This window comes from Barbus barbus (genome assembly GCF_936440315.1).
Source record: "Barbus barbus genome assembly, chromosome: 42".
Lineage (NCBI taxonomy): Eukaryota > Metazoa > Chordata > Actinopteri > Cypriniformes > Cyprinidae > Barbus > Barbus barbus.
The window spans coordinates 26,396,921-26,523,926 of NC_136720.1; the positions used below are offsets into that span (position 1 = coordinate 26,396,921).

Below are 127,006 nucleotides of genomic sequence, written 5' to 3' on the forward strand. Positions count from 1 at the left end.
CAAGTCAATCTCCACACTTAAACCCTGTAGAGTATGCATTTTACCTGCTAAAGAAGAGACTTCCAGATCAAATCTTACCTGGACATTCTGCTCATCTCCTTTTCCTCTGCTGCTACCAGTGTTGGGAAGGTTACTTTGGAAATGTAATAGGTTACAGATTACAACCCTTCTTAAAATGTAATAAGTAGTGTAACTTTTCAATTACTTGATTAAAGTATTGTAATTGATTACATTTGATTACTTTTCTAAATTTCTAATGTTTTCAACTGTTAATCATTTTCAAGCATGTTAACCAGGCAGGTTTAACCGTACGGTAGTACTCGACACTGATTACTGTCAGACTTTCGAAATCCTTCATCACTTGAATTAAGATTATATTTCAATTTTAAAGTAGACATTGGATGCAAAATTCACTTTTACATGGTGTTTCAATGTGTCTTAGCAGTGTGTGGACACAACCACCATACAATGATAAAAATCCATTCACTCCTTTTTTAATCCCCCAAAATCCTAAACAGTCTCAATTATCAAGCCGTTTTGATTTTCTGAGCAGTATGATGTCATATTGCTCAGGCCCCGCCCACAACTGCTGAAGTACTCTCCAATATTAGCATATTTTCGCCATCAGCCAGTTATGCGAGTCCATCATTTTCTCCACACTCCAACAGCTGTAGCGACAATGTATTGTAAGCAATGCAGGTGTTTTGTTGTTTTGTGATGTAGAAAAACATAAGAATCTTAATTTTTTTTTCCTGACACCAGAGCCACTGCAGAAATAATTTTACTCCACACTGCTTTCTGAATGAGGGACAATTCAAGGCAGGTTTTGTTAAAAAGTTAAAACTCAAGGATGGATCAGTACCCATTGTTCGTGATCCAGCTGCACCTCCAGAAGAATTAAGTCTGACACTTTATATTTTTTATGATTATTTGCAAATCGCCTCTTCCACAGAAGAAAGCGGCGAGTGAGCAGAGCTCATTAGCATTTAAAGGGACATGCCCCAAAATGAGTGGCTGCAAACAGAGCAAAGTAAAAAGGGTGTTGTTTTCCACGACCACTGAGGAATTTTAACCAAAGTATGTTGCAAACCGCTCATGAAGACCCTAAAGAATCATACCAACTTGTGGAAGATCAATGTCCCCTTTGAAGCACAGCCACCGCAAAAATCAGGCTTACTTTGAGATCATTCTGAGGTTAAATACAGATTTAAAATCATAAGAAATATTTTATTAGCTATGGTACTGTTTTTGAAATCAAATCTTTGCATAGCGTGTTTAACAGTGCCTTGGAAAAAAACTGTTAATCTTTAAAAAATGAATCATAGCTATACATAAACCTATATAGGAAATATAAGAGTTATCGGATAAGCAAGTTATAAACTCCTGAAACATTGGTGTTAGAGCAGTCACTGCAATTTATGAAAGAAATCAATTAAATCTGGATGTGGGAGTGTGTGTGAAAAAAATCAGATGTAACCCCCTTTGTAATCTTTAACATTTTCATAAGTAACTGTAATTTAATTACAATTTTTTTCTCAGTAACTGATTACAGTTACTTTTATTTTGTAATTAAATTACGCAATTCCGTTACATGTAACTAGTTACTCCCCAACACTGGCTACTACTCAATAAACCTGTTGATTGTATTGCACTTACCTCTGAGTCCTGTGTCTGTCTGCGACTAAATAATAGCTTTTAATCTTTTATATCTGCCTTATGTTCAACTGTCCCAATACTTATGCTCACATATGTGACATTCTGTAGTTTTGTCTCATATTCATCTTTTAATCATATTTGCAAATGTCTCGACTCCACAGCCAACAGAGAAATTTTGTCTTTACTGTTCCAATACTTATGGAGGGCACTGTATATATATATATATATATATATCTTAATGTTTATTTTAACTGGTAATGTTTATATTATTTCAGAAATGTTTTGATGGTTTTAGTTTTAGTTAGCTAAACAGCTTAACCCATCAAATATAATTTTAACACCACTATTTTTCCACTAGACTGTGATTTGTTTTTTATTACAGCGATTAAAATACATCTAAAGTGACAACTTCCTCTTTGTAGTGGGCGAGAAGTAATCAGGAGCATCTTGGGCTAATTCAATTAGAACAGGCTGGTCTTAATTACGGCCCTTCAAAGAGGCTTCTTATTGTAGTTCTCTAAAATGCGTTCCATATCTGTCTATTTCAGCTCTGTCTCCACAACAAACTGTGAATGCACACATGTGGAAGCATTTTAACTGTACAGTTCGGCTCAATGCTGCTGTAATAAAGCAGAGAGGCTGTTAAATGTGTAACATATTGCATCTTCTTTCAGTTATTTGCGACGCTTTGATGAGCAATATCAAATCCTGCTAATGAATTCTTCCAGTCGAGTGTAACTTTGCATGTGTTATACGGTTATGGAAGAGTTTTCCTGGTTTCCAATGAAATCGGACAAGTCAGTTAGTCGTAGCGTACAAATTTCTTCAAATTAAATTGCCTTTTAAAAGTTTGGGATGTTTTTAAAGAGGTTTCTTGTGCTCATCAAGACTATATTTATTTGATCAAAAATGCAGAAAAAGCTGTAATATTGTGAAATATTATTGCAATTTAAAATAACAGTTTTCTATTTTAATATACTTTAAAATATAATTTATTTCTGTGATCTGCAGCTGTATTTTCAGCATCATTACTGCAGTCTTCAGTGTCACATGATCCTTCAGAAATCATTATAATATACTGATTTACTGCTCAACAAACATTTCTGATTATTAGCAATGTTCAAAACAATTGTGCTGCTTCATATTTTTTTGGAACATGTAAAAACGTTTTTCAGGATTCTTTGACAAATAAGAAGTTATTATACACCACATTTATTAAAAAAATTGAAGATTTCTATCACTTTTTTTTATCAATTTAACTGCTGAATGAAAGTATTATTATTATTATTTTTTTAAAGAAAGAAAAACATTAACTGACCCCAAACCTTTAAACTGCAGGGGGGGTTTTTTGTTGTTGTTTCTGGGAAAAATGGGAATTAATGTGTTAAAGGAACAGTTCACCCCAAAATTTTAAATTCGTGTCATACTTTGAAAATGTCTGTTTTTGCCATACAATGAAAGTCATTGGGGTCCAGTGTTGTTTGTGCCTTAAATCTGTGAATATTTCTTGGTGTCCTGAGAGCAGTTTATCTTTCTGTCAGTCTGGAAAAGCATCTGCTTGACTTTCTCATGCCAGCCTACAGGAAAACGAACTCATTCAATTTCCCTGCTAGTGTTTGATTATTAAAGTATCCGTCGTTTCTGTTGGACCTGCGAGCAGAGGAACATGTGATGGAAGGCCCTGGACTGACCCCATAACATCCATCTTTTTTACGTCCCTTCAAAGAGACGGATGTGTTGAAAGCGGGATGCCTGGTATGAGTATAACATACCTGCCTTCCACAGAAACCACAGCCATTTACCTCCGAAGAGGAAAAAGGGCTGAGGAATTCGGCTGACCTCCGGGTCAGAATTGCTCTTAGGGGTTTCGTCTGGAAAGAAAGTGGAACGGCGCTGTAGTACATACATGCAAAATCCCACCGTCACTGCCAGGTGGATGTATTTCCAGTCACATCCTGAGGAAGACGCAGGTAACAGCGGAGAAGAACGTTTCAGATCAAAGTGTGAAGTGTTTGAGAAGTGTTTCGCTGGCACTCGAGCCGGACCACACAGCACTGGACCTCAAGAAATCTCCTGATTCATGCGAGCTGTCTCAAGGGCCATGCCTGCTCCTTCAAGAGTCCAAATCTACTTGTTACAATAACTTTGAGTCTTAAACATGTCATAATAACAGAGTCCTGTGCCAGAAATAGCTCACCCAAAAATCAATTACAATACATGGTCATGTCAAAACAAAAGGACAGTAACAATCCGACTTGTGCACAATGTTTCTAAATCCATCAACATCAACAGATACGAGATTTTATGTCGAGATTGACATGAAGCGAAGATAAATAAATGCTTTAGAAGTCTTTTCATTATTAGTTCAAGTTAACTAATGCAGTTGTTATCAAATTGCATTTTATTATAAGCATGTGGCATTTATTTTGACCCTATCAGACCCAACTTGCGCGCAAACCCTTCCCAAGTGCATGCTTCATGGGCAGGACGAACTGGGACGACCAGACTTTATGCAGATCAAATTCCAGTTATGCAAAACTATAAAGACCCCAACCCACAAGTAAACAAACACTTGGTATCAATGCCACAAATCACTCATGAAATCCTGCAGCGAAACACATACAAACTACACCACGGCTAATCTTCATTTCAGTCCAGACAGACTATGTCCAGACCCTAATACTGTAATCGTCTGGTGTTTTTAGTGTTTGCGGTGCCCTTCCCAGTCAGCGAGGGAATGCTAGAAGGTCATATACACACGGCACGGGCCAGCGGCTGCGAGAAGGATCCAGCGCAGTAAAGCCCAAACCACCAGCAGCGTCCGCAACTAAACATAGCACAACCTCAGCTCAGACAAGCTCGCTCTCTCTCTCTCAGATTAGCTGTGACGCTAAGCACACAGCAGTGGGCAGAAAACCTGAGTTTGGAGCGCGTTCACACACTCGCTCGCATTCCTCCACACGAGGGCCCGACTTAATTATCCCGGCATGCTGTTTAACGCCACATCACAGAGACAATCGAGGCTGCTGCGTCTCCTCGGCTGTTTTCACATTTGGCTTTTAAATGATAATATTAATGTTCCTGAGAAAAGTTGAAGCTAGTGAAATAACAGTGTGGGGTTTTGTCGTGTGCACCAGTGACGCGACGGGGCAGGTTTTCTGGGAAAGCACTGTATGTGTTCCTGTGTGTGATTTTTTTTTTCCCAACTGGTGTGAATCACAGAAAAAAAAAATACTGTGAAAAACGAATAACATGTGATTTTCTTGTTTTAAAAAAAGGCACATGAGTTACTTTGGCATACGGTTGGATATAAACCCCACAACCCACACTTTATGTCTGTGTGTGTGTGTGTGTGTTGAGGCATTGTCTAATTTCATATGCAGCATGTCTCATGTGTGTGAGGCGGTAATGTTGACTACTCAGTGATGTCAGAAGCAGCCCTGAAGCTCGTATATATATATTTTGAACGTTCATGTGCTTCACAAGTAGCAGAGGAGCTCAGCGAGTCCAGACAACTTGAGACTTGAGGCTCAGCATCTCTCTCTCACCTGCCATCGGGACAAACTCAAGACCGATTTCAGGACAATAACCCCAAAGATTTTGAGCAGCGGAAGAAATATCCTCATGGATTGTTAAGGCGACTCTGTGGACTACCATCTGAATCACTGCAGTGAGTATTTTTCTTATGTTTCACTTTTAATGCAGTGTGTTTGTGATGTTTTGTTTTCTTTTAGTTGGTAGCTACAGCTTTGTCTGTTTCTCATTGCCGAGATGTTTCTTATTTATAGCTTAAGAAACTTGAAGTTCTCACAGTTTATCTGCTTTATATTGTAGTATCTTAATTAATTACTGAATCAAATTAACCAACAAGTCATTTAGGATGACATAAGGAAGCACTATTTAGTAATATAACTTAACCTTTTTACTTTTCTGACCCCAGTTTGATTTTGTTTAAGTTTCAGGTTGGTCTCAGTTGTTTTGTTAGGAGAAATATAACGCAGAAATCAGACAATAGTTAATATATTATATATATATTGAATATAACTGCACATTTGACTTCTTTTTACACTGCGTCTTGAAGAAGTATCAACTAAGCCTCAGTTGATTTATTTGTGAACAGACACAAACTTTGTTAGAGATGAGAACAGACACAAATGAGTCCATCATTGATTCACCAAGTCATTTTAGGATCACACAAAGGTAGCGATAACTTCTTAATATAATGGCACATTTGACTTTTTGCACTGCAGTTTGGTTTCGTTTAAGTATCAGCTTTCTCTCAGTTGATTTATTTTGTTAGGAGATATAAAACAGACACAAACGAGTCAATAGTTACACATTCAGTAGTCATACAGTAAGAATATAGAGCTTTAGAGCATAAATTATTCACAAATGTTTGACATTTATGACTTTTTATTTAGTTTATTCCAAAATATTACTGAATCAATCTATAGTAGAATCACCAGCAAGTGATTTTAGGATCACATCAGGTAGCAATAACTAACATAAGTGGACTTTTCACTTTTTACACAGTTTGATCTGCTTTAAGTTTCAACTTTGTCTCAGTAGATTTATTTTAGGAGAAATAAAAACAGACACAAATGAGTCAATGGTTATGAGTATAGAGCTGTAAAATGTGGATCACTGGCTCTGTGTGGAGTTTAAGGAGAAATGTTTGAGGTCATATTGAGTTTTCTGGCTTTAGAAGACAGTATTTAGCTTTATTAACACTTCAGGACTAGTCTGTTATTGTGATCTTCATTAAAGTAATAATTCACTATAATCTCCAGAATCAGACTCTGCTCATAATGATTCAATGAAAAACATAAAAAGAAGAAAAAAATGCATTCATGTGACAATCTTTAAAAAATATATGTATTTAGTTTATTCAAAGCTTAGCATATTCACCAATAAGTCATTTTAGGATATCAGATAGAAATATCTTATGTCTCATTGTTTGGTTTTGTTTTGATATGAGAAATAAAAACAGACACAAATGAGTCAATGGTTATGAGTATAGAGCTGTAAATGTGGATCACTGGCTCTGTGTGGGGTTTAATGAGAAATGCTTGAGCTCATATTGAGACTTTCCATGGCAGACTTTTGTATCTTGGCAAATCTGAGCATAGTTTGAGACATTGTTGAGATTTCCTCTGCAACTCTTATAAGTGAGATTACTCACTTTCTCAGGAGAAACATCTGAGAAGCAGGAGACTCACTGCTGTTGAGGAGAAACGATTGAGATATTAAAGAGATCTCTTTAGTGAATTTTTCCACAGATTTCTGATGAAGCACGTCTGGCACATGTGAATCCTAATGAAGTTCAGTGAAAGCTTCTCTCCGTACTGTGCGCCAGTCTATGGCTCGGAAAATATGTTGTTGTTGTGTGTTTGAGATGGGTTGCGATAGAGATGACAGTAAATCAGCGCTGCATTGATCCTCACTGTCTGAGAGCAGATCGGATCAGATCGGATCTTAATGAAGAGCTTCAGCTGAAAGTGAAGTCATTTTTGTAGCTCTCTGGATCTTCATGTGCTGGCAGATGTGTTTGTGTCAATGCAACACATTAACAGAATTCAGCTCTCATATGAAGAACCATATCAAGCTTTATAGAAAAGAAAAAAGCACAAATGGGATATCCTTAATATTTCAGATGTTTCTCATTAAATTTGCAGGACTTTTCACATTTGTCCATTTACTAAAGTCTCATGATTCTCAGATGTGTCTCCTCAAGCATCTCACAAGAGATCTCAACAGTGTCTTACACTTTGCTCAGGTTTACCATGATTTGACATCAAAAGTCAAATCTATACTCTTCCTCTATATCAAATCTATATCAATATGTCTATATCTATATAACCCACATCAATATTAAGTCTCCTGAGCTATAAAATAGCAACCTCTGAGCAATATTAATATAATGAAACGTCAAGACCTCAAAAAATGATATATATATATATATATATATAAAGAGTTAATTTGCGAAAACAGGTAACTCAATTTTTTTGTTAAAAAGGTTTTTAACAATTCTCAGAAATCATGTTTTTTCTTTGTGTATTCCAATGAATCTCAATCAAACTGCAGTTGGGTTATTTTTACTGGGTTAAAACATAACTAAAAAACAGCTAATTAACACAATAAAACATGATAACATAATAAAAAATATGATTTTCGAAAATGTTCGGAGTTATTTGCAAATAAACTCTTCATATATGTATATAAGTACGATTCCAAATTACATAACAAAAAATTACACATTACACAAATTACATTTTTAGATTACTGTTTTGACTTAACTCGGTTTATCACATTGATTTTAATAGGATAATCTTGTACCATATTGATATAAAAATTCTAATAGAAAGAAAATATATTCCATTTGTTGTTATTAACAACACATTAAATGTATAAAACCTTTCATTATGTCAAGATTTCCACATGCCAAGGGTTTTTTTTACACTTCAGACTTACTGTAATATCATAAAGACTCGTCTGTCATGTGCATTCATATTCATATTCAGATCAAGTATCAGAGCAGCGTCTTTCTGGCTTTGAGCTTTAATTCTCTGTAATCTCAAGAAACTAACTCTGCTTATAATTACTACATGAAAAAAAAGATGCATTAATGTGACAATAAGAGTTTTCAGTTTGACGTTCTGTTCTGTGCGAGTCTGAATCGTAAAGTAAATGGTGTGATATAATACTTTATGACTCCTGGAGAGAAGTCCACGGAAAAGCAGCCAAGACGCTTCATGCTGCCGAATGTGACTTTATTCTGGGACGAGGAACAACGGGGGGATATTTTCTGGTTTAACCCATCCCGCGCCAGCTCTCTGAGCCTTTAATGCTTAGTTCAATTGATCGGGCCGAAACTTAAAGGGACAGTTCACCCAAAAATGAAAATTCTGTCATTTACTTGCCCCCAAACTTGTATTCATTCCTTTCAGCTGTTAAACACAAAAGAAGATATTTTGAAGAAGGTTGGTGACCAAACGGTACTCATTGACTTCCATAGTATGGAAAAAGTACCATGGAAGTCAATAGCTACCGTCAACCTAGATTATTCAAAATATCTTTTTTTGTGTGTTCAGCAGAAGAAAGTAAGACATACAGGTTTGGAACATAGTAAATATAGACAGAATTTTCATATTTGGGTGAACTTTTCCTTTAAGACAAGCATCTGTGAGTCATGTGTTGAATTATAATAATCTCATGCACATTAGACCAATTAATTGTTCATAATAAGATGCATTAAGATTTTTAATTTTGAAACATCTGGAAACATTTTCACGGACAGATTCTGTGAAGTCTTTAAATGTAAATGTATTTCTCGTTTCAGTCCCATACTAGTGTTTAACAGACAATATAGAATCCGATACAGTCCTTGGATTCGTAGAGAGATTAGACGACGTGAGAGAGAGAGAGAGAGGGAGAGGGAGGAAAAAAGCAGTAAGATTAAAAGTGAACATTTGTTTTGTGTATGCCGCTCGCTGCCAAAAGCCAGTAATTTTGGATGAATCTAAAACAGCTTTCCTGGCTCTGTCCCCACTTCACGCCTCCTGCCAGGAAAGACTTTTTTCACCTGTTTATATGCAGGTAAAGTATACTCTACAGAGTGCCCCCGAATGAGGTCTTTTTTTCCAACTTAACACGAAACCCTTATATAAGTGTGTGTGTGTGTGTGTGTGTGTGTGTGTGTGGACCACAGGGGCTGAAACAGGTAGACAAGACCTGTGTGACTGCATGTAAAGAGCAACTTCTGACATGCCTGTAAAATACGAGAGTCTGCATGCTTTTCCACACTAACCTGTACAAATCAGGTATACTGCGACACCGGCAGCCAGTGACAGACACACACCTCAACAGACAGTAACTCAGTTGTTGTGTAAATACACAACTTTTATATTGTTCGCTTCAAAGAGAAAAGACTGCCTTTAACTAAATGACGTGAGAAGTTTGGTCAAAACATGTTGCGTTTGCCAGCATTAATAAATATGTGTTTGTGTTTATTAATGCTGCAGCCTCTTTTTTTTTTGCAAAACACATCTGAAGCAAATCAAAAGCACAGTTAGAAATACCTACATAACGTTTAGTCTGTTTGCATCCTGTAATCTGATGTATTTCTGAGCGAACATCTTTGAGAAATAATAAAAGTAGGGCGGGACTTCATGTCATCTGTTGAGAATTGATTGGCTTGTGGAAAGGGGGCGTGGCTGGAGGGGCGGAGACTGATGACATCGACAAACAAGGAAAGTCCTTTCAGAGGCGGAGCATGTTTGATGATGATTATGAAGACAAACTTTTTATTGTGGACTGATAAATCATTGAGAATGAGGCTATAAAAATGTATTAAGAAAGTAAATAGAGCCGGTTTGGATTTCATGTTGACTTTAATAAACACAAGTGAACTGAGAATCAGCCAGTGAGTGATGCTCACCATAACAGACAGTCATTTTGTTATTTTGTAAACAGATAGAGCTTTAAATTATTCCACAGATCTTCAGAGAGAAAATCTCCTCACTGCCTTCAGCTGAATGATGTAAGGTGTTCTGTCAAAAACCTGATATGTGTGCAGAAAGCATTCATGATGCACTAGACTTTAAAAAAACATCCTAAGCAAACAAACATAAGTTGTATTATCGTATAAATGCATTTAAGTCATTTAAAGTCAACATAAAATTTAGTCATACAGAGACAATTTTTATCATCCTATCAAGTCCTCTTAGATAAAATCTCGTCTATATTTTTTGGTGGTGTTTTGTATCCTATTTCATTGAGAAATATGTTTATTTTACACAAAAATATTTGACTGCAGAATGCATGACTGACCAATGGCAATCCAGCATTCCAGAGAGCCGCATAATAATAAAGAGCTGCAGAGATGATGTATATTTGTAGGTGAAAACTTGGAAACGAGTTGCATTTTAGCACTTCCGTTTCCTTTAATGGGTTTTTTGGTTAAATTCCTGAAATAAGCTGAAGGCATTTTCACTTTTCATTCTATGACCAAAAATTCATCAGTAATATCCCATTGCATTTTTCTCTGAACACAAATATTCTCTAAACATTTAAAACAACCAGTTTTGAAAAGTTTTTTCTTGGTAATATATTCCATTCTGTTTAAACATTAGTAGTTACATTTAAAAAACGTTACACAAACTAAAGCGTGTTCCATGAACAATGTATAAATAATGTTTTATGCTAACATTATTAAAGACAGGATAACTTTAACATTACCGAAAAACGTTTAATGACTTTAAGAGAACGTTCTGAGAACATTCCCTGTTAGCTTGGAAATTCATTTGCTTACTAGTCCCTTTCACATTTTCATTAACTGCTTCCCAAATGGCGGACTATACACTATGCACTCTTACACTATGTACTTATGCATTATGTACTCAACCATGTAGTGTATGAATTCTATATGGTTATTTTGTTATTAATAATCAGAGTCTGTTAGCCCCTCCCACTTCATGATGTAATTAAAGCTGCAACAGTTGGGTGCATGAAGTGTCCAACATTCCACACTTCATTTTATCGGATATTTAAAGGGGTCATTAGATGCAAAATTCACTTTTCAAGTTGTTTGGATGTAAATGTGTGTTGGAAGTGTGTGTACACATCCATCCTAAAGTGATAAAAATCCACCTAGTGTTTTTTTTTTTTAAATCCCTGTTTTAAAATCCCCTCTCTCAAATCAGGCTGTTCGGAGAGTCCTGTCAGAATGATGTAATTCTGCACAGGCCCCTCCCACGAGAGTTGATTGACAAGACCGTCTTACCTTAGCCCCGCCCTGAGTGAGCTGTCATCCGTCCACCATTGTGTTGACTCCGGTGCAGGGGAAGACAAGATGGCTCAGATTAATCAATTTGGGTAATTTTGTTGTTGGATGTAATAATGAATATAGCAGTCGTTATTTACTCCTGACATCTGAGCCGCTGAAGATGCAGAGGATTAACAGTACTTTCGTTTTGAAGGGTATGCGCCGATCCCGATCTACCTAAATGCATCTATGTTCACCCGAAACATTCGTGATCCAGCTTCATCTAGAGAAGTAGTGAGTGTAAGGGTTTTTATGAATCTTTCAGATAAAGTGTTTTTAAATAAAGACTGAAAGTGTTGACGAAGCTTAATGCTGGTGGCGATGAAGTCATGTGACCGTTGTGTAGTCCTACATTTAACTCTTTACTTTTGCCGATTGTATTTGGGCTTCAATATCCAATTGGGATTGTTCCGAGCTGGCCTATGAAAATACGTCATCACTGCAGCACTCTATTTGTTCTAGACACTTGTGTTGAGTGAATCAATGGTTCATTAGCAAGAGGATATGAGAATTGTGTTTGATTGAATTAATGAGATAATGAGGAACAGAGAGAGACAGAAGAGATGAGAAGAGGCTCGTTCTGGATGAGTAACACACTGAACACATCAGCTGGGAGGAATTCCTTGGATTCTCTGCGTGAGTCTGTGGGCGGGACGAACACTAATGTAAAAGACAGCTGTGAAAATCAATTAATCTGCAGAGAAGCCGTAATGAGTCACCCTTCTGGGAAAGAGCACGTCCGATGAGTGCAGATGTGACAGGCGGATGGACCTTTCATTTAACACCTGAAAACGGCTAATTAATTCAGAGTGATATTAATAAATACAGACCTCTTTTAACCATTATCCCAAAAGTAATCATTTGCATTCATCTACTCATCCTCGTGTCATTCTAAACCCATTTGGTCAAAAATGAATAAAAAAATTATCACAATTTGTGATAGATGTGAAAGAATCAATGGTGTTTGGTGTCAGACTTTACGTGATCCGTCTTGATATGCTTGATAAGTTTGAGAATCAGTGTTATTTTATTTGTTAATATTTTTGATTAGATTTTAGTCTTATATTTTTGTGTTTTGGCTTTAATTTTAGTTAAAGTTTTAGTCATTTTGTTGTGAGTCTGTCATTTTTAGTTGTTTATATGTTTTTGTTTACATGTGTCTATAAAGCATTTATTCATTCTTATTTATATATTTAGTTAGTTTAGTACTTCAAATTAAATTAAACAAAAATCAGACAAGTTGCCTTTACTCAAATAAAATAAGTTAAAATTATTTTATATATATATATTATTTTTTTATTTCATGTAATATTTTTTTTTATGGTTTTAGTTTAATTTTAGTCAACAAATGACATTTGACAGTGTAAAATATACTGTTGGAGGAAGTCCATATTCATACTGTATCTATGACTGTTATTAAACTTATGGAAAATATCCCAATCCTGCAGCAGAACTCAATGCTCCTGGATTATTGCTGCTTCTTAATGAGCTTCTCATATGAGACGTTACTAATTAAACTAGGAAGAGAGAATAACAGTAAACGGTTGATGTTAGCCATTGACTTCCATTAGAAGACCTTCTTATGTGTTCAACTCAGACAGGTTTGAAAGGTTATTATTGGCTGAACTCTCACTTTAAGTGTGGTGGTCTTCTTCAGCTAACCTGGAAAATTCAGTGAAGAAGTCACTGAAGGAGTCGAGACGTTCATGTGTTTCTGATCTGGGCTGCCAGGGGCCGAAATATCCACCGTCACACATATAAATTTGATAAAAAATGGAAAGTTGCATGCAAAAAAGAATGTGCTGTTCCAGAAATCTTCTGAGTGACAGGTGCTCACGGCCGGCCAAAGCAAAAGATCAGGGAGTGGGCGGAAAATGTCTTTGCTTACGAGAGCTTACATATTTCTGAAATCTGGCACCGAAAGGCCAACAATAGCCTTCAGTCAGAGTTCAACACACACACACACACACACACACACACCTGCACCAGATGTCAAACTACATCACCTGAGGAGGTTTACAGCACACATGACTTCCTAATAACACAAAATATCAGCTAACTGACTCTCAAAAGAAAAGCACAAAGGAGATCACAAACCTAGACGATAAAGTTATTGCTCAGAGTAATTGTTAGACTCATTTACTGTTGTTTTAAGAGAGGGGGGGGGGGGGGGTCGGACTAAACTGAAAAAGGTTTTAGTGTAGGATTTCTTTGAAACAAGAAATTGCTATTTCCCCAATAACACTGAATTAAACATGAAATTTTGCAATTTGTAAGACTGAAAAAGTATTTTCTTGTAAAGCATACTCTATACTCCAACAATATTTGTTTTATTTACAACATACAAATATTTTTTGTAATTATAAAAGTGGCTGTGACTGATGGTTATACTGGGTTTGTTATCATTATTAGAGCTATTATGTCATTGCATTCATTTAATTTGAATATAATGTAATAGGAGAAATATGTTATGTTTATTATTTTATACTATATAGGGGTTCTGAACCCTGGTGTCCTGCAGAGTTTCGCTCCAGCCTTGATCAAACTCACCTGCCTGTAGTTTACTAGTAATCCTGAACAGCTCAATTAGCTGAGTTTGATAAGGGTTCGAGCTCAAATTTACAGGACAGTGGCCCTCGAGGACCAGAGCCTGCTATATACTGTACTATTGCTTATAATTAACATTTTCGAAACAAGTCTTCTACTCACCAAGGGTGCATTTATTTGATCAAAATACAGTAAAAACAGTAAATTGTGAAAAATTATTCCAATTTAAAATAACTGTTTTCTACGTGAAATATTGTAAACTGTAATGTATTCCTCTGATCAAAGCTGTATTTTCAGCATCATTACTCCAGCCTTCATTGCAGCATGATCCTTCAGAAATCATTCTAATATAAAAGTCGTTTGAGATTATGCTGGTGTTTATGAAGTAAAACATATTTTAAGAATAACATACGTAAATCTTTTTGGATTTTATGTTGATTTAAAAATAATTGCCCCTTGCTTTGATTGACTGAAGTATGTGCATGTGATTTGGATAATTTACTCACTTTTTAGAACTTTTTAATCAGAGAAAACGGCCTGGATTTCTCCAGAAAGCTGCCACTGTTTTGCCACATCTGTCTCTCTCTCTCTCATGTAAACAGAAGAGTTGACTCCTTATATACGGGCAGAGTCTTTGTTAGGACTCCCAGCCGTCACCTCCCCTCTCCTCCCACTTGCTGTTTTACCTCTCCTCCCTCTCTCTCTCTCTCAACCTGCATAGACAGTTCTGAAAGTTTCCCATCACAGTGCTGGTGGGTTCATCTGACTCCTCTATAACAGAGCAGAGTCAGTTAGTGTGGGACAGACCACCTGGAAAACACCCACTCGTTCACCTCACGCTGGATTCCCGTTTGCTCACTTCAGACAAGATCATCTCAGAGAAACTGAGGGACGTAATGCTGAAGGACGCGTTCACCTGGACCGACCGCAGCGCTCATTGATTTGTTTGTTTGTGTTTGATCGCAGCCTGGAAACTTTGAGGAGACTCGCGCTCTGTCTGACAGGACAGAAGAGACGGAGACACAGGCATCATTGTGAGTACGTTTCTCTCCTGTTGCTCATCATGGGCTTTTGTTGTGGCTCAGAGGACTTGCTGGAATTCGGCTTTTCTCTCCAACATGTTGAACTGGTTTAAGTTAAAGCTGCCGTCTCTTCTTCAGCATGGGGTGGGAGAAAATACTCCTCATGTAGACTCTTACAAATAAAGCTTCTTTACTGGCATTGAAGAGCATTCGTGGAGCATTTGGAGTATTGCAAAAAAAATTCTTTATAGAAGAAAAAGGATATTAAAATTAATTTTAAAAATGGTTTTTAGACCCTCTGGTGCTCTTTGGTCATTTTATGTTTTGGGTTTTTTTTTAAAGATTTTTTTTTAATTGTTTGGAATCTTGGTTTTTGGCACTTGCTATGTGAACAAACAAACAAAAGTCATATAGATGATTCGAAAAAGGTTAAATGGTCCTGAAAAAAGTCAAAAATGACCGCATTGGAAATTAAAAGAATTTCATCTAGTGGAATCGTTTGGTACTGCGCCCAAACTAAATCTCACTAAAAGCTCATTTTTTGAGATGTCAATTTTAAATTTGGAACACAGCTTGTTTAGATTTACGGCTTTGATTTTCTCACACTTTGGGGAAATATATAGTTCATATTCATTTTGAAAATAGTATTTTTGTGCAATTTTCATAATGAACTATAACTTTTTTCCCCTTACTTTTGCCACTTTTGAAATAATCTGCCAAGTGTCTTCATTAAAAAGAGACCATACGTAAGTCTGCTCCAAAGCATTCAAGATTTATGACTATTTAATTAGGATCAATCTAATTAATTTAATTAATCCCTGCTCAAAAAGTGGTTAACAGGTAATAAAGAAACTATCATTTTTGACCGCCATGTGAGGAGCACCAGAGGGTTAAGAACTGTTCACTGAAAGGTTCTTTAGGGAACCAGAAATGGTTCTTCTGTAACAGAAACCTTCATTTCTAAGAGTGTATTTAAAGACTGCACTGTATGATTGAACAAATTCACCTACATCATCACAAGAATGAGTTAAATGACACTTTAGAGAAGTGAACAGAACATGCACACTTTAGATGATCTGATCTTCATGTGTGTAATGTGTGTGTGTGTTTGCTCAGGTCCAGTGAGGATGAGGATGTTGTGCTCTAGACGGGTTCTGCAGCAGTGGTTCTTTGCTCTCTTCTTATTGTGTTCTCCTGTTCCGCACCACGGCAGGCCCGTCGATGCCCTCAGCAGCCGAATGTAAGTGTCTGTGCTGATTTTTGGGGCTTAATCACCAAATTGTTTTGCTAAAACATAAATGTTACTGTTGCTCTTAGAGTTGGTGATTTGAACAAACCTCTGAGTGTTAAACTTAAGAATGCAGTTCATCTGCTCTGTTCGTGCAATAAACGTGTCTTTTTGAAGAGAAGTCAAGTCACTTTAACTTATATGGCATTTTATATAATACAGACTGTTTTAAAGCAGCTTCGCAGTAATAAGCAGGAAAATAATAGTGGTAATGTTGCAAAATCAATCAGTTATGAAACAAATTCAATTTTCTAAGACAATAGTGTCATTATTCGACACTTATTCAACTTTAGTTCAGTGTTGATTCCTATAATGTTGTAAAATTATCAATTATGAAACAACTTCAATTCCGCTATAAAGCTGCTCTACAGAAGACAAGAGTGTCATTATTCAACTCAATTCAGATTCAATGTGGTTTCAGTTCAGTTCAGTGGCAGTGTTGTTACCAAGTTCTTCAATTATGAAATAAATTTAATTTGAGAAGACACGTGTCATTATTCAATTAATTCTCAGTTTAGTTAAGTGTTGATTCAATACGGTTCAATAACAGTGTCAGTCTTGCAAAATTAAATAAATTATTAAATAAATTCAATTTCAGAAAACAATAGTGTCATTGTTCAGCACAGTTTATTTCAATGCCAATTCAATTAAGTTCAGTTTCAATGTAGTAAAATGTATCACTTATAAAATATTAAATTCTGCTATATAAAGCAGCTCTACAAAAGTCATAATTCAGCTCAGTTCAGTCCAGATTCAGTTCAGTTAAAAAAAAATGTCAATGTTGAACAACTAACCACTTATGAAAGTAATTCAGTTCTAGAGCACAGTAGTATTGTTTTGCTCAATGATGTTAATTCAATTCAGTTAAATAACAGTGACGCCGTTGTAAAATTCACCAATTATGAAACAAATTCCATTTCAGATGACAATATCATTATTCAATTCAATTTAGTTCAAAGTTGTTTCAGTTCACTTCAATACCTGAATTAGTTATCCAAGCTTATCTAGAGACCGGATTCTCACAGGATGGACTCTTTTCATGCCAAACTAGAAACGACCGGCTGTTGCATTGCATGTGTGCATGTTCTGAAGTGAATGTATAAATCTAGTGATTGTTGTTGTGTGTGTGGCGTTTGGCTGTAACGCGCTGGAAAATGCTCAGGTTTGTCGATCGTGCTGGGAGGTGTTTTGATAGTCTGCGCCCACCTGCGTGTTTGCTCAGGGGTTGAGGGCGAGCGGGACGCGGGGCTCTAGGGAAGCCGCCCAGACGCTCTGCGGGCCACCTGCTGCATGCACAGAGATGCTTTTGTGACAGACGCTGTCCTCTGATAGCGAGAGCGAGAGAGAGGCGTAGAGCGAGAGAGAGATTGCTGATGCAAAGTTCGGCTGCAGCCCAAGTCAAACGGGCCTCTCCCACTGGAGTATATTATGCCGAGCCGAGCAAACGCGCTTTTATGTCCTGTGAACCCCTCAGCAGGGCCCTGAATGCAAAACATGCTTCCACAGAGCTTTGGAAAGCCGCGCTACCCCCGCTGTCTGCGATCCGCCTGCCAGGACCTCCCTAACTTCATATCGGCTTTTAATGATGTGAGCGTGTGGGTTTGTGAGACATCATTCGCCCGTCGTCTGCTGGTTGTTGTTCAGCTTGTGCCAGAGACACACACACTTTACTTTTGATCCTCTAATGCAATGACTGTGACGTTTTGTGCATGTTTGGGTGGGTTTACTTTAGAAACATTAGCTTTATACACAAAAAAAAAACATTCAAAAATAAAAGTTTTAATAATGTAATGCAAATACAATGTCCTTGCATTAAATACAATTAATGAATTAAAATTCAAATCCAAAACGCTTTTATTTGGAGTTAAATTAGTTGCTTTATATAAATGCAATAAACACTTTTAGTCCTCTAGGATGATTTGAGACACTAATGCAATGACTGTGACGTTTTTATGGACATTATTGCATGTTTTTTTGGGTTTCCTTCAGAAACATTTGCTATATGCACATAAAAAGAAAAAGAAAGTAAATCATGTTTGTAATGTCACTTATTTAAATGTGCATAAAAGCATTAGGTAAATGAATGAAAATTAAAATATAAACACAAAAAGCTTTTATTTGTAGAGCTAAATTAGTTGCTTTCTATAAATGCAGCATGCACTTTGGTTTTGATCCTCTAGGGTGATTTGAGAAACTAATGCAATGACTGTGATGTTTTGTGCACATTTTAGCATTGTGGATTTACATTAGAAATGGTTGCTTTGTGCACATAAAAATACTCAAAAAGAAAGCAAATAATGCTTTAGTAGTGAATTGCAATGGCAATGCAAGTCACTCTGGATAAAGTGCTAAGGCTTTATTTTAAAGTTAAATTATTTGCTTTATATTAGTGTAATATCAGTCTATTGTTTGTCTTTATTTAGTTATCTAGGTAAATGTATTTATAGTAAGTTGTTTTTAATAATAGGGAGATTTTAAAGGTCTGGAAAACAGCGGCCACACACCAGTTAATAGATGATGAATTAGCTATTAAAACTATTATTCACTTCATTTGACCGTTGCTGTGTAAAATGAGATGAAGTGTGTGATTGCTACTGTAATTCATCAAAAATACACCTTTTTGCCAGCAGGTTTAAACACATGATGATTACTGATCTGTAAGCAAGTAAATGTCAATGAGTTAGTGAGCGTAACAGGTTTAGGCCTTAAGTTCGGTGCGATTTGATGATGTTTTGGCTTGTCGCTCTGATGAGCTGCGCTTTGTTCGAAGGGCAAAGTATCGCATAAATCCAGCCGGTGGCCAAACAACACAAGTTCCTCTTTCAGCAGCACTCACTCTAGCGCTTTTATCGCAGTGATCTCACGGCACATCAGAAAGGGCGTTCACCCTTTATAACTAGCTAATGCTGACAAGTCCATCTGCCGTCCAGGACAATGCCTCCTACTGGAGTTTGACTTGAACCCGAGCCAGCTGCGCCTGCGAAGATGAAACGCACAGAGCCGGAGATCTTTCAGACCGCATGCATCGCGGATGAGGGTGAAAGCAGGTCTCGCTCTCTCTCTCTTGGCCTGTTTTTTTAATTAAAGCAGCACAAAGCAGCAATTATCTTCAGGTATGCTAAAAAGGAACAGCTGGAAAGATGCCATGCTAAGAGTTTTCTCTCCCGCTCGCTTTAGTGCTCCTCGTGTAGTGTTTAAAGTCAACTAAAACGAGTACAAGCACAAACAAAAGAGCTTTTGAACACTTACGAAACCTGTTTGAATCAGTCTCTAGAGGATGAAGAAATATAATTCTTACATAAACCTCAAAACAAGTTCACCAGTACATCTTTGAGCAAAACAGATGGATGGATGGATGGATGGATGGATAGATGGATGGATGGATGGATGGATGGATGGATGGATGGATGGATGGAGGGATGGATGGAGGGATGGATGGACGGACGGATAGATGGATGGAGGGATGGATGGATAGATAGATAGATGGATGGATGGATAGATGGATAGATAGATAGATAGATAGATAGATAGATAGATAGATAGATAGATAGATAGATAGATAGATAGATAGATAGATAGATAGATAGATAGATAGATAGATAGATAGATAGATAGATAGATAGATAGATAGAGTGTCTGTCCAGAGCCGAGTTTTTCCTCGTTGTCTGCAGAAGCTCAGAATCTGGCGTTTGGGCTTTCATGGGAAAGGTTTGCTCTCTCAGGACGTTCTTCGCTCATAAATCTGTCCCAGTACATTAAGAAAATAATAAGAGGTGACAGAGAAGAGGAGAACACAAGCTGCCAGGAGGCACAGGGTTATTTAGGAGCCACCGGAGAGGAATAAAGCCACTTTCCATAGAAAGGAAAACTCATCGTTGCACGGCATGGCAAGCCATGATCTCATGGATCGGTTTAACCAGCCAGGAAACAAGGGCTGTTTGTGCACAGCGGGTTCAGATGCACCAGAAGAGGAAGAACAGAGCGTCATTTACCTGTTTGAACTGACACACAATCACAGTCTGGAGATGCAGGTGATGGAGGTCGATTTCTGCCAGGAGACGCATGGAAATGCACTTTTGGTCATTTTTATTCATGCTCCTAGAAATCAAGGCTGCAACTAAAAACTATACTGTTAATCAATTAATCTGTCAATTATCAAAAGGGCCGTTTTATTTGTAGCACCTATAGTTTATCATTTATTTTTAGCACCTATAAGAAAGATTGTGTTATTGTGCAAGACAGATTCATTAGCTGTTATAGGTAAATAACTAGAAGAATAAATAAAGTTTAGTAAATAGTAAAACTAGTTTTATTTATGATCAAATATATTTATAGTAAAATAATAATAACAAATATTGTGATACAATATCAAGCGGCACAATGTACAGTAAAAAAATGAAGTGTATATACATATTAATAAATAATTTTATGTTCATTTATATGTATATTTTGTTACGTTAAAAATAATGTGGATAAATACAAATGGAATATAATGAGATAAAATGTTTTGGTCACACTTTAGAATAGGGAACACTTATTCACTATTAACTATGACTTTTCCCTCAATAAATTCCTAATTTGCTGCTTATTAATAGTTAGTAAAGTAGTTGTTAAGTTTAGGTATTGAGTAGGATTGGAGATGTAGAATAAGGCATTAATATGTGCTTAATTACTAGTAATAAATGGCTAATATTTAAGTAATATGCATGCTAATAAGCAACTAGTTAAGATACCCTAAAATAAAGTGTTACCCATGTTTTTCTTTAAAATGGCTTTATAACTACTGTAAAAAGTGTTTGTTTGTTTGTTTTTTTGTGCAGTTCAAATGAAATATTAATTTTTGAAATAGTAATATTTTTATTATTTGTCAACTATTTTCATTATCAGTGTTTTTATTAGTTATTGCAGTCCTAGTCATCATTCCAGGGGAAAATCCACAGATGAATGGCATGCTGTTCACTGATTTGCTGTGTTGGTGTGTCCTGATGTGACCAGGCTTTGATGCCCTCTGCTGCCCCCTTGTGTTCACGCCGTTAGAGCCCGAGCGACTGCTGGATATTTTCAAACAGCACTGATTTGTGCTTTACTTTGGCTGTGAGATATGTGTAATTGTTTCAAGACATTTGGACGGAGCCGAGCATCCAAAAGTGCACACGGTAGCAGAGAGCCGTGCGTCTGACGGGACGGACCTCGGTATGATTTAAGCCGAGACACAATGGCACCATTAATTAGAGTTATTGCACCGAGTGCTTAAACTGCCTGTTTCATCTGCTCAACCTGTGATTATTGGCTGTTGCTGCTCTCGGATCGTGTCAGTTTTGATGTACTATGTTTAAAAGTGGAGAAGGAGCTTCACATCAGCACTCCTGCTGGTTTGTTTAGGTTTGATGCAGGATCTGGAAGCGGAGGCCCGGGTCGGGCACCAGCGAGGTGTTGGATGAGGGCCAGACCTTCTCAAACCCCCTGGATTTAACTAAAAACACATTGAACAGGGGCCACGGTACAGACGCTCACTGATCACAGACTGGATTTAGGTTAAATGCACTGTGTGTGTAGAGCTAATAAGATTGCAGCAAACAGAATGAATTATAGAAGAGACACACACATTGATCTGTGACACTGAGACAACTGTGATTTAAACACATTCATAGCAACCACAGTCAGTCAGTGACGCTGAGGTCACGGGGTCAAACGCTGCATTGAGTTCACTGCAAGCCAGACCGCATCAAATCACTTTATTATTGTGATCCTGATCAGTTTACAGTAAAAACAGATAAATAATACTTAAAATTATAAATAATAAAACAAACATTTTACAAGCTATTAAGAACTAATTCAGGAGAATATATATTGTATATAAATGTATTTTCCTCCTTTACTGTCAAATTATTATTTTTAAATAATCTAAATCGTAAAAGAATAATGAAACACAATTTGCCATTTTTAATTTGAAAAATACACTTATATATGCAATATGTAAACTTGCTTGCATGTGTGTGTGTGTATTTTGGATTATTATATTTTTATTATTTTATTTCTCACTTTATTTTTATATTTTATTATTTTGTTTATTTACTTTTTTAGTCAACTGAAATTTATTTTATATATTTTATTTTTCTAATATTTAATATTTTTTTAATATTTAATATAATATAATATTTTTATTTTTATTATTATATTTTATTATAATTATTATTTTTTATATATAATTTTTTTAATGAACTGGAATTTATTTTTATTAATATATGTGTGTATATGTACACTATGTATGTATATATATATATAATGTTTTATATATTATTATTATATTTTAATTAAAATTTCATTTATTTTTTAAGTGATCTGGAATTTAATGTTATTATTCTATATTCTATATTTTTGTTTTCTTGTTAGTTTTGCTGCTGTTTTTCGTGTATTGCATTTGGCAGTTTGTTTATTTTGTAGGCAAAAAATATTAGGTCAATATGTTACAGTTTGCAACCCATTTTACTTCTGTAATCTGACAAATTTCTGAGTGAAACAGGATTTTTATTTAATTGGGAATTGATTGGATTGTGAAAAATGGGCATTGTAATCGCATTGCATTGCAATCAGCCAAAAAGCAAAGCTGTTTTTATTGCAAAGACTGATGTTTATATTTGAATGGAGCAGGGTTTTTGTGTCAAATGCAATTCTGAACGCGTTTGTTTGTCTGTTTCAGGAGGCGTTCAGTGACTCACGCTCAGCTGATGCACGATAAGGGCCGGACGCTGCAGGACTACAAGAGGCGCATGTGGCTGCACGAGCTGCTGCATGTAGTTCACACGGCCGAGATCCGGGACGTCCAACAGCCCAACGGAGGCACGGTCAGCAGCGGAGGGGGCGGCGGCCTCACAGCTGCCGTGCCGATGGGAGTGGGCGTGTCCATAGGAACGGGAACCGCCCACCCCAAACCCGCCGGAGGCACCAAGAACCTGCCAAACCGCTTCCGTCTGGAGGACGAGGAGGGAACCAACCTCCCGCAGGAGACCAACAAGTCCCAGACGTACAAGGAGAGCACGCTGAAGGCCATCGGCAAGAGGAAGAAGAAAGGCCGCGTGGGGAAGAGGAGGGAGGGGGAGAAGAGGAAGAGGAGGGCTCGATCGCTGCAGGAGCTCGCCAGCACTTTCCACCCGGAGCGGCGGCCGTTTACGGACCAGCACTAAAACACTGTCAGTCTTTGACAACGGTAAATCCTTACAAACTACTCATCATCAAAATACTAACAAAACTAAGCTAGCATTTAGAAAGTCATCACATTGAACTAAATGCAGAATCTCTCTCAAAACTCTGTTTAGGGTAGATTTTATCTGATTATTTTGAAATTGTTTCATATTGGATTTTGTATTTTAATATATTTTTATTTTATTCCGGTATGTACTTTGAGATAAAATAGAAAATAAAGTTTATTATTATGTTAAAACATATATGAAATACATCTAATAAAATAAAGTATTAAACAATAAACAACAGCATTTAACCAAGTATTTATCTTACTATAAAAACCCATTTTTTGTGAAAATTGAGTGATAACTCCTATGAATTCATTGCAGGGTTTTTATAGTTAAAAATATATATTAAAAAACAATAATAAAAAAAAGATTCAGAAAAATTAAATAAAAGGTAACTTCTTTTAAACTTAAACTTGTTTTATTTAAACTATTTTCTCAGTAATGTTTTGTAAAGGTTGAAGTACTTAACTAAAATTAAATAGATTAAAACTAATAAATTAAAATTTATAAAACCTATATAAACAAGATCTATATAAAAAACCTAATATAAAAAAGACAACACAATAAATTAATAAAACTTTAAAATTTAAGTGAAAACAGAAAATATACAAAAAAATCTAATCCAAAATAATAACAAAAACTATGTCAAATATATTAAAAATAAAATAAAATAACACCAACAAAAAAGAACAAAAAAATTTTTTAATTTTAACATTGTTACTTGAAATAAAATAAACATGAACTGAAATAAAGTAAAATTTTATTTCAGCTAGTTGCCAACATTTCTTATTTAGTACCAAAGTACTACTTAAATTATAAAAATTCAATTACAAAATACAAATATATAAGTAAAATAAAAATTACAAAAACACACAGCAAAAGTGCTAAAATTTAAATAATTTGAAGTATTAACAAAAACTATAATAGTATATATAATAATATATCATAGATGCTAAAATATCACAGATTACTTCAAATGTAGCTGAACAAGTGCTGAAGTGAGCTCCAGCTGCTGATTTTAAATCAATCCCGTTTTCTCTTTTCTCTTTCAGATCCGTGAGGACATTTGAAATGGACACCTAAACGTTCATGTAAAAGAGAGAGGAACATATTTATTGTCTGTAAATATTCTCAATGCACCCGAACAGTGACAAAGACAACTAAGGATACTGCTAAAGCATTATTACAGCTCCACGGAGCCACACATTTGGATCCTTGTGAATACTTTGCTTTGTTTCTTTTTCCTTTTTATTCTTTTTTTATTTTTTTTAGGACTATGCCTCTATTACGGTGTCAGAATTCCTGTAACTTATTTTGTTTGAATGGTGTATTTATTTTGTAAAGGTATCAAGGTGCTGCTGACCTTCTATATTTTTGTACTATAATGCACTTTAGATATAGAAATATATACAAGTCATTTTGTTAATGGACGTATTTTGTGGTTGATTTGAATGAAGAAGACTATAGTCACGCTTGTGTTTGCCCACGTTCTGATTCATTGTATGTTCAACAGCTTTGGCATCCATGTCTCTGTGAATCTGTTCCAAAACCTAGTGAGCTGCCTAACTAGACGGCATCTGAAGGGAGCATACATTCATTCACTATTCATCATTATGGCCAAATACGAGAGCGGCTTTGCTTATGCCCATATTTACAGAATGCATTATGAAAGGCTCGCTGAAAACAATCATCAACATTCAAAAACATATTCAAGGCCTAAATTGAAGATTTGAATTGCATATAAAATTTCCATATTACACAGACTCATGAACTTGTGATGCATACATGTCAGTCATTCACAAATGAAAATCATGGCATCATTTATTATTCATTTTTGCATTTATTTAATGCTGTTACAGACATCTGACCTATGTATGACTGACAAACATGTCACATTAAATAGTTTAATAGTTTATTAAAACTGTATAATCTAAATGGTTGGATTTTTTTTTTTTAGGCCTATATATATGTCACAGTTACCTTTATTGTTTATTACATGGCGAAAAAAAAACTTTGCAAGATGTAAACTCAGAATCAGATTAAAAAATATGAAAAAAAAAATGAAAAAAAGAATCAGAATCAGATTTCTGGGTTTATATCTTCTCTTTTTTTCTCAGAATTACGCGTTTATGACTCACAATTCTGTATTAAATCTTGCAATTAAGAAAAAGTCAAAATTGTAAGATAAAAAGTCACAATTACCTTTTTTTTTTTTCAAGCTTCCACAGAATTAAGAGAAATGTCTATTGCAATATGCTGTTTAGCATGTCAAACTCAATTGTCAGTGGATTCTCCTGTGCACTTCACTGTTTTTGTGGTGCACTGAGTTTCTGTTTAAATTAGGATGCTGCTCACTAGGTTTTGGAGCTGAGCTTTTGTATATGTGTTTATTTTGAGTTTCTTTGCTGCTGACCTGGACGAGCCCCACATCATCATCATCCTCATCACCCTTCAAACCTGCAGAAGCATCTGTACACGACCAGCACACATTATAGAGGAACTCTTGTTGTTTTGCACTGAGAGAGAAAAAATGAATTAAACCCTATACTGAATGAATTAAACATCTGGCCATTTCCTGCAGTGTGTGGGATGTTTGATTGTGTGTGTGTGTGTGTGTGTGTGTGTGTGTGTGTGTGTGTGTGTGTGTGTGAGTGAACAATGAAAGCTCCAGCCGGGCGTTTGGCTCTCTTTCGCCCACTTGCGTCTGATGTTGCTCCCGTGCAGACAGGAAAACCGTTGCACAGGGAAGCAGACTCAAAAATATGTGGAAAAATCTTCTGGAAATCAGGCCGTAATGAATGGACGGCGTTTGAACTGCAGTCCATCCGCTCGCCCATTGATTTGAAGAGTTGTGTGGAAACACAAATCGTTGATTAAGGCCAAAAGCACTTTGTGCGAGCACGCGAACACTTGGCGTTTGGCTTAAATGCACTTAATGTGTGTTCTTGAGCTGCTGTGGCGGGAGCAAACCTCGATAGAGTGTCCTGCTAATGTTCGTACCTTTAAACCAGATGTGTTATTTTTCAGGTAGCTCCTATAAACATGTCAACAGCTTCACTTTAACTTACTTGCTTACTTCTTCAGACTGTTGCTCTGTGACAGTAGCTGATCTGAAAGAAAACTGACAGCAGAAGTCACTTTACTGCAAGCTATATCTCTATACTCAGAATTCAGAAGTTGTGTTATAAATCATGGTCTGTTAGTACTTACACAGACTATGTTTCAGCCCTAATTCACAAAACAGAAATTTCACCAAACGGAACTGCAAAAATATATTAAATTAAAATGTTTGTAAAAACTTATTATATATAAATATACTTATTTAAACACATGGAAGCCCACAAAAACCATGCATTTGTCTCTGGCCTTTCTTAAGTTTATATGCATGAGAAATGTATAATATATTATAATGTTTAGTTTATTTATAATATTAATGTATTTATATGGAAGCCCACAAAAGCCATGCATTTGTTGACTTTTTCAAGTTATATGCATATGAAATATATTTTATTTTATACAACACATATATATTTATTTCCAAACATACACAATTCCATAATAACCATGCATCTGTATCTGGCTTTTCTCAAGGTAAATTTATTAGAAATATATTTTTGTTTATTTATTTCTACACATACTGAAGCCCAAAAAAGCCATGCATTTGTCATTTCTTGAGCTCATATGCATTAGAATTTGTTTTATTTCATACATATTTATGTTTGTTTCTAAACCTAAGGAAGCCCAAAAAGTCATGCATTTGTCTCTATAGCAATTGTCAAGTTATATGCATTAAAAATATTTAATATTTTGTACATTTATTTTCAAACATACGAAAGCCTAAAAAAATCATGCATTTGTCTCTGGCTTTTATGCATTATAGGGTTTGCTAGAAAAACCAGAGCACCATTGCCCAAATCCCTCTCTCTCCAAGACACCAGAACCCAGAGCATCAACATTCAGGTTTTCCATGGCAGAGGGGGGTCTTTGGCACTCAGCATGCTGGAAATTAATTCAATTTCTCTGACATTTATTTGTTTGCCTTTGATGAAAGTCACACAAGCAGCTTACAGCAGTTAATGAAGGCTGAGATCAGCCGTACGGATGGAGCTTTGCGCTGTTGGGATTTACTCGCTTTTCCCAGTTTCCAGCAGCTCTCATCTCACACAACTTTTACAGGCTACAAGAACTATTTGCTCATTTTGAGATCATTTCATGATAACATACCAGCAGATTTCCCCCCTCGAAGGCTCCGTACACACATCAGTACAAGCGTGGATCAGAATCGAGTCAGTAAAGTGACCCCCCTCAGATCTGATGAGTTTAAAGCGATGTAAGAGCGCTGGGAACGCGGTACGGTGAGACCACACACACACACACACACACACTAGACTGAATGACATTTATAATAAATCACACATCAGCTGCAAAAAATCAGTCTGATGATCACATTAAAGCTCCTACAAGCCCAAATGATTCACTGTGTTGCATCAGCAATATAAAAATGGAGAATAAAATTAGGCCTTGGCTAAAGTCTCCTCATATGTTTCTCCTGCAAAAAAGATCCCACTAATCTCACGTTTCAAAAGAGATCTCAACAATGTCTCATGATGCTAACTGCTCAGAGCAGATTTGGCAGAATAATAGTTTGCCATCAGAGATCTCAACTCAAACAATTCTCATCAAACTGTTCAACGACCAAATGATCGAAGCTGGTTTCCATGTAAAGCTCTTGGTGTATTTAGACTATTAACTCAGTGTCTATCTTACTTTAATTTTAGTTTACCAAAGAGTTTTAGTTGCTCAAAGACATATGAATCACATATTAGCTTCAGAAAATAATCCAGACTATTACATTAAAGCTCCTACAAGAAGCTTCACTGAGTTGCATCTGCAAATAAAACTGAGACCTTTGCTAAAGACTCCTGAGAAAAAGACCGCAGTCATTTCAAATCCATCTACTTTGGTTTCGAAAGTGATCTCAACAATGTCTCAGACGAAATTTGCCAGAAAAACTAAAGTTTGCGATTAAAAGTCAAACATTTCTTAGCAAATTGACCAAACGAGCAAATAATGAGACATGTTATTTTAAAGCTCTATAATCTTAACTATATAGGGTCTAATCTTTCTTTAATTTGGTTTTAGTTTTAACTATAGTTTTAGTTGCAGCTCCTCACATTCGATTCAGAGACATTGGCATAAATCATATACAGCATCAGTGCCAGGAAAACCAGATCTGGACGCTATATATCTGTTGACTGTAATCTACTCGAAATCAATCGTTATTTTAATTTTAGGAAAAACATCTGATTCATGATGGAAGTCTCATTTCCTAGAAAGGATCTGTTTTAGATGTCTGGTGTTTTGTTTCCATTGAACATATAACGTTTTCTCAAAGATTTCAGCTAAAAGGTGTGACATCACCTGCCAAAGTCCAGTAGTTTCAAGTTTGGCTTGCGTTTCGGCGCCTTTCGGTACACCACAAGCCAAAACAAAACAGCCGTCCTGGAAAATCACAAAGCGTCCTCAAAATCCATCGGTCATGTCTGTCTTTTGAGCGTTTTCCAGTACACAAATCCTGCAAATGACTAAACGTACTCGGGCCTAGAACCCAATGAAGGAGCTGATCTGATTTCAAAGGCTGTCGGCTGTATTTCAGGCTAATAATCAGCTGTTGAGACAACACACAGGCCTCGGACGCTGTTTCAGAGCTGGCAGGACTCAGGACCGTGTTTTAAATCTTTTACAAACGAAGAGAGCTGCACCCCTCAATGATTGAATATTAGGAAAATACCACAGATTTTAATCCACAGAAAGTGACCTAGATGTCCTTTAGTCCATTTCTTGGGATCCTTGAAGTGGACTAAAGTATTAATTGTTTAATAATAATGTTGATTACTTATATTATGTAGCCTAGAGTTTGGTGTAAAGTGCTGCTGAAGCGTTTAAACAGAAGAAATAAACACTTAAAACTGTATTCTTCCTCTAGTCTGAAATAAAACATGCTCATTATTTGTTGAACAGAGTCCTCTAGTGAACAGAAATAAACACAACAGGTGTATTACGTAGTGCTCAACTCTGATTTACTGCTAAATTAATTAATCAATTAAAAATATTTGTGAATGAACGTTTCAAAAAATTATATATACAGTTTTCACAGTTAATATAATTTCAAATGAATGGACGATTTTTAACGTTATTCTCATTCAGTTTTCATTTTTGTTAGTTTTATTTCTTTAATGATATATTTTCGTATGGTTCTCATATTTTCTAATTTCTTTTGTACACTTGTAGGCTAAATGTGTAATTTTTCCATACTCTTTTGAAAAAAAGAAAGGTATTTCTAAAACATTTTTAATGTACAAAACGTTTTCTTGGGGGTTAGTCTGTAGTCGTTATATAAAGATTTATATAAAAATGTTACGTCCTCAATTATATACGTAAAGCGTGCGTGCGTGCGCGTCCACGCGCTGAAGTTCTTCCTGTTCTCGTACCCCGCACATCCGGTTAGGCGACACGCCGCTGTTGAGTCTGTCACATGCGCACCGAGTCGCTGGAGCTGGGCGGGTGATGATGGAGCGGTAAAGTTCACGGTAAGGTGTGACCTTATCCATATATTTACACGGTCGCGGCATGTTTTATTCATTTATATGAATGTTTCGCGCGAGTGTTTTGTCTGACAGCGCGCGCGGCGTCATCAGCACATTCACAACAATCTTATCCGCCAATTAAGCCGATAACTCACTAAACTACCCACGTGTGTTAGTTAACTCTACACACGCGCGTCGGCTTTGTTTTCCGGTTGCCGTACGACGGAGGTTTGTCGTTATTTCGGCGTGTTTTCTCAGTCTGTCACGCGCGTGACACGCTTGTCTGCTAGCAGCGGGAGCGCGCACGAAGAAGTCGGTTATTTTGATAATACGAGCTCGTAGTCGCGAGTTAAGCAAATATCTGAGGTAAATATAATTAATCTGAGGTAAATATAGTGTAGATGTAATGGTGTTTTGGGTTAGTGGATCATGTGGAGTTGATTGGGCCCGTGTTGCATCAGAAAAAGTGCATCAGAGGTGCTGTCAGGTGGATTACCAGAGTATTCACACTTAAAGAGTCCTATAGAACTGCCATGATGCGCGGCAGAAGACTGCTATTACTATGGCACCACGTCCTAAAAGCGTTATAATGCCATACCAGGATGTTTTGACGCTTTTATTAGTGTACACACACCGAGAAAGAGTGAGTCGGTCGTGCTGAAAGAGAGCTGATTCAGCATCTGTGTGTTTGTTTGGCCGCTTAGCAGTTGCTCTGATGACGTCATTTCAAATGTTTCACTGCACATGGATGTTGAATTACATCATAATGTAACAGCTGGTCGTCAGAGCCCTTTGTTTTAATTCATTCTAAATAATGATATCTAAAGCTGATTGGCGGCTCAAAATTAAGTGTAAAGAGCAAAGCTAAATAATGCTGGTTCTGACTCTGCTTAGGCCCAGTATCACAGTATACAGCTGTAATTGCTGTGTAAATGCATTTATACCATGAGCAGCATTAAAAAGTCACCTCAATGCCACTTCAGAAGCGCTTTTGTGCCACCTTTACTGTGTAAATGTGATGTAAAGATGGTCTGATATTGACATGATGTATGACCTGAAACAGTCAATATTTATCTCATACTTTAATATTGAATGTTACCTTTTTATTGCTATGTTATTACATCACATAATTATATATATATATATATATATATATATATTTTATTTTTTATTTTTTTTGCACTCAGGTTTTACGTAAAATTCAGTAAGTAACGTTAATAAACACTTTTGTGATCCACCCATGCAGTTTTCAGTTAATGCAACAATATTATTAATGTAGTTTATAAACACAATACATTTTACTAGTGCTGTGTAACGATTAATCGCATCCAAAATAAGTCTTTGTTTGCATAATATATGTGTGTTCTGTGTATATTTATGTATATATAAATACACACACACACACACGCGTATATATTTCAGAAAAAAATTATTTTATATATTAAATATTTATTTATAATACAAATTATATGAATATAAGTATAGACGTAAATATTTTCTAAATATATACTGTATGTGTGTGTATTTATATATGCATAATAAATATACACAGAACACACATATATTATGCAAACAAATACTTTTATTTTGGAAGCGATTAATCGCTTGACAGCACTACATTTTACATGTTTAAGTGGACTGAACACAGTGAAATGTATTTGATTGATTGTTATATTGACAGGTTAATAAGGCCTCTTTGATCAGGATCAGTATGTCGAACTGTATTAACAGTTGTTAACTTGCTCATTGCTAATGCTCTGAATTACTTTATTCATTTAATGTCTTATAGTAATTAAGTTGTATTCTGTATATCAATATTATATCAGCCATTGGTCGTCCTGCTGTCTAGTTTATCAGTATACCAGTTATCAGTCAACCACTTTTTTTCCTTTGTAAGAGTTTGTTTACATTATTGTTATTGTGTGTACTGGGAGATATTTAAGTCTGACTCTTGTTTATGTGGATGCCTGTGTCTCTCTCAGATGTGTGCGTCCTGTTTGGAGATTTGGGATAAACTGATCGAGGACAGCAGCTAACCCACGTATGGCCTGCGAGTCGGCGTTACCTGCCATCATGGACGAGCAGGCCCTCATGGGACTGAACCCCAATGCCGATGCCTGCTACAGGCAGAGGGTGAGCGCAAAACACTAGATCACACCAACGTGTGGTGTGCAGACATACACACTTAATTCATGCATTTACACACAGACGATTTGGTATTGCATGCAATCTTTGTCTGCAGAATTTAGATGCACATCATTCACAAACTGGTCATTTGCATATTTCCCGTAACTAATACTTTTAGTGCATCATTGAGCAAGTAAAACACATTCTTGACTTACATTTTCTGTGTTTTCAGGCGCTAGTATATTTTGAGCAGTTGAAAGAGTCTCTGGATGGATGGGAGGTGTGCGCTGAAGCCCTGGCTAAAGGGGTTTACAGGTAAAACAGACTTCAGCAGAGCATGAAACGGCTAAATCTAGTGTATTTATGTAAGATTATAGCAGGCTTTGCTGCTACATATGCTGTGTTTCACTCAACGATCTTGCAATCTGTGTTTCTCTGTCAGTGACGATCATGTAAAGTTCTTCTGCTTTCAAGTCTTGGAGCACCAGATCAAATTCAGGTATCACTGAATCTTTGCAAACACAAAAAAATGTGCACCAACTGACAAAATGTATACCTTGAATGCAATGTGAGCCGCTTTGAATAAAATTGTCTGCCAAATGCACGAATGTTTAAATTATGATATTTTGATTAAACATTACAAGGTCCCCAAAAAGTAACATGCACTGATGTTCACGTTAAGATCTATAAAGTGCAATTAATAAGGTGAATTTTAGTGCCAAGCTGACTTTAAACTTTGAAAACAAAGAGAATGATTTGTATTTAGAGGGAGACCGTGTCAGTCACATACCAAACATTAGCTAAGTAATGTAGAATTAATCACATATAGACTTGGCTCTAAAATTGACAGCTCTTGGTCTGGGTTTGATTTCATTAAAACGGCCCTAAAATGTCAATGTATCCACCTTATTTTCAACATGTTTCCAGTGTCATTTATTTTATTTTAGCTGTGCAAAACCAGTCTTTTATGCTGCTTGATAAGCATAGAACAGAAGCATTGAAAAATAAGGTGGATAGAGTTTCGTGCAGTTTTCAAAATTGTATAAATGCTGTGTTTTGCAGACATGGGTCGCTCACTGCAGCTCAACAGCAGCTGATCCGAGAGACTCTGATGAAATGGTTGCAGGCTCAGGTTAGTACTCTTTACCATTTCATTGAGATTCATGTGAATGATGAAAAATCAAGCTACATGTGCATTTAAAATATGATTTCCTGTCTGCATGTATTTGCATGTTTGTCCAGTTGATGAACGTGCGTCCAGAGAAGCCCTTCATCAGGAATAAGGCGGCACAGGTTTTGGCCCTGACGTTTGTGATGGAGTATGTGACTTTGTGGCCCAAGTTCTTCTTTGACATCCTCAATCTGGTGGGACTGAATCCGAACGGTGTGGACATTTACCTGCGCACGCTGATGGCTATCGATGCTGAGGTGGTTGATCGGGACATCCTGCACAGTCCTGAGGTAAAACTGGCCCAACTCAAGGAGAAATCTGTTTTCTGCTCCCGTAATGCCATTAAAACATCTCTTTCTGTCCTACCTCAGGAGACACGCAGAAACACTTTGATCAAGGACAGCATGCGTGAGCAGTGCATCCCGGCGCTGGTTGAGTCCTGGTTCCAGATCCTTCAGACGTACCAGCACACCCACAGCGAGCTGACCTGCCAGTGTCTGGAGGTGGTGGGTGCGTACGTGTCCTGGATCGACCTCAACCTCATCGCCAACGACAGGTCAGAGCATCTCTGATGAAGGTCAGACATATGTGACCCTGCAGCACAAAAGCAGTCATAAGTAGCACGGGTTTATTTGTAGCAATAGCCAACAATACATTGTATGGGTCAAAATTATCCATTTTCCTTTATGCCAAAAATCATTAGGATATTAAGTAAAGAGCGTGTTCCATGAAGATATTTTGAAAATTACCTCAAAACTTAATTTTTGATTAGTATTATGCATTGCTAAGAACTTCATTTGGACAACTTTAAAGGCGATTTTCTCTATTTTGATTTTTTTGCGCACCCTCAGATTCCAGATTTTCAAATAGTTGTATCTCGGCCAAATATTGTCATATCATAACAAACCACACATCAATGAATAGCTTATATATTCAGCTTTTAGATCATTTATAAATCTCTATTTCACAAAACCCTTATGACTGGTTTTGTGGTCCAGGGTCACAAATATTGTCAGACTGACTCCAATGACCTTCCTGTCTGTTTATGTGACAGCTCTGTGTGTGTTTGTGTAGGTTTGTGAATCTGTTGCTCAGCCACATGTCCATGGAGGAGCTGCGTGAGGAGGCGTGCGATTGTCTGTTTGAGATCGTCAATAAGGGCATGGATCCTCTTGACAAAACCAAGCTGGTGGAGTCTCTGTGTCAGGTGCTGCAGTCCGCAGGGTTCTTCAATATTGAGCAGGTGTGTGAATACATAATTGTTCTGGAAACTGTTCATCTTGTTGAAAACCCCTCTCAGGAACTTGTTTTATTCTGTTGATACATTTAAAAAGATTTTTAACCAAGTAAATCCAATTCAGTCTTAGGGTTTTTAGAAACAATGAAACTTGAACATCTTATTTACTCACTTTGAAAAACTAAACCTGACTCTAACCATGAATATAGCTATAGAAACTGGCATGGTGTTAAAAAGAAAAAGTTTTTTATTTTATTTATTTTAAATTTTACAGTACAATATTATAATGATATTCTTACTTTCATAGTTATACTAAATTGTAGGGATGCACGATATTTATCGGACAGATAAATTATCGACCGATATGAGAGAAAATTACGCCACTTTTATTGCTCTGATAAATAAATTAAATCCGATAACTAGATCTGATAAAGTATGCTTGCTGGTAAATCAATCAATCAGTCTGATTTATCTGAGATTCATCTTCTTTCGAGTGCAAGTGATTGCAGCTTTAAACTGCAGTGACTCTCATGTCGCATGTGTTGTGCTCATTACGTCATCGTTTGCGAACATGTCTTCGCCGGTCTGGAAGTTTTTCTCGGTGGCAGAGGAGGACAATGCCATTGCTATTTCCAACGCATGTTCAGCAATGATTCCGAAAGGAGGAAAAAAGGCATCAAGTAGGGTGAGGAACAGTGAGGAAATTTTCCCACTGGTTAATCGACGTGTGTCAACACCTCGGTGGATGTCGTTTGAGTCTTCTCTCTTTTCCTCGCTTTCCTTCGGTTTTAAATAGCTTGTAAGCTCTGTGCGCGTTTTATTTTCACTTTCAAATTAGTGGCAATTCGGCGTCAAGCAGTTGTTTGTTTTTAGTTCGCTTGAGTTTTCTCACTTTCCTTTGCTTAAATAGCTTGTAAAAGCACCGTGCGTATTTTATTTTCACTTTTAAATTAACGGCAATTCGGCATCAATTGCATGAACAAATTAATAAAACAAATAAAAATACACCATGCTATATGCCTAATATAAAATAACAGATAACTTACATTTTTATTAAGCTTTTTATTAAGATCATTTAGAAAAAACATTTTTTTTTTGTTCAAGTTATTTCTTTCTTAAAGTAACGACCAAGCGGCAGACCGACGGGCCGATCATAGCTTGTTTGATCAATTTAGCCTTCTCAAATCATCACAACTTCTAAAATAAAATCAATAGATATACTAAAACAGTTCAAGCATATAACAATGTTTAAACGTTAAACCTAGATAAAGGTGCGCTGCATCAGTAGTTTGTGCGTAGAGTGGAAGCTAAAGCGCAGGACATGGAGGCACCAGCACAATCAATTGCTATTTATTTTCAATGGAAACAACTTGCGCCATAATTTTTGCTCATAAAGGTAAGAGTAATTCATAATTCTGAACTGTAAAGGGTCTACTTTTATTTGTGTGCAGTCACAATATCAACAAAACGTCCTTTTATCTTGAACAGGAGTGTTTCACAAAAATGAACCGAAATACATGCCTCACAGACATGATAAATATATCTAGAGAGAGCTTTAAATTGCTACTTAACGAAATAAATAAAAACAAAAACTATTTAATGCAATCGTTATCCGTGAAGATTCACTTCTCTCTAAATGCGCGTCTAACGAGGAGATGGCGAATCCTTACTATTTCCCGCGGACGCATTCATGGTAATTATTTTTGCTGGGGCTTTTGCTTTATTGCGTGTATTTGAAGCAGAACTCTTCATCTGTGCTGACGGCTCGCTGCTGCTGCGGGACACTAAACACCGTCGAGTCGCTCTTCACAGTCGCGGCAGCACGGACTCATGTTTCCACCAGCGCGGCAATTTTTTTTCATCAATAATTGATGGATGTCTAAAATATAAAGATAAGGAGAAGCCTAAAACAGGCCCGAGGCCCGGCCCCCGTCTGAACTATGCCCGAAGCCTGGCCCTAGGGACATAAAAAAGTAGGAGCCCGACTTTAAATTAAATAATAATAATAATAATTGGGGGCTAAAAGTGTTGTAATGCAAGCGTTACTGAACATGTACCGAGTAAAATATTACTGAAAATTGATTAGTAATGCCTTACACTACTGCGTTACAGCAAAAAGTAATACGTTACTGTAATGCATTACTTTCGTAATGCCTTACTCCCAACACTGCTTAAAGACTATATAACTTTCTCATCCTCGTGCACTAAAAATGTTGAATAGATGCATTTCTTTATGCATGAAATATTTGAATATAAATTTGTTGTTAATGAGTTGTTAATTGCAGATAAACCATAGTTCTGTCATAATTCTGTTAAACCATTTCTGTTACAAAGTATTGTGGTGCCTTACACAAAAAATAAAAAAACATTTGAAGAGTCAGGACTGATGTTTGCTATAGTTAGGCCAGAGCTACTAAAATATCAGTTTAATCAGTGAATCTTAAATTTTGTATTCTCCTGGGTGCACAAACTGCAGATTATGTGAAAATTATAATATAAAAATATGAATTTATCGGTATCAGCCATGAGAAGGACTTAATTATTGGTTATCGGTATCGGTTAAAATTTTTCATATCGTGCATCCCTACTAAATTGGTCAAAAACAGTCACAATTTGCCCTATGAAAACTGTCAGAAATGTTCACCCAATCACTTGATTATTTTAATTGAAGAATTAATCATTCTAGAAAGAGTGGGATGATTTTGTTGGGGATTGTATTTGCATAGAAAATAAGTGTTTTTTTTAATCTGGAAAAATGACTTTGCAATAGTATTGTCGAAATGGCTGAAATACTAAATTTGAATTTTGTACTTAAATATTATCGGTATTTGAATTTAAAAGGCATCATTTCAGTTAGGGGGAAACAGATTTTGGGAAAAAAAAATTACTAATGCATGTTTATTGAAAGTGATAAAATAACACTATCTTTGAAGAAATTGCATAATGTTTAAAATAATGTTTATAAACCATATATTATTAAGTTGCTTAATTAGAAGCAAAACTGCATCATGTATGTATAATTTAATACAAAGGACCAAAAACCAATCACAAACTAAAGTCTCGAGACGTGGTTTTTAAAAGTTGAACTTGCATTAATTTTACATGCTTTCTAAACATGCATCTCTCTTGTGCGAGACACGAGTGCAACGCTGATAGATGTCCCTCTAGGAAATGTGATAAATATGCGTTCTGTGTGAACGGCTTGGTTTCAGTTTTGACGTAAACAACATCATCTCCGCATTGATGTTATGTCTTACCGCAATATTTTGAATGAACAACGTAGCAGCGCCGCATCTAGTGGGTTTAACTGGATAGGCTAAAAAAAGCATTAAAATACAACAACACCTACATCGTTGTCATATCTCGTGTGTCACTGATAATGCAGCCTGATGCACACCTAAAATTCAAATGTAATATTTTTGCATTCTAATGTGGATTTTTATTTTAAATTCAACAAATACTTTTTTTTTTTTTTTTTTTTTTTTTTTTGACAGCCCTACTTTGCAGACCATCCTTTTTGGGGCTGATTGATTTGTGAAAACTTGAAAAATCTGTTTTGATATTTTGATTTCCTCAGGCTTCTTTTAGAAACCATAAAGTCAAAAGTTTAAAAAATAATTCTGCTTGAGTTTTTGTATGCCACGTTCTCACTGTTTCTTGACCAATTCAGTATCACTATAAAATAATAATAATTATTATTATTATGGTTTTATTGTAATCAAAATCAGAAATATATTGTAATAACACAATTATGCTGTAAAATAAAAATTATATAATACAGATTGGAGAGATCTGTAATTTTCATCGTAGGTATACCTCAACTGTGAGAGACAGAATATAAAAACAAAATCCAGAAAATCACATTGTATGATTTTTTTAATAATTAATTTCCATTTTATTGCATGAAATAAGTATTTGATGCAATAGAAAAAATTGAACTTTAATATTTGGTACAGAAACCTTTGTTTACAATTACAGAGGTCAGACGTTTCCTGTAGTTCTTGACCAGGTTTGCACACACTGCAGCAGGGATTTTGCCCCACTCCTCCATACAGGTCTTCTCCAGATCTTTCAGGTTTTGGGGCTGTCGCTGGGCAACACAGAGTTTCAGCTCCCGCCATAGATTTTCTATTGGGTTCAGGTCTGGAGACTGGCTAGGCTACTCCAGGACCTTGAAATGCTTCTTACAGAGCCACTCCTTAGTTGCCCTTGCTGTGTGTTTGGGGTCATTGTCATGCTGGAAGTCCCAGCCACGACCCATCTTCAATGCTCTTACTGAGGGAAGGAGGTTGTTGCCCAAAATCTCACAATACATGGCCCCATCCATCCTCCCCTCAATACGGTGCAGTCGTCCTGCCCCCTTTGCAGAAAAGCACCCCCAAAGCATGATGTTTCCACCCCCATGCTTCACGGTTGGGATGGTGTTCTTGGGATTGTACTCATCCTTCTTCCTCCAAACACGGCGAGTGGAGTTTATACCAAAAAGTTCTATTTTGGTCTCATCTGACCACATGACCTTCTCCTCTGGATCATCCAGATGGTCTTTGGCAAACTTCAGACGGGCCTGGACATGTGCTGGCTTGAACGGGGACCTTGTGCGCTGCAGGATTTTAATCCATGACGGTGTAGTGTGTTACTAATGGTAACCGTTGAGACTGTGGTCCCAGCTCTCTTCAGGTCATTGACCAGGTCCTCCCGTGTAGTTCTAGGCTGATCCATCACCTTTCTCAGGATCATTGATACTCCACGAGGCCAGATCTTGCATGGAGCCCCAGTCCGAGGGAGATTGACAGTCATCTTGAATTTCTTCCATTTTCTAATATTTGCGCCAACAGTTGTTGCCTTTTCACCAAGCTGTTTGCCTATTGTCCTGTAGCCCATCCCTGCCTTGTGCAGGTCTACAATTTTGTCCCTAGTGTCCTTGGACAGCTCTTTGGTCTTGCCCATAGTGGAGAGGTTGGAGTCTGATTGATTGTGTGAACAGGTGTCTTTTATACAGGTAATGTGGGGAGGATAGGAGGGCCTCTTAAAGACAAACTAACAGAATTCTTGCTGGTTGGTAGGTGATCAAATACTTATTTCATGCAATAAAATGGAAATTAATTATTCAAAAATCATACAATGTGATTTTTCTGGATTTTGTTTTTATATTCTGTCTCTCACAGTTGAGGTGTACCTACGATGAAAATTACAGATCTCTCCATTCTTTGTAAGTGGGAAAACTTGAAAAATCGGCAGTGTATCCAAATACTTATTTGCTCCACTGTACACCATAATAAAAAAAAAAACAAGTCAAAATTAAGTGAGATTTTGCTTACTCCGTTGGCAATTATTTTGCTTGCTTGTTTGCTTGTTGATTTTTTTCTGAAAACAAGACAATAATTTTTACTTGTCTTGAAAATCTTTATTGATTTCAGAATTTGTTGATATTTTGGCTGGAAACAAGACTCTTTTAAGTAAAGCATTTTTTGCAGTGCATCAAGTTTTCATTTCGGCCGGCTGTAGTGGCGCTCTTCACTTTGAATCCTTATATAGTTGGCCATATATTGTTAAATAACAATCGCACAAGGCGTATCATGATATCGGTTTTGCTATATCTGAAGTTGCATGTTAATCAGACTGATTTCTCATCTCTCGCGTCCATCAGGAGGAGGATGTGGATTTTCTGGCTAAGTTCTCTCGGTTGGTTAACGGGATGGGTCAGTCTCTGGTGCTGAGCTGGACTAAACTCAGTAAGATGGGAGATGTCAAGGTTTCAGCGGAAACGTTGCGCTCTGTGGAGGCGAAGGTTCCCCTGATGCTTCAGCTGCTAATTCATGAAGATGACGATATTTCAGCAAACATCGTGGGCTTCTGTTACGACTACCTGCATGTTCTCAAACAGGTACACATGCTAAACTCTCATTTTGAGACTGACAGATGATCTACCCATGATTCTCATCTTCAACCTGCTGTGTGTTTGTGTTTTTCAGCTTCCAGCTCTCAATGAGCAGCAGAAAAGCAAAGTGGAGGTACGGCAGCATCACGGGCTCATATCTGCATCAGTGTAAATTAATGCTGTTGTTTATGATTGTTGTTTTCTTGCTAACAGGCGATCATGCTGGCTGTGATGAACAAACTCAAGTACGATGACGAGTATAACTTTGAAAATGAGGTCAGTGTGGAAAGTGTTTTTTTATTTTTTTAGTGTTTTGGCAATATAAATGTACAGTGTTTGTTTGTGCCAACAAAGTGTTTACAGTTTAACGGTGTAATAATATAAAATCCTTTTTTTGCCCAAAATGATGCTGTTGTTATTATTTTAGATTTACTAATTATTTAAGTCATAGCGTTTGTGAATTCACAATTATGCTTAATTATGATTGTTAAATGGGTTTGATATATCTTGCAGCTTTGGAAAATAGTCTAATAATGTGTTTTATGGATTCTTGTCCGTGAAATGCACCACTTCCGGTATTTTGCCGGTTAGTCCACGCGAGCAAAACGAAGTCGACGATTTTTAGAAATCGACTAGTCGACAAATATCTACGAATCGCGACAGCCCTAATCAATATCAAATATATGTGACCCTGGACCACAAAACCAGTCATAAGGGTCAATATTGTGAAAATGAGATGTATACATCATATGAAAGCTGAATAAATAATCTTTCATTGATGTATGGTTTGTTATGATGGAACAATATTTGTCTGAGATACAACTATTAGAAAATCTGGAATCTGAGGGAGCAAAAAAATCTAAATATTGAGAAAATCTCCTTTAAAGTTGTTCAAATTAAGTTCTTAGCAATGCATATTACTAATCAAAAATGAAGTTTTGATATATTTACGGTAGGAATTTACAAAATATCTTCATGGAACATGATCTTAATATCCTAATGATTTTTGACATAAAAGAAAAATGGATAATTTTGACCCATACAGTGTATTGTTGTCTATTGCTACAAATATACCCCAGCGACATAAGACTTGTGCTCCAGGGTCACATTTAAAATACTTTATTTAGTGAAATAAAGTTTGACAGAAACTGCAGGAAGGCCTATAAAGTATCTCTTGTTAATTTGAACTTCTCATTTAAATTATGGGAAGATGGTTGGCGCATATTGCATTCCCAAATTCACGTTAAAGCGACTTCTGAAACTAATTTTACAATCGCACTAAGCCATATTGTGCTTTCGGTTTTATTATGATAAATCGTTTAGCCCTAATCTAAAATACAGTCTGTCTGTTTCTCTCAGGGCGAGGATGAGGCCATGTTTGTCGAATACAGGAAACAGTTAAAGATGTTGCTGGACCGACTGGCTCAAGTCTCTCCTGAGCTTCTGCTGGAAGCCGTGCACAGAGTCTTCAACGCCACCATGCAGTAAGACACAAACCTGCACAGCATGCTGGGAAATATCACAGAAAAGAGTGTTGTCCTTGTTCTTCTGAGATGAGAGTTTGACGCTCTAGTGTTAAGCACTCGTAGACTCCACAAACCTGCAAAACGGGTTGTTCGGATGTTTTCACGGTTATGACATCACTACCCTGAGCTCGTGTGACACGTATTTAACAAATCATAAACTTGAAAGCCCATTTAAAGACATGTTGTTATTGATTTCTGTGTGTGCGCAGGAACTGGCAGGCGGTGCAGTTCATGGAGGTGGAGGTGGCCATCAGGCTGCTGTATATGATGGGTGAAGCTCTTCCTGCGTCTCACGGAGCGCATTTCTCTGGAGACACCACGAAAACCAGCACGCTGCAGTCCATGATGAGAACTGTGAGAATAACATTCGGTGTTTCTCTCTAAAGCTTTCTTACATTTAGTCATTTAGCAGATGCTTTTATCCAAAGCAACTTACAAATGAGGACAATGGAAGCAACCAAAACCAACAAAAGAGCAATAATATGCAAGTGCATATAATATACTATACATGTCTACTCACTGGTAGATACATATATATTAGGGCTGTCAAAGTTAGCGCAAATTAATTTTAACGGCACTCATTTTTTTATATTATAATATTTTATTAACGTGTGATTAGCGCAGCGGGCATTTTCTGTTTGACCCGTGGCCCAACCCGTAGTTGGAGAAATGGAGATGCAGTGTTGCCAACTTAGCGACATTGCAGACCCCTTTAGTGACTTTTTTTCCCTTCAAAAAAGCACCCAAACCTTATTTTGTTTCTGAGAATTGCCAGAACTGCCGCGTGAGGTCTTGCTGTCCCAGCACTCACACACCTCTCTCTCTCTCTCTCTCTCTCTCTCTCTCTCTCTCTCTCTCTCTCTCTCTCTCTCTCTCTCTTCAATTCAATATGTGCTTTATTGGCATGACAATTGTTACAATGTATTGCCAAAGCATAGTGTTTACATTAAATATAGAATAAGTATGTATATAAAAAATATTACAAATATTATATTATGCGTATATATAATTAAACAAAATAGAACAAATCAATTCTAGAATTCTGTGAACAGTTTAAAAGTGTGTGTGTGTGGGCGCATCACTGATTTGTTGACTCCTCCCTCTTTTTGTGACCGGCATCAATGTATCTTGCTGCTTGCGCGCTCTCTCTCTCTCTCTCTCTCTCTCTGTGCGTCTGCTCAGTTTCTGTTCAGCGAGCGGCGGAGAGGAGCAGCGCTTTCAGTTAAACACAGATATTATGTTGCTTCTCTAATTTTACATGCAAGTATAGCCAAAATCACAGCACAGCTATTGTCTTTATCTGATGTGTATTTGATTTCATCAGACGACGGCTCGATTATCAGGATTTTTGTGCAGATTAACATCTTGGAAGGGAGAGCTGGTTATGTAGTCTTAATGGGTCACTATTTCATATTAATTTAGTTTTCTGACAACAGAAACAGTAAAATATACCAATATCAAAATACAGAATGTGGGCACAGAGAGGGAAACAAATGTAATAAGTAATAAATATACATTTTGCATGTTCAGGAGAAGTGAGCTGCCCTGTCGTGGAAGAATGTAAACAGGTTTGTCAGTAAATTGCTCAGTGCAAAGAAAGAGAAGTAATGGTGGTATTTATTTTTTCATGTGTCTAATAGACATGAACAAGTTCTTTGAAAAACATCTATAACCTTTGAAACATGTCTAGTCTTCATGGTCTATGTTGACTATGGCTTCAATAATAATAAACACAGCCTACATTTAAACATCCATATTTGTCCATGCCCATGTTGATTAGAGTATTAAAAACTAGAAAAGTATTAATTTAAGGTACATTTAAAACAAATAAAAAATGTGATTAAGTTGCGATTAATCACGAGTTAACTCATGAAAATCATATATATAGATAGATAGATAGATACATACATACATATCTACTCTACTTTCTGGATGAAAAGACAGATTAAACAAATCAGTCTCAGCACAAAATAACGTGCATGATGTGTGTGTGTTTATGTAGCTGATCTCCTGTGGCGTGAGCGAGTATCAGCATTCCTCTGTGACTCTGGAGTTCTTCGAGACCGTCGTCCGTTATGATAAGTTCTTCCTCGTCGAGCCGCAGCACATTCCCAGTGTTTTGGTGAGTGTTTGAAACCTGTTCCTCTGACTAATTTCACTCAATTACCCTGCAGCCAGATTGGTTTTGTGTGTCACTCGTAGTTTAAACACTGTTGAGATGTGAGAACGATGCAGTCAGATTTAGTTTGACATAAAAGCTGTGTTTTGTGTTTGGTTTAGATGGCGTTTTTAGACCATCGTGGTCTGAGGCACAGCAGTCCAAAGGTGCGCAGTCGAGTGGCGTATCTGTTCTCACGCTTCATCAAAACCCTGCAGTGAGTTACTCTACAGCTATATACATGAACGGGTCAATTTATATTATTAGCAATTTCTCTGTTTATTTTTATATACCCCTTATTTATTATTTTTTTATACAGGGCTGTCAAGTCAGTTAAACATATACAGAAAATCAGACATTTTTCTGTAATTAATCACAACTAACATTAAAATTAGATATCAGAATTTATTTAGTAACAACAAAACAGTCTTTAAAATGTTTAATAACCATCTTTTTAATTATTTTTCTGAAAATGAGTAATTATAGCCATTTAACATTACAGTACAATTGAAAGCCTCACTTTTAACATTTAATAGACCTGAACTGCAAGTTATCAAATTATTTTGATTAATTTATTAACAATTACAGAATATTAAAAAACCTTTTAGTTTAAGTAATTTTGTCATTATTAATTTTTACATTTAATTTTTTTACATTAAACAGTTATTAATTAGCAGATATTAATCACCGAAATATACTTTTTTTTAATATATATAATTTATTTTAATGTTCTGCAACTGTTAATAAAGGAATACAAATAATCTGATAACTAAGCAGTTTAGTTCTATTAAACATATAAAAAAAACTTTCAATTATTTTGTGTTTATATATATATAGTTCTTATAATGGTTTTTATAACTTTTTCAAAAAAACACTTTTACAGTGCATTCAATGTATGCATTTAATCAGTTCATGCAGTGATAATAATGCAGTTTTTTTTTTTTTCTTAGTAAACACATGAATGCATTCATCGAGGACGTACTCAGCAGAATACAGGACCTGTTAGAGCTCGCTCCACCGGTAACCGCTCATAAAACGCATATGAAGCAGCATGTAAATCAGCCCTAAACAGCTGCATGATTGCTCATCTCTCTTTGTGTGTCCAGGAGAATGGCTTTCCAGCGCTGCTGAGCAGTGATGATCAGCTGTTCATGTTTGAGACGGCCGGGGTGTTGATCGTGAACGGAGAGAGTCCGGCCGAGCGTAAGCAGGCTCTGATGCGCAGTCTCCTGACGCCGCTGATGGAGGCGTTTCGCATGGTGCTCGCAAAACTGCCGCGGGAGGCCGATGAAGAGAGACAGGCGGTGCTGACCGATTGTCTGAGTCACGCTGTGGGATTTGCCAGGTAAACACACAACGCTGACAACGTGAAGATTAAGTAGATGTTGTGTTGAACTGACTTGAATCAAACTTTTAATGCAACAAGACACCAAAGGTTAATAAATATTTTAACCTAGTGACACTAATTTTCATGTATTTGCAGAAGTGACACTAATTTTCATGTATTTCTTTCCGCTAGCCTGAATGTTATTGGAAGCAAAAATTACCAATCTTAAAATTGGCCAGTGCCTAAAACGTGGTTATTATAGTTAAATATATAACTATAATAAACCTAAATATAAAAATGCAAAAATACAAAAAAATGTAAAATTAAATTGTTTTTTTTTTTTCAGCTCATTTCCGTGGCAACATTTCTCCATTTCATTTAGTTTAACTTGATTTATTAAAATAAATATAACCTAAAACTGGATCAAATAAGCAAACTAGACTTATTTGAAAACAATAATAAAAATGACAAACACACAGCAAAATTTGTAAAACTTTAACTAAAATTAACATTTAAAGCAGAAAAATATATGATGGTAAAACAACACTGGCCTGAAAAAACAATGGTGTCTTGCCTGTTATTTGCTCTCAAACTCAAGTCATAACATGAGTGGGCGCAACTTAAGAAAGCTTGACCAAATTAAGAAATTCGAATCATCGCATGGTGATTTGTTCCTCTTCCTCAGCCGCACCAGTAAGGCGTTCAGTAACAAGCAGACGGTGAAGCAGTGCGGCTGCTCTGAAGTGTATCTGGACTGCCTGCAGACCTTTCTTCCGGCGCTCAGCTGTCCCGTCCAGCGAGGGTCTCTGCGCAGCGCCGTGCGCTCCTTCCTCCACCGCATGATCATCTGTCTGGAGGAGGAGGTGCTGCCCTTCATTCCAGCGGCGTCGCAGCACATGCTGAAGGACTGCGAGCCCAAAGACCTGCAGGAGTTCATCCCGCTCATCAGTCAGATCACCGCCAAGTTTAAGGTACAGGGCTGCACGATTAATCAGAATAAACCAGTTTACAGTAAACGCTGCTCCATACAAACTCAGTCTGTACATCTGATCCAAGTTTGGGACCAGTAAACGTGTATTTGGGAATGCAAAATCTGTATGCTTAGTGCGTATTAACAAAAGAGAAGCTGAAGGCCTCCCTGTGGCTTTCCGTCAAGAGTTAGATGGTTCAGCGTTTGAAAATGAAGAAATCAAGACAACCATAAATATTATGGTTGGTGTTGTAATTTTACAGTTTTTACAGTAAATAATTTCTTATTTTACAGTGAAATGTAATATTATATTTTAAATATTTAACTGTATAATATATATATATATATATATATATATATATATATATATATATAATTGTTTACAATTTTATAATTACATTATCATTCTTAACTAATATTTTTTCTTTTACAGTGAAATATTCAAATAGTACCAATTGTTTTGTTTGTTTAGTCATTTTTATTTAGTGGTAGTAAATTATATAATATATAACATTATTATATCGTTTTTAACTGTCATGCAATTTATTATTATTGTTATTTTATGTCCATATTGATATACAAGCGCACAATATTTAAGCCAAATTGTGCAGCCCCACAAACAAGCTTAGCAAACCAGGATTTATTTTTTTTATGGCAATTTTTAGTAGAAAAATCAATTTTTTTTTTGTTTTTTTCTCCCTAAATCATGCAGTTGTACTTTCGCAGACATTAAACTATGTTAGTGCTACAAGATGGTTTGCATTTATACATTTAGCAGTGGTTCATAAAATAAATTCATATATGAATATGATTTTAACAATAATAATACAATTCGTATAATAATTCCTATGGACTGTCTCTCCCAGAACCAGGTGTCTCCTTTCCTCCAGGAGATCTTCATGCCTCTAGTGATGGCCATATTCGAGGTGTTGTCTCGTCCAGCGGAGGAGAATGACCAGACGGCTGCGTTAGAGAAGCAGATGTTGAGAAGAAGCTACTTCAGTTTCATTCAGACCATCGCCAGCAGCGGCATGAACGAGGTCATGGCCAGTCAGGGTGAGGCGCCGTCCTGTTCAGAAAGACAGCAAACCTGTGCCTGAAAATGTGAACTGACTTTGTTGCTGTTTGGCAGGAGCTGAGAATATCGAGCGTGTGCTGTTCACCATCATCCAGGGAGCTGTGGATTTCCCAGACCCCATCGCCCAGAAAACCTGCTTCATTATCCTGTCCAGACTGGTGGAACTCTGGGGTACGAAAACACTTCAAGCACAGCAGATTCAGCAGCATCTAGACTTTTAATATGGGTTGTTATCGGTAACTAAAACTTAAAAATATTTTTAATTGAAAATAGTTTAAATAATATACAATCTTATCGCTAGCACACCCTGAGGACATGCGAGTTATTCCTCTTATTGGCAAAATTGTACATATTGGACCGATACGATGTTTACATTTTAAGCCATTATCGGCTGATTCCGATAACGTTCCGATAATATCGTGCATCCCTAAGAAACTATTAAAATTATTTTGTTAATTGAAATAAAACTGCAATAACACAATATAAATATTAGGTGAAAAGTTCAAATAAACGGGCAACTAAAGGAAATTGTAAAAAAAAAAAAAGGAAAATTACTAACTGGAAATAAAAATTAATAAAAGTTTAAATTAAACTAAATCAAAAACAAAAGCACAAAATTATTACAAAATTTAACAAATTAAATTAAAAATGAAAAAGTGAAATGCAAAGCTAATTCAAAATATTAATACAAATTATAATAAATAATACTAAATGTACACTGCTTTTAACATGTTATTCTTCAGGCAGCATCAAGACTTTTAATATGGGTTATCATAAAACTATTACAATATTTTTTGTACAATAAAATTGAAAATAAAAAAATTTCAACTAAAGCTTTAACTAAAATAATTGAAACCTAAATAATATACTGATAAAAGTACATAAAATTATTAAAAACTGAACAAATTAAAATGAAAAAAAGTGAATTCAAAACATTTAATAAAACTATAGTGTATATAATACTTATAATACACGGCTTTTAACATGTTCTCTTTCTCAGGTGGAAAAGACGGTTTGGTGGGATTTCCAGATTTCATCTATAAGCATATCGTCCCAGCATGCTTCATGGCCCCTCTGAAACCAACCTTTGACCTTTCAGATGCCCAGACTGTTCTGGTACGTCAGTCAAGGCTTTCATAAAGCGTTTGCATTAAATGTCTGACGGTGATTTGTAATGATTTGCTGTTGTGTTTCAGACGGTGGCCGAGTGCACGCTGACTCTGCACATGATTCATCTCAAAAGAGTGAGTCTGAAATCACCTGATCATCTTATTCAGACCCGAAACTAGTTACATTCACGTTAGGGATGACTTGAGTTAGTTCATGAATCTAACTGCAGGCTGTTTTAATGCTGTTCACACAGGGGCCGGAGTGTATTCAGTTTCTTCAGGAGTATCTGCCGTCACTGCAGGTCTCACCTGAAATCACACGGGTAACTGAGACACACCTGCTTCCATCAGGATCAATGACAGCATTCAAGCTTTTCATTTCATTTAAACTATTGTCAGGAACACACACATTCAGTGTTCTTCACTAAAACATGTCAAAATAGACATTTTGTTTAACTTCAGGAACTTGTCAAAGTGATAATGATAATAGTTAACTTTTTTTTTTTTACTTGATTAACAATTTTAATAAAAGGAATTAAATTTGATTACCACCATTTTTGATAATTTGTATGAAAAAAGTTTTAAACAGAATTCCTAAAAATAATATTAATTTCATAGGGTAAAAATGTTAATAAATTAAAGTTTTATGAATTCAATTGATTTAAACATGCTTTTTTATTAATAACATTTTATTAAACCATTAAAATGGCATCCAGAAAAATTAAAAAGGAAAAAAATTATTTGTTTAACGTGGTGTCATACAGCCCTAAGTTAAGTTTTTTTGTTTTGTTTTTTTTATTACAAAAGTTTAATTTATCAATTCAATTCGAAAAATTAAAACAGAAAAAAAAACCAAAAAAAAATTAGGGAGGAAAAAAAATAGAATTTGTGAAAAAAAAAAAAAAAATCAGGATTTTGTTTTTCATACCTACTGTAATCCTTAATGTTACAACACAATGGCAGCACAGATTTAAACATTATTTTTATCTTAATCTGTGGCCCAGTATATATTTGAGCATGCTGAATCTTCTAAAAGGAAGTACAGACTGATCTAGACTGACATCAAACTGTTTTTCTCCTCAGGAACTCTGTCAAGTGCTTCAGCAGCCGGATGTTAAGGTTCTGAAAAACTACATGAAGGTATTTCAGGAGGCTTCGTGTTTTCTTCATACCATTGAGTTAGGGCTGGGCGATTTTATCGATTAATTTGAATTTAATGTTTTGCCATGATTTTTTTTTTTATAAATCGAGGAATCTCTATTTTGAATAGAAATATTACCAAACGTTAGAATTAAACACTTGGACAATACGCCGGTGATCACTTTAAAGAGAAAAGACTGATCCAACCGCATGTGACGCACTCTCCACTCAGTGAAGGACAGGATGTACCGCTAGACGCCATTCTCACAGAATGCACTTTAGTAGACAAAGATACGACACGGGCAGTGAAATAGGAAGAAATGGGAGTTGAACTACTTTTAATTTGAGCGCTGTGTTTTTAGAAAGCCATTTCATGCATGAGACGCGAGCGCAACAGTCAAACGTTTACATAGAAAAAACATGTTTGCATCATGGTGACCGGCTGAAAGCTGCTGTTCATTGTTTTTACAGAACATTTACAGTTAATAGTCTACTATTGTGTTATACCTTCAGCCATTATGAATTTGAATTACCTTGACTTTTGAGATTTTTTTTTTTTTAAGCATTTTCCGTGGTATTTTTGAACATATGTATAATACAAGTTTGTAGTTCATGCGTCTTTTCTGCAAAAATATTTAACAAGCGATATTGCCCAGCCCTACATTGTGTTAGATTTTATGTGGCCGTTTTAACACACTTCTATTGTGTGTGTGTGCAGGTTTTCTTTCAGCAGGCCAAACTTTAAAACTGGAACTGTCAAGCAGAGCGTTTCGGGAGCTCAGCAGTCAACGCCACTTACAGACCACCATAACGACAGAGCTTAGCATAGGAGGTACTTTTGCACTTAAAGAAGCGTAACCACACCCATCCTGTCTGCGGGACACGGACCCCCTACAGGAGTCACGTGGGGATTGGCTGTCATGTGATGTGACCACGCCCCCACGCCGACCTTGGCCCAATCAGAGTTGTGCTCTCCATGGAGGGAGGTTTAGCCACCCGGACTGGAGGTGACGTCTGCGATTGGACGAGATGCCATACTGTAGGTGGGGTTTGTGAGGGTGGGCGGGGCTTCAGTCCTGGACACAATTTCAAGGGAAAATGCGTTTCCATTTGAAATACATCAATCGTTTGGAAATATAACTTACATGTTACAGAAAATTCTAGAATGAATTCAATGAAATGTTTTTTTGCGTGTGTGCTAGAAATCTGGATTTTTCTCAAATTTAAGTTTAAGAAGGGCCGGTTTAAGAATATTTAATTGCTTTTTTTTTTTTACTTGTATAAATGAAGCATAGGTTTTAGTTTGATGTGATGGTTAACAAACGGAAGTGCGCTTGATGTGGGCTGAACCTGGCAAATTGTTTGCTTTTTGGATCGAAATTTTTAGTTTTTTTTACTTTAATGGTTCATAAACTGCTAAATCATTTTCCATATACAGCATTCCCATCAAAGCTGTACTGTAACTCGTATCGTTTCCCAACACTAAACGTTTATCCGCTCCATCACAGTCTCCGATGCAGTTGTTTAATGCCTTTGCAGCCCATTTGAAATATGCAATGTAATGTTACGAACTGTGAAAATACTACGAGGTGGTTTGATCCTTGGATCTGCAGTGGGAATGTTTTGGTTAAGTTGTGCTGCTAGCAATTTTTTGTTTGGAAATGTACTTTGTGTAAAGTCTAAACTCACCAGAGAGACAATCGGTTCAGATCTCTCTGCTTTTACTTCAGTCTCGTTAGGGCTGACAAAATGACTTGGTTGACAATCTGTGTTGGATTTTGAAAGACGCTGCACATGTATTAACCCTTTCAGCCCTGGATCCCACTTCAGACAGAAGCACCCATCAAAGATTTGGACTAGGGTCTCGACGTCACACTGGCTTTAATCATGATTGGATAAAAAGCTTAACTGGATGAAGCACTTTGCCATAAGCTGACATGTAACATGACTGTTAAAGATTGTGTCTCTGTCATTACCCATGAGGCTTTGCTCCAGACGTCCTGTGATTTGCCCAACACAGACCTGTTAAGCTCCAGTCCTGCTCGTCAGACCCACTGTGTTTATGCCAAAAAAGAGGAGAGAAAGACATGAAAGGTAGACTGTAAACTTGATTTATTTTTGATATGCTGGGACAAGCCCACTCACTCCCTTTTGTCATGACCAATAAAGTATTTACTAATCTCCGTCTGATTTCTGGCTGGAGGTGTATTTGAAGCGGCAGCGTTCATGTACTTGTGCAGATTCAGGAGAACAAGCTGAGATGCTGATGCAACGCTTTTATTCCACTTTAGTAGTGTAAACATTCACCCTCAAACCCAAAACTAAACAATGCCTGAGCCACGTGCTAAATATTCGAGATCCAGCATCTTCCGTGGTCGGAAACTTGCGTGCAGCTTCTTGATGTTTCAGCCTTTAATCACAGCGATCGGTCTGAGCTTGATGGCCTTTTTACTGATGCCGGCGTCATGGCACGTGTTTACCACGTCTGTCACGTTCTTGTAGGATTCAGGAGCCTGATGTGCAAGAAGATAGTGTTAAAAACATGCATATTGAGGAGATTTTTTTTTTTAATGGCTGTTCTTCAATATTGAGCCGTTCAAGCTTAACAAATTTAAACAAGAAATTAATTTGCAATAATTTAGGCCACAAGCAACTTAAATGTAACAGCATAAAAAAAAATATATATATATATAAAAAGTTTCAGCTCTTTTTGGAAACTTAATTGGTTTAAACAGTTTGCTAACAGAAATAAATAAACTTGTGACCATTTACATCACGAAGCAACTTAAATATAAAAGCATAAATTCAATTTTATTGAAGGATGATTTAAAAAGAAAAAAATATTTGTTTAGAATAAATTGATTTGCAGCTTAATAATGGCATAAAATCAATGCATTTTATTGTAGGATGATTATTCAAAAACTAAATTGTCAAAATATAAAAAACTAATTCTGCATTTGAAGCTTAAAAATTGGAATTTGTTTAAAATAAAAAAAACTATTGCAAAGGTATAAAATATAAAAATATTGTTGCTTAATCTACAAAGTGATTATTTTTTTTAACTATGTGTGACCACTTAGTGGTAATAGGTATACCAGGTATAAAAATACTCTTTTTTTTGTAGCATGGTTTTTGAAAAACAAATTGTGTTTTTGGATACTTAATTGGAAATGGTTCTTTAAAGGGAGGCGGGGGCAGTTTGCATAGAGCTGGAGCTTCTGGTTGCGACAGAATGAAGAAAGCTCACCTCCTCCATCACCAGCTTTGGTGACGCCACTCTGATGGCGATGCCCTTGTCTGCCAGTTTATCCAGAACGTCCTGGAAGTCCAGGTTGCGTCTGGATTTGGCTCTGGATAGAGCTCGACCCTACAGCGTTCACAAACACGCGTCAGACGGCTGAGAATAACGACAATCACTGCAGCAGATCTGATCACATGACTCACCGCTCCGTGACACGTGGTGCCGAACGTCTCCGTCATGCCCTGCTCGGTGCCTGTCAGCACATAACTGCAGGTGCCCATGGTTCCTCCGATCAGAACCGGCTGGCCGGTCAGCTGTAAGAGAGAAAACAATCAAAAATCATTTCCAAACTTTCAGAATAACAGGCATTAATCGTTCACAAGAATTAAAGTAAACCGGGTTAAGTTTGATTTGTTACATATGAAGTAGGGGTGTTGAAATTAAATCGATGCAGTAATAGACCATAATCGATTATTGCCTACTGACATCATTGCCATATGCGCTTGTCATGCCAGTAATAAAATAATAAAAACAATACACCCACTATTTTTAAATTTCAGATCTGGGGCCATATGTATAAAGCCGCTCAGAGTACAATTTTAATCTCAAGTGTGTCAAAATTCTAAGAATTAAGTAATTTTACTCTCATTCCTAGATTTAAGAATAAGAGTGATTCATGAAGGCCTGGTTTCACAGAAGGGGCTTTGACTAAGCCAGGATTAGATCATAGTTCAATTAGGACATGAGCAATTTTTATAAACGTGCTCAGAAAAAAACGTTACTGCTGTGCAATATGAGACAAAACAAAGGCACTGATATATTTTAAAATCAATCGGTGCAAGTTTATTTCAGTTGAAAAAGCGCAGACTTACATTTTAGTCTGGGACTAGACTTAAGCCTTGTCTGTGAAACCGGGGGAAAGGTTCCTAAGTATTAAGACTAGGTCTCAGCTCCTAAATTATTTAAGAGAGCTGGAGAGGTCTCCTAACCTCGTTAAGAGTAACAAGATGGCAGCAAAGCGGAGAAGACACTTTCCAGCGAACATATGACAATGGAGTTACAGTATTTGATGATATGGAGTTGATCAAACGATACAAACTTGATCGTTATGAACACAAGAGTGGCCATAAGTGATGTTTAGAGGGGCTTATGACCCCACATTTCACTTAAACCATCAAAATATGAAAAAACACAGACCAGTGTTGCCAACTGCTTTCAACTGAAATAAAACAGTCCCTGAATGTTGCTAGATTACATCATAATGGCGAGTTCACTGATCTATATAAATATAGATTGGTGGAAGAGTCTCGGAATCTAGATATGGTTCGTCCAAGAAATTGATTTTGTTTCTTGGCTTTTGAAAAATATCTCAAAAGGGGTGAGAAAGTCACTAAATCTAGTGACAAAATCTCCAAATTGGCAACATTGACAATGGCTACAACATAATCAGTTATTAATATTGCGTTGGTCCTCTCTCGTTTTTGCATGTGTTCATAATTTCTTTGTATGACAGCATGGCCAAAAATTATGACTGCACAATTTGGCACGTTTCATTGCATTATTATAACAAATAAACCAATTGATTCTGCTTACAAAACCTGTTTAAAATTCTTAAATTTGTAATGATTTTTTTAAAAAGTAGCCTGCTTATATAATTTAATAAAAATGCACAAAATAAATTTGATATAGTCGTGATATGGAATTGTTGACATGATAATCGTAATCGAATCGTGAAACCAGTGACGATTCACACTAATATGAAGTCACCTGATAGTCGACAGGTATGAGTGGATGGTGAGGCGGGAACGCTCGCGTCGATCCCTTCCTGTGCAAGAGAAGCGTCTTCTGTTTGCCGTCCACCATGTGCTCTTCCACCTTGGCGATGTTGTGCGAGACGTCGTAGATGACATGCATGTCCAGATCGTCTGGTGTGGTGTTGAACACTTTGGAGAAGGCCTGCAGGGAAGGTCAGTACAAACACGTTCAGCGGCAAAAAAATATATAAATGTTTCAAATTTTTAAAAATCGTTACTTCATCAGAATGGTACGAAACTTGGTGACTTTTGGCAGTCGCTATGTGACCACAAAAAAATAAAAAATCATGGACGAAAAAGCTAAATGGCCATAAAATTTTTTTTAAAAAAGTCACTTGTGTTGTTCAGAAATGAATGGGAAATACGCAAAAATACAGAGAATGTGTGTGTGTGTGTGTCTGTGTGTGTGTGTGAGCAAGGCAAAGGCTAGTGTGTGTGTGTGTGTGTGTACAATCTACAAATCATTCACGATGCAGAAGAGTGCACAGCAATAAAGGGGTGACGCTCTAAAATATCAAGAGTGCAAAATAGACACATATGAACTAGTGTGACTAACAAAGCATGTTTCTGCAAATGCATCATATATAATAAGTCTTTATACCTAAAAAACCACTAGAGAGTATATATATATATATATATATATATATATATATATATATATATATATAGTAATTTAGTGGCTAAAAACCATGGAATAATAATATTTTTGAAAAATATAATTGAAAAGTAATATCAAAATATGTAAAAAATATATATTAATATTAAAATGTATTATTTTCCAATGGGAAAATATTGATCATAATTATTGCATAAATATTCATTAGTACCACAAAATTCTCTCAAAATACAAAAAAAATATTATGGAACAAAAATATATAACATTGATTTTACTGAGAAAAAAAAAAAGTTACATTTCAGGTGTTCGGTCAGTTTTGACCGCAAACAACACAAGTGTGACCCCCAAATGAACAATACAATACAAGGGTTAAAATATCTACGGCTGCTTGCCGATATTTCTGTGCAGTCATTTTTCCATGCACACTAAAGCACAGTGTACACAGCAGGAATGGTATGTGATATTTTATTCTGTGTGAGCATTCACCTGGCGGGTGAGGAAGGTCATGGACGAGCGGTTGACCCAGGCGTAGTTGCCGGCGGCCGCCATGCCCTTCAGATAGTCCTGACCCTCAGGAGACATGATGCGAGCACAGGCCAGCTGACGGTCATTCACTGTGATCTTATCCCTCTTCATCGCCTTCTCCATCGCAACCAATGCATCTGAACACCAGAGTGAGAGGTCAAGCAGGGCTATTATACTTAACTAAAAACATTGTTACATAAATTTAATTTAATTGAAATCTAATTTGTGACCCTGGAGCACAAAACCAGTCATAATGGTCAATTTTCTCATAATGGTCAAAGCTGAATAAATAATATTTCCATTGATGTATGGTTTGTTATGATCGGACAATATTTGTCTGAGATACAACTATTAGAAAATCTGGAATCTGAGGGAGCAAAAAAATCTAAATATTGAGAAAATCTCCTTTAAAGTTGTTCAAATGAAGTTCTTAGCAATGCATATTACTAATCAAAAATTAAGTTGATATATTTACGGTAGGAAATTTACTAAATATCTTCATGGAGCATGATCTTAATATCCTAATGATTTTTGGCATAAAAGAGAAATGTATAATTTTGATCCATACAATGTATTGTTGGCTATTGCTACAGATATACCTGTGTTACTCATGACTGCTTTTGTGCTGCAGGGTCACAGATTAAAATGTAATTAAATTTTTTTTTTTAAATTACAAAAACTACATACACATTTTACAAAGAAAAATAAGCACATCAAAATGCCAAACTTTAACTATTAACTAAAAAAAAGTAGAAAAAAAAAAAAAAAAGAAGATTAAAACCGGCACAAACAAAAACCTAATAAAAATGACAAAAACAACAAAATGTCAAAATTTAACTATAATTAACAAATTATAAAAATAAAAAAAAATATGACAATCATCCTTGATCCTTTTTCCAAATATATATATTATATATATATATATATATATATATATATATATATATATATATATATATATATATATATATATATATATATATATATATATATATATATATATATATATATATATAGAAAAAGGAAACAAACAACAAAATAGACATTAGAAAAACGGTAACACTTTACAATATTGTTCATCAATTAACATCATTAGTAAACATGAACTAAGAATGAACAATACTTCTACAGCATTTATTAATCTTAGTTAATTTCAGCATTTACTGATGCATTAATAAAATCACAAGTTGTGCTTGTTAACATTAATGCACTGTGAACTAACAATGAACTGCATTTTCATGAACATTAAGATTAATAAATACTGTAATAAGTGCATTGTTCATTGTTTGTTCATGTTAATTAATAAATTAACTAATGTTAACAAATGACACTGTATTGTAAAGTGTTACCAGAAAAAAGTATTAAAATGAACTATTAATATTGAAGTAATTATTGACCTGTGGCCACCTGGTGGCCGAGGCCTCGACTGCCGCTGTGGATCATCACACAGATCTGCCCCTTGTGGTCGATGCCCATCTTCTTAGCAGCGTAATCGTTGTAGATCTCATCCACCACCTGAATCTCGGCGTAGTGGTTTCCTGCCCCCAGCGTGCCCAGCTGCACAACAGCAGGAGAACATGACACGAGATCGGAGAGAATCTGTGGTGCTTTGCAGGATTGTGTTGTAATGCAGGTACCTGTGGCAGTCCTCTCTTCTTGGCTTTGGACGAGACTTTGTTGGGATCGGCCTGCAGCATTCGGCCGTATTCCTCACAGTGCTCCTTATCCTCGGCCCAAGCGTATCCTTCCCTCAGAGACCAGTCCACACCCATCTCTAGAGCTTCCTCCAGATCTCTGCACACAGGAACACAACGCTGGGCAACTCAGGAGAAAACTCAACAGTGCATAAAACTGATGACGATTAAAGAAGAAAAGCGCATTCATAATACGAATAAAACTATAATAGCATATAATCAGTACCCTCTCAGACTCAGGAGACATAAAACTACCTTTTGCACAGTTTAATTACAATTATTTGTTTGTTATTATAATATATGTTTGTTATTTTCCAGTTAAATCATTTTAGTGCTTCAACTTCATTTCAGCATTATTTATACTGTTATAGTTTATTCATTTGAATTGGCTTTTATTTTTGTATTTTCAGTTTTCATTTTAATCAAGTTCTAATTTGAAATTAATTTAATTATTTGTGTGCTTTTGCCATTTGTATTGTTTTTATTACCGTTTAGGTTCTAGTGCTTTAACTTACTGAATTTATTTCAGTTGCCAAGGCAACAAGTATTATTTATTTATTATTCTAGTGTATTAATATTTTGAATTAGCTTTTATTCTTATTTTAATTGGTTTAATTAACATTAATTTTAGGTGCTTTTGTCACTTGTGTTAGCTTTTATAATACCGTTTAGGTTATAATACAGTTTTAGTTATTTAGCATCATCACTCAAAGAGTCACAAAACATATGGCATGTATTACAATTTTTAATAATAAATATAGGCATTAAAAGTAAAAAAAGGAAGTATCTTGTGTTTGGCAAGCACTTAATTATTAAAACTAAATATGTTTTCAGAAAGTACAGAAAAAAGTAAAAAGTTTCTTAACTTTCTGAAACGTATCTCCAATTATAGAACATATTTCATGTATTACAATTTTTAGTAATAAATATAGGCTCCATTGGTATTTATGATGTTCAGTTATATTGCATATAACGATTCAGTATTACTGCATTTTATTTTTTGCAATAATCAATGTTGCCAAGTAAGTTCAGAGCAAAAACATAAATTGAGATTGAAAATATAAACGGACTGAAAACTGAAGAAGTGCTGTTGGAAAGGTGCAGTATGGTTTACTTTGCTCCCATGGGAATGACGCCCTTGGACCCGACTCCGACGGGAATGTGGTCAAACAAGGACTGAGCCAGCTGCTCTTTCACCGGCTGCACATCGCCCTCGTCCAGATTAGTCCTCAGCAGACGCACGCCACAGTTAATATCAAACCCCACGCCACCTGCAGACGACACGCATCATGAGCCTAACATCGCTAAAGGGATAGTTCACCTAAAAATGTAAATTTGATGTTTATCTGCTTACCCGCAGGGCATCTAAGATGTAGGAGACTTTGTTTCTTCAGTTGAACACAAACAAAGATTTCTAACTCAAGCCGTTGCAGTCTGTCAGTCATATAATGGCAGTCAATGGGACTCACGGCTTTGAGAGAAAAAAAACATACTCAGACAAAACCAAATCAAACCCTGCGGCTCGTGACGATACATTGAGGTCTAAAGACACGAAACGATCAGTCTGTGCAAGAAACTGAACAGTATTTATATGATTTTATGACACGTCTTCTTGCTTTACCACCACCGATCTCTCAAATGGACCATTGACACTATCTACAATCTCAATGGTCCGTCTGAGAGATGGGTATAAGTGTGGCTTTTCATTTTTCCCCTTTTCTACCTTGTTTCACTTCTGTTTCAGCTTTTTATAATAATTTCTTACTGCATGTAATAATTTGTTGTTTTAGCATGTGTGTTTGGCTCAGTGTTATTTTTTAGGATTATTGATAAACTAATGTAGTTTGATTTGTATTTGTTATCTATTTTAGTTACAGTTGTAGAAATGTTGTCATTTTATTAGTTTTTTTATTATATCTGTATAGTCCTTTTTCTATTAAGTTTTAGTTTTATTTAATTTGAGTTATTTTAGTACTTCAACATACTACATGGAAATGAAATAATATATTGAATTTATTTTTGTATATGTATATATGTGTGTGTGTGTGTATATATATATATATATATATATATATATATATATATATATATATATATATATATATATATATATATATATATATATATATATATATATATATATATATATATATATATATATATAGTTTTTTTGGTGTTTGGCTTAGTGTTATGTTAGAATAATTATTATACTCATAACTTTTGTTGTTTTAATATTTTGAATTGTTTTTAGCTTTATTTTTGTTTTAATTTAAATGTTTACTATTGAAATGTTGTTGTATGCATTTGTCATTTTTATTTCATTTCTTTATTTTATTAAATGTGTATATATAGTATTTATAGAGCTTTGACTTTTGATTTTAGTTAATTTTTCTTAAGTCGCTTTGGATAAAAGCATCTGCTAAATGACTAAAAGTAAAGTAAAAGTAATGCACATAAGTCTGCGATCTGCTGTAAATCAAGAAGAAGACGCCGTGCTGGATGTTGTGAACGCGCTCAGGAACGTGCGGTGGATCAGAGGTAAATAACGATAAAAATACTGTTCAGTTTCTTGCACAGACTGATCGTTTCGTGTCTTTAGACCTCAATGTATCGTCACGAGCCGCAGGGTTTAATTTGGTTTTGTCTGTGTATGTTTTTCTTTCTCTCAAAGCCGTGAGTCCCATTGACTGCCATTATATGACTGACAGACTGCAACGGTTTGAGTTAAAAATCTTTGTTTGTGTTCAACTGAAGAAACAAAGTCACCTACATCTTAGATGCCCTGGGGGTAAGCAGATAAACATCAAATTTATATTTTTGGGTGAACTATCCCTTTAATGTTAATCTGAACGCGGCTCGATTACGTACCGGGAGACACCACGGCCTCTGGGTTGTCCATGTCAAACGCAGCCATGTTTCCGATAGCAAAACCATACCCGGAGTGGACGTCTGGTAAACCGATGGACCGCTGTGGAACGAGAAAACAGGATGAAGCAACATGATGCGTTTCCTGTCACCATAAATCCTGATGGTTTAACTCACATGTATGATTCCTGGCAGGGCAGCAACGTTTCCAATTTGCTTCATAGCAGGCAAGAAACCACCAAACCCTGTCAAAATGGGATTTTATATGCAATTTAAACACTTACCATTTAAATCAGCATGTGTTCAAAACTGATTGTGATGAGTTTATTAAAAAATAATAAATATAGGCTGCACTGGTAAATATTATGTTAATCATATAATAATTAAATATTAATCTTAAAATTAATAGCAAATCATTTATTTTAAATATTACCGTTTAGGTTTCATTTAATTTTATTGCAGTTTTTATTTATTTCTAGTTTATCATTTTAGTTCAACCTAAAAACAACAAAATGTCAAACTTTTTAACTATAATTAACAAACTATAAAAACATATATGACTTAATCATCCTTAATCCTTCTTCTTATAGATTTTTCCTTAATCCTTTTCCTATTATATTTATAGATTTTAATCTACGTGGTTATAATAGCTTTTGCAAAGTAAATTCAGAGCAAATACATGTTGAGTTAATTTAATGCATGGTTAATTTGAATTATAATTTCCAGTGGTGGACAGTAACGAAGTAAATGTAATTCGTTACTGTACTTAAGTAACTTTGTCGTGTATCTGTACTTTACTGAAGTATTTCTATTTGGGGAGACTTTTTACTTTAACTTCACTACATTTCAAAGTCAAATATCTTACTTTTACTAAACTACATTTTGGGAAATGAGTCGTTCCTTTTTATTTATTAGTGGATAAAAAAAAAAAAAAAAAAGTTAATTTAACTGGTCGGGCACACGGCAAGCCACCAATCAGGGTACAGCGCGCTCTGTTTTGAACTCGTTTAGGTTGCTGCTTGGTGGTATACACACGAATACAGTTCAGCGTTAACATTTTGAGACGGAGTCAAAAAAAACTGCCAGTGCCTTCATGATGGAAGAAACTCCTGACTCTAACTTGCCACAACACCCGTGGCCTTATTTACGTGATTTTTTTGAAGTCGTTGAAAAGAAGAAAGAGTCCTTCATTTTCAATTGCCTTCTCTGCCTGCCTCGGCCCTGTAAAATTTCTTCTTACAAGAATTCTCCTTCAAATCTAAGGAAACCGATCGAGGTAAGCGTTTTCATTCTAGTGGTCATGTTTAATGGAGTAATATATCTGTAGCTTACAGAAAACGGTTTGATTGTGTATGTTAAGTTAGATGTGTTTACTGCAGCATCTGGACAGACCAGGGACTTATGTGAGGATCCTGTTTGTGGACTTCAGCTCCGCTTTTAACACCATTATCCCGGAAACCCTTCAGAATAAACTAACTCAGCTCTCCGTCTCCGTCTGCCAGTGGATCAACAGCTTCCTGATAGACAGACAGCAAAAGGGCTGGTAAAATCACTCTGGACCCCTCACATCCAGCACACTCCCTCTTTGAACTGTTACCGTCTGGTCGACGCTACAGAGCTCTGAGCACCAGAACGACCAGACACAGGAACAGTTTCTTCCCTCAGGCAATACATCTCATGAACACTCAATAATAAACGTGGAACACACAACTAATACATTATCCATTCACCACACTCACTTATTTTTTCTAATTTGCACATACTTGACCTGTACATACATAGTTGTTTATATTATATATTGTGTGTGTTTTTGTTTTTTTTTGCTGCTTTGTACATTGGTTATTGGCTATTTCTTGTTATTTTGTTTTTATTGCCCGTGTCCTGTCCTGTTACTGTCTCTCTGTTGCACTGTGGAGCTTCTGTCTCTACAACAAATGTGAACCTGTGTATAAACCTCATGTGGACCTGTGTATAAACCTCATGTGAACCCGTGTATAAACCTCATGTGGACCTGTGTATAAACCTCATGTGAACCCGTGTATAATACAAGTTATTAAACTTAAACTTGCAACTGTTACAAATAAACCTTCAATTTAAACCTGCTCAGAAATCATGTTTCATTTTATTCTAAAGGAAAATGTTTGGCTTCAAGGTTGAGCTCATGATAATTTTAATAGACATAAGTGTCTGACTAATTAATATCATTCTATTAATAGATTGGTGTGCTAAGAGTAATATTAGAGTCTTTTCGCATATTGTTGATCAAGCATGAGTCTTGTGACAAAACTGATAACAGGATATTAGCCATAATAAATCATAGTACTTTGGATACTTAAGTACATTTGAAAGCAAATACTTTTGTACTTTGTCCACCACTGATAATTGCCCATGTTCTGATTACAAGTGCTTGTTATCTCAGTGGAGCATGTGTTTGATGGCTTCCAGCAGAGTATATGTATGACTGACGTGTATTTCTCCATCATTTCTAAGCCATGATCCAAACCAGCCTAATGTTTTAAGCACATAACAGTGTTTGTATGGATTGTGAATAAGAACCTCCACCACGACAGGCGTTCCTCAGCTCCTCAAACATGAGTTTCTCCAGAGGCTCGTTCACATAGAAAACACCCTCCACCTGAAGAACAAGCATTAAACCACAATAACCTCAGCTGTAGTCATGCTCAACACAACACACAACGCTGATCATCAGCGATAAAGCACCGTACTACTAACTTATAATTAACGCAAAGATTGAATATGTTTATAGATGCGTCACTGCCTCGTTTCTGATGATTTACCTGCATGTTCGGCACGAAGCCCTTCTTGATCCGCCAGCAGTTCTTGTGGATTTTATCCAGATACTGAAGCTCATCGTTATAAGAGCGACTCATTTTAATATAGAAATAATAAACGCACTTTTATCAGCAAAACTATATTGACACGCTTCGCCGGATCTTCTTCTTCTTCTGTATCTTTATAGAGACTGACGCGGGTTTGTTCGGGATCTTCAGCGCCACCTGCTGCCCGCAAACAAACGAGCAGGAATTACATCAGAAGAGTGCTGTTTATTAATAAAACCTCTCTAAACGAAAAACGGTGTGTTGGACAAAAATTCAACAAAATGCATTAGCCTTGTGCTTCGCTCTTGTGGCGTTGCATACAGTATATTGCAGCACTGTCATAAAATAATTCATCAAAAATTACAAGCGTTTTCTACAGAAGAGGATTAGGGCCAAGCAATAATAAAAAATAAAATAAAACCAACTCGAGATTAAAGTCGTTAAATTTTGAGGAAAAAAACTCGTTAAATTCCCAGAAAAATAGTCTAAACAAAATGTTGAGATTAAACTCATTAAATTTCATGTTTCGAGAAAAAAGTAGAAAACCCGACTCGTGTTCATTTGTACTCGTTAGACTGTTATTCAGCGTAACCTGTCCAGCCAGATGAAATTAACATGACACCGCTGGGCTTTTATAGACTTTTTTTCTCGAAATTTATTCTCAACATTTTATTTAGATTTTTTCCCCAAAATTAAAAAAAACAATTCTCGTAATTTAATGACTTTATTCTCAACATTTTATCTCAAAACATTTTCTCATAATTTAACAACTTTTTTCTCAAAATTTAACTATTTTTTTCTCGAAGTTTAAAAATAAAATTCTCGTAATTTATTGAGTTTATTCTCAACATTTTATCTTGACTTTTTTTCTTGAAATTTAACAACTTTTTTCTCAAATTTTAACAACTTTTTTCTCATAATTTAACAACTTTTTTCACGTAATTTAACAACTTTTTTTCTCATAATTTAACAACTTTTTTCACGTAATTTAACAACTTTTTTTCTCATAATTTAACAACTTTTTTCACGTAATTTAACAACTTTTTTCACGTAATTTAACAACTTTTTCACGTAATTTAACAACTTTTTTCACGTAATTTAACAACTTTTTTCTCATAATTTAACAACTTTTTTCTCATAATTTAACAACTTTTTCACGTAATTTAACAACTTTTTTCTCATAATTTAACAACTTTTTTCTCATAATTTAACAACTTTTTTCACGTAATTTAACAACTTTTTCACGTAATTTAACAACTTTTTTCACGTAATTTAACAACTTTTTTCTCATAATTTAACAACTTTTTTCTCATAATTTAACAACTTTTTCACGTAATTTAACAACTTTTTTCTCATAATTTAACAACTTTTTTCTCATAATTTAACAACTTTTTTCACGTAATTTAACAACTTTTTTCTCATAATTTAACAACTTTTTTCTCATAATTTAACAACTTTTTCACGTAATTTAACAACTTTTTTCACGTAATTTAACAACTTTTTTCTCATAATTTAACAACTTTTTTCTCATAATTTAACAACTTTTTTCTCATAATTTAACAACTTTTTCACGTAATTTAACAACTTTTTTCACGTAATTTAACAACTTTTTTCTCATAATTTAACAACTTTTTTCTCATAATTTAACAACTTTTTTCACGTAATTTAACAATTTTTTCACGTAATTTAACAACTTTTTTCACGTAATTTAACAACTTTTTTCTCATAATTTAACAACTTTTTTCTCATAATTTAACAACTTTTTTCACGTAATTTAACAATTTTTTCACGTAATTTAACAACTTTTTCACGTAATTTAACAACTTTTTTCACGTAATTTAACAACTTTTTTCTCATAATTTAACAACTTTTTCACGTAATTTAACAACTTTTTTCACGTAATTTAACAACTTTTTTCACATAATTTAACAACTTTTTCACGTAATTTAACAACTTTTTTCACGTAATTTAACAACTTTTTTCACGTAATTTAACAACTTTTTTCACATAATTTAACAACTTTTTTCTCAAAATTTTATGACTTTTTTCTCAAAATGTAACTATTTTGTTCTCGAAATAAATAAAAAAAATTAGCGTAATTTAATGAGTTTATTCTCAACATTTTATTTAGACTTTTTTCTCAAAATTTAAAAAAAAAATTCTCGTAATTTAACAACTTTTTCTCAAAATTCTATGACTTTTTTCTCGAAATTAACAATTTTTTTCTCAAAATTTAAAAATAAAATTCTCGTAATTTAATGAGTTTATTCTAAACATTTTATCTCGAATTTTTTTCTCTCAATTTAACAACTTTTTTCTCAAAATTTAATGACTTTTTTCTCGTAATGTAACTATTTTGTTCTCGAAATAAATAAAACAAATTCTCGTAATTTAATGAGTTTATTCTCAACATTTTATTTAGACTTTTTTCTCAAAATTTACAAAAAAATTCTCATAATTTATTGAGTTTATTCTCAACATTTTATCTCGACTTTTTTTCTCACAATTTAACCATTTTTTCTGGTAATTTAATGATTTTATTCTCAATATTTTATCTCGACTTTTTTCTTGAAATTTAACAAGTTTTTTCTCTAAATTTAACGACTTTAATCTCGAGATGGTTTTATGTGTATTTTATTATTGTTTGGCCTAATCCTCCTCAGTATTTGTTATTGGACTGGCTAACGAGATTATTTTAGCGCTCCACAAGGTTATTACAATCAATATAGTAAATAGAGAAAATGAACAGAAATATATCCAAGAGTTTTAAATATAAAGATGCATTTAAAATAACGAGTCTAATAATAAAATAATAGTTATTATTATTTAAACTGACGAAAATATAATTAAATAAATTTGCACAATTGCATTTTATCGGCAGTCTTCGAATAGTCATCTAGCTGCTTTATATATTATATATTCATAAAATACAATGCATATGTATCATTTGATTGACAAATAATAAGCAATAAAACGTCATGTCTGGAAGCATTTAGAGTTCTTTATTAATAGAAAAATGAAGTGTATGATAGAAATTTGTATATTTGATGTGTTTTTACAGAAAATTAACATTTGAATGGCAAAGAACAACACATTATACATTTGTTAATTTTATTAGGAAAATACCATATACATTAGAAGAAGTGGACTCAATGTAGACTAAACTTTTCAAATTTTATAAATGACTTTAAATTATATGTAAATCTCCTGGTTCAAACCAAAAACAAAAAAAGCACGTAATATGTCATTTTCATTCTTTCTTTTTTTTTCTTCGCTTTTCTTTTTTCTCTGCCAGCTAATGTTAATTTGATCATATACCTCTTGTTCTTGTGGCACTGAATTAATAAAGCATTAATAATAATAATAATAGTGCTGTCAAACGATTAGTCGCAATTAATCGCATCCAAAATAAAAGTGTTTTGTTTACATAATATATGCGTGTGTGCTGTGTATATTAATTATGTTTACATAAATACAAACTTGAAAATATGTATATACATTTATATATTATATAAGTATATTTAATATATTATACATAACATATATACATGCATGTGTTTGTATTTATATATAGATAATTAATATACACAGCACACACTCATATATAATGTAAACAAAACACTTTTATTTTGAAAGTGTCGCTCAGCTGTTTTCTGAGTTTCCGGCTTCACTGAGCTACTTTGACGTACGTGAAAGGTACGTTTATTTTTGTTCCTGATTTATTAAATATAAACACATTCAGCAGAGGCTTTTCCTGTTGGATTTGCAGTGGTTTAATAACTGGACTACATGCAATAATTGACGCTGAATTACTGCTGTTGAGGACAGGGTTCCTACGCTTCTTGAATTTTAGAAATATGGATTCAAGGCCTGGAGAGTACTTGAAAACAAACACAGGTCATTGAAAGTGCTTGAAATAAATTTAGCTTATGGCGCTATTTCAAAAACAGTCCTAAAACCTCCTCATATTCAGGTGTGGAGTATTATTAGGCAGGTTTTCTTTTACAGATGAAATGAGACAAAAAAGAGATTTAACTGAAAAGTCTGTTTGAAGAATCTATCTTCCAGAATCTGGCAGTAAGAGCTCATTTTTATTCAGTTTCTGCAAGAAAGACTTTAAAATAACTCCTAAAACTTACTGAGACATGGAGAAAATGTAGAATTTGAAAAATAAGAAAAACAGCTTATATAGCATTTATATTTAAAAGCAAATAGAAAGTCCTATATATTTGTTAATTCATTTTCTTTATATTTTTTTTGTTGCAGATTTGCACATGTACAAGGTTTAAAATGTTCATGACATATTTAAAATATGGAAGTTTTGAGCAGCTGGTCAAAGATGAAAAAAATGGGATTTACACAATAATTTTGACTTGTTTATTTGTTTATTAGAGGAACGTCTCTATTGAGAGAATGTGCACATTTTAAATTTTTACAGTATTATTACAACATTTAACCACTTTTTATTAATTTAAAAATGGTAAAATTCTTTCAAATTTAAATCTTGTACAAGAACTACAGCAAAAAACAGTTTCATGCATATTTTATCAATATTTTAGAAATTGTATTTGAATATTAGCAGTATTAACTTCCTTTGAACGCGCCTGCTCAAAATGGTCTACATTTGTGAAAACTACACATTCAAAACATTTTTAATGTAAATGTTAAGTGTAAGTGAAATGTTTAGTACTGTAAGGTCTTTAATGACATATGCTGGCGTGTGAATTTGATAAGTGCATGATATAAAATAAATGGTGCTTAAAGTCCTTGAATCTGGTGTTCAGGAAAGAGTGGGAACCCTGTGAGTACAGATTAATTATTCTCAGAGATGTTGTTTGCGAAGTGAAAGTGAAAGTGAGCTCGGATCTGCTTTGCTTCAGTGCAGCATGAAGCTCAGGGTGAGAATCAACAAGCAGAGCAGCAGACTGGAGCTGGACGGACCAGAAGCCACGCTGTCGGAGCTCAGAGGCCGGGTCAGAGACGCCCTGCTGCCTCAGTGCGGACTGGGGTGAGCTCCAGATGCTTCTGCTGGTCAGATATGGAGGTTGTGCTGAAGCAGCTCTCATGTGTCTGTCTCTGCTCAGGTCTGATGTGGAGTTCAGTCTGTCTCTGAACGGGAAGGAGGTTCTGCTGGACACGGGACAGACGCTCTCCTCGTGTGGGGTTGTTTCTGGGGATATGATCACTGTGATTTTGCCCCAGCAAGAACAAACTGCCCCAGAAACCCCGAGCGGAGCAAACACAGCCACATCTAGTGAGGAGGTGAGCTCTGACCGCAAATATACTCATGAAATAATAATAATAATACAACACTATTTTTAAGAAATATCAGAATTTTTCCTCCATGTATTAATTTAAACAGTAAATAAAATAAATTTAAGTAAGTTTTATTGTCATTCTGTTGTGTGTAGAAACAAAATATGAAAATAAAATATACATAATATATGTGTTTACATAATATATGTGCGTGTACTGTGTATATTTATTATTTACAGTGATGTGAAAAAGTGTTGGCCCCCTTCCTGATTTATTTTATTACATGTTCGTCACACTTTAATGTTTCAGATCAAACTAATTTAAATGGGTTTGGATTTTGTTTTCCCTTCATTTAAAAACTGCATGTTGTGTTTACTTGTGTTATCTTTGATTAATATTTACATTAGTTTGATCTGAAATATTAAAGTGTGACAAACATGCAATATAATAAATCAGGAAGGGTGCCAACACTTTTTCACACCACTGTATATATAAATACAAACGCATGCATGTATGTATTTGGAAAATATTTACATGTATATACGTTTATATATTTATATTCTTATATTTTATATTATAGGTATATTTAATATATAAACATAACATATTTTTCTTACATATATACATGCATGTTTGTATTTATATATACATAATAAATATACACAGCACACATGCATATATTATGTAAACAAACTTTTAATTTGAATGCGATCAATCGCGATTAATCGTTTGACAGATTCAGTGTTATTTTAGTAACAACATACTATTATAAGTTTTTACTAATATTTTTTTTTAAATATGTCCATATAGTTTGTATTAATTTTTGTTTCATTTTAAGTTATTTTAGTACATAAAGTTAAACTAAATGAAAATAAGAAATGTTGCTTTTGCAAGTAGCTGAAATAAAGTTTAAAAAAGTTTATTTTACTGAAAGTAATAATATATTTTATGGTTTTAGTTTTAGTTAACTATAATAACCCTGATTTGATTAAATTTTATAAGATTAATTAAATTGTTAACATTTTGTGCATTTGTGATTACCACCATTTTTAATAATAAATTGTATTAAATCATAAAATAAAAAATAAAAAATAAATATATAAAAAAAAATCATAAGGCTTGTTAAAATTATGACTTATTAAATTGTTAGTGTTTAATGAATTAATTTGATTGGCATTGTTTTTGATAATCATAAATTGTTTTTTTAATCATAAAACACATAATCTATTAAAATAAAAACAGACAAAACTGAATTTCTGAAAATATAAAGCACATTTAATAGTTCACTATTATTGTTAAAACTTATAATATTGATATATTATTAAATTGTTCAAATTTTGTGAATTCTACTGAATACATAATTTTTTTATCATTGGGAAAATTAAAAAAAAATAAATAAATAAAAATGTCATATGGCCCTAAAACTGCACTGCTAGCATTAATTTATAAGCAACAAGAATCAAAGAAAAAGAAACTGAAATGACAAAGAACCTGATGCCATGAGTCAGCGTGATTGTGTGTGCGTGTGTGTCTGTGTGTGTGTGTGTGTGTGTGTGTGAGAGAGAGAGAGAGAGAGAGTCCTCACAGCAGCCTGTGTGTGTGTGTGTGTGTGTGCGTGTGTGTGTGTGTGTGTGTGTGTGAGAGAGAGAGAGAGAGAGAGAGAGTCCTCACAGCAGCCTGTGTGTGTGTGTGTGTGTGTTTCTGTGTGTTTCTGTGTGTGTCTGTGTGTGTCTTTGTTTGTGTGTGTGTGTGTGTGTGTGAGAGAGAGAGAGAGAGAGAGTCCTCACAGCAGCCTGTGTGTGTGTGTTTCTGTGTGTTTCTGTGTGTGTCTGTGTGTGTCTTTGTTTGTGTGTGTGTGTGTGTGTGTGAGAGAGAGAGAGAGAGAGAGTCCTCACAGCAGCCTGTGTGTGTGTGTGTGTGTTTCTGTGTGTTTCTGTGTGTGTCTGTGTGTGTCTTTGTTTGTGTGTGTGTGTGAGAGAGAGAGAGAGAGAGAGAGAGAGAGTCCTCACAGCAGCCTGTGTGTGTGTGTGTTTCTGTGTGTGTCTGTGTGTGTCTTTGTTTGTGTGTGTGTGTGTGTGTGTGAGAGAGAGAGAGAGAGAGAGAGAGAGAGAGAGTCCTCACAGCAGCCTGTGTGTGTGTGTGTGTGTTTCTGTGTGTTTCTGTGTGTGTCTGTGTGTGTCTTTGTTTGTGTGTGTGCGTGTGTGTGTGAGAGAGAGAGAGAGAGAGAGTCCTCACAGCAGCCTGTGTGTGTGTGTGTGTTTCTGTGTGTTTCTGTGTGTGTCTGTGTGTGTCTTTGTTTGTGTGTGTGTGTGTGTGTGTGAGAGAGAGAGAGAGAGAGAGAGAGTCCTCACAGCAGCCTGTGTGTGTGTGTGTGTGTTTCTGTGTGTTTCTGTGTGTGTCTGTGTGTGTCTTTGTTTGTGTGTGTGCGTGTGTGTGTGAGAGAGAGAGAGAGAGAGAGAGAGTCCTCACAGCAGCCTGTGTGTGTGTGTGTGTTTCTGTGTGTTTCTGTGTGTGTCTGTGTGTGTCTTTGTTTGTGTGTGTGTGTGTGTGTGTGAGAGAGAGAGAGAGAGAGAGAGTCCTCACAGCAGCCTGTGTGTGTGTCTGTGTGTGTCTGTGTGTTTCTGTGTGTGTCTGTGTGTGTCTTTGTTTGTGTGTGTGTGTGTGTGTGTGTATCTGAGTCCTCACAGCAGCCTCTTTGTCTGTGTGTGTGTGCGTGTGTGTCTGTGTGTGTGTGTATCTGAGTCCTCACAGCAGCCTGTGTGTGTGTGTGTGTGTGTATCTGAGTCCTCACAGCAGCCTGTGTGTGTGTGTGTGTTTCTGTGTGTGTCTGTGTGTGTCTTTGTTTGTGTGTGTGTGTGTGTGTGTGAGAGAGAGAGAGAGAGAGAGAGTCCTCACAGCAGCCTGTGTGTGTGTCTGTGTGTGTCTGTGTGTTTCTGTGTGTGTCTGTGTGTGTCTTTGTTTGTGTGTGTGTGTGTGTGTGTATCTGAGTCCTCACAGCAGCCTCTTTGTCTGTGTGTGTGTGCGTGTGTGTCTGTGTGTCTGTGTATCTGAGTCCTCACAGCAGCCTGTGTGTGTGTGTGTGTGTGTATCTGAGTCCTCACAGCAGCCTGTGTGTGTGTGTGTGTGTATCTGAGTCCTCACAGCAGCCTGTGTGTGTGTGTGTGTGTATCTGAGTCCTCACAGCAGCCTGTGTGTGTGTGTGTGTGTGTGTGTGTGTGTGTATCTGAGTCCTCACAGCAGTGTGTGTGTGTGTGTGTGTGTGTGTGTGTGTGTGTGTGTGTATCTGAGTCCTCACAGCAGTGTGTGTGTGTGTGTGTGTATCTGAGTCCTCACAGCAGCCTGTGTGTGTGTGTGTGTGTGTGTGTGTGTGTGTGTGTATCTGAGTCCTCACAGCAGTGTGTGTGTGTGTGTGTGTGTGTGTGTGTATCTGAGTCCTCACAGCAGCCTCTGTGTGTGTGTTGTCTCAGGCTGAAGCTGGTGGTGCCGGTGGATCGGACAGCAGCGGTGTGAGGGATTCTGGGATGGAGGAGTGGATGGAGGATGAGGAGGGTGTGTCTCCGCCGCTGCTGTGCTGTGAGACGGAGGATGGAGTGATTCCTCACGCTCTGGAGCGGCTGCTGGACTCCTCGAGCTGCAGAAACCCGTCTGACTGTCTGATGCTGACGGTGCATCTGCTGCTGCTGGAGACTGGCTTCCTGCCGCAGGTCACGACCCCTGCTGACCCCTCACCCCTGCAGATTCAATTAGAGTCAATCATATTATTTAACAGAATCGAACACATCTGATGTAGGGATGTACATTTTTAGAGATTTCCATTCAAATGAACAATCGATGAATCATTTACATAAATACATACAGATTTTCAAATTCTCAACAAATTTTTAACTGCAGTGCAAATATTAATTTTACAGAAATATATAACTTCATCCATTTATAAACTTCAAAGCATTTTAATAGATGAATGTTTTGGAATTATCAATGTTAAAGTGTATATAGAAAATACAGAATCTGTCTTTTATTCCAAGAAACATTTGGCCACAACGATTGTTAAATGTGAACAATTTATTTATTTAATTTTTAATGTTTTTTAATTCAATTTATTTGGCATTCTTTTTGATTATTATATGAAAACTCATTGACTGCAAACATATATTCTTAATAAATACCTGTAATTGGAGTTTCATTCATTTATAAATGGTAAGAGAATTTTAATAAACAAATATTTGGTATTATTAATGTAATAATCTATATATAAAGAATACAGAAAAACTCTTCTTCTTTCTCCAAGAAACCTACTATTGTTTAAATTAGTTAAATTTATTATTCAGTTGTATTACATTTTATGAATTAAACTGATTAGACATTCTTTTTCATTATTAAAAAAAATTATAACACAGAATAGTATTAACACATTTGTGACTGCAATTTAAATATGAATTTTACATAAATATATTTTAATAAATATCTATAATTGTAGTTTAATCCGTTTATAAATGTAAGAGCATTTTAATTGATTAATGTTTGCTATTATTAGTGTATCTAGAAAGAACATTCAAAACTTAATTAAAAAATTGCAATAAAAATTATTTGGGAATAAATAAATCGATTTCATACAGTCCTAAAATAAGTAATAGTAACTAAAAAATTAAATTAAATTTTATTAATGGATTGAACAACATTTCCAGCCATTTCTTCTGAATTTGCGCTTTAAATTTAAAATTATAACGCTGTATGAACTCACATTTAAAGTTGACTTTAATGCATGCATGGAGTATTAATTACCAAATTCTAACAAAATGTGTGTAAAGCACACAGAGGGTGTTTTTCAGTTTTGTTTTTCCTTTGAAAATCAACATGCATAACAACATATTATCAGTCTGTTAAATGTTATTAATCGAAAATCGATAAGATAAATCAACATTTAATGACACATTAATCACAGATTAATCATTGACATCATTTTGAACAGGACTCCTGAGTCTCTCATTGGTTCTCTCTCTCTCTAGGGTTGTAATGTGAACTCAGGAGAGATGCCGATTGGCTGGCGGGCGGCAGGGGGCGTGTACAGACTTCAGTATGCCCACCCACTTCTGGAGAACAGCCTGGTGTCAGCGGTTGCCGTGCCGATGGGACAAACGCTCGTCATTAATGGTGCGTTCATCTGCATACGGCAGCTGTTATTAGTCTTCCTTCGTTTGATTTGATCAAGTGTTTATTTGTTGTGAAACAGCTGTTCTAAAGATGGACAAGAGTATGGAGAATTCACGCAAGCTGGTGCTGAAACCAGAGGATTATGTGACTGCTGATTGGGCAGGTAATTTTAGATATGTATTGCATATTTACATTTATAGTTATATTAATAAAAAACACAATTCTAAAAACCAAATGTGACCCTGGACCACAAAGCCAGTCATAAGGGTCAATTTTTCGAAATGGAGATTTATAGGTTTTGTGTGTTTCTGCAGGTGGATGCGCAGGCGTCGTCTACAGAGACTTACGCAGACTGTCTCGTCTCTTTAAAGATCAGCTGGTGTATCCACTCATGGCTGCCGCCAGACAGGGTGATTATTACGATTCCTCTCTCAGTGCTAATGTCACACACAGTGTTTAATGTGAGTGTGTGTGTGTGTGTGTGTGTGCAGCGCTGGGTTTGCCGGCTCTCTTCGGTCTGGCTGTTCTTCCTCCTGAGCTGCTGTTGCGTGTTTTACGGCTGCTGGACGTCGTTTCTCTCGTCTCGCTGTCGGCCGTGTGCCGAGACCTGAACATCGCTACCCATGATCCTTCACTCTGGAGACACCTGCTTCACAGAGACTTCCGGGGTAACACACACACACACACACACACTCACACTCACACACACTGACACTCACACACACACACACACACACACACACACTCACACTCACATACACACACTTTCTCACTCACACACACACACTCGCACACACACACTGACACTCACTCACACACACACACACACACACTCACTCACACTCACATACACACACTTTCTCACTCACACACACACACACACACACACACACTGACTCACACACTCACTCAGACACACTCACTCACTCACACTCACACACCGTGAACACACACACACACACACACACACACACACACTGACTCACACACTCACTGACACTCTCACACACACACACACACACTGACACTCACTCACTCAGACACACTCACTCACTCACACTCACACACACACACACCGTGAACACACACACACACACACACACACTCACACTCACACTCACACACACTGACACTCACACACACACACTCACACTCACACTCACATACACACACTTTCTCACTCACACACACACACACACACACACTGACTCACACACTCACTCAGACACACTCACTCACTCACTCACACTCACACACACACACACACCGTGAACACACACACACACACACACACACACACACACACACTGACTCACACTCTCACACACACACACACACACTGACACTCACTCACTCAGACACACTCACTCACTCACACTCACACACACACACCGTGAACACACACACACACACACACACACACACTGTGTTATGTGTTATTGTGTCAGTAATGAGTGTTGTGTTGTTGTTCAGTGTGTTCTCCTGCAGGAAATCAACACCGAGACACTGACTGGACGGAGGTGAGCCAAACACAGCTCTTATTCATACTTAGACATCAAATCCTATTATGGCTCATTATTGGCACTCAATAAACATAACAAATCTGAGAATTAATGAGGATCATTTTAATATCAGAATCAGCAACTTTATAATCAGAAACATTCATTAAAGTTACCTAATTTAATAAATTAATTGTAATTCAGTATTCAATTTAGCGATTGATTTATTTTTTGTATTTTTTATACAAAATAATTAATCGTTGCGTTTTTAATGTATCTGTTTTTCTTATAATTGATTTCTCTCTGAGCCATGACACAATCTAAATTAATATTTTTTATTTATTTAAAATTAAGTTATAATGCTTATAAATACATTTTAAAAAATCTGTGATTTTTATAATGTGAAAATTAACAATTAATTAAAACCAAATTGAAACTAATAATACAGAGAAATGAATGATGATCATGTTGATAAATAGATGGGAATCTGTCATTATATTACATTTTACAATGGAAACCTTATAATTAATGTATATTTGATCATTATTATCAAAACATAATGATAATTAGTAATATTATACATTTATCTGCTATTATTACTGTTGTCAATTACAGTTATACTTTAAGATAAGAATTATATTATTAAATAATATCAAACCATTTAATAATAATAATTAGTAGTAGTATGAAATAATTATAAAAATAAAGCTGAACTGTTTTAAATAACAATTGTTAATTAAAATAAATGAATGTTTATCAAAAATACGATCATGTTGATAAATACATAAGAGTACAAACGTAGCAATTATTAAATAAAATGTAACATTAATCACAATATTCAATATTTATTTTTTATATACAATTTGAAGTTATTAATAATTGCATTTATATATATCTCTAATGCTTTTCACATTATTATCATTGATTTCATTGTTTTATTTCTGCCACTATTCTCTTTTATTTAAAATAAATAGATAATAATCAGTGATTTTATATTGTAACCATTTATTTAAAAATAATAATAATTAATTAATATATTAATGGTCAATTATATTAACAATTATACTATTTATTAATAAAAACAAAACGCAATTATAAAATTATAATAATTTATGATAATAGCTCAATGAAATTTCAAACTAAATTGAATATTATATTTGTAATTGTATAACTTAACACAATTCTAAACTCCTGTCCTTTTTTGTCCTCAGCTTTACAAAAAGAAGTATAAGCAGAGGAAGGAGAATGAACGCAGGGGCAGATGCCGCTTTTATCCGCCTCACGTGCCTCCGATCTTCCCGTTCATCCCCGTCCCGTCCGCTCCGGTTCCTCTTCCTCTCTATCCTCCCGGCATCATCGGTGGAGATTACGACCAGGCACCCGTCCTCCTGCCCCGCCCTCGCTTCGACCCCATTGGTCCGCTCCCGGGTCATCTGCCAGGATTGAGCGTTCCCATTGGCCGACGGAGCCTGAGGCCGGGAGGAAGTCGACCGGCGGACGTCAGGAGAGGTTTCATTTGAACACTTTAAATGCTTATTTTCCAAACAGGGAGAGGTCATTATTTTTTGTTCTGCATTAATTAAAACATTCCTGGGACATTCACCCAAAAACACAAACGATGCATTACAGAGCAAGATGTGTTTGAGGCATAAACAACATTCAATAAAAGAGTTTGATTGCTTTGTCAAATATGAGATTATATTTCAGTATTGTCAAATTATAATATTTGATTACATTATCGTGATCAAATGTTAATTTATATTAAAATTTTAATTTACAACAGTAACATTTCAAATTGGAGTTAAAATAATAATTATAATTGTATTATACTGTTTGGTAATATTATTATTATTATTATTGATATTTTGTCATTTGTTCTGTAAAATAGTCTTCTCTTTTTATAGTTAGATAAAATAATTAGTTTAAAATATATATATATATATACATTAAAATAACAAAATACTAATTTTTTTAATTTACAGCAAGATTGTAATTTACAAAAGTAATATTTAAATATTTTTATTAGTAGTAGTATTATTATTGTGTAATATTATTTGATGATTTAATATTTGATATTTTACAGTAAAATTATAATTAAGTATAATTAGTTAAAACAGAGTTAAACAATAGTTTGATAATCTTATTTGATAAGACAGTAATTATCAAATATTAATTTCTATTTTACAGTACAATTGTAATTTACAACAGTAATATTTCAGCCTTTTGTACAGTAATAATAATAATTGTTATTATATTGTTTGATATTGTTTGATATTTTCTTTTATTTCTCTTTATATAATTAGTTAAAACCAAAAAATATATAGATTGATAATCTTGAGAGTCATCTGTCTGTGAAGCACGGCCTTCCCCAGAGCCACCACGGGCCGACTGCTCTCATCCTGCCAGGCCACGGCCAGCGTCTCCTGCTCCAGAACCACCTTACTGACCAGCCCATGCAGCAGAGCGGCCCGTCAACAGCATCTCCATCGCTACCTGGACACAGGGCAGTTAACATAACAATAATTCATCACAAACACAAATACAAAGGGGATGAAAGTGCACAGATTATTATAATAAACAGAACCACTAAAGAAAGCAATACTAGTTCAAATATCAGGGGAAAAAACTTTATACATAGTAGAAACAGAATAGAAATAGAATATTCTATTGGATGTAATTCATCACAGGAGGGAGATGACACTCAAAATGTTTATTACAGATATAAAATATAGTTAGTACATCAAAGGAGTTATGAGGGGTTAAAAGGGAAAGATATGTTCTGCTTCTCGTGGTAATCGAGTTTTTTAATTATTGCACAATAATTGTACATTAATGTAATTCATACACTTCTCGAATTCTACATGTTTATTACAGATGTAAAATATATTTGTAGTGCTGTCTAACGATTAATCGTGATGAATCGCATCCAAAATAAAAGTTTACATAATATATGTGTGTGCTGTGTATATTTATTATAAATATATAGATACACTCAATCACTGCATATATTTTGGAAATATTTACATGCATATAAATTTATATATAAATATATTTAATATATAAACAACATTTTTCTTAAATATATACATGCATGTGTTTGTATTTATATATTCATAATAAATATACACAGCACACACATATATTATGTAAACAAAAAACTTTTATTTTGGATGCGTTAATCGTTTGACAGCACTAATATATTTACATCTATGGAAATGCATATGCAATATTTGTAACTTAAACAAGTAGAAATAACGAGACAGTTATTTAACAATATGTTAAGGTCTTACCGTTACAACCGGCCCTTTGATGGCAGGCATAATGTTGAAGTGGCCCTCAGTGAAACTGAGTTTGACACCCCTGCACTAGCACATGGTACTTTTTGGTATTTTTTCATACCAAGTGTTTGAAGGACGCAGGGTGACATCTATGTCCTGCTCAAAGTCATCAAGGTCACACCGACCCAAAGCATCTGTGGAGAGGGACCCCAAACGCTCTGGAGCCCCTGATGATCTTCACGCTGCAGGCGCTCCAGGAGACGTGGAGCAGAACGGATTCATCCTGATCTCCAGCAAGGACAGGAGACCCACGAGACGTGAGGGTCTTCACACGCTTCAGGAACACCTGTGACAGCAAAGACACACATGTATCCATCTAAAAGAGGACAAGGCCTCCAAACCATTCCTTATCAATGTATTATGTGTCCTTAAAACTTCAAGAATTAATTTTCTGGAGGTTTAGACTTCAAGTAAACACATGCACATGAACGCTGCAGGCTTATTATCAGCGGAGCTTCTTTCTGATCAAACAATGACCCGCTCGTTAACCTGATATCAGCAGGAGGTTCATTAGCGGGGAGTGAGACGTCCTCCTGACCCTCGCCGTCATCCACTGACCTCCTCGACCACCTCAGGTCAAAGGTCACAGCTCCTGCTGCCTCTGATCAGGCCGTCAGTAATTAAGAGTCACTAAAGTAAACACACTAACGAGTGCACTAATCACTCATTACAGAAACAACAGCAATGCAAAACAATACAGCGTATGCTTTTACTCTGTGTGCACAGAAAGTCTCCCTCATTTACTGAGAGCGAAACATCTGAAGACTTTAAAACTCTTCAACTTATTTATATCATTTAATGTAGATTATACATATACATACTTTATACATCAATCTTTTATTGGTATTCATTGTTTAAAAAAAATTATATTTGATATTAATGTATTAATATACACACATATTAGTTTATTTTATTGAAATATTGCTTTATATGATTATATAATAAACATTTGAAGAATTCATGCATTTTTTTTTTACATGTATACATAGTTTTTTACATTTATTTTTCATGTCCTGTCTGATATTTTTATCAATATTGATATTATAAATATATATTAAATATTTATAGATGTTTATGTAGTTATTTAATTAATAAGTAATGCATTTATTTATTAATTATGAATGAATTAATGAATTTATTCATTTTTACATATACATTTAAAATACATTTAGCATATATACACACACACATTTATTTTAATGTATAATAATATATTTATGCATATAAATATTTTTTATTTATGTATAACTATATATATATATATATGTTTATTTTTATGTATATTAACTATATTGCACATTTTTTACTTATGTATATAAATATTTTTATGTATAATATAAATAAAATTGTGTGTGTGTATATATATATATATATATGTGACCCTGGAGCACAAAACTTAATTAGCACAGGTATATTTGTAGCAATAGACGAAAATACATTGTATGATTCAAAATTATTGATTTTTCTTTTATGACAAAAATCATTAGGATATTAAGATCATGTTCCATGAAGATATTTAGTAAATTTCCTACCGTAAATATATCAAAACTTAATTTTTGATTAGTAATATGCATTGCTAAGAACTTCATTTGAACAACTTTAAAGGAGATTTTCTCAATATTTAGATTTTTTTGCTCCCTCAGATTCCAGATTTTAAAATAGTTGTATCTCAGACAAATATTGTTTTATCATATTCTATTCATATGATGTATTAATCTCAATTTTGAAAAATTGACACTTAAGACTGGTTTTGTGCTCCAGGGTCATATATATATAGTTTATTAGTTCAAATAATAGTTTATTTACACAAATAATATTATATAAATATTATTTATTGTATAAAAACTATTATTTGATACAATAAATAATAGTTTGTTTCAAAATACTATTTAAAAATGTGTGAAAAATCCACTTCTATTGTGAACAGTTGTTGTTTTGAATCGCACTAGTCCTGTAGGTGGCGCTAAAGGAGCATCTCTGTTCTTCTCACTCTCCAGTCATGTTCCTAAAGCTGTGTCTGTGTTCTCTCTTTCAGTAAAGAGTTTAACCTTAATAACTGTCAATAATCAGAGAGAAACAAGAGCGTGGCAGCAGCTGAAAGTCAATCAGCTAAAGCTTTAAACATGAAAGGTTCATGGGTTTGGGCTGAATGACTTTACAAACATTTGACATTAAATATCATTCAGTGTCTATTTCAATGCGCTGCAGCTTTTCCCACATAGTCTAACACTCTTCACATAATTAAATATTCCCTAATCCAGTTACATTTCTTAATTACAGGGCATACACTTTCCTTAAAATCTGCATACAGGACTTATAATGTGCTCTGGATCTGTTTTGAAGAAAACCACCATTTAAAATGATAATAAAATAAATAATATAAGGTATTTAGTCTTGTTTCCATGAGGGGGAAAAAATATTTTAAGTGATTTTTTTATTTTATTTGGCAAATTATCTGCCAATGGGGTAAGAAATTAAAAATAGCTTATTCTTGTTTCCGTTTGCATTAAGATGATTTGTCTTGCCCTATGGAGAACAATTTTATACTTCAACAAGACTAAATATCTAAATCATTTTTCATCTATAGAAAATGCATCTTAAGTTAAGAATTTTTAAATATTTGTACTTGAAATAAGATAAAAAATACTCAGTAAGAAAAGCAATTTTGCAGCGTGAATGAATGAGGTATTAAAACATCGCTTACACTTTAAAAAGCAGGAGGAGATGGAAAGAAACTCTGGGTTTACCAAAGAAAAGCTGCTCCCGACCAGGTTAGGTTCACAGAGTAAGTTACCTCTCTCTCAGAAACAGGCTTGAGTTACTCTGCTTTCCCGGGTTTGACAAACCTCCCATTTTAAAACAGAAAACCCAGAGTTTCCCTCATTTCAGAGTTAACATACTCATCCTCCTTCCTGAAACGGGCCCTGGGATCAAACGTGTGTTTTGTTCCACTCTCTTTTGTGCACTTTCAGGCAGAGCGCTGTGATTGGCTGCTCGTGGCGCGGGGGGCGTGTCATCACAGCTCATTTGCAACCAATTAGAGCAGAGCGTCAACAGGCGTCTGGCGGCGCAGCTCTTATTTATTTTGGGCAGAAGAAGCTTCTGGCTGCCAGAGACATTCACAGCAAACTACACACACACACACTCACACACAGAAATCCTGTTTAATTTTTTGGAAATGAACCCAGAGAAACGCATCTGACTTGGGCAGCGTCTCAGCTGAAGATGATGATGTTTGTCTCCACATGAGTGTTGATGAAGAGTCATTTTCTCTGGCCTGTCTCCTCAAACCCCTCCGCCCCTCTAAACCAGCCCCACAAACCACTTCTGATGGAAAATGCAGATGTTTGCCAGTTTCCTCCATGTGCACGTGGAACTGGTTTGTGAAGGAGAAGAGGATTTAAACAGAAGCTTCTAAAGGCCTGATGAGATCTGATGCAGCAAACCCATCAGAAAGAGAGCGAGCAGATGAATCAAAACTCACCCACATCTCCATCACAAGACTGAAAGGAACCACATTACCCACCATCACTGAGTTAGTTAGTTGTTTCTAGTAGGCTGACATGCCCAGCAGGGAACGTTCTGGCAAGATTCTCCTAAAGCTCTTAACCCTTATTCAAAGTTATCTGGTCTTTAATTATGTTCTTACATTTTATCACAAGAACATATTAATGTTTTAGTTGGATGTTTGTCTAACATTTTTTAAATGTTACTAATTGTTAACTTTCATAAATAACATTTCCATAATGTTCCCTTAATGTTCATAAAACCAAGATTGTTAAAAAAAAAATTTTAAAAATGGACGTTTTGAACATTCAGAAATAACTTTAAACATAAACAAAACATTACTGTTAGCTGGGGAATTATCTGGACTTTATTAATATTCTCAAAACATTAATATAAAACATTATATGTGACCCTGCAGCACAAAAGCAGTCATGAGTAACACAGGTATATTTATAGCAATAGCCAACAATACATTGTATGGATCAAAATTATACATTTCTCTTTTATGCCAAAAATAATTTGGATATTAAAATAATGTTCCATGAAGATATTTAGTAAATTTCCTACCGTAAATATATCAAAACTTCATTTTTGAATAGTAATATGCATTGCTAAGAATTTCATTTGAACAACTTTAAAGGAGATTTTCTCAATATTTAGATTTTTTTGCTCCCTCAGATTCCAGATTTTCTAATAGTTGTATCTCAGCCAGATATTGTCCGATCATAACAAACCATAGATCAATGGAAAGATTATTATTCAGCTTTCAGATGATGTATACATCTCAATTAAAAAAAAAATGACTCTTATGACTGGTTTTGTGGCCCAGGGTCATATATATATATATGTGGTTCATGGAGTGTTTTTTTCTGTAAAGTTGTAGTTGGACATTCATGTTTTTTAAATGTTGCTGCTGGTTTTAGAACGTTCAGAGAACATATGTAACATTCCCATAATGGTTTCAAAATAATGAAATGGAATGTTCCTTTTACATTCACATAACCAAGAAAAAACAGTTTCTAAAATATTTGTAAAAACTGGAAACAATCAGAAATAACGTTGTCAGAAGTTAATTAGCGAAGCGTTATTTGTCTGTGTGTGTGAGCAGATCTGTGAGGGTGTCAGAAGGACGCTCGTGGTGATTAAGGCGCGTGTTCATGTGTTTAGCACGTGTGATTGTTAATTACAGCGTTTGAAGTACAGCAGCTCACGGACATGAAGAACCATCTGGGCCTTAAAACACACCAAGAACATTGTGTGTGTGTGAGAGAGAGAGTGTGCATGTGTGTGTGAGTGAGTGAGTGAGTGAGTGAGTGTGCGTGTGTGTGTGAGAGAGAGAGTGTGTGTGTGTGTGTGTGTGTGAGTGAGTGAGTGTGCATGTGTGTGTGTGTGTGAGAGAGAGTGTGTGTGTGTGTGTGTGTGTGTGTTTGAGTGAGTGAGTGTGCATGTGTGTGTGTGTGTGTGTGTGAGTGAGTGTGCATGTGTGTGTGAGAGAGAGAGAGAGAGAGAGAGAGAGTGTGTGTGTGTGTGTGTGTGTGTGTGCACACTTGAGAGTTTTTCAGTGTCACTGCAAGTGTTGGTAACTAAACTGTTGTTGGTCCCCATTCACTTTCATACTATGGAAAAAAAATACTATGGAAGTCAATGGCTACCGTCAACCGTTTGATTCCTAAAATTCTTCAAAATATCTTCTTTTGTGTTCAGTAGAAGAATTGAACTCATACAGGTTTGGAATGACATGAAGGCGAGAAAATGATGACTGAATTGGGTGAACTGTGTGTTTTTTGGGTGAACTGTCCCTTTAATGCAATAAATCCATTTCTTTCCCGTGTAACTGTATTATAGTAAGTTGATGGTAAGGCACACTGATGTGAAAGGAGGTTTAGTGCTGTTCAAGAGCGAATCGTCCACCTGAGTTCAGAACAGCAGGTTTGGTAACAATCACACGAGACCGGAAAACCAACATTACCAAGCCATTAGTGTAATTACAGTCATTCAGCCTCTGCAGGAACATTAACACACACACACACACACACACACACACACACACACACACAGAGAGAGAGAGAGAGAGAGAGAGAGAGAAAACCAGGTGCTCACGTCATCATATGTGCTCTCTTCTCAAACACACTGATCAATACCATCAGTCTCTCTAAAATACATAATTCACACTCTTAGAAATAAACATGCTTCACGATGCCATAGAAGAACCTTTTTGTCTGAATGGTTCCATAAAGAACCTTTAACATCTGAAGAACCTTTCTGTTTCACAAAAGTTTCTTTGTGGCGTAAGAAGGTTCTCAGATTATAAAAAGCTAAGAAAGAGATGGTTCTTTGACTGAATGGTTCTTTGTGGAACCAAAAATGGTTCTTCTATGGCATCGCTGTGAGGAACCTTTTAGGCACCTTTATTTTTAAGAGTTCACCTGAAAAATGATCGTTCTGTCACCATTTATTTACCAGTATTATTTACTTCAGTGGAGCAGAAAAGGAGATGTTTAGCTGAATGTTCACGTGCTGTTTGAATGAAAGGGAATGTCAAGCTCTAAAAGACCAAAAAATTAATTAATCAATCAATTATATATATATATATATATATAAATCATAGAAATAAACATCAAAAACATAAAAATCTAATAAAATCTAATAAATGTATCATAAAAACAAAATCAGAAAATTAATTTAAATAATAAAACCATAAAATATCAAATATATCTAAATATATAAAAGCATAATAAAAATATCAAAACATATCATAAAATATAAAAATATATATCAGAAGTATCAAAAATGTATAATGTGAAAATATAAGTATCGTAAAATAGGATAAAAGTATTATAAAAATAATACTTTTCTAGAAAAATATAAGTACCGTAAATATATAAAAATCTAATTAAAATAAGATGAAATCATTAATGTATCATAGAAAAAAATATCAAATAAATATAAAAAAAATCTAAATCAAAATTATAAATATCATAATACAAAAAAACTATCATAAGATAAATAAAAATATAATAATTTCATGAAAGTATCACAGTCCATAAATCTATTCCAAGAGGAGAGGATGTTTTTTTTAATATGGACTTGATGCTTTTATGTATGTAAATAATGTAATTTATGTATGTGAAAGAGCAGCTTGGACATTCTCCTGAACGTCTCCTAAACTCTGAGCGAGTGAGTGCTGAATTATTGCTGTGATGATTATGTTTGTGTGTCTGGAGCGCTCGCTGGCATCATCTGATGCTGAGATGATGGAGGCTCATTCCAGAGCGTCTGGAAAACATCAGGAGATCTTTGTTATTAGAGCCAGCGCGATGGCAACTCAAATCAACTGCATATTGACTCTCTTATTTCTGGAGTCTGATTTCTTCTTGGATGGTGCTAATTTGGCTTGGAAGCGGGACGAGAGAATCCGCCGCGTGTGACAGTATATAGCCTATGTGAGTTGGCCGAGCTCCGATAAACCAACAGAGGAACGTCTGTGAGCCCATAAAAACAGCTTGTGCGACTCTTCTGGGTGGGCCGGAGAATCTGGGGATAAAATCAGTGTAAGATCTGCAGAGGGAAAGTGTTATGTGTTCATGCAAACATGATCTACACGACCAAACCTGACGGTTTCAGCACTCATTAAACCGTGCATGAATCTTTGATAATTCAGATCAGATTCACGGTTTAGTCGGTGTGCATGGCTTCATTTCAGACTACAATTAACAGAGAATGTCCTTTAAAAGATTTAGATAATTGTTAGCACATAACGTTCTTAAAGTAATGATTATGGAATGTTCTTGTAACCTTATTAATATTTGATATACGTTCTCATAACTCATCAATGCTCAAAACGTCCAGTGTTCGTATTTGTACTTGATGCATGTTCTAAGAAAGGTTTTTGCAACTTTTAAATAACGTTCTAATCATGATATGAAAACTGGACATTTAAATGTTTAAGAAACACGTAAAATCAATGCTCCCACAATGTTTTTATAATCTAAATGTGTTACCTGGGTAGTTAAATCGGTTTATATTGCCATTCGACTGTGAATACTGGAGAACAAAACTGGTTGAATTTCCCCACAGCTCTGATCTAAACTGCGTTTCATCTCCACTCACTTATGAGCAACATCGTTGCAATCCAGCTGTTTTTATGTGGATGATTTACATCACTCCAAACATCAGCTGAGCTTTTCTTTAGTATGGGGGCGGAGCTATAAGGAGGTCTGACCAATGACAGACAGGGGGCGTGTTCATGAGCTCCATTTGAAAACAAACCTTGTGTTTGTTGCCTCCAGCAGAACCACACTGAAGCTACAGCCTTCTCTCCGTCTTTCTGCACATACAGTGAAAGAATGTGAAGAAGTCACAGCTGGAGGAGCGGAAAGCACCTGGAATCGAAACGCTCTCGTCTCACTGCACACAGTCTAAACACAGACACACTCAAACATTTACACTGGATCCTCAGCTCGTGTGTCATTAGTGTTAAACTATTACTATCTGATCAAAGTTTAGAGTCGTTTGTCCTTCTCATAAAATCATCAGTTATACTTTATCCAGTGGTGTATACTAAATCAATTACTAATCAGCTATATTGTCAGTATCGACTGTTTTTGCTCTTTTCCATCAACAAAAGAACCACTGCGTCTCCGATCAGCGTCCCTGAATGATTCAACATTTCTGATCGAATCGAGTGAGTTAATGATTCAATGACTCGTGCATATAGACAGTAGTGACTTGCTTCATTCCAGAATTCAGCATTTTAGAACAAATTGAGAATGAATGATTCATTAAGAAAGACTTGCTTTGTTTCTGAATGATTCAGGTTTTTGGAATTGAAAGAGTCAACTATTCAGTTACCCATTCATAAAGACAGTAGTGACTCGCTTCGTTCCTAAATGATTCAGCATTTTAAAATAATTCAGGTGAGTTGACGATTCAACGACTCATTCATAAACACAGTGACTCGCTTCGTTCCTGAATGAATCAGCCATTTTGAATGAATCATGAATCAGTGACTCACTCGTTAAGACGCAGACTTGCCGCCACCTACTGGTGGTTTTAGTTTTATATTTAAAATGTTATATTTAAAAACGCCTAAAATTAAATTCCATATTTGTGTGATAAATATATTCAAAATTTAAAGCATGGCATCTCTAAGTTGGAAATACAACCACTATTAGAATGCCACTTTTGATTTAATTTGATTGCTAACAGCCCTATAATGTCTCATTTACTGAATAAATACAAGCATTTACATTTAAAGCTGTTAAAGCCAATATTAAAGGGTAAAAATGCCCTGGAAATCTATTTAACTCAATTTTCCTTTATGGTTATAGCTTATAGGTTCAGTATTATTTTTCAGTTTTTATCCTATCCTTCATTCTGGTGTTTTAGACACGAACAGGCCGATCTTCCCAGAAACTCTCACATTCCCACCTGCGCCATCGGTTTACGAGAAACTGCAGCGATATTCCAGCGTCTCTTTCTCACTGTAAACGTTCCTGCAGATTTACAGCAACATCTGTACCATAAAGAACATCTGTTTTACATCGTCTAAAGGTTGGATGAAGATTTTCAGTGCACTAAGAAAGCATCCTCAGACAGAATCAGATCCTGCATGTTCAGAACAGATCGGTTAATGAGAGCTAAACGACTCTGCCGGTCATCGATTATCTCAACATATGTGTCCACGCTGCAACATCTGGCAACAATGAGGACCAATCGGCTCTGAAATTCGCCATGTCTGTCAGCGAGATAAGAGGCAGGCATGTGAAATCCATTTGCTCTGCTTAGTCACAGGATGGGAGGTAAACTCTGGGCCTTTGGCAGATCTGAGGTCAGCCGCTTCAGCGCCGGGTCACGTTAAGATGCTTCTCGGCCGACGCAGGATCAGGGAAAATCTGCCGGTGGTCTGAGAAATAGTTGATTTCCTGTCTAGTTTCACTGGAGCCAAAATCAAAGTCGGGGAATTATTTTGGAATTCCAATCGTTTGCGTTTTTTATCAGGAAACTCTTTGTTGGCTGCGGTTGAATTGTAACGCTTCTCGGCTCTAAACACTTTGATCAACACGCTGCTTTTGTGTTTAACGGCTTTAAATACCTGTTGCATGAAAATAGTCAGGTCAAGTCACCTTTATTTACTGTATATAGCGCTTTTAACAATGTAAATTGTGTCAAAGCAGGTGCACAATATCAAAAAAGGGAAATAGTGTGTAGATAATGTAAAATGAAAACATTAAAAAAAAAGATTTTCAGTTAAAGGCATTTCATTATTGAATTCAGTGATGTCATCATCCAGCTCAGTTCAGTTTAAATAGTGTCTTTGCAATCATGTCGACGATATCGCTGGAAATGAAGCGTCCCCAACTAAGCAAGCCAGAGGCGACAGCGGCAAGGAACCAAAACTCCATCAGAGACAGAATGGAGAAAAAAACCTTGGGAGAAACCAGACTCAGTCGGGGGACCAGTTCTCCTCTGGCCAAACAAACCAGCAATTCAACTCCAACTGCAGCAAAGTCAGATTGTAAGGGCTCAACTGGTTCCAGTGGTCTTTCCCGATGGCTGTCTAAGTGGCGGGGTCCTCACTGGGGATCTGATCTGATCTGGATACGGACTGGATCTGGTGACTGCAGTGACCATCTGGGCTGGATACGGACCGGATCGGGTGGCTACGGTGACTGGGGATATGTCCCTGGCCTATGTCCCTGACCTCATCCAGGTGTCCGGCCTCCGCTGACGATCAGGGCCACATACATCATCTCCCGGCGTCGATCCACCATCTGATCCAGACACGGACTGAGAAACAGAATAGAAACAGACTAATATTAGCGTAGATGCCATTCTTCTTACGATGTAACGAGTACATCATGTGTTATGGGGAGTGTTCCCGGTTCCGGTTGATCTAATTAATGCAGCCTAACAATTCTTTAACGGATTTGAATAATAGAATTGTATTAATGACAGAACCGGGCTAATATGGTCGTACTTCCTGGTTGTAGTAAGGACTCTAGCTGCTGCATTTTGGACCAACTGTAGTTTGTTGATCAAGCGTGCAGAACAACCACCCAATAAAGCATTACAATAGTCTAACCTTGAGGTCATAAACGCATGAATTAGTATTTCTGCATTTGACGTTGAGAGCATAGGTCGCAATTTAGATATGTTTTTGAGATGGAAAAACGCAGTTTTACAGATGCTAGAAACATGGCTTTCAAATGAAAGATTGCTATCAAACAGCACACCTAGGTTCCTAACTGATGACGAAGAATTTACAGAGCAGCCGTCAAGTGTTAGATAGTGTTCTAGGTTATTACATGTGGGGTTTTTAGGTCTGATAATTAACACTTCTGTTTTTTCAGAATTTAGCAGCAAGAAGTTACTCGTCATCCAGTTTTTTATATCGACTATGCATTCCGTTAGTTTCTCAATTTGGTGTGTTTCACCGGGCCGCGGAGAAATATAGAGCTGAGTATCATCAGCATAACAGTGAAAACTAACACCATGTCTCCTGATAATATCTCCCAAGGGTAACATGTAAAGCGTGAAAAGTAACGGCCCTAGTACTGAGCCTTGAGGTACTCCGTACTGCACTTGTGATCGATATGACACCTCTTCATTCACTGCTACGAACTGATGGCGTTCAGATAAGTATGATTTGAACCATGCTAATGCACTTCCACTAATGTCAACAAAGTGTTCTAGTCTATTTAGAAGGATGTTGTGGTCGATAGTGTCGAACGCAGCGCTAAGATCCAGTAGAACTAATAAAGCGATACAACCACGATCAGATGATAGAAGCAGGTCATTTGTAACTCTAATGAGAGCAGTCTCAGTACTATGAAATGGTCTAAATCCTGACTGGAAATCCTCACAAATACTATTTTTCTCTAAGAAGGAATATAATTGCGAGGATACTACCTTTTCTAGTATCTTTGACAGAAAAGGGAGATTTGAGATCGGTCTGTAATTAACTGAAAGTTAATTATTAAAATTGAATAAATACCGGGGGTTATGTTTGTTTTGTTCTAGAAGAGACTAAAAGTAATCAGATCTAGCTGTTTTTAATGCTTTTCTGTAGGATAGGGTATTTTCCCGCCAGGCTATACGAAATACCTCTAGTTTTGTTTTCCTCCATCTGCGCTCTATTTTCCGGGCTGCTCTCTTTAGGGTGCGAGTGTGCTCATTATACTATGGAGTCGAACTGTTTTCTTTGATCTTCCTTAAGCGTAAAGGAGCAACCGTATCTAAAGTGCTAGAAAAGAGAGAGTCCATAGTTTCTGTTACATCAAGTTTTTCTGTGCTGTTGGATATGTTGAGGAATTGAGATAAATCAGGAAGATTACTTACAAAGCAGTCTTTTGTGGTAGAAGTGATGGTTCTACTATACTTGTAACAAAGAGTAGAATTAACACCTTAAATAAAAACACCTTAAAAAATACACAATGTGCAGCTAAATGGACTTTCATTTTACTTTAATTCCTCAGCCTGTTCTTATTGTGATGAATGGTCCGCAGGGTTATTATGATTAACTAAAACTGAAACTAAAATAAAACTGTTATTATTATTATTATTATTTTCCTTTAACGATATTCTTTTTATATTAAAGTTGCTAAACTAGTTGCCAAGACAACATTTTTCATTTTAATTTAGCTTAACTTAAATAGTAAAAATAAATAAAATTTAGTAAAAATTAAACGCAAAAATATATAAAAATTAAATACACGCTTATTTTAAAAACTATATAGATACGTCTAAAAAAACTACTAAAAATGACAAACAAAATGACTTAAAACGGTCAAATTAAAACGAAAACATAAAAATATTAATAGAAGCTAAAGATGCTTGTCATCATCTAATCATTTAATTAATTAATGCAATTCATCATGGATGAAATCAAGTCCCATCCTGCATTTTGCATGTATGCATTTAGCAGACACTTATCTAATGTGACTTTCATTGCATTCAAAGTATAATCAATTGAATCAAGTGCCTTTCCTGGGAATCAAACTCACGACCTTGTCTGAGCTAGAGCAAAGAAAATATAATTTTATTCTTGCCAACTAGCCGTTTTACGCAGAAATACGTTTACAGTTTGCAAACACAGTTTCATGTTGACTTTAAAACTCGTCTCGTCAGTTTTGATGCAACGTCTCAACTGATTATAAAACGTCTTGATGGATTTGTTTCAGCTTTTGTCTTCTCCAGATGTTAACTGATGGACTGGAGTGATGTGAATTGTGGATTATTGTGATGTTTTTAATCAGCTCTCCTTCTGACGGCACCCATTCACTGCAGAGCATCCATTGCTGAGACACTGATGCAATGCAACATTTCTCCAAATCTGTTCCCATGAAGAATAAAAAAAAGCATCGATACAATCAATAATGAAGTGTATAAAGATGACGCAAGCGTTCACATGTGTAGCAGCTCACGGGAATGTTTATTGTGTACTAGTTTGTGCAAACGGTGCTTTACTCAAAGCAAAAGCCAAAGCGGAATAAACATCATAAACAGATCTGGATCCACAGTTAACTAGTCCTCCGATCGGTCGTATATATATATCTGACTCAGGCGTACATTTACAGAAAAAGAGTAGGAAAAATAAGGGTCATATTTACACTATTAATTTACAAAATATAATTTCGTATAAAATGCATATAATCTGTTTTTCTGTACAAACGTGTCATTTACATTCAGTCGCAGCTCCTTTCTTGAGGTAGAGCGTTTCTGGATTTTGGTCGTCCTCGTGTCTAGGCGCTAAGAGCCCAGCGGTGACGTGGGAAAGCTCTCTATCGTCCGGTGATCAAACGGCTGCTCGTAAACGCTCGCGTCCGGCTCAGCCGCATGCTCCGAGTCCAGGTCCGAGTCGGCGTGAAGCGCTGCGTACGGATTCTCGTGAAGAATGACGGCGTTATGAGCGCAGAGCTCCTGCTGCGGCCGCCACGGCGCTTTCCCGAATGTACCTGAGACCACAGAAACATGCCGTCATTCACATCAGTGTTATCAGCTCAATAACTCGGTTTACATCAGTGTTATCAGCTATTTTTGGGAATCAAACCCATGAACTTGATGTTGCTAGCTTTACAGTAAGGTCCTATTAATTAATGCATTCACTAACATTAACAATGAGCAATACATTTGATACAGCATGTATTAATCTTTCATAAGATGCTGATTGTTAGTTCATGTTATAACATTAATTAAATCAACAGTTGTATCTGTTAATGTATTAGTGAATGCTGAAATGAACACTAAGATTAATAAATGCTTTAGAAGTAATCTAAATAAGTATTCTATTAATAAATTAATATAGATTTTAATTTTTTTATAAATTAATATAAATAAAAAATTACATTAATTTGATATATTAATTTCGTACAATGATAATAAAAGGCATTCTATTCTAATATTGTTATAACTATTATTAATAATTTTTAAATTTATTATGATTAAAAATCTATTTGAACATTGCCATTGTCTGTTATGTTGTCAGTATCAGTGTTATTTTAGTATAATTACGATATTATAACTTTGCACTAATATTAATATTAGTGTTTATTTTTATATTTTCATTTTAATTTTATAAAAAAAAATTAGTAACTTAGTTGTGTGTTTTGTAAAAAAATTTATTTTTATCTATATAGTTTTTATTAATTTTTATTTTATCTTTAGCTTTATTTATTTTAATAAAACAAGTTACAACAAAAAAAATATATATTTAATATTTTCAATTAATTTGTATTTTCATTTTAATTGTAGTTTAAATTTAAGTAACTTAGTTGTGTGGTTTCGTCATTTTTATTTTAGTTTTATTTATTTTCATAAAAAGTCACAACTAAAAAGTATTTACATGGCAACTAGATGAAAAATATTTTTTATTTGTTTATTTTATAAATATTTAAAAAAATTATAAATAATTTTTTTAATATTTTGTTTTAAATATTTTTCATTACAAAAATATTTTTATGGTTTTGTATCTTATTGCTGTTAACTTATTAAAAATAAACATTCATTAAGGTTTATTTGTTTAATAAACAAATAAACATTTTAATAAAAATATTAATTTAAAAAATAATATATTTTTTTAATTTACTACATTTAATAAATAATGTTTATTTGTCACTGTATTGTCATGTGGATGAAAAGCACATGTATGATTACTGTACGTGTTTCCTGTTGTTTGCTGGTTGATAAATATCTGCTCAGACTCACCCATATATGATCCCGAGGAGCCCAGAACACACTCTCCTCTCTCACAGTCCTCCACACAGGAAGTGTCACCCAGCTGCATCATCATGAGATCGAAGGGCTCGAGGGCGGAGCTGCAGGTGTAGAACTCACGCTTCCTGCTGCAGGAGGAAGTGGCTCCGACGGGCCGCTGCTCTGACGCACACACTGCACGAGAGGAAGAGCTCAGGATTAACGCTAGGGATGTAACGATTCACTCAACTCACAATTCGATTTGATTTTCTCACAATTTTTTTTTTAACTAAATGAGATTGAAGACATTATACAGTAAATGAGGTGTCCTTTTATTAAGCTATTGCTGCACGTTTCTTTGTGAAATTGAAATATAAAAAATCTAAATTAAAATTTTAAAACAAACCCCAAATCAAATAAGCAAGTTACACAAATAAAATAAATCTCTTCATACAAACAAACTAAGGCTTTGTCTGTGCTCTTTCCGTTTAAAATTAGAGGCAACCACTGCATTTGAATCAAAGATGGAGCATACATGCAGCATGAGTAGTTTTTAATCTAAATTAGACTATCATTTCAAAATTTGAAGCAAAAACAGAATGGTCTGACTTTAGTTTTGTGAAACTATACTACATAAAACATATCTGAAGGCAACAGCAGACGAGCTGAATGAGACGCAGATTCACTCTCTGCCAGCAGGTGGTGCTTATGAACAGCAATGATACAGTGTTTCCTTGGTTACCGCTGTAAACAAAGCAGAGCTGCTCTTATGAACAGCAATGATACAGTGTTTCCTTGGTGACCGTAAAGCAGAGCTGCGCTTATGAACAGCAATGATACAGTGTTTCCTTGGTTACTGCAAAGCAGAGCTGCGCTTATGAACACTACTTTAACTTGCATCGTTCAGAGTCAAGATGAAAAGAAAATAGTACATAAACTTTTCTAAAAACAATCAGTTCCCCTCAGAGATACATTCATATAAACTCCTGCCCCTAATTGAATTGCGATTTGTTTGGCATCTCAACTGATTTGAATCGTCACATATATGAATCGATTTTCAAGCGGCTCGCGGTTCATCGTCACATCTCTACTCACCGCTGTAGGTGTCGGGTAGATCGGGGCTGTAGCGGTTGCTCCGTCTCAGCAGTGAACCCACCGGCCCCTGGTAATGGCACAGCAGGGGGTCGATCGCCGCCTCCATGTCCGCTTCACTTCCTGTGTCCAGCTGGGAGAGGCCTATGGGAGGAGAAACGGTGTCATAAATACTACGCTAAAAAATCTCCCATATCATATACAGTGAAAAACTGCAATAAATCCAACAGGAAAATGTTTCATTACGGTATGTACAGTTTTTGGCAATACTTTTATAATTTAGAGCGAATAATAAATAATAAGGAATAAATATAATGAGCCACTTCATGATATTTTACAGTAAAACACTGTACTGTAATACTTTTTGAAGTTAAAAATTATTTTTCATCGCAACGACTGTTTATTCTTAGTAGTTTTTTCTTGTTAGTTATGTATATTGTTTTATGTCAGCATCAGGGTTTAGTATAACTGAGATACCATAATAGATTTATTAATATTTTCAATTAGTTTTTGTATTTATATTTTCATTTTAGTTCATTTTAGAAATGTCCTTGTTTGTTTTTGCCATATTTAGTTTGTATAACTTTGTGTGTATAGTTTTTATTCATATTTTTATTTTTTTGTTCCATTTTTAAAAGAAATTGTTGTTTTGTTTTTTATATATATATATATATATGTCTATATAGTTCTCATTTATTTTTAGTTCATCAAGATAAATGAAAAAATCTGAAATGTTGCTTTGGCAACTATTAAATAAAATATTTTTTTAAATAATGACATTTTATTAAAATAAATGTTAAACTTTATTTTATAGGCAAGTAACCTTTTTTTGTTTTAGTTGACTATAATAAGCCTACTCAGTATATTATAAAGGTAAAATACTGATATTTTGATGTAATTTGATGTAACACTATTTTTATTTCAGTTCATCTATGCTGTATTTTCTTGCAGTAAATTTCTGGCAACCACAACTTTTTTTTTACTGTAAATTTCACATATTTGTATTTTTTACAGTGAACTTCTGTGTATATAAAGAGAGCAGTGGTCATGTCTTACTGTTGATGTCTTTGGGTGGCATGTAAAACCCTCCCATGGAGGAGCTGATGTACTGATGGCTGCTGCCGCTCTCAGACGCCATATATCCGTCCTGACGCTCCGCTAGCGTTCCCTGAGACGACAGGTAGCTCGGGATGTCCGCCGGGAGATTCGTCTCATCTAAACACGAGACAGAAACAGGGTAAGTGGCGGTAAACGTCACAGATGCATTAAAGGCTCCCGGTGTCGGGTCAGGACCAGTGTTGGGCTAGTTACTCAAAACATTTTATATATTACTCATTACTACTTACTCCTTTCACAAGTAATATCATTGTCTTGTTTTCTAAGATGCATTTACTTGACATGTAGAATGACTTAAGATAAGTCTTGTTTTAGAAAAACATTATCAATATTTTGTTCGTTTTTGCTTAAAACAAGCAAATGTATCTGCCAGTGGGGTAAGAAATCATCCCATTGGCAGATATTTTTGCTTGTTTTAAGCAAAAAGTGACAAAATGTTGTTGTTTTTTTCTTAAAGCAAGACATAACATCTTAAGTCGTTTTACTTGTGAAGTAAATGCATCTTGATTCAAGAATTCTTAGATATTTATACTAAAAAGACAAAAATACTAAGTAAGAAAATAATTTTTTGCAGTGTATTTCTAGTGTTTGGTTAAAGCGGCCGGTGTGGGGTCAGGACTGACCTGTGTTGGTGACGCTGCAGTCTTCGTTGCGTCGGCGCGTGTGATAGATGATCACGACCCACACTAATGAGGTTCCCACCACGCAGCACACCACAGCGATGATCACGATGCCCACCGTGGTCCAGCCGTCCTCCTCCGGCCCCAGGGCCCCGCTGGCCGCTGGCCCCGAGTCACAGTTTGGGTTGGGCAGGACGGCCAGACGCACGTTCCCTCGCTCGGTGCCCAGCGGGTTGGACATCTCGCAGGTGTAGGTTCCTGCGTCTTCGTCCGCGGCGTCCACGATGATCAGCAGCTGGTTTCCGGCGGCGAAGAAGTGGCGCTCGGTCACCTGCAGCGGACTGTCGTCTTTGGTCCAGTTGAGTCGAGGCGGAGGACTGCCGCCCGCGATACACTGCAGCACCGCCGTCTCACCCTTCACCACCGCGCGGTCCATCAGCGGACGCAGGAACGATGGCGTCTCTGCGGGAACAACGGGACACTGTTGCATGGCATTTCAGAACAACAATGCACACAAATGTGACCCTGGACCACAAAACCAGTCATAGGGGTCAATTTTTCTAAATTGAGATTTATGCATGATCTGAAAGCTGAATACATAAGCTTTCCATTGATGTATGGTTTGTTATGATAGGACAATATTTGGCTGAGATGCAACTATTTGAAAATCTGGAATCTGAGGGTGTAAAAAAAGTCTAAATATTAAAAAGTTGTCCAAATGAAGTTCTTAGCAATGCATATTACTAATCAAAAATTAAGTTTTGATATATTTACGGTAGGAAATTTACAAAATATCTTCATGGAACATGATCTTAATATCCTAATGATTTTTGATATGTAAAAGTGATTTTTTTCTCTCTCACAAAACTCAAACAATAAATGTGGTTTTTAATGCTCTTTAACCCTTAAAGACCTAGAGCATTTTTGGGGCACCTGACACGCCTGTACTTTTCTTTGTTTTTTCAGACTTGTCTTGTGCAACAAAAATACAAGCAGTGCAAATGATTCACAAACTACATTCAAAAGGGGTGAAAAATATATAGAGTGCTATAGAAAAAAAATAGTGAACATAAAAAAATAGTAATTATCTTTATGAACTATATAAGTATTTTTTACATAATAAAACAGCCAAATGGATCGATGCATCGGCTGCACTCTGTGTGATTTTACCGGGACATCACGACGTGAATACCTAAATTCCAGTGCTTTATCCAATATGTAGCGCTTTTTCATCCTTGCTTTTGGTTTGTTTTATGCCAAAGTGCTCTGTCCTGTGTTCTTCTGGGCTTTTTCAGAGAGTGCTCTCATGCAAATGTGTTATTGTGTATTTATTTTCATGCACGCACGACACTCTTTACTTTCACTTTGCGTTTGCTCAAAATCCCAAAGAAACACGCTAAACAACGGTTCAGAAGACCAAAACCTATGTTTATTGGTTGAATATATGACAGTTTGAACCAATCTGGGCACGGGGCGTGGGACTAAGCGTCAACAATCGTTCCTGTTTGGCTCAGAGGGACGAAATGCATTGGTTTCTTCTGACCAATCAATGTTGTCAAAATGTGATGACGTAATCACGTACGCTACCTACGGAGCCTCTGAATATCCAACTGAGACAAATATCTCCGAAAAGTGGAGAATCTCTGCTTTACGACACTTTTTAAAGCATTCAGATAGGATTAGCGGTTCAAAAGTTATTAAACATTTATAACATAACCTGTTAGTGATGTACTTCAGTTGTCAGCTAAATTTAATCTTTAATTTTGGTTTGGTTTAATGTCACTCTTTCAGAACGATCATTTCTGACAAACACATGCATACTCTTACCCAGCACCGTTAGCGTAGCGTTAGCAGAGATGGCGCCGGCCGTGTTTTGCGCAGTGCAGCTGTACACGCCGATGTCTTCCGTCTTCACGTCTACGATGAAGAACACATCGTCCCTCGGCATGACGTGCATCCGCCGCTCGCGGGCCGCCGGGAAATCCGTGCCTCCGTCTTTCTGCCAGGCGATCTGAGGAGACGGGTGTCCGCTGGCGGCGCACTCCAGTCGCGCGGTGGCCCCGGCGCGGATCGTCAGATCCATCGGCATTTTGGTGAAGTACGGCAGCACTGCAGGGGAAAAACAGATTAGGGATTGTTTTCGCAAACTAAAGGAAATCCAACTTTGCCATTAACCCCCATAATGCATTTGGGACTGTTTTGATCCGAAAGGGATGCACAAAAATATTTTTTAAAAATGCATAGTTTTTAGTAAGGAAATCAAAACTTTGAAAACACTTTAAGAGCCTCAAAATACACATTATTTATTTTAATTAATTATTTTAAAGAGATAAAACCATTTGATATGTTCAGGTCATTTTGACCCGAGTATGTACGGCGCACCGTTAGACGACAAAAATAATTTAGTAAAATTATTAACGAGTTTATAATAGTGTCAAAAAACATTTTGTAAATATATTTAGCCTTTTCCCCATATCTCACACACTTTTGGAACTGAATTTTGTTGATGAACATGAATATGTCGCCTATTAATGAACCATTGAAAAATAAAAAAACTGATCACTTTTTCATCTGAAAGTGAAAGTGTAGTTCATGTGATATTTGAAATAAAATAAATTTTTTAATCAATAAAAATGGGGTGCATGCAGCATCATTCAAAACGTTGATTTTTTTTTTCACATTTGATCAATAATGAGAAGTTGCTGCTCAGAAACAATATGGTTTTAGTTTAAAAATACTACAAGTTTTGACTGTTTGAATAAAATAACGATTCTTCGGGTCTAAATGGACACAAAATGTGAAATTAGCAGAGATTTTGAATGCATTATGAGGGATAAACAGTAGGTTATGAAACAGATTCAGGATAATGTAAACAATAAATAGAGTTCATCTGGATGTAATTGTGTGAATGTGTCGGGCCGAACACTCAGAGATGGGCACAAATACATCAAAATGTATTTAAAATAAAAATTGAAAATACACAAAATACATTTGAAATTGGCCATCCAGTGAAGTAACACTATTAAGGCCTGTTTACACCAAGAACGATAATTATAAAGATAATTATATTAGTGTATTCTAAGCATACAATGCAGTCGGGTCATCGGTCACTAAATACTCAAGCTCTTTAAAGCAGAAATGATTCTGATTGGCTGTCAATGTTTTAATCACTCATCATTTTCTGTGCCGTTATAGTTGTGGTGTGCTATCTTCTATTCACTTAGATTTAGGATGTACTCACACTAGGGCATCTGATCCATGCTTGAGCGCGATTGACCCCAGTCCAGTTAATTTCACAAGTGTGACTGCTCTGTATCGTGTCCAGTGCAGTTCGTTTAACCATGCCTTGGCCCGCTTGAAGAGGTGGCTCTGGTGCGGTATACATTTTTTGCATGCGCTATTTGTATGTGCTATGCATCATGGCAGCAAAAATCTTTATTACTACTTGGATATCACACTTTTCCATTAATTTAATTTTGAGTACATTTAGATTTATAATGGGTCTGGTTCTCATGTTATTGATGAACAGGTAATGTAGTTTGTGAGTAAAGCTGCAAATTCCACCATTAGCTGCCTCTGTAATAATCCTCTGATATCTGTCTGCTAGTGAAAGGACTAATATATATATATATTATTAGCATGTTATCTTTGTCTTGGGACACACACACACACACAGAAAGCTGCTTATTACTCATTTATCCATGTTACTTTATCGCTCTGACGTGTCAATAGCTCCTGCCCACTAAAAGCTCCACTGATATATAAATGAAATAGAAAAAGTTCAATCGATTTACACCTTATATTATCGCCGACATATATATTGTCATATCGCCATAGCAAGCAGTAATGATCAACAAGCTAACTATAAAGATCTGTGAATGTTTATGTAGTTGTTAACGAATGGGATGCTACATTTTATTAAAAATCAAATATCTTAAATATCTACGAATTAAGGCTTTAATAAGATTTTCCCAGGAAACCTGGCATCCTCCACGATTCCTATTCTTTCCAACAGCAAAGCACTTGAATGTGACATGCTTGTAATCAGAACTTCTGAAATTTGAAGTAGGAAATTTTGATAGCACACGAAGGCAGTATTATTCCTTATTTCCTTACAGGAATCCAGAAAATGTCATTACCCAATTCTAGCTGGAGTCATACAGCTGCAGCTCACATGCATGAAAGTGGCATGTCTGAACTAGTTGATACAGGAAACCAGCAGTCTAATAATTGCCAAAAAGTATTTTATGTATTTTGAAAATACAAAAATACTAAGATTAAATTATTTAAATACAAAATGCATTAGATTTTTTTCAAAGGTATTTAAATACAAAATATAAAATAGTATTTTGTATTTCAAAAACGTATTTTAAATGCATGTATTTGAAATACTTCCCTGCGAACACTTACTGTGGACGGTGAGCTTGGCTTTGATGGAGTACGAGGAGCCGAAGTGGTTGGAGATGACGCACTGGTATTTGCCCTCACTAGTAAACTCCACGTGGCGCAGCTGCAGTGTGGTCGTGTACTCCGTGACCTCACTGACCTCTCCGACCTGAGAGCGCAGGTGAGCCTGGTTATGGATCTCTGCGTCGTTCAGGATCTCGTTGTCCTTCTTCCAGGCGAAGGTCATCGGGGAGTCGCTGGAGCTGGCTGCAGAGCAGATGAACGTCACGTTGGTGCCTTTGATGGCTGATTGTGTCTCGGGCTGCACGGTGATCTGGGGTTTGGGAAAATCATCTGCAAAGCACAAACACATCAAATATTAATTGTTTTTATTATGTTTTGTATTTTGGTTCAATTTCAGTTTAGCTTCAGTTTATAATGCCATTTTTTGCATATACTACCATTCAAAATTTTTTTCTGATTATCAATGTTGAACACAGTTGAGCTGCCCAATATTTTAATGGAAGTGTGATACATTTTATTTTTCAGGATAAATAGAAAGTTCAAAAGAATAGCATTTATTTGAAATAGAAATCTTTTGTAACATTATAAAGGTCTTTACTGTCACTTTCGATATAAATTTCTTTAAAAAAGGACACAAACACAGTTTTATTTGTCGAATTCACAACAGTTTTGATTGAAAATATTAACAGAACTGCTTCTGTGCAGTTTCAGGAAATGGAATCAGGAATAAGATGTTTTAAAAGACGAGCGGAGCGCCGGCTGAAACTCGCCCACTCACCGCACACAAACTCATCCTGGGCGACGGCGAAGACGCTTTTGCCCTTGAGCAGATGTGGATGGGCGCAGCTGGCGTTCACCAGAGGAAGGAAAGCGTGCTCGGCCACCCATGGAGAAAACCACTTGAGCTGGCAGTCGCATAGCAGGCTGGACGTGTTCAGGTGCCTGACGGAGCGAGACACATGTGAATAATCACTGCAGGTTCATGAGTGTTACGCAGCTTTATGTGCAAGAGCAGAGATTCATACATACAGCTCTGTGAGCTTCTTCATCTGAGAGAAAGCATTGGCTTGAACCGACATGATGGCGTTGTTGCTCAACTCCCTGCGATGTGAGGAGAGAACAGACGTTTAGGAACCTAATAAACACACATCATCATCATCAAACGCTTCAGATCTGAGAGAGTGAGTCTCACAGCTGCTCCAGCATGTCCAGGCCTGTGAAGGACTTCCTGGTGACCGATCGGATACGATTGCCTTGGAGGAACCTTGAGGAACAGAAAAACAAATGGTTTCAGGAGAGTGTTTCCTTCAATGCAATGCAATGATAATAAACCTATTTATAGCATGTGAATCAGGGGTGTCAAGCAATTGAAGTTTTATGATGTGTTGAATAATTAATAGTGCTGGGCAATGATTTTATCGCATTCAAAATAAAAGTTTGTGTGTAAAAAATATATGTGTGTGTACTGTGTATATATATGTATTATGCATATATAAATACAAACAGATGCAAGTACATATTTAAGAAAAACGTTTATATATTAAATATATTTATATATAATATAAAATATAAGAATATAAATATATAAATGTAAATATTTTCAAAATATATACTGCATGTGTGTGTATTTATATATACATAATAAATATACACAGTACACACACATATATTATATAAACAAAAACGTTTATTTTGGATGTGATTAATCATTTGACAGCACTAGTGAAATTAATTGCAAATTAATAGCACATCAATTATCCAAAAGATTCATTATTGTGTTAGATAAGATTAGACATGGTCTGTACGTCAAATGCCTTAAACTGACAGATAATATCGTAAACAGTGGAAAAAAAGCAAATAAGATCACTCACAGTTTCCTCAGATTGTCGAGAGCAGAGAAGGGGCCGTTCATGTCCTCGATGGTCCATGAGATTTCATTATACTTCAGATCTCTGGAGAGGGCAAGAAATCAGAGAAACCACACTGTTAAAATCCACACCCAGAATAAAGCTGCTGCAACAGAATGTAACGCTGAAAATGAGCTTGCAGCAAAACAACCAGAACAAATCCTCATCCTGACACAAACAGACACCCAAACTCGTTCTTCTTCTTCTATGGTCACATCCTCTCTAACATCCCTGCATTTAACACATTTTACCATGATTACTGCACAGAATTCTGCTGACTTTCCTCCGAAGTTGCAAAAAAAAAAAACAGTTTCAACTTGATTCTCCATCAATCATTTTCTAGAAAAATCAGCGCGTCTCAAATCTGATCATCAGGATCTTTTGAGGAGCGTTTGTTTCCAGAAGCTTTACTTTCTCTGTTCCTCAGCGGAGGAATGATCTTCACAAGCCTCCAAAACATCTCACATCTTCTGAGGAGCGTTTATTTCTTCATCTCTCAATCAGCATTGCATTGCATTATATGTTTGGATCATTTCAATCAAGACATTATTGGAAATGTTGAGACTGATATGTGACCCTGGACCACAAAACCAGTCATAAGGGTCCATTTTTTAAAATTGAGATTCATACATGATCTGAAAGCTGAATAAGCTTTCCATTGATGTATGGTTTGTTATGATTGGACAATATTTGTCTGAGATACAACTATTAGAAAATCTGGAATCTGAGGGAGCAAAAAAATCTAATTATTGAGAAAATCTCCTTTAAAGTTGTTCAAATGAAGTTCTTAGCAATGCATATTACTAATCAAAAATTAGAAATTATAAAAATTTTAAATATTAAAAATTATAATCAAAAAAGTTTTGATATATTTACGGTAGGAAATTTACAAAATATCTTCATGGAACATGATCTTTACTTAATATCCTAATGATTTTTTGGCATAAAAGAAAAATGTATAATTTTGATCCATACAATGTATTGTTGGTTATTGCTACAAATATACCTGTGTTACTCATGACTGCTTTTGTGCTGCAGGGACACATATCTAGATTATTTTATGAAAGTATCTACTGTACTGATATAAAGATCTTATTGATTTACATTACAAGCATCAGAGTTTCATCAGCATCTGCACCAAACTGCAAATTTTTGCTCAGTTTGAATCTTGAGCTGTTTTTTCCTCCACTATATCAGACTATATGAGCTATAAAAGCCTGATAGATAAATATATGACACAAAACATAAGACACATATCATGTAAAACAGGGTTTCTCTTGCTCTTCTGAAGAGTTTGATGTCCAACCAAGACCATTTATCGAAACTAAACAGCAAAAAAGGCTTGTTCATGTCATAAAGATCAGAGCCTGCATAAAGACTCACAGCGCCTGCAGGTTGGCGAGGCCTCGAAACGCTCCGTCAGCGATGAAACTGATGCGGTTGTTTCCGATGTGGAGCTGCTCGACGACGCTGAGTCCAACAAAACTGCTTTCCTCCAAACGGCTCAACTGGTTCCAGCTCAGATCGCTGACAGACAACGACAACATTAAGTGAAGCATTCAACAATACAGCAGATTCGCTTAAAACATCATCTGTTATGAATTAATGTGAATGTGTTCTTTACTTAAGAATAATTTACTTACAAATGTTTGCTAAATGAATAAATATAAATAAATAAACAATATCAGAACAAAAAATAAATAAATAAATAGAAAGTGCCCAAAAACACGTCATTATTTATCCATTATATCAATCCTGAACTGATGGCATCTATTATTGAAAAACTGTTTGGGTTGATCATGATTTTGAAAAATGGTTTCTTAAAAACTGACATTTTAAGATATTAGTTTAAATAGTTACATAAGAGCTTTAACTATTCTAAAAGAGTTTAAACCACTGGAAAAAAACATTTTTCACTCAGAAATTGCTAGTGAATTTCACTAATAATTACAGAGAAACAGTAAGTAACATTTAATTAAACATTAGATTTTGTAGTAGAAATAGTATTGAAATTGTAGTAATAATAATAGGCTGAAATAGTATTTTCATGTCAAAAAACTATTTTCTTACTAAAAAAATAAGTCTTGTTTTCAGAAAACATTATCAAAATTGTGTTGACTTTTGGTTAAAACAAGAACTAATATCTGCCAATGGGGAAATAAAAATTATTTTTATTCAAAGAGAAAACACAATTACTTTTTTTGCCCCCTTAGACATTTCATCGTGTTTTAAGCAAAAACCAATAAAATTGATAACATTTTCTGAAAACAAGTCTTATCTTAAATCATTTTGCTAGTCAAGAAAATGTATCTTGATTTAAGAATGTTTAGATATTTGTAAAGGAAAACAAGACAAATACTACGAAAGAAAATCATTTTGTGCAGTGTTCTTGTAAAATGCACTCTATAATAATCTTTACAATCTTGATACTTTTTATTTTTTACAGTGTGGTCTAAAAATACTTAAACTAGTCTAAAATCTTAAATCGAAATCTTAATTACTTTAATTCCCAGAAACACATCCATAATGTTTGACTGCTCAAAATCTATTAGCTTCAGTCTTTAGATCATTTATCCAACAGAATAATGAAAGAAGACAGACAGAGAAAAGAGCAAGATGTTTTCCTCTTCCTGCCCTGCGCTAAGGCATGATGGGATAGAGAGGTTAGGAAGAGAGTATCTGTGAGAGTGAAGCAGACTCACAGCTCGGCGAGTTTCTGGCAGAACTCCCAGGCGTCGGGTTTGATGCGGCTGATGGCGTTGTGTGACAGATGCAGCTGCTGCAGCGTCAGGAGGCCGTAGAGCCAGCCTTTGCTCACCTCCGTCAGGTTATTGTACTCCAGCTGCCTGCTCACAAACACACACACGTCACACACGAGTTCTGAGTTAAACCTGAGCTCGTCACGCGTGTCCGCTCTACTCACAGGACTTCCATGTTGTTCAGACCCCAGAAAGCGCCGTCCATGAGCCGCGTGATGCTGTTCCTCTGGATCTTCAGCGAGCGCAGACTGTGAAGCCCGTGGAACGCCAGACCCTCGATGCGCCGCACACGGTTTCTGCTCAGCTCTCTGTCAAACATTAAACAACAGTCAATCATAAGTATGCATTAAAGCTGCACGATTAATCGTTAACAGATCACGATCTCGATTCAAACACCCATGCAATCTCATTTCTGAATGACAACCATTCGTCTGCGTCTATTAAACCTTTGAAAAAGTCATACCATTCAAATCTGCGTTCGCGCTGCCGCTGACACAGAGAGCAGACAGTTAGCATGTCTGGGTAAGAAACAGCTTCACAAACAGTCTTTTAACTACACAGTATTATTTCTGTCTTACAGTCATTCATATGTGACCATGGACCACAAAACCAAACAATATTTGGCTGAGATACAACTATTTGAAAATCTGGAATCTGAGGCTGCCAAAAAAAAAATCTAAATATTGAGAAAAGTTCTTATCAATGCATATTACTAATCAAAAATTAAGTTTTGATATATTTACGGTAGGAAATTTACAAAATATCTTCATGGAACATGATCTTAATATCCTAATGATTTTTGGCATAAAAGAGAAATGTATAATTTTGATCCATACAATGTATTGTTGGCTATTGCTACAAATATACCTGTGCTACTCATGACTGCTTTTGTGCTGCAGGGACACATATTGTCACTCAAATATTGGGATGAAAGTTTATAGTTCAGATATAAACACTGATGTCTATATTAGCGATCAAAATAGAGCAAATCTGTTGATTACAGTGTTGATTAGATTATTTAGCCAATGTCATTGAATCATTCAAGAAATTCATTCAAAAACGCGGATTCATTCAGTAATAAAACAAGTGAAGTGAAGTATTTATGAGAGTTTTAAAATAAAAATTTGTGTTTTAAATACATATTTATTCAAATGTTCAGTAATTCACTCAAGTTAATTAAACACTTTTAAATAGACTGCAAAAATAACATTTTGTTTAGTCCAGAATCGTGGGACAATCGTGATGTCTAATTGAGACAAAACAAAATTGTGATTCTCAATTTATCCAGAATCGTGCAGCTCTAGTATTGCATGAAGCGTCACTTACAGGTGCTGCAGGTGCGGCAGAGGGAAGATCTTGGGCGGGATGGAGCTCAGGCGGTTTTTGTTGAGTTTTAACACCAGCAGCGAGTTGGACAGGTTACTGAAGCAGCCGTACTCCAGCGTGGAAATACGGTTATTATTCATCAACCTACAGAAACACAGCATTCAAACACAGACGCATGACATGCTGTAATCACCGATAGCTCTGGCAATAAACAAACTCAAACTACTTCTACTGAGTCTCACAAGAGATTAAGCTAGACTAAGTGTTAAACAGCTTAAACAATTCTCTAAAAAAAACAACAAACTAAAAAAAAAAAAAAAATTATTATCATAAATTAGTCTAAAAAACCCAAACAAGTCTAAAATGAGCTTAAACTAGTCTTTAAAAACCTTAAACTAGGCCTAGTTCAACAGAGCTTAAATTACACAAAAGAAAACTAGTTTAAAAACAAACTAATCTAAACGAGCTTAAACTAGTGTGAAAGCTGTGACAGAGGAGTGACACAGTGAGCTGATGTGAGACTCCTGGTGGTTTCTGGAAAGCAGGTCAGTTGAGAACAGAAGAAGGACTCACAGGTTTTTCAGAGGAAGAGGAGGAAAAGTCCCGGCGCAAACCTCCATAATATTGTTGTTGCTAAGGTCCAGCGTCTCCAGGGCGACCAGCGAACTGAGCCGCTCTGCCGAGATCCTCGAGATCCTGTTGTTTGCTCTGAAAACACAAGCAGAGGCATTTAGAAAGCAGGTTTCACTGAACAGGTGAAGAGCGTCGCAGCAAGCCTCACAACTCAGCTCAAAACAGGCGTTGGGTTCAGAAGTGTGTTATTTGGTTTATAAGGTAATTACTAACAAGGTATTTAAACAAAATACCCCTGCCAATTACGTGGATGAAGCCCATTCCCTCAGTGAAAGCGCCGCTGACGAGCCCAGCAATTTCCCGAGCTGCACGCCTCCTAAATTGCAGTGCAGGAGCTGCTTGTGTTATAAACACGGAGGGCACAGAGCCGCCTTTGTGTGTCGGACGCCCTGAAAACATTCCCTGGAATCGCAGGTCTAAACCTTCACACACACTCAGTCTGAGTTTATATAGCTGAAATTGAGCGTAACTCAACGTAAACATGGGAAAGACGTCATAAGAGAGGACAACTGACGACACGGCACATACGTATGATCAGAAACGCTCACGAAGAAGCTTCATTAATCATGATATCAAATAAAATATCTGTGCATATAAACATGCTGTAAGTCATCACAACTTTTTCAAGATTTACCCCCGGTTTCACAGACAAGGCTTAAGCCTAGTCCTAGACTAAAATGTAAATCTTAGCTGTTTCAAATGAAATAAACTTGCACTGACTGATCTTAAAATATATCAGTGACTTTCTTTTGTCTCAAGATGCGCCCCAGTAATGTTTTTTTCTAAGCATGTTTATAAAAATTACTTAAATGTCCTAATTGAACTATGGCCTAATCCTGGCTTAGTCTAAGCCCTGTCTGTGAAACCGGGCCATAGTAACTTACAAATATATATTATATAAATCAACAAAGAGCTTAAACTAGTCTAAGGGACCATGAACTTGTCTAAAAAAAAAGCTTAAAGTCTAAAGGAGCATACACTAGTCTAAAATGACCTAAATCTAGTCCAAAGGAGCATAAACTAGTCTAAAGGAGCTTAAACTAGTCTAAAAGAGCATAGACTAGTCTAAAATTAGCTTAAACTAGTCTAACGAAGCATAGACTAGTCTACAAGAGTTTAAACTTGTCTAACGGAGCATAAACTAGTCTAATGGAGATAAACTAGTCTAAAAGAGCATAGACTAGTCTAAAATTAGTTTAAACTAGTCTAACGAAGCATAGACTAGTCTACAAGAGCTTAAAGTTGTCTAACGGAGCATAAACTAGTCTAAAATGAGCTTAAACTAGAGTCTAATGGAGCATAAACTATAGCTTAGATATATTTCACATCAAATCTCCAAAGTAATGTAGAAACAACATGAAGACAGTATATTTAAAATATATTTTAATACTATCTTTTAATTATTACATTTTATAATTTTTTATATATTTTATTATAAAATTAGTAAATATAGCCAAGCAACATTACAGTAAAATTTGTGCTATCATTTTTAATAGGCCTAAGCTGTTATGAAATATACTATTATTTTCCTATAAATTATTATTATTAATATATTATGTGTTAATTTAACTGAACTGAATTCACACATGCCTGGCATTTCTGTTTCTCATCTTCAGCTCAAGGCAGACATCTGAACCTCTTATATTCCTTGTTCTCGTTTAAGAAAAGCTCACGGTGAAAAACAAACACCTTTCAAAAAAAAAAAATCAAAGCATTAAATGGTTGTGTTGAGCGGCGCACAGAGGTATGATGGGAAGCCTGTGCTTTTGTGAAGTGAAGAGGAATGAGTCAAAGGTGTTGAGAGAGCGAGACAGATAAGACGCGGGACGTGCCGGAGCAGATCCTCTGGAGAGACAGACGTGTGAATGCAGCATCCGATGCAAAACAAGGAAGCCGATAGGAATGTCGAGCAGCTCATTTATAAACAATCAGAGTCTCAGTCCGTAAAAACTTTTTTTTTTAATTAAAAAAATGTAGGTTGTCCCTCAGATTGAAAAAACAAGCAACAAAGACAGGTTTGCATGAGGAATATCAGTCTCAATTCTAGTTCCTGTTTATTACCTCAGCGTAATTCCTCATGAACAGCCATAAAATAACCAGGCACACTCTCTCTGTGTGTCTTCAACATCTGCTGAGAGTGTGTGTGTGTGTGTGTGTGTGTGTGTGTTTTATCTCTCCCTCCTCCTCTGTTCAGACAAACAAGCGGCTCATTGTGTCTTTCTGCCGCACACCTCAAATTTGTTCAACCAATTTTCAGCAAATAAGGCTGTTACACTCCTTTAGTTTAATCAGTCTAAACTGAACAGGGTTTTTTAGTGCCGCGAGCTCAACGACAAACATGTTATATATGACACATTATATGAAAAAAGCTCACAGTGAGATTATTTCCACATAAAGCAGATTGTGAAAGCAACGCTGTGAATGTTTGGCACGTCAGTGAGTTATGAGTTACTAGACGCTCGCTGAATTTCACAACGCAGACACTTTCCATACCGCCAGAGTGTGTGTGTGTGTGTGTGTGTGTGTGTGTGTGTGCGTTTCTGGCAGATGAGACTAAAGGGAAAAAAGTGAAGTTGGCTCTGAGATGAGCAGAGAAGAGCTCACACACGTCTGAAACACATTAACTTAAAACTCAATTTCAACATATTTTCCTCATGCTGTAAAGATCCTGCTGCAGATCGTTAATGAGCGAACCAACCAAATCATTTCACATCAGCACTGCACTTCATACTAGGGCTGTCAAATTGGCTGAAAAACTAAATTTGAATTTTGTACTTAAATATTATCAATATTCAAATTATATTCAAATTTAAAAGGCATAATTACAGTTAGGGGGAAAAACGTTTTTGAGGCCACAAGAGGGCGCATCGAGCAAAATATTACTAATGCACGTTTATTGAAAGCAATAAAATAACACGACTAACTTTTAAAAAAAACTGCATAATGTTTAAAATAATGTTTATAAACCATATATAATTAAGTTGCTTAAACAATTAGAAACAAAACCGCATCATGTATGTATCATTTAATACAAAGGACCGAAAACCAATCACAAGGAGTACTTTTTCTATTTAAAAGCATGAGATGCAGTGGGATTGGGAAAAATCCGCCATTTATTCTCGAGTCTTGTTTTTTAAAAGTTGAACTTACATTAATTTTACATGCTTTCTAAACATGCAGCTCTCTTGTGCGAGACACGAGTGCAACGCTGATAGATGTCCCTCTAGGAAATGTGATAAATATGCGTTCTGTGTGAACGGCTTGGTTTCAGTTTTGACGTAAACAACAGCATCTCTGCATTGATGTTCTCTATTTTTGCAATATTTTGAATGAACAACGTAGCAGCGCTGCATCTAGTGGGTTCAACTGGATAGGCAAAAAAAAAAAAAAGCATTAAAATGCAACGACACCTACAACGTCTTCTCATCTTGTGTGCCACTGATAATGCAGCCTGACGCACACCTAAAATACAAATGCAACATTTTTGCATTCGAATGTGGATTTTTATTTTAAATTCCACGAATTTTCAAAATTTGAGACCTCAAATGTTTGGATTTTCAATAACCATGTGCTCATGACTATTTTCAGATAATCCAATCAATTAAGGATTTTACAATTAAGGATTGGCCGAGAGAGCTCAATGCGCTGCAACTTCAGAAAACACATGCAAATAAAAAAAGCACCAGCAAATCAAGAAAGCATCTTCATCAATTTGACAGCAGGTGCTGAAAATGCTCACAACACAACCAAATAAAGAATTTGATTTGCAGTGTGTTTCTTTATTTGTTTGTGTTGTGAGCATTTTCAGCGCATATGTGTTGTAAAATTAAAGTTGTTTTCTTAATTTGCAGGTGTTTTTTCTATTTGCAGCGCATTGAGCTCTCTCGGCCACCGTATTTATGCCTATATAGAACCTTACAATTTCTACAATGTGAAGGAAGCAGACAGAATCATTGAATCCAGCATAAAAATAGAATTTACCGCATAACACTGAATGTTACAGAATTTACCAAATTTTGAAAGATTAAATCAAAAGCATGGCCGTGCAATTAATCAAATCATGATATAAAAAATGTCAAAGGGCCCTATTATCGTTCATTTAAAATGGAAAACACTAAATATAGGGGTGAAAATAAAACGAGCACTAAAAAAATAATTTGTTAAACTTATAATATTTTTTATTGTATAAATTAGACATACTTTTTGAGTGAAAAATTCTGTAAAATTTATTTAAATTATTCAAATGGAATCCAGAAAAAATTAAATGGAAAAAAATGGAAATCCAGAGGAATTAAAACGGAATTTGGGAAGGAAAAAAAAAACATTTCACAGAATTCTTTTATCCAAAGAGATGCTTATCATTTTCTCTTTTTGTTTGGAACTAGATTAATATAAACCAACAAACTTATTACGAATGAATTAGTCTTACATTTAATATCACACTAGAGCTAAAAACAGCGAAACTAACAAGCATATCTGACTCTACTGTGATTAGACGAGCGACACTTAAGTCACCATCTTTACTTGTTTGTGATGCGTTAACATGCATATTTTTGTTGTTCTCAAGTGTAAATAAAACAGTACTGCCCGCTGATAAACACATTAATATATCTACCACAGTATAAATGCAGTAGACACAGTTCTACTGTTGCATACGAGAGCGAGAGAGAGAGAGCGAGAGAGAGAGAGCTGTACTGGGTCTGGGGTATCGTATAGCTTGTGCCTCTTATTCAAACAGTCTCTCAGACTGAGCGTCTCTCGTCTTTGACCCTTCAGCCCACCAAAAACAAACGGCATCAGCTCCACAGCTGGGAGTAATTCACTCGCCATCACCTCAATTAATTCAGCCATTTCACAGGAATTTGTGGCCTTGAACAATTAAATAGCCGTATGAAGCCACTGCTAAAGAGTAATTAGCTAGAAAATTTGACTGGCGGAATGAAGGACTGAACTTTGATAATGCCTGTGTTACACCGTTTGCTGCATGTCCTGAAATACTGCATCATTTTTCAATCAATCAATCTATCAATCAATCAATCCAATTATCTATCTATCTATCTATCTATCTATCTATTAGGGCTGCACAATAAATCGCATGCGATTATCATGCGCATCTCGTCAGTAAAGCCGGTTCTGTGATTAGTAGTTAATCTCCATCATGTGCTTTCAGATGGAGCTGCATTTAATACACAGAGCCGTAGATCACTGACAAGCTACAGATGAATCGCCATCTATTATGATATTGTGTAGCTTGTCAGTGATCTACGGCTCTGTGTATTAAATGCAGCTCCATCTGAAAGCACATGATGGAGATTAACTACTAATCACAGAACCGGCTTTACTGACGAGATGCGCATGATATTTGCATGCGATTTATCATGCAGCCTTACTATCTATCCATCCAAATATCCATCCATCGATCCAACTATCCATCTATCAATCTTGAGTCTTGACCCTCAAACTTTTAACTATTTTACATTTTCAGACCATCCAGCATAAAACTGGTCCAATGTCATTCTGAACACGAGACTCAACAAAAACTAAAGTGCTCTGGATGTTAAAAGAGTCTCATAGTTTCAGAGCGGCACTACGGTTGGATGTATCTGGACTGTGTTGTATTTAACACCAAGTGCTCAAACTCAGATGACACTCCACACAGGCGCCGTCACAGACAACAGGCAAACCAAACGCTGCCAAACTGTGCTCTGATTCCAAGAGGAAATACCACACACACACACAGAGCTCTCGCTCACACCACTCAGAAATTCACTCCAGACACTCTCCACCAGGAAAATTAATATTTCATTATTCTGTCATTTTAAGTGTCACATTTTCAAGAAGATGGAATCAGCTGGAAGACTGTAAATAATCACTAATATGACTATAATGAATGAGACAATGAAGTATATTTCACATGAAGATTAAAACCAGATTCAAACTGTTCTGACACATGCAGATCCAACCAATGATGCTTTTCAAACACAAACTCGTGCCTGCAGAATGAACTGAACTCTACAGAAAGGAATCGAGTGGCGTTTTCAAAAGAAAACTAAGTTCTCTATCCACGTGTATATAATATTTTTTTTTTTTATTTGACCTCAAATCCAACTTCATTAATCCTTCAAAAGTGCCACTTAGTGGAAGCAAACAGAATGCAAAAATGCAGCCATTGGTCAGTCAAAGAGAAGGTCCCACCCCCAAACTCACGCCATTGGTTGAGTTAACTGTCGTCACGTCGGGCCACACAAACAGACAGATCAATGTTTCCAAAGCATCACAGTTTCACTCTTTAGTGCAAGTAAATCAAGATAATGATGCTTTCATACTCACAGAATCAGAGTGCTGAGGTTTCCAGCGTTTGGGCCCAAATCCGGGATCGACTCGAACTCGTTGTTACTCAGTTTTCTGTGAATGCAAAACCACACGATCACACGTTCATCTGTGACATCTGAGGGGAAAATAAAACAAAACCCAAAAAAGCACACTCACATTTCACTGAGCTGCGGCAGACTGGCGAGCAGCGCTTCAGGAAACGTGCGTAACTTGTTATGGCTCAGATCCCTGCAAAAGAAAAACACAGCCATCAACACCATCAGCCATCAGTTTCTGAAGAGAATCTGTCACTCGACTGAAGCCTGGAGAACGAGAGGAGAAAATAAACTACACATACACAAAAAATGCCATACAAACTCATGCTAGGAACACTCTTACCATATGACATGATCATTTCAACACATCAGTTCAACTCAGCTAGAAAAAAAAAAAAAAAAAAAAAACTCTTAAAAATAAAGGTTGCAAAAGGATTTTCACATCAATGACACAGAAGATCCATTTTTGGTTCCCCAACTACCCATCCTTCTACACTGTAAAAAATAACCGTGATTTTAACGGTAAAACACTGTGAAAATGCTACAGTAAAAACCTGTTAAATGGTTTACGGTAAGTTCCCCTAATATATACGGTGAAAAACTGTAATAGACATTTCAGACAATTTTGCAGTGAAATACCATTTTTGGAAGTGAAAAAGAATGTAAAATTTACAAGGAAAAACCGTAAATTAATGTTCCCAGAATTCCCTGCGTTGAATTACAAATTGGATGTTTTTTCTTTGAAATAACTATGTTGTTTCTTATTTTTTTCTAATCTATATCTATATTTTCTTATTTCTTTCTATATTAACATTATATCAGTTAATGAAATTACGGTATTTAATTGTACATTTAAGTTTTAACCGTAAAATCTAAGATGTTGCTACCGTATTTTTTACGGTGGAATTCCTGCAACCACAGCTGGCGGTTTTTACCGTAAATTTTACGGAATTTTTTTTACAGTGTACCTATTCAACTATCTATCCATCTCTATCTATCAACTATCTATCCAATAACCCATCTATCCAACTGGCTATCTATCTATCCAACTATCCCCCAAATAGTCTTTCAGCGAATAGTTCTTAAAATAACCATTTTTATCTTTAATAATGGAAAGAATATTTTTGCACTATAAACAAAGGATGTTAAAAATATTTTGAATAACTCTGGTAAGCAAACAGTTGATGGCAGCCATTGACCATTCCATACTATTGAAATCAACGGCTAAACTCAGCTGTTCGGTTACCAGCATTAGTCAAAATATCTTCTTTTGTGTTCAGTAGAAACTCATACAGGTTTGGAACAACTTGAGGGTGAGTAAATGATGGCAAAATGTTCATTCTGGATGAACTACCCCCTTTCATGGACGCCAATAGAGAACCTTTATTTTTAATTGTCTGCTATTTCGATTTTAGATTTTATTAAAATACTTATAACAGCAAAAGCCTTTTGTGAATGTGCATCTTTAACTACACACAATCTTAAACATCCACTCAGTATTGAGCAAAACTTCTGTAGAACTGATTCGAACCACTGAGTCGACTCTTAAGAATCATTTGTTTGGGAGTCTACAGAGTCTCAGTTCTAATGTAATTTGGAGCGTTTCAGGCTGTGTTGATGTTTCGGGAATCAGTCAGCTGAAGGATCTGGAGCGTTGCGTGAAGCTGCCAAGATGCCTCGGCGGCTCTCGACCCCCATCTGGACTCCATCAGCTCAAATGGCGAATGGCCGCGGGGAAAGTAACGACTGCTAATCTACTCACAATGCAGGGAAAGTGAGCGCCACCTTTGATTTCCAACAGCAAATCATGTCCGTTTGTGAAGTTTCTGGCTCTGGACGGGCTTTTTACTGGAATCTCTCAGAGGTGGAGCGTTCACAGCCGTCCACTGCATACAACAACATCACCAGCCTTTGTTTCTGGTGCATATTTGTGCTTTTTATCATCAATTTAAGCGTAAAACTGTTCCTTTTATTCCACTGAAGCTAAACGCAGTTTAATAACTACACTGAAGATGTAAATATGAAGCTGAATGGAACAGGATTCTGGGGTCGACAATATAATTGGCCCGGTGGCCCGGACGTACTTTTAAAACCTTTTAAAACCGTCAGGGCCACCAGATCGCTCCAACCACTAGCCCGGTGGGGCCAGTAAAAATAATGCCTCGATTAAAAAAAGTCTAATTTCACATTAATTACCTGTGGTTCTGTGTTTTGATTTCTGTTAAATCGTCTCGGTAACCACCGCTAACACGTTACGTGATCCCGACAGCCTTTCACGCTCCGTCTGCACCGCAACGCGCGCAAACTGCACACTGCTGCTCAGCACCGTTACCTATAGCTACTATTAAGCTAGGCTACATGTTTCTGAAACCCACATCACCCGGCCAAACGCCGGGTAAAAAAGAGAAGGCAAGGAAGAGAAAATCACCAGAGGAATTGAGGGAAAGCGAAAGGGAATACGAAAAGAAAAGGCAGAGAAAGTTTCAGCCCCAGTGGCGAGACCGCTGGAATTGGCTGGGCTTAGGGGTGTGCGATATGACGATTTTTGATCGTGGACGATAAAAATGTCTCCACGATCTGCTTTTGAAGAAATATCGTAGTATCGTGCTACAGCACACATTGTCAAATACAGTTCTGGCGCCTCCGTCTCTATATACTGTACACCAGGACATATAGAAGTAGAGTTACTCTGACAGGACACTGCACTTATTCGCGATCGTAAAAGTACATTATTTGCACACAAGCCTTGCTGGTTAAATGTTTCATTCGCGCGCTGGTCTGTCGTGCGCTTTTTCTGATCGCATACACCTGAAGCACGCGCACTAAAACGCCTGTCTAACAGTGCGAGCGCCTGATTACTCAACTAACTTATTTTTTGCGCTAATACTGTCAAAACACACAAGGTTTACATACAGACTGAGTTGGTTATCTCTAAAATGAAAGTAAATAGTTAAGAGAGAAACGGATGCGTGTCTGTATATTAGATGCGTGCAGCTCTTAAAGGGACAGGGCACTAAACATGCTGTCGACTGTCATTAAAGGGATAGTTCACCCTAAAATTTAATTTCTGTCATTATTTACTCACTCACATGTTGTCCCAAACCTCTATTAATTTCTTGTGCTGAACCCAAAATAAGATATTTTGAAGAATGAGGGTAACCAAACAGTTGCTGGTCCACATTGACTTTGATAGCAGGAAAGAAAAATCCTATGGAAGTCACTGAGAACCAGCAACTGTTTGGTTTTCCACCTTCTTCAAAATAGCATTTATGTTCAGCAGAAGAAAGAAACTCATTCAGGTTTAAAACAACTTTTGAGTAAATGATGGTATAAAAATAAAACATTATGACAATTGACAGATGACAGAATATTTATTTTTGAGGGAACTATTAATTTAACGTTAACAAAACAACAAAACGCAAAGAGAAAAATCACAAAATCACTCATTCTTGACTGAAAAACTTTAATACAGTTGCTTTAGGAATCAGTCTATGTAGTGTTTTATTTTTATATTTGTTCATTCAATTTCATTGAATGCTCTGCTAAATACACCTATTGTACCTGGAAATAAAGCACTGTTTGTTTTATTTGTATATTATGTGTATTTGTAATTTGTATCTTTGTTCTTATTTTTTAATAAGAAAGATAGAATGATGACAAAGATTTTTATCTTCGCCCACTTTGGCCTAAATATCTGCCATGTCTTTTTTTTTGTTACCTTGAAAGGCTTTGTCTTTCTAGTTTGGCTGTAATGCTCAGACAACTTGTAAAACCAACATGACAAAGAATCGTGATAAAATCGTGAATCGTGATATTTCTAAAAAAAATCGTGATATGATATTTTTCCCATATCACCCACCCCTAGCTGGGCTACGATCAAGAAAAAAAAGAGGTTTACTGTGAGCTCTGCAGATCAATGCCCACATATGCAGACAAGTAAGTTAGAGAAAAGTTAACGTGTATGAAACCTATGGTATGAACATAATATAATGAATTGCTGTGTGAATACGGAGAATGAATCCTATGCAATAGGTTTATTTGCACTTGTTTCATGTTTTTGCACAGTTTTGCTGCACTTTGCACTAAACCTACCTTAAAAAAAAAAAATGTTATTCATGTTGTTCAAGCAAACTGTTATTTTTCGTGATTATTGGGATCAATACCCGACGCGTTGACCTGGGCCAGTGAACTTCAAAAGACACTGGCCCAGAGGGCCAGTGGCAAATTTCCCTTATTGTCTACCCCTGGGATTTCTGTGTAAAATCAGATTAATGAACTACTTTACTGACTGATTTACACATTTCTGTCATGATTTCACGCACAGACTCGTCATAATCAACAGGAAGTACTTTACAGAGATAAACCTGACATTTCCTCGCACACAAACACATTGAGATATCACACTCTCTCTGTTATGATAAGATAGACGCTTCAGACTCCAGTTTATCACACTTCACATGTTCTCAGAGTCGCTCCACTATCTGCTGTACCCAGACACATGCATTCTCAGTGTGAGTGTGTGCTTAATATCTGTGCTAGTTTGATGACTGGTTTCAATACTACAACTGCAACTATTTAAATTAAATCACATAGGTTTTCATTTGTAAGATTTGCTCAATTTTCCATGGTAATACTTACTACAATGCTATCGGCAAGATACATTTCCAGATAGATAGATAGATAGGTAGATAGTTAGATAGATCATTTCCAACAAAAATTATTTCCAAAAAATACTAATAAATAAATACTTTACAAAAACATTACTAAAAATAAATGCAAATAAATAAAATAACTTCCGAAAAGATAGGTCCAAAAATTAAAATTAATAATTACCAATAAAAAAAAAAACATGTCCAAAATATAAATAAATAATAAAAAAACTACTTTTAAAAAAAGTAAAAAAATAAATAAATAAAAATAATAGAGATGTAACGATTTCACTCAACTCACGATTCGATTCACAATTTTATTTGTTTATTTTTTTTACAAAATTAGATTTAGGACAAATTATAAATTAAATGTGTCCTTTTATTATTGCTTGGACAAAATGCAGCACGTTTCTTTGAGAAATTAAAATATAACACTATAATAATATACCACTCTTTTGTTGGTTTTGATTGCTTCTATTGTCCTCATTTGTGAATCGCTTTGGATAAAAGCATCTGCTAAATAACACAATGTAAATATAATGTAAATGTAAACAACTAAACTAAATTGAAATCTTAAAACAAGCTCCAAATCAAATAAACAAGTAACACAAATAAAATAAATCTCTTCATATAAACAAAATAAGGCTTTGTCTGTGCTCTTTCCAATTAAAATTGAAGGCAACCACTGCATCTTAATCATGATCTAAACAAAGATGCTGGATACATGCAACATGAGCAGTTTTTAAATCTAAATTATATTGTATAATTTCGAAATTTGAAGCAAAAACAGAATGGTCTGACTTCAGTTTTGTGAAACTACTGTATGCATAAAAAATATCTGCATGAAATGAAACAGCAGAGGAGCTGATTCAGTCTCTGCCAGCAGGTGGCGCTTTAAGCGTTTCCTTGGTTACCGCTGTAAACAAAGCAGCACTGCACTAATGAACTCAGATGATAAGAAAAAATAGCATCTAAACTTTTCTAAAGACAGTAAGTTCCCCTCAAACATACATTCATATAACCTCCTGCCCCTAACTGAATCACAGTTTGTTTAGCATCTCAACCGATTTGAATCGTCACATATGAATCGATTTTCAGCTCGCGGTTAATCGTAAAATCCCTAAAAAATACATATTTTTTAAATAATATAAATGCAAAATTAAATAAATACATAATTTCCAAAAAAATGGCCAAATATAAAATACATAAATTTAAAAAAGAAAAAAAAAATCCAACAAAAATGAATGATTTCCAACAAAAAGCATGTCCAAAAAAAGAAGAAAACTGACAAAAAAATAAAAAACTTAAATATTTAAAAAACACATGGTACTTTTTGGTAATGCTGGCATTAAATCTATTTTTTTAAACATGTTTTTCCACTTATATTAATACTGACTGGTCAATTTCCCAGTGAGAATTTCAGAGTAAAAGGTGTGCATGGGTTGAGAGTTTAACTATGAAACTGAAGTGGCGTAAAACAGCTGCTGAAACTCTCCACAGCACTGAAAAAACCCTCGGCTCTTTCCAGATGTAAATCATGAAAAGCTTTTTCCTTCTATTTTTCCATTCTGGCAGCGAGAGCCCTTCACAGCCAAAAACTTCAGGCCTCCATTTCTCCCTCCCTCTCTCTCTACACATCGGCTCCTAATGGCTTCCATGTCTGGTTGGGTTTAGCTGCTAATTCAGCAGAAATAATGGGCCTGGGGAAAACAAAAGCTCAGGCAGTTTAATGCGTGAACATGTGCTGCAGAGCTGCTCATAAATGAGCATCACCTCCTGAACCCCTGGAAGCCCCGAGGACTCTCGTTCTCCTTCAAACCAACATCTAGAAGAAGCTGGAGTCTCTTACAAGACGATCTCTTTGTAAAACCCAATGCAACCGAACTGAACAAGAACAAATGCAATTGTAACTTGAATGAAGAGAGAAGCGTGAAAGCAAAGTGTTTGTTCTTCATGAATAAAATAACACATGCAAATGAAGTCCTGAGCCCCTACTGACAGAACAACAAAACACCAATTCATGTGCAAAAACCTTCCAGCTGGATTCAGCTCTTACAGCTAAAAATGTGCCTGCAATTACAAAAAATTGGTGCATTTTATGCAAAAATTGCTAGTAAACTTCAAACAATAAAGAAATAGCAAACAACATTAATTTAACATGAGATTCTGAAGTATTCCAATAAACTTTTTTACAGTGTTTTGTCATAACTAACACTTATTTATGCAAATTATTGAATTTTATTTATTTTTTGGAATGTATATATATTTATTAATATGTTTTTGTGTGTGTGCTCATTATTTGCTGCTCGAAATATGATTTAATTTCTCTCTCTATAAATATCTTGTCTTTTTTCAACACAGATCATACCAATATACTTGGAATTTAAAAGTAATAAAGAAATGCCAAGTAACACATTCATTAAACGCGAAGAAGAAAAACTCCATTAATCTTCATTTACAACTTAAAAAAGTTAAATAAATGACTGCCACTGGTTTTATTTTTAGTCAGCTAATCAACTTGTTCACGAATAATACGAATCTGTCTGATTTTCAACACGGAAAATATTTGGAGTTTAAATGATTGTGTTTTGTTTAGATTTAGGGCCTTTAAACTGAACACACACACAAAACAAAGCGCAATAATAACAGTATCGTGTGTTTTACTCACTGTCTGTGTGTGTTCTGGTTGTTTTTCAGTACAAACGCTTTAGTCATTTATAAACTGTAACGTTACCTACTGTTATGATTTTCTACGCTGAATGTTTTTGCTCATATTTAACTGCAGCAGAATCTATGAAAGATGATGTTTTGATCGAGTTCCAGTGAGAGACACAAAGAAAGGATCTGAGGTAAAATACTCACAGACGCGAGATCCGCGCGGGCAGCCGCTCCACGATCCTGCCGTGTTTTAATCCACTACAGTCCGCTAAAAATCCCGCACACGAGCACCCAGACGGACACGGGTCCGGTTCCGATCGACCCGAGCCTCCGTTAATCGCTGTAAAGCCCGTAACGAGAAACACGAGCAGCACGAAGCTCACAGCGCGAGCGGGCATTTTCACCCAGAGGAAGAAAACTAATAAAAAAGTTGACGAAATCGATCCGTAAAAGTTTTAATTCCGCACGAATGTGGAAGAGGGGAAGGTTCTTGGCAGGTCCGCGTCAACTGAATCTCCTTTTCGCGTTTAATATCATGGGTATAAGTGCAGATATCAGCGCCTCAGCACTCGCTCCATCTCTGAGAAACTTCTTTCCACCGCGCTGGAATCAGAGCAGCATTCCGCGGCGCGCGCTCCCGTGGGCGGAGACAGCCGAAGATTGCCGAAGGCCACGGCGCGAGGGATTCTGGGTACTGTAGTGCAGAGAGACAAATACGGATACAGTATGTGCGCTCAGAATCGCTACACTATTTTTGCATTCCCGAAGAATGGTTATATCATAAAACAGGCATAAGATTTTTTTTTTTTAACTAAAACTATATTGTATATGAGTACAATTATTTTCAACAATATATTGTAGTTGTAGGTTTAGCAAGTGAATGTGAAAAAATATAAGTGTGACCCTGGACCACAAACCCAGCCATAAGGGTAAATTTTTTGAAATTGAGATTTATACATCATTTGAAAGCTGAATAAATATATATAAGCTTTCCATTGGTGTATGGTTTGTTATGATAGGACAATATTTGGCTGAGATGCAACTATTTGAAAATCTGGAATCTGAGGGTGCAAAAAAATCTAAATATTGAGAAAATCAACTTTAAAGTTGTTCAAATGAAGTTCTTAGCCATGCATATTACTAATCAAAATAATAGGCCTACTGTAGATATGTATCCATACAAAATCTTAACAGTCTTTAAAAGAAATACAATAATTGCATTGTTTATTTAAATATTCATTCAACTTTCTATTTCATGAAATACATTTATGGTGTTGCTATGGCACACTAAAGACAATAGCGTCAATTTACTGTTAAAAATAAAATGATTTTAGCTGAAATGACCTGTGTTGTTCTCTATTTATATTGGCCCATTTTAACTGAACAGCTGGCCCATTTTACCTGAATGATGTGCCGTGGCTCAAGAAGGTGCCTGCTGATACTCTAACTCTCATCATTTTAAAACTGTTATACTTTTTCACATTTAAAAAATAGTAAATATTACTCTGAAAGTTGTCAAACAAAATAAACTTTAATTTGCATAAACTTTCAGGATGAAATTTTTTTATCTGTTTTTTAAAAAAACATCATATTCATGTTTATCAACAAAATCAGTTCCAAAAGTGTGTGAGATATGGGGAAAAGCCCAAATATATTTCACAAAAGTTTTTGACACTAATATAACTTCATAGATCATTTTACAAAAAGTATTTTGGACATCTAATGGTGCTCCATTCCCGGGTCAAAATGACCCGAACATTTTAAACGGTTATAGCTCTTAAAAATAAAAAATAATAAGGTGTATTTTGAGGCTCTTAAAGCGTTTGCAAACTTTCGTTCCCTTACTATTTTATAGCTTTAACTCTTAAAAGGTGAATTAATTGCTGGATTAACAACATTACAAATGAAACACACACATTGAGTCCCATTGAGTTCACAGCAGATTGTGAGGCTCGTTTGTGAAACAAAGGACTGATTTCTGTCCATTAGCATACAGAAGAGGCTGATGATGAGCGTATTGTGTGTCTGCTGTTATCTATTAGGAGCTGTCAATGAGCTCAATCTCACAGTGATGCTTCATTTCCTAAACCCATCAACAGGGGATGTCTTCACTAAACCATATTAGTTTAAGTTTATCCGAATCCGAACTGATCCTGACTTCACGGTTTCCAGGAATGAGCTGAAAATCTCACACTCGACTGCTTTGGTTCATTATGATTAGTGGCTGGAGTGAATATTTGATTGTCCTACATAACCAGCATGAACAAACAGAGAAAAATCAATTCTTATTAAGTCAATTGCATTTGTTTTAATTGCTAAACATGATTATGGCCACAAGCAAACGGACAAAACTGTGCAACAAGAACAAAGTTCAATGCCGTTCCTATTGAGTTGCACTGTTATCGAGTGCAAAACTTAATAAGCATTGATTGAATAATGCAGATTAATGCAGAGCTCTCTTTTAGTGTTTCGTTGTAGATTGAGAGTGTATTTGCTCTGAGGAGCTTTCTGTGAAGACATGCTGAAACGATCAGTGAATGAGATGCAGAGACGCACCTGAGAGCCTCGGTGTTGATTGATTACGTCTCCAGAGGCCCGAGGAGACAAAGGAAGTGTGTTTGTGTGCCGAGTTTTACCTCTCTAAAGATCTTATGCACTTGTTTATGACATGAACTCAATGTGAAGTTGCTTACAGCGCTGATTTGTTGCAGACTAGTTTTGTAAATATGATAAACATGACACTTCTTAGACTGCAGCTCTGTTTTCTTTTTGTGTGTCAAGTTTTTTATTTGTATTAATAACAAAAATATGATATGCAATACTTTTTAACATTGTTCTGGGTCAAATCTGAGTATTGAATCAAGACACATTTACTTGATATACTAAATGTCGTAAGATAGTAAGTCTTATTTTCTAATAAAATTAATAAAAAAAATATATATTTTAAATTTTTATTTTTTTCTCCTGAAAATGTGTATGTTTTTCTGAAAAGAAGAAAAAATATTTGCCAGTAGGGTCAGAAAAATAAATGCGTTTTCCCTTTTGCAGATATTTGTTCTTGATTAAGCTTAAAATCACTTCATTTTGATACATTTTTAAGAAAACAAGACTTTATATCTTAAGTCCTTTTGCTTCCAAACTAAATGTGTCTAGATGTAAGGATTTTTAGATATATAGATATTTTATATAAAAATAAATATAAAAATATAGCATACATTTAAGAAATTATGAAATGTCAGAAATGACCAATTTAATAGTAATAGTAACACTGTAATTTAGTATCATTGTAATGTAATATATATACATTTTATTTCAGTTATATTTTAGTACAACAAATTTATTATTTTATATATTTTTAATTAATTTTTTTATTTAAATACATTTATTTATTTATATTTTTTGTTTTTATGGTTTTATTTTAATATATATATATATATATATATATATATATATATATATATATTTATTAAAATACATTAATTTTAAGTTTTAATTTAACTGTCAAGTGTAGTTATATAAGTCTGATTCAAACCTTTAAACTCATTGCAATGTAATATATACATGTATTTTTTTATTAATTTTATTATGTTATACATTTTTATTATTAAGCTATATTTTAGTGCAACAAATTTTATTATTTTATATATTGTGAATTCAAATTTTTTTATTTAAAAACATTTATTGAGTTACTTATACTTTGTGTTTTTTAGGGTTTTCATTTTACTATATATATATATATATATATATATATATATATATATATAATTTATTTATTTATTAAAATTTATTTACTTATGTGTATTTTTAAGTGTTTTTTTAATGTTTTTAATTTTACTATATATATATATAAAATTTATTTATTTATTAAAATATATTTATTTACTTATGTGTATTTTTAAGTGTTTTTTTAATGGTTTTAATTTTACTATATATATATATATATATATATATATATATATATAATGAATTTATTTATTAAAATATATTTATTTACTTATGTGTATTTTTAAGTGTTTTTTTTAATGGTTTTAATTTTACTATATATATATATATATATATATATAATTTATTTATTTATTAAAATATATTTATTTACTTAAGTGTATTTTTAAGTGTTTTTTTAATGGTTTTAATTTTACTGTCAGGTGTAGTTCTATAATAAGTCTGATAGGTGGGGTCCTGTAGAGCGAGTCTCGGGTCTGGCGTTCAGCGAGGTGTGGCCAGGTGCCAGTCATTATACTCAGAATAGCAACAGAGAAAAAAGTGTCTTCCCAGCATGCATTGCTCTGATGGCAGTACAAACACGAGCGCAGGGCTGGTTTGCAGGAGAGGATCGTGTGTTTTACAGGTGACAGACTCGGTTTACTCTCAAACGCTGCAGCAAACCTGTGAAAGAAGAGCCGATTCTGCTGCGTCTGCCGCAGACATTCCTGCCATCTGCGCAGCTGCAGTGCGGTCTGTGGAAGAATAGGGAACTCTGGGTATTTTAGAGCTTCAGGCACTATTTCTCAAGTCATTAACTCTACTTATTATTACATATTTCTATAAGGCCTCTTAATGATCAAACGTTGTTGCGCACACAATCTACTCCATGTCTTCTGTCATCTGATTGATTGATTGAGTTTTTTATAAACGTCTAGTATAATTGTACTAACTCCCAGCTTCAGCTGGTGCTTCACGTGTGTTTTTCTGTCAAATCTTGACTGATTTTGATCAAAACACAATATTTTGTCTAAAGGTTTAATAAAGTCAATGTGTTTCTGAACATCTGTCTCATGGTTTGGACGCTCATGACACAAACCTGGCTCTGTGAGTGTGAGCGCCGCTCATAAAGAGAGCAGTGTGTGCCACACGCCGCTTATAATTAATGAAATTACACACTGAATCATTGAGTTTGTCTTCAGGGCCGTGAGCCAGAAGCAGATTTCTTAAACCGGTCAAGTTTACACAAACACACTTTCTGATTCCCAGATGAACGGTTTATTTCTCAGAGGCTGAAGTCTCAGATGTTTCTCGTCTGGGGAAAGTTTGAGACATTGTTGTGAGATTACTGAGGTCTTCTTCTTAAGAAGCAATCAGGAGTCTTAGCTTGTGCTCCAGTTAATCTCACAGAAACAAACCAGATCTGATTTGTGATTTTGATGCATCTTAAAGTGGTTTTAATTTTGAACATGCACCGTAAAAAACGAATCTGTAAAATAACAGAAAAAGTACTGGCAGCTCATTACACACAACATTATCCACTATTTTATGGACATTAACTATAAAACAATGCAATGAAGTGTCAAATTTAAAATACTGGTAAAAACACGTAAAAAATACGGAAAATTTCCTTCAAATTATATACAGTACAGTATATAGTTCCCTATTTTTTACAGATTATTTTTTTAGAGTGTGATAAATCATTTTATTTATGATAATAATTGTATTTATTAGATGATAAAGTCTTTTATTGTGGTATTAGGGTTAGTATAGTGAACTAAAATTAAAAGCATTGATAACATTTTGTTACTTGAAATAAAATATAGGTTAGGCCTAACTAAAATAAAATAAAATTAAATTAAAATATTTCAGTTTTCAAGGCAACATTTCTCATTTTCATTTATTTTAACTTGATGTACTAAATAAAAAATATAAAAAATGTATATAATATATATATATATATATATTACTACTAAAACTTTAAGTTAAATTAAAATGTAAACAGAAAATATTAAAATAAATCCTGATTCAAAATATTAATAAAAAACAAAAATATTTCAATGATACAAAAATATTGTACAGCCTAACTGTATCAGTATAGTTACCTGAAACGAAAATTAAAGGCATTATAAAATAAAACACTAAAAAACTAACAAAAAAAACAAAAGGCAACATTTCTCCTTTTCATTTTGTTGATGCACTAAAATAACTAAAGCTAAAACTATATAAAGAGATATAAAACCTACAACAAATGACAAAAACATTATGAATGGCAAAAATGTAATTGCTAAAGAAACCTTATTGGATAACTTAGTCTAATATGTAAACAACAC

At 35.5% G+C, this 127,006-nt stretch overlaps 5 protein-coding genes across 13 annotated transcripts; 3 read left to right on the forward strand and 2 right to left on the reverse strand.

Annotated features, from left to right (window-relative positions):
* The first annotated feature begins 14,749 nt into the window (after positions 1 to 14,749).
* LOC306861916 (parathyroid hormone-related protein-like) lies at positions 14,750 to 26,160 on the forward strand. Its single transcript, XM_079404402.1, has 4 exons — positions 14,750 to 15,060; positions 16,165 to 16,288; positions 23,037 to 23,543; positions 24,639 to 26,160. The coding sequence occupies exons 2-3, from the start codon at positions 16,176 to 16,178 to the stop codon at positions 23,518 to 23,520; spliced, it is 597 nt and encodes a 198-aa protein (XP_079260528.1). The 5' UTR covers positions 14,750 to 15,060; positions 16,165 to 16,175; the 3' UTR covers positions 23,521 to 23,543; positions 24,639 to 26,160.
* Positions 26,161 to 30,073: 3,913 nt separating this feature from the next.
* Positions 30,074 to 52,106, forward strand: LOC306861501 (exportin-T). Of its 4 annotated transcripts, XM_079403783.1 has the most exons (25): positions 30,074 to 30,176; positions 32,156 to 32,306; positions 32,533 to 32,615; positions 32,743 to 32,799; positions 33,363 to 33,432; positions 33,543 to 33,761; positions 33,843 to 34,027; positions 34,546 to 34,714; positions 40,356 to 40,592; positions 40,681 to 40,719; positions 40,800 to 40,862; positions 41,946 to 42,070; positions 42,322 to 42,466; positions 44,115 to 44,234; positions 44,393 to 44,487; positions 45,221 to 45,290; positions 45,377 to 45,615; positions 46,283 to 46,568; positions 47,434 to 47,623; positions 47,700 to 47,816; positions 48,646 to 48,761; positions 48,842 to 48,889; positions 49,009 to 49,077; positions 49,838 to 49,894; positions 50,613 to 52,106. In XM_079403783.1, the coding sequence occupies exons 2-25, from the start codon at positions 32,217 to 32,219 to the stop codon at positions 50,637 to 50,639; spliced, it is 2,916 nt and encodes a 971-aa protein (XP_079259909.1). In that variant the 5' UTR covers positions 30,074 to 30,176; positions 32,156 to 32,216; the 3' UTR covers positions 50,640 to 52,106. The 4 variants fall into 4 exon arrangements, with proteins under 4 accessions (XP_079259909.1, XP_079259908.1, XP_079259907.1 ...); XM_079403781.1 differs by having other exon boundaries at positions 30,094 to 30,176; positions 33,543 to 34,027; XM_079403782.1 differs by lacking the exons at positions 49,838 to 49,894; positions 50,613 to 52,106 and having other exon boundaries at positions 30,083 to 30,176; positions 49,009 to 49,223.
* Positions 52,107 to 52,155: 49 nt separating this feature from the next.
* Positions 52,156 to 63,639, reverse strand: LOC306861503 (RNA-splicing ligase RtcB homolog). The gene is made up of 12 exons (XM_079403784.1): positions 63,448 to 63,639; positions 63,206 to 63,284; positions 60,827 to 60,894; positions 60,653 to 60,752; positions 58,899 to 59,055; positions 57,728 to 57,884; positions 57,488 to 57,647; positions 56,052 to 56,227; positions 54,903 to 55,091; positions 53,339 to 53,449; positions 53,142 to 53,261; positions 52,156 to 52,407 (listed from the first exon to the last, which is right to left on the reverse strand). Exons 1-12 carry the CDS (start codon positions 63,538 to 63,540, stop codon positions 52,300 to 52,302), a joined length of 1,518 nt encoding a protein of 505 aa, XP_079259910.1. The 5' UTR covers positions 63,541 to 63,639; the 3' UTR covers positions 52,156 to 52,299.
* Positions 63,640 to 67,133: 3,494 nt separating this feature from the next.
* LOC306861207 (F-box only protein 7-like) lies at positions 67,134 to 77,092 on the forward strand. 5 transcript variants are annotated; one of them, XM_079403352.1, is made up of 10 exons: positions 67,134 to 67,185; positions 68,370 to 68,497; positions 68,574 to 68,751; positions 72,294 to 72,449; positions 73,752 to 73,896; positions 73,976 to 74,059; positions 74,211 to 74,306; positions 74,388 to 74,564; positions 75,370 to 75,416; positions 76,607 to 77,092. In XM_079403352.1, the coding sequence occupies exons 2-10, from the start codon at positions 68,376 to 68,378 to the stop codon at positions 76,913 to 76,915; spliced, it is 1,314 nt and encodes a 437-aa protein (XP_079259478.1). In that variant the 5' UTR covers positions 67,134 to 67,185; positions 68,370 to 68,375; the 3' UTR covers positions 76,916 to 77,092. The 5 variants fall into 5 exon arrangements, with proteins under 5 accessions (XP_079259478.1, XP_079259476.1, XP_079259477.1 ...); XM_079403350.1 differs by having other exon boundaries at positions 67,134 to 67,174; positions 68,375 to 68,497; positions 72,213 to 72,449; XM_079403351.1 differs by having other exon boundaries at positions 67,144 to 67,185; positions 68,375 to 68,497.
* Positions 77,093 to 88,355: 11,263 nt separating this feature from the next.
* LOC306861078 (leucine-rich repeats and immunoglobulin-like domains protein 3) lies at positions 88,356 to 121,587 on the reverse strand. 2 transcript variants are annotated; one of them, XM_079403152.1, is made up of 20 exons: positions 121,176 to 121,587; positions 113,786 to 113,857; positions 113,627 to 113,701; positions 107,237 to 107,371; positions 106,664 to 106,807; positions 105,502 to 105,645; positions 105,281 to 105,424; positions 103,962 to 104,105; positions 102,543 to 102,623; positions 101,864 to 101,935; positions 101,701 to 101,772; positions 101,450 to 101,613; positions 100,672 to 101,001; positions 98,089 to 98,370; positions 96,265 to 96,723; positions 95,582 to 95,740; positions 94,529 to 94,669; positions 93,446 to 93,628; positions 91,925 to 92,196; positions 88,356 to 89,029 (listed from the first exon to the last, which is right to left on the reverse strand). In XM_079403152.1, exons 1-19 carry the CDS (start codon positions 121,367 to 121,369, stop codon positions 91,991 to 91,993), a joined length of 3,201 nt encoding a protein of 1,066 aa, XP_079259278.1. In that variant the 5' UTR covers positions 121,370 to 121,587; the 3' UTR covers positions 88,356 to 89,029; positions 91,925 to 91,990. The 2 variants fall into 2 exon arrangements, with proteins under 2 accessions (XP_079259278.1, XP_079259277.1); XM_079403151.1 differs by having other exon boundaries at positions 88,356 to 89,158; positions 90,616 to 92,196.
* Positions 121,588 to 127,006: the final 5,419 nt, after the last annotated feature.

Bases quoted from the DNA above. Each gene is read 5' to 3' on its own strand.
- LOC306861916 (XM_079404402.1), top strand. From the start codon at position 16,176: ATGAGGATGTTGTGCTCTAGACGGGTTCTGCAGCAGTGGTTCTTTGCT. The intron at 16,289-23,036 runs GTAAGTGTCTGT...TGTCTGTTTCAG, and splicing joins GATGCCCTCAGCAGCCGAAT to GAGGCGTTCAGTGACTCACG.
- LOC306861501 (XM_079403780.1), top strand. From the start codon at position 32,217: ATGGCCTGCGAGTCGGCGTTACCTGCCATCATGGACGAGCAGGCCCTC. The intron at 45,616-46,282 runs GTAAACACACAA...CCTCTTCCTCAG, and splicing joins CACGCTGTGGGATTTGCCAG to CCGCACCAGTAAGGCGTTCA. The intron at 47,624-47,699 runs GTGAGGCGCCGT...GCTGTTTGGCAG, and splicing joins CGAGGTCATGGCCAGTCAGG to GAGCTGAGAATATCGAGCGT.
- LOC306861503 (XM_079403784.1), bottom strand. From the start codon at position 63,540: ATGAGTCGCTCTTATAACGATGAGCTTCAGTATCTGGATAAAATCCAC. The intron at 63,285-63,447 runs GTAAATCATCAG...CTTGTTCTTCAG, and splicing joins GCTTCGTGCCGAACATGCAG to GTGGAGGGTGTTTTCTATGT. The intron at 57,885-58,898 runs GTAAACCATACT...TCCTGTGTGCAG, and splicing joins GTCATTCCCATGGGAGCAAA to AGATCTGGAGGAAGCTCTAG.
- LOC306861207 (XM_079403350.1), top strand. From the start codon at position 68,376: ATGAAGCTCAGGGTGAGAATCAACAAGCAGAGCAGCAGACTGGAGCTG. The intron at 74,060-74,210 runs GTAATTTTAGAT...GTGTTTCTGCAG, and splicing joins TGTGACTGCTGATTGGGCAG to GTGGATGCGCAGGCGTCGTC. The intron at 74,565-75,369 runs GTAACACACACA...GTTGTTGTTCAG, and splicing joins GCTTCACAGAGACTTCCGGG to TGTGTTCTCCTGCAGGAAAT.
- LOC306861078 (XM_079403152.1), bottom strand. From the start codon at position 121,369: ATGCCCGCTCGCGCTGTGAGCTTCGTGCTGCTCGTGTTTCTCGTTACG. The intron at 113,702-113,785 runs GTGAGTGTGCTT...TTGCATTCACAG, and splicing joins CTGCCGCAGCTCAGTGAAAT to AAAACTGAGTAACAACGAGT. The intron at 93,629-94,528 runs GTGAGTAGAGAT...CCTCTCGTGCAG, and splicing joins TCTACCCGACACCTACAGCG to TGTGTGCGTCAGAGCAGCGG.